Here is a 138,865-nt window from a genome sequence, read left to right as displayed (position 1 = left end):
AGAGTGGCCGGTGGTTTGAACTGCTGACTTTGTGGTGATCAGCTCAAAGCGTAGCCCACTATGCCACCAGGGCTCCTCTGGAGAGTCTGTCTCTCTCACTCACACATGCACACACGTACACCCTCAAACACACTCATGTGTTCTCACTCAAATGCCCACATGTATTTGCCCACATTCCACACATGCACACTCATAAGCACAGATAAAATCCCTCCATGTTTGCCCCTGCCCAGCTTGGTTCCACTAGGAGCCCCCTCCCATCCTCGGTTGGACTCAGGAGCTGTAGGCCACACAGGCCTCTCCTGAGCTCACAGCGCCTCTGGGCCGGGAGTCCTGCACAGGGCGGGGGTGGGAGTGGGGGGGATCAAGGATGGCGATCTTGCAGATTTCCCAGCATGCCCCGGTGCTCTGGGGTCTACAGGGCCTCGGCTCAGGCACAGCAGGGGACGTACCAGATGACTTAGCAGGTGGGCGCAGAGGGAGTGGCGTTCACTGATAAGACCTCCCTTGACTATCTGGGGGTGTGGTCTGGGGGGCACCCAGTGTTCCTGGGTGCCTCAGGGGCGGGAGACGTTCAGGCAGAGGGAATGGAGATGCCTGGAGCCTGGAGCAGCTGCCGGACAGATGGGGCACTGCAGGCCGGGCCCTTCTAGAACAGGGCTGGGGGTTGTTTTTGCTGCCCAGGGCCTTCTGGGTACTTATGACATCCTCTGTGGGCCATACTGGTCACACATTTCATTCACTCACCCCCAAGGTGATGGCTGGGACTGCGTGTTGGTGAGGCCTGCGATGTTAACGGCCACTGATGATCTCCCGGACTTATACGGCCCACGGGCCTGCCTGATGATGCTCCACATCTTGTTACACCTTCAGGTCACAGTTCTCTGCCTCAGTGGGTTTGTGTGTCTCGCCACCTGGCCCTGGGCTGAGGAAGACCTGCTTGTTCCACCTGTCCCCTCCTCGCACCCCAGAACACCATGACCAGCCTTGGGCCACTGGAATGGCGCCATCCCCACTGGCGTGAGGCATGCTCAGTGCAGAGGAAGTTGGGGGGACACTGGCTGAACCCCAGCCCCAGGATGCCCAGGGGAACTGGCTGGCCATGTGGGTGCCCTGCGACTGTCACCCCTGTCGGTTCTCACGCAGCCTTATCAGCTGCTCAGACTTGGCTTAGGAAGTGTCCCTGCCCTCCCACCTTCTTGACCTGCTGATAAAATCCAAGGTAGGACCTGTTTCCCAGCTGTGTGCATGGGGACCTGTGAAGGACTCCTTGCCCAGTCTCCACCCCACCCTCTGTGTGCCCTTTCACATGCCTATCACTGGGGGGCCCCCAGGCAGCCCCGTACTTTCCAACTTCTTGGGATGGGAGGCCAGCCAGAGGTCACTGTGTGCCTTTGTGCAGTGGGGACCGCCTGCCTGAAGGCTGGGTGCCAGCTGCTCACAGCTGCTGGGGATGGGATGCACAGAAACTTCTGGAAGTTACCCTGGGTGCCTTCACGGTGCAACAGAAGCTCCTGCTAGTCCCTAGGCTGCCCAGTCCCCTGAGCTGGGGGTGGAGGCACTGTGGGCTCCTTTCTCCATTACTTGCTGTCTGGAGGGGCCCGGGCCAGCGGGTTTGCATGGCCAGGGCTTCTGGGCTCGGAGCGCAAGTTGCCCGGGCTCCCTACAGTGTTCCCCCAGGCCACTGTGCCTGGCAGCCCGAGGCTGGGCGGCTATGCTGTGAGTTCACAGCGCTCTGTGGAGGTCTCTTTGACACTGCCCATCAGCCTAGGAGTGTTGGAACCCACACCCGTGGTCGGTGGTCGGGGCATCACAGAGGAGCTGGGCAGCTCCTGTTCCTTCTGTTCCAGCATCAATCACAGAAGTCCCACCCGGCTCCCAGGGCACCTGCAACCAGACGCCTGGTAGGGGAGTCATGGCTTCTGGGCATTTCTTCCTTGGTTCCGTTACGGCCCACTGTCCAAAACCAGAACAGACCTGAGTATGTAAAATGTGGGTGGACCAGCATGGGGAAAAGCACAGGTTGACACACTGCTAGAGAATTCATTCCCACCCACCCCCTGCTCAGAAAACAAGGCCAGCTTGTGCTGGATAACTCCCAAATCTCTTGGCCCGCAGAGTGGGAACTCCCGGTGGCCAGCTCAGAGATGGTGGCGGCAGCACTGCCGTGAGTATGCCTCTTTCCACAGCCCTGGCAGTGATCCCGTCTCCTGCAGCAGGCTCCCCTCTGTCTCCCATGCTAGGGCCCCACCCACCATTCTTCCTATTTCTGACATGCCACCATTTACACATTTCCCCCACCGTTTACACATTTCCCCCACCTGTTTTGATCTCACTGCCTTGACCATGCCCCAATTAGTCCAACTTGGTTCAAACTCTGGGAGAGAACGAGGCCCACTCCCACCCTGCTGTGAGTCAGGACCCTGGACTGTTGAGACCCCTTGGATGACTCAGGATTGACACAGGCTCTCTGGGTGAGTATCTGGGCACAAGCAGGCCTGCCTGGCCAGCAGGAGGCCTGATGGAGACCCCAGCCAGACTGGGTGAGGATTTTGCTCGGATTCAGAAATGAGTGAGGCTGCTTCCGAGACAGGCTCTTCCCAGACTCCCTCCAGAAGGTGCTGGGATACAGACTGGGCTGGGCCCAGTTAGCATACGGCTCAGCACCCCAGGTGCAGGGAGCTTCCTGGAGGATGATGCTCTGCTCCTGGACCACCCCCTCCCCAGGAGGCCCCTTCCAGAGTGGACTGAGCAGGATGCCCAGGAAACCGGAAGTTCTTCGCTGGGGGCTGAAAAGTTCTAGCACCGAGCTGTCTCCGGATAGGGGGTTCCTGGGGGAGGCAGTCAGTCGCAGATTCAAGTCTCTCCAACACTCCAGAGCCTCCGGGGTGCCTGCAGGGGTCCTGTGTGGGGTGCAGTGGGCTGAGATACAGGGTCAGGGCCCCTGGAGGCCTGTGGAGGACCGAGTGCTCCTGGTAGGAATGGCTCCCTGAGGTCCAGGGTGTCTCTGACTTGAGGGCTTCAGACTTGGTAACCTCAGTGCTGCGGTCCAAGTGGCAGGACAGGTATCACCCTGGTTGCACCAGGCCTGCCTGGTTGCACCAGGCCTGGCCAATCAGGGGCAGGAGGAGAACAGATGCTGGCCCCGGCCAAGCGACACTTTCTGGGAGAACACCCCCAGAGCCTTCCAGATGTACCTGCAGTAATTAGCTGGTCCAGAGGAGTCGAGAACCAGGGCGAAGCCTCCCACCTCCTGGCTCCCACGGTGGGATTTCTGGTCTTTTGTCGCAAGAAAAAGTGGCCCTAGGATGCCACGCATGTTGTCTGGCTGTGCTGGCTTCTCCCAGCACAGCACACCCAGCATCTGCTTCCTGCCCCCAGGCGAACCCTGGTCAGGCGAACCCTGGTCAGGCGAACCCTTGGGAGCAGGCAGACCAAGGCCCTCCCAGGCCTTCCTTCCAGGAACATGGGCTGCTCTGCCCAGGGCCACCACTGAGAAAAGCAGAGACTGTCCTGCCCCTGGGCTCCCCACAGATGGGGAGACCTGTCCCTACCCCTGTTGGGGCTGGAGGTGGGGGGTGAGGCTAAGCACCGGGCAGAGGTCTGAGCGGAAGGGTCTTAGGCTGAGATTATTCTGTTAGCTTTTGCAGATCACGTGGGAGCAGGTGAACCAAGGGCAGGTTGCTGGAAATGCTACATTGTTATCTGGGGACCCCCCTGCCATGCAGACTCGCCTTATGACAGACCATGGGACTTTCAGTCTTCATCTCTAGCCCCACCATTCATAGGCGTCGGTTCTTTTGGGTCTTCCTTAGTCAGTATCCGACTTTCACATGCATAGGAGGAGCTGGACAATACCATGGCTAGGGTCAGACTTTAGGGTACGAAACAAACAAAAAACTCAACTACCATCGAGAGACCCCAGATCACAAGTCTAATTTAAAGAGAACATTTATTAAGTCTTCAACAGAAAGGATTAGATAAATCACAGAGCCCACATGAGAGAGACCATTAGCAGGGGTGCAATGATGTCGGAGGGTCCGCAGAGAGTCGGGGACTTGAAAAGGTCATGGGAAGGCAGAGGAAACTGTCACAAGAGCATGATTGACAGTAGATCAATGTATCAGTTCAGGTAGGACATCAGAAGCAGGGACGGGATCAGGATTGTGACACGCACATTCTATTAGACACAAGAGCTTACATGATTGATTCAAAGACTCTTCGACTGAGGCAGGATGTGACTCATGGTCACATGACCTTAGCAACCCAGTGTCCATTAAAGGCACACCCAAGTCCAGTGCCCCAGGCCCTTGCCACTCCTCAGGATCTCACCCACTCTCTAATGCGCCCTGCCTGAGGGCAAAGCTATTCCTGCCGCAGCTTAATGGCCAGAGGTTGCTCAATGGAAGCGGAATTTAAGTGGAGGCTCATAGATGGATTTAGGGCTTCCCCTGTAAACCTGGGTGGCATTTGTGGTTGGCTGCGTGTTGGGCTGTTACACCACAAGATCAGCAGTTTGAAACCACAAGCGGCTCTGCTAGAGAAAGGTTAGGCTTTGAGTTAGCCTTGCCTTTTGATGAAGGTGGCTATGAAGGCAAAGGAGGCAGGCCCTGCCCCCTGCGCCCCCCACCCCCCCAAGGGCAGCCAAAGCAAAGTCTTTAGAAGCCAAGAAGGCCAGGCTGAAAGACATCCACAGCCACACAGAAAAGAAGATCTTCCTTCCGGAGGCCCAAGCCCTGAGGCTGTGAAGGCAGCCCAAATGCCCTGGGAAGCAATAAGTGGACCACTGGCCATCACCAAGTTCCCCTTGACCACGGAGTCCGCATGAAGATAGAAGAGAACCACACACCTGTGTTCATTGTGGATGTCAAGGCCAGCAACCACCAGCTCTGTGACACTGACCTAGCCGAGGTCAGTGCCCTGCTCAGGACAGAAGGCGAGAGGAAGGCATGTGTTCCACTGTGACTCTTGAGTCGTAGTCAGCAACATCGGAATCCTCTCAAGTGAGTCCAGCTGGCTAATGCTAAATGTAATGTTTTTAAATACGGAACACACACCATAAAGGGTTGCAGTCCGGGAACCCGCAGGGGCAGTTCTAGTCTGTCCTAGAGGCTGGCTGAGCGATGGCAGTAAGAGAGACCCTAGCCTGTTGCAACCGGAGTGTTCAGAAGTCGACGTTCTTAGACAAGGGCCTTTCTCTTTTTGGATGATTCTCTACCTACCAAGTCTGGTCCTTTCTCTAAGGGCTTCTCTAGCCTGATTACACGTCCAGAGTGCCTGCCATCTGTACTCCCAAGAAGCGATCTGGCTAAGCTCCTTCCAAGATGGATTTGGGAGGCCGTGGGATATGTACTTCCCTTCACCACCAACACAGTTCCAATGTGTCCATTCTTTTGTGGTCACCCTTTTGAGATTTCATCTGACTTGGACCAATAATAAATGCTTATGGAAGCAGCAGTCAGGAAATCAATTTGTGTTTTCCATTGGGCAAATTGACTGCAAAGAGGCCCCTTTAGGATCTTAAAAAGCAAAGATGCCCAGCTCAGGGAGGTGGCCAGTTACTAACATCTGTGCCGATTGAGGACAGTGCCCACTTCCAGCTCTAGGTCCAGGCCTGCACATGGGTGCACACACATCTATGTATACGTGTGTGTGGGGGGGTGCTCTTGTGCGTGTGAACATGGTTACACATGCATCTGTGCATGGGAACGCATCCATACACATTTACACGTGGGTGCATGTGGGCCTATGAACATGTGCATATGTGTATGTGTGTGTAGTAGAATTGGCTCTGCCTGTCACCTCCCTTCCTGGGAAAAAGGGTTCACAGGGTTCAGCTTGTTGTTGAGGTGCTATTTGGAGGCAGAGTGCTGTCATCAGCTTACCTGATGCACACAGCAGGGTCTGAGCACGCCTTTGTGTGTGTATATGTGTGTGCGTGTGTGCTATGGCAATGCACACAGCAAACCCTTCACCAATTCAGTGGTCTCCACAGGGGTGATTCAGTGACAGGAGCAAGGATCATGGATTGCAGCCCTCAGTATGGATTAAAATTTAATGTAAAGAAAACCAAAACCCTCATGTGTTAGTCCACGTGGACTAGAGAAACAAATCCATAGAAACTCATATGCATATAAGAGAGAGTTTTATAGAAAGGGTAATTATACATTAAGAAAACATCCCAACCCAGTCCAGTCCAAGCCCATAAGTCTGATCGTAGTCTGATACCAATCTATAAAGTCCTCTTCAGACTCACGAAACACATGCAGTGAAGCCAAATGCAGGACGATACAGGCCAGTGGGTAGAAAGTCTTTGGATCCAGTGGCGTTGTAAGCATCTCAGCACTGGCAGGGGTCTCCACATGGCTTCTCCAGTTCCCAGGGCATGGGGTCTATCAGTGTACTGCCATGTGTCTTGTCAGTAGAGCGTCTCCCATGAATCTTTTCGGTAGACTGTCTCCAAGGGAGTGAGCCGAGAGAGTCTGTCTCTTGCTCTCAAGGAGGAAACCCAGGAATTCTCAGAACTCTCAGGAGAAGGCCTTGCCCACATAGAGGCCTCATTGGTTAGATCTTGATTGATGGGCCAGACTCCACCCTTCACTTGTTCTCCTCTCAAATTGACGCCAGATTATGCAGCTACCACACCTCACGATATCATGGCGCCCTGGAGAAATGATGGAAACTGCCAAGGAGTTCATTTTGCTTGGATCCACAGTCAGTGCTCATGAGGTGGCAGTCAGGAGACCGCATGAGGCACTACGGGAGACACAGCTGCGGCATAAGACTTCTTTAAAGCGAGGGAGGGCAAGGATGTTCCTTTGAAGACTAAAGGGCGCCCGACCCAAGCCATCGCGTTTTCAGTCACTTCTGCATGTGATCGTTGGACGTTGGATAAGGAACACGCAAGAAGAATCGATGCGTTCGAATGACGCTGCTGGCAGAGAATAAGGAAAGTACCACGACTGCCACACGAACCAACGAATGGGTCTGGGAGGAAGTACAGCCAGCATGCTCCTTGGAGGCAAGGATGGCGAGGTTTTTGTCCCGCCCACTTCAGACATGTGGTCAGGAGGGAGCAGCCCTGGAGAAGGACCTCATGCTTGGTCGAGTGCAGGGGCAGCGATAAGGAGCGAGGCCCTCAAGGAGAAGGATGGGCACCGTGGCTGCAGCTGTGGGCTCAGAGAGAACACACTGTGAGGACAATGCAGGCTCAGGAACAGCCGGCTGGAGGGCACCCAGCAACAACTCAGTGATAGTCGGTCACATTTCTCATGTTGGGCCCCCGTTCTCGATCCTCTTTCAGATCGTCCCGCCACCATTAACCTCCTCAGTGCTCCCTGAGCAACCCCTGCCCCACCTCCCCTCATCCCTGGTAGCCACTGATAATCGTTGGTTGCTATAACGCACACACCTCACAGCCACCGAGTTCATCTTGACTCACGGAGACCCTTGAGGACAGTTGAACTTCCCTGTGGGTTTCTGAGATGGCAGCTCTATGGGATCAGAGAGCCTCATCCCACCTCCACCAGCCTCCAGAGAGCGGGTGGCTTCAAACTGCAGAAGCTGAGGTCAGCAGCCTAGCTCTGGTTGCTTCAGGGAAGTGAGGTCGCTTGGTTGTGCTTTGGAGAGGTCTGGTTTCCTCTCTTCTCTGTTCTGAATCAGGCAGCTGCTTCCTGGCGGGCAGGGGAGGCGGGCTGGAGAGGTGAAGGTTAGGAAAGAGGACCATGTGCTGACTATATGCACAGACGGGGCACCTGGGGGTGCAGCAGGGGAAGGGGGCTTGAGGAAGAGGGGCTTGTGATGGCTGTGAGGTCTGGGGGCACAGGCGTGTGTGTGTGTGTGTGTGTGTGTGTGTGTGTGAGTCTGGGTAGACTAGAGAAACGAATCCATGGGCACATATGTGTATAAGAAAGAGATTCATATACAAGAGAAACAACATCGAGAAAACATTCCAGATCAAGTCCATAAGTCCGATATTAGGCCATATTTCCGATACCAATCTATAAAGTCCTCTTCAGACTCACGAAACACATGCAATGACGCCGAATGTAGAAGATCACAGACCAGTGGGTAGAAAGTCTTTGGATCCAGTGTCATTGGAAACTTCTCAGTGCTGGCAGGGGTCTCTTTGTGGCTTCTCCGGCTTCAGAGGTCTGGATTCATCCATGTGGCTTGTCTTCTGCCATGTCTCCCAGGGAGTAGCAGAGAGAGAGAGGTGTCTTCCATCTCCTAGGAGAAGCACCAGATTTCCCAGAATTCTCAGGAGAAGGCCATGCCCACACAGAAGTCTCATTGGCTATCTCCAGATTGACAGCCTAGACTCCACCCAGACACTCTTAATCCTTAAATTGACACCAGATTAGGTGGCTGCCACAGTGTGTGTGGGGGCAGGGCAGAGAGACAGTGTGTGTGTGTGTGTGTGTGTGTGTGTGTGTGTGTGTGTTGGAGTGGGGGCAGGGCAGAGGGACAGGACTGGAATGTGGAGGTGAGAGGCGGCTGCTTCTCTAGTGATAGGCAGACACCCAGGACTGGGGCCAGGCAGGACAAGGCTGGGCCCCCAAGGAGTGGTGTCACTGTGGGTATGCCCGGCCTTCCTAGATGTCCGGCCGGCTGCCCACCTGCTCCCGGCCTCGGGGTGGACGTCATGGTGAGAAGCAAACAGAATGGTTGTTTGTTCCTTTTGCTCCTGTTTCAGCCCCTCGCATCAGCCCTGGTGTCGGGCCCTCTGGCCTGGGTGCTGACGTTTCCGTGCCGGGTGCCCTGGCCTCTGCTCTGCAGGTGCCCGCTCCACTCCTCGAGGCACCATCAGGCCCCCCTCCCTCCTGTTTGGGGCACAGCTTCGGGCTGGCTGGAGGAGGATGTGGGGCCAGAGCTGGGGTGTGGTGAGTGCAGGCTGTCTTGTCTGAGGGGGATCTTCAGGCAGAGGCAGCAGCTGAGGGGGGCAGCGATATGAGCAATCAAGGGTGAGGAGGGGGAGGAGAAAGAAGCACCCCAAAGGCTGTTTCTCTCGGGGGGGCCCAGGCTGCCCCAGCCCTGCACCTACACCTGAGGGTCCTGGGCTTGGATCTTGGCTGGGCCCGCTGGCAGGGGACCCCCGGTTCTCAGGGCAGATTGGGAGCCGAGGGAGGAAAGTTCCCTGGGCTCCCTGGGGCCTTGTGTCCAGCACGTGGTCTAACCTTTGGCTCCCCTGGGTGGGTGAGTGTGGGAGCCCCTCAAAGCTGGCTGTTGCCCTGCCCCCCTCACCTGACCCCTGTCTCTTCACAGCTGTCTGCAGCTCTGCCGTCTGCTTCAATGGTGGCCGCTGCCAGCCTGGCTCCACCCAGCCATGCCTCTGTCCCCAAGGCTTCCAGGGTCCCCGCTGTCAGTACGGTGAGTAGGGTGTTGTTGGGACACTTAGCTGGTCATGCGGATATGAACTCCAAGTTCTTGGCCATGGCAAGGCTGTGGGCACAGGGCCAGGGGAAGTAGAGGGGCTGGGGGACTCACGGGCCACTCTGGAGAGTCCTAGTCCTAGCAGGCTAGGCATCTGTGGCTCATCTTCCCCCATCCTCTGTGTGTGTGTGCCTGGATTCCACTGCTGTTGTCCTTTGAGCTGAATGTGGGCATCTCGGGGTCCTGCCTGTGGGCTTAGAGACAAGCTGCTCTGGGACAGGCTGCCAAGTGAGGGGTGGGCAGTTCTGCCCATGGATGAATGCAGGATGCAGGATGCTGTCACCCGCCCGCCCGCTCCCTTGGGCTCCTGCCGAGATTGATCTGAGTGTCAAGGGAGCGTTGGCGCCGGAACACAAGCGAGCCGGCCAGCCGCCAGCCGGGCGAAACGGGAGACTTGTAGCCGTTTCCGCTGCTTTGAAGTGGCTTCTGGGGGAGCGGTGGGGGGCTTCTTCCCAGGTGGACACCGCTGGCCGGAGGGGGACATATGTAGTCGCTTCCTGCCTGTCCAGCGGGTGGCCAGGAAGTCTGAGAGCCCGGGGGCGGTTTGCTCAGTTGGTCAGGAGACCTCCGCCCACTTGATGGTCAGAGATGGTTGAGCAGAGGGGCCTCGGGGGAGCCGGTGGCACTTTAGCTGCCCAGCAGGCTGGCGGGACTATGCCTATGCTGTCGGAGTGCCCGCTGGGCTGGTGCCATGGGCCTGGGTGGTGGGGAGGGAGGCTGCTCTGGTCATGCTGGGGGTGGCGGGGGTGGGGAGGGGAGAGGGGCTGTCCTGACCCGCAGGCTGCAGGCTGGGCTGGGTCTCCTTGTGGAGGTAGACCAGGACTGGCCATGGGGCGTCCCCAGGGGATGGGGGTGCTGTAAGGAGCCTGGTGGGATTTGGCCAGCTTGCCAGTCTTCCTGAGACAGTCCTGTGAGGTACAGGGGAACACATGGTGGCCGGTGGGGGGCTTCAACGACACAGACCCCTGCTGTGGTCCCTGCCCCTGGGGAGGCACTGGGTGGGCTTTCTGGAGTGGTGCCCCCCCCCAGGGTGTCAGTGTGGGCTATCTGGCCTCTTCCTCTAGCCCCCCCCCAACCCCCTGTTTTCTTCTCGCCTCCTGGCCTGAGGCTTTCTGAGGCCCACCCACCACCCTCTGTGCTGAGCAGATGCCCTCCCCTCCCCTCAGGAGACCCCGATACTTGGGGTCTAACAGGCACTCCATGTCCCTGGGGAGGGTTGTGTGCATGTGGGGGCCGGGAGATGGGGCAGGGGGTGCTCAGCATCCTGGAGGGCCTATCCCGCCCAGTGCTGGGGCCCAGAGGGATGTGTACTGAGTGGGTTTAGTGAGCCACCCACACTCCACTGCCCTCCCTGATCTTTGCTCCCTGGAGTCACCAGTGCCCTGCCTGGACTCCACCTCCCACTCTGCTGTCCCCTAAAGGCTCTGGGACTCCCAACACCCTTCTCTGCCAGCCCCAAGGTCAGAGGTCAGACCACATCATCCCAGGGCTCCTAGAGGCACTTGTGTGACCACACACCTTCTGGGTAGTGGGGGAGGGGAAGGGCACAAGCAGCCCCCACCCCTGACCTTTTTTATAGACTCTGACCGCCAAGTGGGTGGATTTCCTGGGAGAGCGCCTGTCTTCTTGGGACAGATGTGGCCTGTAGGAATGGGGGAGTCGTCAGCCCAGCCTCGGTGCACCCCCTCCCAGCTCTCTCCTGGAAGAGGGGCTATTCTGGGGCCTTCGATGCCCTATCTTGGTGTGACCGAGAAGGCCCGATCCCCCAGCTGTCCCGTGAGTTCCAGTCTCCACCTCTCACCTTCTGCCCCACCTCCAGGCCGGGCCTGGGCGTCACAGACCTGAGTCTGAACACAGTTGGGACGATTTAACCAACCCCCAATGATAATTGATTCCAGTTTTGCAAATAAAAGTCACATTTTTTTGGCTCCCCCAAATTCCTTCATTTGAAGGGGGCTGCTTGTTGATTTTGGAGAGCAGAACGGGAGGGGGAACCCCTTACCATATCCCTTCCAGTATCACCACTCAGACCCCAGTCTGCTGAGGCTCTGGGGGGCCCGCCTGAGCGCTCTCTGCAGAGGGGAGGTCCACTGAACACAAAGGGGCCTGTGTGGGGTGGGCAGGGAGGCAAAGGGCAGCGCTGGGGCACCGGCCTGCAGCAGAACCCCACCCAGCCCACCCCAGGCCACAGCTCTGCCTGAACGAACTTGGACACCCCCTGGGTGTGACCAAGATAACCCGATCCCCCTGCTGATCAGCGGGTAGAAAATGCCAGACTGTTGTGTGTAGAGCAGAGAAGCCGAGGGCCTCGGGATGGGTGGAGGTGGGGGGCTATTTCCCAACTTCTGTTTGGATAAGAGCAGTAGTGGCCCAGGGAGGTCAGAAGGGACAGTGCCTTTGTTCTCATGTTGGGGTGACCGCCCCCCAGAAACACCTCTGCGCCCAAGCCTGTAGAGGGCTTTGTTCTCACTCGGTTTCAGGGATGCCTGGTCTTTTGCTTGCTTCCCCCACTGGCCAGCACTGCCAGTGAGTGGAGGGGCTCTGGGAGGGCTGGAGAGCTGCCTGGCCGTCAGTTCCAGCAGACCGGCTGCAGTGTTGAGCATCGGGGCAGATCTGCCCTTTTCCTGCTGGTCGCTGCCGGGCGTGATGCGATGACCTTGTGCACAACACCTACTGATTCTGCACGTGGAGCTGGTTGCTCCAGCCCTTTCCTCGCCCACCGCGCTGCTCCAGACTGGAATGGAGGGCTTTCCCGGTCCTTCCACTGAGGGGTGATCCATCCCCAAGACCCAGATTTTCCATCTCCGTCAGCCAGCGTTTCAAGTCCTCTGACTTTGGGCACACGAGGCTGAGCCTTCTGCGTGTGGCGTTCATGTGGTTGCATTGGGGAGTCGAATCAATGACAACCACTATGATATCTCGATAATTTAGAAGAGTCTTTATTCGGCTATAACCGGACTGCTAAAATCTAAAAGCGATTCTTTGACTGCAGTCCCGTGTCCACATGTCAGTCCATCTTTAAGGCCCCAAAACTCATTTATCACCTATCTAGGGTTCAAGCAAGCATGAACAGAAAGCAAAATTAACAGATTAATTGTAACTTCAAGAAGAGTAAGCATGCATTACAAGGTACAGTCTTTATCATAAAAGAAATAATACCAAAGTTGATAACATCCATGTTACCATAACAAAATTATATTGTAGCATCCTAGTTATCACGGCAAGATTAACTACACCGTTCAGATGACAACATCCAAGGGAACATTATCGAATCAGAACAAATGATAGATTGAAGAATAATCTAAACTAATTGTAGTGTCCAGAACCTGGGAACATGGAAGTACATTCTAAAATTTATCACAAGCAGAGACTTTCCCATAAGGAGAGGGAGAACGGGCAGGTGAACGAGCAGTCAGCTTTCTGGGACGGGAGGGAGGGATGGGCAAGTTACTTAGCAGCTGACAAACATGGAGTTTCTTTTGCTCGGCTGCCTCAGTTGTTGGTGCCGGTCAGCCAGTTCTGACTCACGGGGGCCCTGTCCTGTGTCCTCCTCACAGTCGCTGTGACGCCTGAGCCCACGGTGACAGCCACGGGGGGCCCAGCAGCTTGAAACCACTGGCTGCTCAGCGGGACAGAGATGAGACTTTCTTTTCCTGTAGAGATTCACAGTTTCGAAAACCCATGGGGCAGCTCTGCCCTGCCCTACGGGGTCACCAGGAGCTGGAGTCGACTTGCTGGCACTGCGTTTTGAGATTGTTGATGGGCCTGCCTTTAATCTGGGTGCTCGGTTCTTCAAATAGTCCACATCCTGAGCCTTGGCTCGGCATGCCAATGAAATAAGTACGACGGGATGGCAGGATACGCCGTGACGCCTCTCTCCTGACGTTCAGTCGTGCAGCAGTCCCTGCACGCAGAGTCCACATGAGCACAGTGAGGTGTCCTGGAATTCCAATTCGTTCACAAAGTTGTGCCTCATTTGTAAGGATCCACGCCGTCGAGTACCTTTGTGCGGTCGATGAAACGCAGGCACACGCCTTTCTCGCTCTGCTTTCGGCCACCTCCTCGTGTGAAGGCGGCAGCTTCTTGCCCGCATCGGGCTGCAACTGGTTTAGAATGATCTTCAGCAAGCATGTGCTTGCATGTGATAGTAATGGTAGCTGGCCAGTGATGTCCGCATTCTACCAGGGCACCTTTCTTTGGATGGGCCAGCAGTATGGATCTCTCCCAGGCAGTTGGCCAGGTGGCTGTCTTCCCAAGGTCGTGGCTTAGATGAGGGAGTGCCTCCACGTTGCTTTGGATTATTGAAGTCTCTCATTGGATCCACTCCCTCTTCATATGACCCTGGGTGGTGTCGTTAACACACACCTCTGCCGTTTGAAAGGCTGGAGGTTGAAGTCAGCACCTTGGAAGAAAGGCCTGGTGATCGTCTTCTGCAGAATCCGCCATTGCAAACCTGGGGCCCGGTGCTGTTCTGACACAGGGTGGGCAGCTGTGAGCTGGAGTCTACTTGATGGCAACTGATTTGGTTTGGTTTTGGTATATATGTGTACATGTATGTGCGTGCGCATATATACATGCACATGTACACACATGCACAGACATGTACATGTATACATGCATATCACACCTGCACATGTATGTGTATGTATATGGGTGTGCCTGTGCATGCATATGTGTGTGCATGTAAGTGCATGCGCATGTGTGTGTGCGTATACATGGACATGCATATGTAGTTGTGTGTGCATTAATTGTATAAGATGATCATAAGCCGATTCGTGTGACTATCTCAGCCAACTTCTTGGGATAATGTCAGAGCTGGACCCGAGGCCTCTGGATCCGAGAAGCTTTGGCCAGGTGCCTCTGTGAGCCTCAATGTCCTTATTTGTGAAACAGGCAGGTTGCAAGGGTCTCAGGGGCAGCTCCCCACTGGAGTGTGAAGACTCTCAGCCCAGTCCCAGGACCCTGGGGGAGGTGGGGCAGATGTGGGGAACTGAGGGAGATCTGAGGGATTGTGGGTGGGTCAGGTGAACCTTCCAGGTGGGAGGAAGTCAGTAGTTGATGAAGGGGGGGGGGAGTCATTAGTTGGGACACAGGAGCTGGGCAGCGACTGGGGAAGACCCAGCTGGGTTCCTGAGGACATCAGCTCCCTCTTTGAGCTGGGACAGAGCCAGGAAGGCTGCTCAGGCTGACCCGTGGGTCCCTGAAACTGGCATGATTGCCCTCAGCTGAGCAGGAAGCAGGCTGGGGGTAGGGTGGAGCCTGTGGCTGTGCTGGGAAGCAGGCCTTCCTGGGGCCTGCGGGTCTGGCATCCACAGAGGGACCCGGGCGGGTCCTAACCCCCCGGCCCTGGCTCAGGGCATCTGTTTCTAAACTGGGATAATTGGTGGATGGAGAGAAGGCTGTGGCCAGCTGCCCTTCAATGCCACCCACTGTCCTGCATGTAGGAGCCTGACCTTTGAGCCCTGGCGGCCAGCCTGGGACCCAGTAGGCCTGGTGCTCTTGCTGGTGGTCTCATGCCAGGGAGTGGCTCCTTGGAAGGGCTGGGGGCTAGGGTACTGGCATGTCCCACAGGCCCGGTACACAGCTACACTGTGGCTTGGCGGATCATGGCCTGGCAGGCTGCTGCAGCTCTGATGGACTGGCAGGGGGCAGCTTTGGGCACCTCTGTGTTGCCACCTGCTGTGGGGACCCTTGCAGCCACAGACACCTAGGTGCCTGCCCTTGTGGGTGTGGCCTTGGGCTAACCTGCCCCGACCTGTCTCTGATCTCGATCCTGGCTGTGGTTCCTGGCTCCCCACACTGTTCCCAGCACTAGACTTTGGGCGTGGCCAAGGAGAAGGTTTCTGCCAACGTGGTCTGCCTAGGCTCTGCATGTCTGCCCAGCTCTCTGTTCTTTCTCTCCGGCTGCGGCAGGCAGCCTTGGACGTCTTTCTCTGGTTCTCAGGCCGTAGGATTGGTTGATCTCTGGGAGAGCTTTCTTCTTTTTTTTAACGTAGGAGTTCATCGCTACACGTGGCCCTCCGAGCACTGTTGGCACCGCGCCCTGTTCGGGTATTTGTTTTTGGGGCTTTATTTGTCTGGACGTCCAGTTGCTGTAGTGGCTACTCGCTGGACTTTGATTCGCAAGCACAGCCGTTTGAAACCACCAGCAGCTCCGCGGGAGAAAAACAGGGGCTTTGCACTCCTGTAGACAGCGACAGTCTCAGGAACCCGCAGGGGCAGTTCTACCCTGTCCTACAGGGTCCCCATGAGTCAGAATCGACTCGATGGCAGCTTTAACCTGGAGCTACGGAGGAAGGAGTAGACTCAGGAATGGCAAGGACATGGAATGTGTGGCTAATGGCTTCCGTGAACAGCTTTCCCAAGAGACCAGAAAAAGGGGGTGGTGCCCCGCTATCAATAAGGAACATTCCGACGAAAGGTTTTGTAAATGAACCATGATCAAAAGGGGGGGCATTGTAGAACAGAATTTCACATTTTCATGGACTCCAGATTTTCACGGAGGCAGGATGAAGCCCTGGCACATTTGCCCTGAGTTCATCTTTAAACCTTAAGCCAAAAATATCCGCTGAGGTCTTAAGATCAAACGATAGCAGAGCTTAAAGAGTAGCGAAGACCTTCCCTGAGCAGTGGGTTTGTTCCCGATGGGTCTCTGAGTCAGGCTGACAGCAGCTGCTGGATGGATTCTGTAGGAAACGCGGGGGCAGGGAGCGTATGTTCCTGGGGGAGGAACCACCGGCAGACGAGGCTGAGCTCGGTGGCAAACCCTGAATGGCCTCATTGATGGCAGTGGCCGTCCTATGCGGAGAAGTGGTTGTCTTGGTGTCTGCTGGGCACCCGAATAAAAGTGGTCCTGATGAATCGTGTGTGGTTTGTTTTTACATATTTGTGATCTTCCCCCAAACCCCCTCCCCAGTTTTCCTGTTTTAGTCCATTGTGGTTGGAGAAGTTATGTTGTAGGATTTGTTTTTAGTTTTTTTCTAAAAAAAAAGATAAGTGAGATGGGACTTCTATTTCTGATCATCAACTTGGTAGCCAACAGTTTTAACTACTAATCAGCGCCTCCCCCACTACCATAGTTTACCCTTCACCCGCTCCTTGACTTCTCCTCTTCCACTTGGGGACGTCCATCTTCCATCTTCCTGTTCTCCATGGGCAGCCCTGCTGGTGTTTGAAACACACAGCTCCCGGCCTCCTCACAACGGTGCGGCCGACTGGCAGTCGGGCCGTGGTCCATGGTTGCATAACTGCCCTTTTCTCCCCGTGGGCCCGTCGGTCTCTGTGTCACGTGTGTGTGCTGTTGTGGGCAGGTGCTGGAGAGTCACTTCTGACTCAGTGGCGTTGGGCACAGCAGAAGGCACGCTGCCTGGTGGGGCACCCTACTCCTCGCCGTGTGTCTACCCCCCTTGTTGCAGCCCCTGCATCACCCCATCTCCTTGAGTATCTGCCCTCCTCTTTTTCACTGACCCTGTGCTTAACCAACAGGAGCCCCAGTGGTGTAGGGCTGTGATCTGCCTGGTCGGCAGTTCGAAACCCCCAGCAGCTCTGCGGGAGAAAGACTGGGCTTTCTGCTCCCGTCAACAGTGACACAAGGGGCCGCTGTGAGTCAGCATCGCCTCGATGTCAGTGGGTTTGGTTGGTTCTACATTACCAACCTGAGTCTGAACATGGTACAGGGGAGGCCCACAGGGGTCAGGCCGTGTGTCAGCATGGCCACACATGAGCACCGGTATTTGGGTACCCGATGTGGCAGTCCGTGCTAGCTGTCAGCATCAGGGCCCTTAGCCTCTGGCTTTGGGTTGGGGTGGGTCTTCATCAGAAGCACCTGACACTAACCCCAGACCCAGAGCCGTCTCTGTGGCTCCCTTAGGGCTGCCTTCCAGTTCCCAGCTGCCTGGGAGCACTGCCCTGTTTCTGGGTGATCAGAAAGCCCAAATGACCCAGTAATCTGCATGGCCCACTTCTCCCCATGGGGCACTCCAGGTCTCCTCCCCTCTTGGTGCCGGAGAGGCTGTGTTGGAGGGGCTGAGTGTGGGGGAGCGCCGGGGATGCCCTCGCCAGCCTCCCTCTGGGTCTGCCTGGTGCCTGGCCCAGCAGGGAGGCAGGAAGGTGGGGCCAGGGAGCCCCTGCCAGGGTTCATGCCACAGGACCAGCGAGGGCCCTGGAGGTGGGGCAGGTACACAGCTGGGGAGGAGGCCCTTTGGCTGCCTTGACTGTCCTCTTCCGCACTCACATTTCACAGTGGGCGTGACTGGTACCTGCTCTGGGGAAGGGGCTCTGATTCCACCCTTTCTCCACGAGGGGGAGATGGTGCAGTGTGCACCTGGCTCCTTCCCCAGGACCTGCAGGCACTCTTTCCTCCGTCCCAGGCCGTTGTCCGAGTACAGCCGCATGAAGAACTCTGGATAAGCAGAAAGCCCAGGTGGCCAGCCAGCCATGACCCCTCTCCCTGTGCTGTTGCCCAGGCTGGCCCTGCCCGCTCTGTTCCTGGGCAGCCCCCACCTTCCCTGGTGGGTGGGCCATATCTCTAGCTGTTTCTCATCCCACGGCTTCAGCTATGCTGACACCTCCCTTGGGGAGATGAACGCCCTGCCGTTCCCTTGAGCATTGTGCAGCAGGCAGGGTGGCCTGTCCAGAGGGTGGGTCTCTTCCCTCTGGCCTCCCATGGGCTCCTCTGAGATGTTGGGCTGGCCGGGGGATACTCTGTGGGGCTCCTGCCGTCCGTTAGCCTCGCATGATCTGGGTCGGCCCAATGAATCACTTCATTACCAGGTTCACTGTCCCCCTACAAAGGCTCTCTGTCTGTGCTGGGGTGACTGGGTCATCCTGGCTGGCTCGTGCACAATGGGGCAGTGCGGGCTCTCACGGGGGTCGGCTCCAGACTCCTGGATGTGAGGGGCTGTCAGTGATGCCACTGTAACAGGAGAGGCAGCCCCCTGGACCTGGAGGGTGGTCTGCCAGTGAAGTGGCATCGTCAGAGCAGGAAGACTAAGAGGTGGGCTTCTGGGCACGAGGGGCATGGATAATGCTGAGACGTGGGGCATGCCCCCCTGCCCCAGGCTGCCTGACTGGGCACGGTGGTCAGGTGGGCATCTTTGGTCCCTGAGCTTAAGACGTGCATGGACCGCTGTCCTGGCATGGCTGTGTAGGCAGTGCCTTTGTCAACGAAGGCCTGGGCCTCCTTGCCTCCCGGGGACTGCCCAGGCCTGGAGGAAGGTGCCCAGATGCCATGCTCACATCAGCTAGCTGGCTGTTCCTCTCATCGCAGCTCCCGTCCTGGGGTTTTATCAGAGAGCTGCAGGTTCAGGTGAGGGAGTGGCCAAGCGGTGGTCAGCTACAACTCTGCTCAGAGGCTGAGGGCCTCCTGACCCTGCAGGATCCCCTTTTCCAAGAAGACTAGGAGGATTAGCAAGCTGCTTGCCCTCCTGGTCTCCGGGCCATAGAGGCCGCTCACCTTCCCCCTGTCCACCAGACCCCAGGTGCTGACCATCCGGAGCAGATGCAGTCGGGAGCAGGTTCCAAGAAATGTGCTGGCAGCCCCGAGTTAGGATTCCTGGGCCATGCACTGCCGCCCCGCCTTGCACGGAGATTCATCAGGCACTGACAGTGGTGGGCCAAGGAGCTGCAGGTGCCCGTCTCTGCCTAGCAGCTCGGCAGCTCAGGCATTCCTGTGCGGGGCGGGCAACACTACCCCAGAGCCCGGCAACTGATAGCTGGTGGGTGAAGATGCAGCCTCTTGCTGACAGCCTCGTAAACAGGTCTCCTGTCTGCGGATGGAAGGAGGGACAAGGCTCTCTGTCCAGTCAGCTTTGTGTGTCAACACCTGCTTTGCTGGGAGCCAGGCCCCATGAGTGCTCCCCACGCCATGGGGTGACGGTGAGGGGCTCACGCATGGTGCATCATGGGGTATCTTGGATGGGTTGACCCTGTCAGTTATAGAGCAGGACCCAGTGTAAGCACAGACCGGTGGACTTGGCCTGGACCCACCTTGGGACCCCAACTCAGGGCCGTGGGACCCTGGGCAGAGCCATCTGGACCATTGGACTTCACTGAGCACGTCTGAAGCCCCTGGCCCACTGGTCACTCTGTGCTGACAATGTGCTGGGACCTTCTTTGCAGATATGATCAAGGGAAGCTGAGGTCCTTAGGGTGAGCCCTCAATCCAGAGGCCAGCGGCTGTCCTTATAGGACATAGGTTCCCAGACTGACTTGGCCTATTACCCAGTGCCCCCATGACAAGGAAAGGCTTTGGTACTTGTGTTTGTTGTTGCTGGCGTTCTCGCATTGGTTCAGACGGATAGCAACCCTCATGCACCCGAACAAGACGCCACTTGGTTCTGCGCCATCCACAGCTCTTCCCACGCCTGAGCCCATTGTGGCAGCCGCCGTGTCCGTCCAGCTCCCTGAGGAGCGACTTCCTCTTTCTCCGCCCCTCTGCTGGACCAGGCATGATGCCCTTCTCCGGGGCTCGTCTCTCCTGGCAACATGTCCAAATGAGGTGAGTCGAAGTCCCTCCAAACTTGCTTCCAAAGGAGCATTCTGGCGGGCCTTCTTCCAAGAGACACTTACTTGTTCTTTTTGCAGCCTGTGGTTTGCTCAGTATTCTTCTCCAGCACCACCATTCAAATGCATGGATGCTTTTTCGGCTTTGCTCATTCGATGTCCCACTTTCGCGTGCATCCGAGGCTATGGAGAATACCATAGCTGGGGCCAGGCGCACCTTAGTCCTCAGCATCACGGCCTTGCTTGAGAGCTCTTGGCAGGAGATTGACCAAATGCAATGCATTGTTCGATCTCTTCACTGCTGCTTCCGTGGGCGTCGATTGTGGACCCAAGCTCGACGACATCCTCAGCCACTTCACTCTTTTCTCCTTTGACCATGAAGGGACCCATCAGGCCGCCTGTCAGGATTTCCATGCTCTCTACTTTGAGTTGTACACCCTCCTGAAGGCCCCAATCCTTGATCTTCACGAGCAAGGGCTTCAAGTCCTCCTCACTTTCAGCAAGCAAGGCTGTGTCGTCTGCATATCGCAGGTTGTTGATAAGCCTGCCTCCAGTCCCGATGTCACATTCTTCTTCAGAATCCAGCTGCCCTGCCTGTTTGCTCAGCATACAGGTTAACTAAGTATGACGAGAGGACACAACCCGGAGGAACACTTTTCTTGATTTCCAATCATGCAGCATTCCCTGGTTCTGTTCACACTACTGCCTCTTGACCCATAAAGGACAGTGTTCCTCATGGCCTCCATGAAGTGCTCTGGAATTCCTATTCTTAAGGTTACCCGAGTCTGCTATGATCCACCCTGTTCAATGCCTTGGCATAGTTAATAAAACACCAGCGAACAACTTCCTGGGATTCTCTGTTGTGAGCCAAGATCTATCTGTCACCAGCAATGGTATCCCTTGTTCCATGTCCGCTTCTGAATCCAGCCTGAACCTCTGGCAGCTCCCTCTCAATGCACTGTTGCAGCATGATCTACAGCAACATTTTACTTGCATCGATATGAGTGATATCAAAATGAGCATTCTGTTGGGTCACTTTTCTTTGGAATGGGTACAAATATAGATCTTTCCAGTCAGTTGGTGTATTAGGTTGGGTAGGCTAGAGAAGCAAATTCAGTGGCACTCATATATGCATAGGAGAGAGCTTTATATTAACATCCCAGCCCAGTCCAGATCAAGTGTATATGTACGATACTACTCCATAAGTCGGATACTAGTCCATAATCCCTCTTCAGTCAGGCCGCCACACGCAATGATGTCAACTGCAGGAAGAGCACAGGCCGGTGGGTGAACAGCCTTGTGGATCCAATGGTGGTGGCAGCATCACAGAGCTCTGGCAGGTCCCAGCATGGCTCTTCAACAGGAAGGTGAAGGCAGAGAAAGAGAGAGAGAGAGAGAGAGAGAGAGAGAGAAAGTTCCCTGATCCTCCTTAGGAGAAGGCCACACCCACCAGGAGGTAACATCGGGCTGTGACCCAATTGACAGGCTAGACTCCACCCCTCCACTTTTTTTAAATTAATAAATCTTTTTATTGGGGCTCATACAACTCTTATCACAATCCATACATACATCAATTGAGCAAAGCACCCTTATACATGCGTTACACTCGTCATTCTCAAAATTCACCTTCCACTTGGGTTCCTGGAATCAGCTGTTTCCCTTTTTTTCTCCTCCCCCTCCCTCCCCGCTCCCCCCTTCTCCCTGGTCCCTTAAAATTTTATAAATAATTATTATATCTTATCTTATACTGTCCGGCGTCTCCCCTCACTCACCCTCCCATTGCCCATCTCCCAGAGAGGAGGTCACACATCATAGATCTCCAAGTTGACACAAAAATTGTGTTACTACCACAGTTGGCCAAGTACTTGTCTTCCAAATTTCTTGGCATAGACGAGTGAGTCCTTCCAGTGCTTCATGAGCTTGTTGAAACATTTCAATTAATATTCTGTCAATTCCTGGAGCCTTGTTTTTGGCCAATGCTTTCAGTGCGGCGTGGGACTTCTTCCTTCAGCACCACTGGTTCTTGCTCATATGCTCCCTCTTGAAATAGTTGAGTGTCAGCTAGTTCTTTGTGACCCAGTGATTCTATCTTCTTTCCATCTTCTCTTGATGCTTCCTGCATCATTCCATATTTTGCCCATATATTCTTTGAATATTGTCCCCAGAGCTTTGAACTTCTTTCTTTCCGTTTAAGCTGTGCTGGGTGTGTTCTTCCCTTTTGGTTTTCTGACTCTAGGTCTTTGCACATTTCATTTTACACTTTGGCTCTGCCTTCTCTAGTCACCCCTTGGGATTTTCTATCAGCTTCTTGACTTCATCAGTTCTTCCATTTGCTTTAGCTACTCTGCAATTCAGAGCAAGTTTCAGAGGCTCTTCTTCTGTCTCTTCGATTGAGCTATAACCAGCTTTATCTGGAATTAGTCATCCATCAAGAGCGCATGTTAAAAGAGTAGGGGAGAATAAAGGAGCCCATCCAAAAAATCCCCTGGCAAGTGGGAGGCAGGGCACAGGACCCCACACCATGTGCGTCCCACCTCCATATTCTTGCTGTCAACGGCCCGTGGAGGCTGTGGAGCTGCGTGCAAGGCTCCTGCGATCAGCCTGCAGTGGTGCTCCGAAGGACCAGCCAGAGCGTCCCTGGGCAGCCGCTGGGCTGGGAGAGGCGTCAGCGCCCCCTGGTGGGCTCCGACGGCCAAAGCGGGCCAGGTGCTTGCTTGGGGTGTGATGCTGGCCCTTTGGCCTTGACATCCCAGACGCCTCCGCCGGCCAGGTCTCCCCACTCCAGTGATGTCCCTTCCCGGCCTGGGGGCTGGGCTCCCTTGAGTCCATGCAGGATATGGGACAAGAGTACCACAGCACCGCCACAGAGGGACCGACTCCAAACCAGAGACGCCCTGCAGGCCCAGAGCGGCCATGTGTGGGAAGGGCCTCTGGAGTGGTGCTTAGTGTATCTCTGGCTTTGGGGGCAGGGCAGAGGACGGGGCTGCCCCTGACAGAGTTGAGGCCTTGGGTCCTGGACTGAGCACTTCATGTCTGCCCCCCGTGGCTCCACTTCCTGAAACCCCAATAAGGACTGCCCACTGGGATCCCTCTCGGGAAGCTTCAGCCCCATCTCCCAACTTCAGACCCTCACTGACCTGCTGATCTGCACCCCCTTGGGGGGCCTCCTGGAAGCCCTGAGATCCCATTGGCTCTGGTGAGGCATAGCATCCTGCGCCTCTCCTCCAAGTTCTTCCATCTTCCAGGCTGGCCCTCCGGGGCCCACCAGTCATACCCAGTCCCTGCTGCGTCGACTCTGAGTCATGGAGACCCATGTGCTCAGCAGAACTGGGCTCCCATGGGGCTTTCTTTCCTTAAAATTGTGTATTACAACACAAACACACATGGAGCCCTGGTGGCGTAGAGGTTATTCATTGGGCTGCTACCTCTGGTGGGGTGTTACTCTCATCCGAGGAGCCCTGGTGGAGTAGTGGTTTACATGTTGTGCTGCTTACCACAAGGTCAGCAGTTCAAACTCCCCAGATGCTCCACAGGGGGAAGATGAGGCTTTCTGTCTCTGCACAGATGCACAGCCACAGAAATGCACAGGGGCAGTGCGACTCTGCCCTGCAGGGGGTCCGTGTGAGTCAGAATTACCTGGACAAGTGACTTCTTGACCAAACCACCCTGCTCTTTGCTGGGAAGCATTTCTTGTTGTGCTGGTAGAAGCCCCCGCAGCACTGTGGGCTCCAGGTGGAACCGTGCAGGAGATCCAGAGAGGCTGCCCACTGTCCTTATTTGCCGGCTTGTGTCAAACTAGCCGGGGGCCCCGCCATGGGACACATGGGAGCCTCATCACTGGGACCCAGGCATCCCTGGCACGGGCCCTCCCATGGTGGCCTCATTCCAGAAGAGGTCCCATCATGACATCATGGCTTCAGGACACAGAGGACTTGGGAGCCTGGAGCGGACCGTGGCTTAGGAGCCACATTGGCTTGTCGGTTGGGCCCTGGGCCTGCTCTTCCACCCGTTTCCAGCTGTTCTTCATTCACACCTTCTCTGTTTCCTGTCATGGAAGTGGGCCTTTCTCAGAGTTGCAGAGATGGGTGAGGTCTGTATCGTGGGCATGTTGGTCAGCAGGCCTCGGGCTGCCCCCGCCACATGGTTTGCAGGAGGTGGTTCTTCAGAAGTAGATTGCCAGACCTTTCTGCTGAAGCACCTTGAGGTGGACTTGAGCTGGCCACTTTCTGATGAGCAGCTGAACCCGTTTACTGGCTGCACCACTCAGGGATGGAGTCTCTCCTGTCAGGGCAGGGTCTTACCTGCCTGGCCCCTCTGCAGAGACAAGGCAGGACACAGCTAGGGCTTTATGCAGATGTGTAGCTTGCTGGCTCCCCTTGAGCACCAGGACCACCTCTGTGCTAGACCTGGGGGCATGGGGTCATGCTCCAGAGAAATAGAGGTCTAGGGGTGAGAAACCTTGGGAGGCGGTGCTGATGGGGTGTCCACATGCTGCTCCCAGGCCACGGTGGCAGAGGGCACGGTATCTTCTCCAGAGTCAGCTCTGGGTGACACTGGCAATCCAGAGTGGGTCAGCCTGTCCAAGCCTCTCTAGACAGAGCATTCTTGGTTGCAAGGGTTGCTGGTGTATTAGTCCAGGTGAACTAGTGAAACAAATCCAGGGAGACTCATGTGTGTCAGAGAGAACTTTATATGAAAGAGCAATTGTATATTAAGAAAACATCACAACCCAGCCCAGATCAAGTCCATAAGTCCGATATTAGCCCATATGTCTGGTACCATTCTATAAATTCCTCTTCAGACTCATACAACACATGCAATGATGCCGAATGCAGGAAGATAACAGACCAGTGGGTGGGAAGTCTTTTGGATCCAGTGGCGGTGGAAGCATCTCAGCGCTGGCGTGGGTCTCCATGTGGCTCCTCCAGTTCCAGGGCTCTGGCTGCCATAAGCGTAGCTCCATGTGGATTGTCAACAGGAATGTCTCGCAGGGAGTGGAGTCTGTCCCGCCTACATGGAGGAGAACAGGAGTTCCTAGAATCCTCAGGAGAGGGCCATGCCCACACAGAGGCCTCACTGGCTATGATGTGATTGGCAGGCTAGACTCCACCACTTTGCAAGTTGACAGATTATCTACAGACACACCTGGAAACCACAGGTGGGAAGGGCTTGGTTGGGTCTAGCCTCTCTTGGTTCTGGAAGGGATCACCTGAAGCTTGGGAAACCCTTAGCTAGCCTCTCTGAGCTGTCCTTTGGAAAGCAACATGCAAATGCAGCTTTTCTGAGCTTTCGGGGAGTGGCCGTGCCTGGGTCAGCTCACCCAGGGAGGAGCCCAGTGCCTCCTAGCTTCCTTTTGCTTTTCTTGTCTTATTGCTTTGTGAGGGATCCGGCATCACCTTCCTTTGTCTCCTGAGGATGGACTCAGTGCTTCTGGCTCCTGCCCAGCACCCCTACCTGCCTCTTCTCTTCCCCTGGCCTCATCTCCAAAGCCACTGGGCTGTTTGTAAGTTGGTGAGTGGACTGGCAGGTAGTGGGGTTTGCAGTGACACCCACACAAAGAAAGGCTTTGTGCACACGCCAGAGCGGCCAAGATGAGCCAACCCTGCTCCTTCGAGTTGATCCTTACTCCTGGTGACCCCACATATCAGAGTGGGATTGCTCCAGGGGGAACTCATGTAGCACACAGTGGGTCTGCTCTACGGGGAGTTCATATAGCACAGTGGGACTGCTCCACGAGGAGCTCATGTAGCACACAGCGGGACTGCTTCACGGGGAGCTCATGCAGCACACAGCGGGACTGCTCCACAGGGAGCTCATGTAGCACACAGTGGGACTGCTCCAGGGGGAGCTCATGTAGCACACAGTGGGACTGCTTCACGGGGAGCTCATGCAGCACACAGCGGGTCTGCTCCACAGGGAGCTCATGTAGCACACAGTGGGACTGCTTCACGGGGAGCTCATATAGCACAGAGTGGGACTGCTCCACAGGGGAGCTCATGTAGCACATGGTGGGACTGCTCCATGGGGAGCTCATGCAGCGCACAGCGGGACTGCTCCAGGGGGAGCTCATGCAGCGCACAGCGGGACTGCTCCATGAGGGTGTCTCAGTTTATGGAAGCCAATCGCCTCAGGTTAGTCAGAACTGGATACTCATTGTATTAACGTTGATACTGATTGTAACAACCCTACAGGACAGGGTCTACCTGCCCTGTGGATTTCCCACACTGTATGGGGATAGAAAGCCTAGTGTTGCTTCTGAGGAGCAGCTGATGATTTTGAACCGCTGATCTTGCCGTTAGCATCCCAATACGTAAGCATTATGCCACCAGGGCTCTGTTTAAACACAAACAACAAACAAAACCTGGAAAAACCACCAGTGGGATGAGATTTTTTTAAATGATGTTGATTAGGGGACGAGGATCTGGGGGTGCTGCATGAGTCTGCTACACCCTGTGGAAGCCACAACGCCCTTGCCCATCCAGACAGATCCCGACGGCTCCCACTCACTTCCGACAGCCTGGGTGGAGAAGGGACCGATGCAAGATGGAGAGAGGTTTCCAACATGCTGTGTTTTAAAGGAGGTCCCGGGGCGTGGATTGAACCCACGAGGTGTTGCTGTGGAAGAAAGACTTCCTACTCTGCCCCGCAGGGGGTCCCCATGAATCAGTCCACTCGACGGCAAATTTGTTTTCTTTTTTAATGCTTTGGAAGCAAATGAGAAACGACGTTGAAAGAAGCCGGCATACATTTAGGAGGGCACAAATTCTGAGTGGGAATTTATTGAGAGGATGCAGAGAGGGTTATGCCTGGGCTGCAAGGCAGGAAGAGAGCAGTTCCTAGAGCTGCCATCGGGAGGCGATGTTGGACCAGGGCAGCTTGGTTGCTGCCGCCCTGGGGTCGCCAAGGAAATGGTAATTGTATTTGAGAACACCTTCCTCAGATGAAGTCCATAAAACCATCGGAGCCGGAATCACCAGAGCCAATCAAACCAGGGCGGGGGAGAGGGTGGAGTCAGTTGCATTCCAAAAGTGGGTCTCTTCCCAGAACAATCTATGTGATTCCCTGAGTTTGCACCCTCGCCAATAGCCGGAGGGTTTGGGCTCCCGCATTCTCTAGTACAGCAGCGCCTGTCAGGACTGCGCCTGCGCCAGCAGCGGGTGTGGGGGAGGGGCTTGGGGGCGTGGCTGGTTACCGGGAACCTGCGAAGGAACAGCTTTAGCCAAGGCTGACCCTACCAGGAAGCCTTCCTTGATGCTCCCCTGTGCTCATGCCAGGAACGCCCACACCTCTGGGTTCACTTCTTGGTGTCCTCGCTCTGCCCATCCTGCCCTTCTCCGTGTCCCCGTCTGACTCCTGACCTGGGCTTGGGAATCCTACTGACCCAGGGCTTGTGCTCTGCCATGGGTGGGGGTGGTGCGGTGCGGAGTGGTGGATGGCACTTCATTGCTGGTGCCGAGCCTGGGTGGGCCGGCAGGGATGGCGTTTGCAGCGTGTCCACTGTCCCGGGGCAGGCAGGTCTTCAGAGGGGCTGGAGCGGATAACCACCCAGAAAGATGGGGCGTGCCTGCAGCCAGGCTTACTTAGACAGCCACTGCCCTCCCCATAGCCCTCTGCCCAGGACGACCCAGCTGGGCACAGGGTTCCACTGCTGGCCCTGGGGCAAGGGCAGGCAGCACCGGTGCAGCAGGGGAGGGCTCTTCTTTGAATAAGTGGGTCCACCCCTCCGCTGTTTTACTGGCTCTTGCTGTTGGGGGCCATTCTGACTTGGGGCGACCCTGTGGGCAACAGCCGAACCACTGCCCGGTCCCGCGTCAGCGTCACACTCATCCCTACGCTTGAGTCCATTGCTGCACACGCTGCGTCCACCCATCTCGTTGAGAGTCTTCCACTTTCCACTGCCCGTCTGCTTGAGCCATCACACACAATGTCCTTCCCCAGGGACTGGTCTCTCCTGACGACGTGATGCAGCCTCACCCTCCTCGCCTGAGGAGCACTCTGGCTTTAGTACTTCCAACACAGGTAGGATGCGCCCGCAACGCAGGGCGTGTGTCAGATTCCTCAGCAACAGCGCCCTCCAGAGGCGTGCTTCTCACACGGCAACTGCTTTCCCTTGCTGTCGCCTAGTGGCTTCAGACAGCGCCCAGATCTGGGGGTCTGAAGCCGGCCTGTGAGCGGGGGTCTGTGATCCGTTCTGGGGGTGCTCAAGGGGAATATAAGGAACCGTAGTGGCACAGGGGTTACAAGTTGGGCTGCTAACTGCAAGGTCGGCAGTTTGAAACCACCAGCCGGGAGAAAGAGCAGGCTTTCTGCTCAGAGTTACAATCTCCGAAACTCACAGGGCCACCCTGCCCAGTCCTGCAGGGTCGCCGCGCCAGCCTCGGCGTGCCGGGAGTGAGCAAGGGAGACGAGAGAGTGGGCTTCCAGAAGAAAGCACAAATGCGCATGGCAGGAAGTACAGCCAGACTGCTCCTTAAAAGCCAGGGCCAGAGATCACTGCTCCCGTATTTGGACAGGTCCCTGGGAAAGACAGGTCGCTACAAAAGGCCATCCCTCTTGGTTAAGTTGAGGGTCAGTAAGGAAACCCCTTGGGATGGACTGACACGGTGGCTGCAACAGGGGCCCTGGGTTAGCCCGGGGGTCCAGAGAAGCTAATCCAGTGATGCTCATCTATGTATAAGAAAGAACTTCAAACCAAGAACTATGTATATGTCATGAAGGCAGCCCAGCCCAGTCCGTCTCAACTCCATAAACTTGATGCTGGTCCAAGGCTCACAGGGAAGCAGGAGGATCACAGGCTGGTGGGTGCAGTGTCACACCCGTCCAAAGCCAGTGGAAATCCTGGCAGGGTGCTGGCAGCTCTCACATGGCGCCACCCCTCGAGGCAGGTAGAGTTCCACCAGGTTTCAAGGAGGCCGAGGGTCAGAGAGAGAGGCAGTTCCCAGAGTCCCTCCCACTCGTCCACAAGGCCACACCCCCAGGGAGGTGTCATCAAGCTACCACTTGATTGACAGATCTGACCCCACCCCTAGCCGGGAGTGTCTATTGTCAGTGGCCATGGAGTCTGCTCCAACCCCTAGGGACCTTGTGCACAACAGAAGGGAACGCCGCGAGGGCCTGTACCTCCTCACAACTGTCCCTGTGCCTGAGCCCATGGTGGCAGCCACAGTGTCAGTCCGTCTCCCCGAGGGTCTTCCTTTTCGCTGTCCCTCCGCTGTACTAAGCATGACGTCCTTCTCCAGACAACATGTCCAAAGTATGTAAATCACGTCTTGCCATCCTTGCCTTTAAAGAGCATTCTGGTCTTACTTCTGTTAGAGCGCTCTCGTAGGAGGAATATGCCTCGGTCCTTGACTTCACGGGAGAAAGAATTCACTCCGAAGCCTGGCTTGTGATCCAAGTGAATTTTATGAAAGATAGAAAAAGTTTCAGATTCAACACAGACACCGTCACCACGCACGCACGTGGAGTCCTGAGGCCCGAGGAGATCGCTGCACGGCCTCTGAGGAGAGCAGTTTGAGAAGCCGAAGGGCCGCAAGGCTCTGGATTCTGGCTTTTCAGGTCCTCCGCTGGGGGGTGTGGTCAACGATCTTGGTCGAATTGAATTCACCTGGCCCAGATGGGCCAATTCAGGGGTCACACCCACCTAGCTGTACCACGCTTTCCTGGCTGGAAGCTTGAACCTCCAAGCATGTGCAATGGACACCCCAGTCTCTGGCTAGCTACCTAACCCCTTAAACGTAGACTGGCTCCTTTTAGCATTCCAGGGCACCTTCCCTATTCTTTTCCAGCACCATAGTTCAAACGCATCCATTCTTCTTCAGTTCATCGGTGGACCACCAAGTAACATCAAGATAAACGGAGAAAAGGTTGAAGTTGTCAAGGGTGTTGTCTTGCGTGGGTCCACCATCCATGCTCATGGGAATGGTGGACAAAGAGATCGAAAGACGAATCCCATCAGCTAGATCTGCTGCACGACCTCTTTAAAGTGTTGAAGAGCTAGGCTGTTACAGCGAGGACCAAGGTGCGCCTGACCCTAGCCATGGCCATCTCCACTGCCTCATACGCGTGTGAAAGTTGGACATTAAATAAGGAAGACCGAAGAAGGAGTGTCCAGCTGGCCTAAGATCACCCAACAGCCACAGGGCCCAAGCACATCAGTGATGGTGAGGAGGGAGCCGGACCAGTGTTTCCTTCTGTTGTGCCTGCGATCAGAGCTGGCTCAGCAGCAGTAACAAGGACCACAAAGAAGGAGTCCATTTCCTCACCTTCTTCAGCGTCCAGAGGCTGCCTGCTCTCCTTGGCTCACGGCCTCCTCCTCCGGTCTTCCAAGCCAGCAGCACAGCATCCCTCTGACCTTGCTTCCATCACTGTCACCGGCACCATCACATCTCTCTCTCTGACTCCTCTCCTACCTTTCCTTGGTGATCCACCCAGGCTCACTCCCAGGGCCGGCTGATGGTGAGCGGCCCGGCTTCCTCCTGCAGCCTCCATCCCTGTCCGCCCTGCCACCAAACCACAGCCCCAGGTTCCTGGGATTAGCCTGGGGACATCTCTGGGAGGGCCTTAGTCTACCTAACACAGGAATGGAATATTGAAAGACTGAAAAATCGGGGGAAAGAGTCCTTGTAGTCCTGTCCTGCCCCAAGCTCATCCGGGTGAATGTCTTCGTTGCTGTGTGCATTGATATGGCCTGGGCAGCATCATGCGCACACCTGCTGCCATGCTGTGATTGCTCATGGGGCCTCTGACTGCCCACAGTGGCCCCCTCTGGACAACAGCCTACCTGGCTCCCTCCTAGACTCGGATCCTGGCTTTGTGGGCTTGTGAGGTTTCATACCTCCCAGTCTTCCTAGCTGTCACGTCCTGGAGACTGCAGGCGCAGGCTGTGCGTGGGCGTGCTTCCCCCAGTGGTCGGAGAGGGAAGCAGCTAGTCAGTGGACCTGGAGTCTGGTGGGGTCTGGAGGGGAGGAGCCATGCTCTACAGGGGTGGGAATTCAGTGACCTTTTGGAGTACTGGTGACCATGCTGAGCTTGGCCAGCTGAGGGTGATGTTTCCTGCTCCTGGGGGTCCTGACAGCAAATTCCAGAGGGTACCCTAGGTTACCCACAGGGCCCAGCCAGCCCCATTTCCACTCTGACAGCCTCTTGTTGGGATGAGGGCAGGGTGTGGCAGGGCTGGACCCATAGACCCCTGTCTGGCCACGTTGCTATACTCCAGGCATCCTTCAGAGGGTGCTGTGCTGGCTGCAGACACCCCTTTCCCCACCTCCACCCTCCAGCTGGGGCTGGGCTCCTTTCCGGGGCTGGCTGGCCCCTAGCAGTCCTGTGTGGAGGGTGGGCCAGAGTCAGAGTCATGGTCAGGAGTGGAGACTGTCTCCCCTGGCTGCTACGTCCCTCCCCCCCCACCCCCCACCCCTGGGCAGACCCCTCTTCAGGCAGTGTGGCAACAGCTTTTTGGAGGCGGTGCTGCCCCTGGGCTTGGGGTAATTTTCATGCTGATGGATGTCTGGCTGGGACAGGGGTGGGGCACTGTGCTTGGCTGCCAGCCCCGGCCCCTGCCTGCTGCCAGAGGCTCCTAGGGAACCACAGAACTCAGCCTGGGCCCTCGACCCCGGGAATGTGGTTGGGGAGCTTTGGGGACAAGCTGAGGCGGGTGCCGTCTGGCAACGCTGTGCAGGGGCCTTGAGCACGCAGGAGGGCAGCTCAGTGGCCAGAGGCCCCTTGGCAGCCAAGGAGGAGGACGGTGGGGTCTTGGCTCTGACTGGCACTCTGTGCCCTGGGACTGAGCTTCCCTGGCCATCATTTCTCACCTTGGTCTATCTTGGTGCCATCCTGTGGTTATTAACCATGAACACACCAGGGTATGATCTCTGCTTCAGCAGGTGACCTGCTGTTACCTGTCGCCTGCATTTCAGGGGCGAAGAAACACAGGCTTAGGGGTGGGCTTCTGCTGGCCCACCCATCCTGGGTCAGAGAGGCCCAAATAGCCAGGTGGAAGTGATGCCTGTGGCCATTTACCTTGAATCCATGCTCCTCGGCCTCAGAGCCCATGCCTGTGGGTCAGCCTTGAACTTGTCCCTGTGGCCTCAACCCCCAACCTATGCCCTGCCCCACAGCCTCGGAGCCCATGCACATGACCCTTGGCCCTGGGACCTGCACCTGTGGGCTATGTTCAGTTGGTGCGCCAAGTCTGGATGCTTTGTTTGTACCCCTGTTTCTTGGACTGGGCACTGTCCTCCCCTCGAAGCAGCCACAGGTGGGATGGAAGAGTCAAGGTCATAAGGAAGGTCTGGGTGCTTGTGACAGGGAAGGACACAGGGGGATACAGAGTGCTCCCAAGGGTGTGGGGACCCCTCTAAGGGGCTGGCAGTTCCCTGGGGTCAGGTCCCCCAAAAGCATCCTGAGCTGCGCAGAGGTTGTCAGTCCACAGCAACCCCATGGGGGAGCCCACCTAGCCTCTGATGGACCGTGCAGACCCACCTGGACTTGGGTGACCTGCTCCAACAGCTGGGGGTCCCTGCTCTCATGCTGCCCCCTGAGCAGGAGGGCAGCCGGGGGCATCAGGCTCCAAGAGGGCAGCTAAGCTCCTCACCCCCTATCAGTGCTTCCCTAGCCCACTTGGCCTTGGTCCTGGGATGAAGGTGACCCCCTGGAAGCTCAGAGGTCAAGATGTGGGGCTCAGAGAGCCTACGAGCCACATCCCCCATACCCCCTTCCCTAATCCCAGTGTCTGGTGAGGTGGAGTTAAGGACCTGGGTGCAGGTGGGCCAGGCCAGCACCCACGGTCAGAGAAGAGCTAAGAGGATGAAGTGGGAGTCTGAGAGCTGAGGCCGAGGTTGAAGGGATGGAGGTGATGCTGGAAGCCGGGAAAGGTGGTGTGTGTGTTTGTGTGTGTGTGTGTGTGTGTGTGTAATTCTTTCCCTGGCATCAACTTGTTGGGTGTATGGGGGGGCATGCACATGGTGCTGCTGGTACCTTGGCGAGGGCCCAGTGGCACAGCTTTAGGACCTCTACTCCCCAGAACTGCTTGAGAATGCATTTCTGCTGTGTCCAGCTACATGGCCTCTGATTTGTCATGGCAGCCTCAAGAGACAGGGTTGCCTCCCCCTGGGGCCTGTGGTGGCCTGCTCTTCTGGGCCAAAACTGAGGATTCTCAGCTCAGAGGCCTCAGCAGCTCCCTCAGGTCCCTGACCCCTGCCTTGCTGTCACTGGGCCCACCCCTTCTTCTTACCCTTCCCCACTGTCTGGCTCCAAACCCGGGCTTCCAATAGCTCTCCTTTGTTGTCATAGGGTCCCCGGCCCCAGCATGCAGTGGGGTGCAGGGGGAGATGGTTTCTTGCGGTGGGGCAGGGGGACACGTGCCAGCCCCACCCGCCCAGAGTGGGCGCTCCCACACCATGTGCCAAGCCTGCTCCTCTGCGGATGCTGATCAGACATGTTGGCCCCACTGCACAGCAAGCTCACGCAGGGAGCCCGACTGCCCCACCTCCCCCTGGGGAAGGAGCAGCCGAGCCCTGGAACATTCCAGGGGAGAGAGGTGGGCAGGTCCCTACTGCGTCCTGCTAGAGTGACAGCCCCCCAGGCATGCTGCCCCAGACACAACTCAGCCCCCTACTTCCCAGCCCAGGCCTGCTTCTTTTGGCTTCCACCCTGCTCAGCTGCTATCCGGGGAGCCCCAGCCTGTTGGGGTGACACATGGCTGCAGGAAGGGGTGACTCTTGGTCTCTGAGTCCTAGCTCTTTCTGGTTTCCACCCCTACAGCCCCAGTGAGGCCAGGTCCAAGTCACCCCCACCCCCACCCCTGGCCAGGGGTTTGGGACAGACTCCTCTGGAAGACCTTTCCCTCCTCCCCAACCCTTCTTCCCGACGGCACGACCGACTTCTTTTGGTACAATGGAGGTAAAACATTTTCTAGGTTTTCTTTCTTTTTTTCCTTCCAAATAGTTTTTTTAAAAATCATTTTATTGAGGACTCGTACAACTCTTATCACAATCCATCCATCCATCCATCCATCCATCCATCCATCCATCCATCCATCCATTGTGTCAAGCACTTTTGTACATTTGTTTCCCTCATCATTCTCAAAACACTTGCTTCTACTTGAGCCCTTGGTATCAGCTCCTCATTTTTCCCCTCCCTCCCTGCTCCCCGATGACCCCTTGATAATTTATAAATATTATTATTTTGTCATATCTTACACCATACGATGTCTCCCTTCACCCACTTCTCCGTTGTCTGTCCCCCAGGGGCAGGTTATATGTGGGTCCTTGTACTGTGTCCCCCTCTCCAACAGTTTTATTGGCACTTCATCCACGTACCTTACAATTCGATCATATCAAAAAGAGTTGCACCATTGCGACCACAATCAATTCTAGAACGTTTTCTTCTTCCTTGCACGCAGTGGTTACTCGTGTAGCTATTTTTTTTTTCGATTGTGGCCAAAATACACACAGTGAGACGTTCTCCAATTCAACGATATCTGCATGCATAAGTCAAGGCCCTTGATCGTGCTCTTTCAAGCTGTGAGACCCCCATCGATCTCCTTTCCCAAATGACTCCACCACCACTGACATAAAGTAGCATGTGGTGAGAGTCGTGTAACATACAACCAACCATATGAAACGGAACCATTCATCACACCATGTAACCGTCACTTAGTAACTAACTCCAAGACCTTAACATCACCTGAAAGGAAGCCTTGTACCTGCGAGGCCATTGCCCTCCAGTCCCCATTCTCTAGGCAACTACAAATCTACTCCCCGGCTCCCGCACACCTGCCGCTCTGGGCATTTCACAGCGTTGAATTCATACCATACGTGATGTGGTTCGTCCTTTGTGGTTGGCATGTTTCTCGGGGCAGAATATCTTGGAGGCTTACCCATATGGTCGCTCACCTTGGGGTCCCCTGACTCTTAGTGGCTGAGTCATATTCTGTGGTCTGTCTGGGCCACCTTCTATGTCTCCGTGTCTACTCGTGGGCACTTGAGTTGGCCCTGCTGTTGGCCGGGCTTCGCGTCTCTTAGGCAGATACCTAGGAGCTGGATTGCCGGGCCAGGTGCTGACTCTGCTCAACTTTTGGGGGGCAGGCGGGCCTTCCTGGTCACCTGGATTTCCAGCTCCAGCCTCTGCCTGGCCGGCTCCTACACTCACCTGAAGCTCTGAGGAGAGGAAGGGTCTAGGGGCTAGAAGCTGGCCAGAAAAGAGAAGGGGGGATCGCCTTTGTGAATGAGCATCTACGTGCCCCCTGACCTGGCTTGGGAGTCAGGGGCATCTCCACACTCCAGCCCTCCCCAGAACATGGGGGTATATCATTTCCCTGCTGCCTTTTCCTCGGGGACAAGGCCGTCTCCCCGAGTGGGTGCTGGGAGCCCCCAGGGATGCCGCCCTCTGCAAGCTGGGGGACAGTGCTCCTGGGCAAGTGTCCCAGAGACAGGGCTTTGGTGATCCAGCCTCAAGTGCTTCCCTTGCCCAAGAGCCTGCCTTCCCCTTCGGCTACCTGAGCCTGTTTTGAACCCCTTACCCTGTGTGTGTGGGGGGCGGGGCGGGCAGGTCTCCCTGCTATCTGCTGGAGGAGTAGAAGTTGGTGGGTCCCCAAGTTGTGGAGCTCTAAGAGGACCCCAGGCTCATGGAGACTCAGCCCCCCGGCCTGGGCTCCTGGGGTCAGCTGTGCACAAGGAAAATTCCAGTCCAGAAGCAGAAGGGCAGCCAGAGGTGGAATTCCAGCCCCATGGGAGGAGGGGGGCACAGGCTGGCTGGGTCAGCCTGGGGAGGTGTGGGGAGGGGGCAGGCACAGTTGAGGTTTGGCTGCAGGGAGTCCTTTACCCCCTGTCTGTGGCCATTGATGGATTAGTCTGGCGGCAGCCAATGGGGTGCCTGAGGCGCCAGCCCTGCACAAAGCCGTGGCCCAGAGCCCACTGGGCTGTTTCAACAGCTTCCCACTGAAACCCAGAGCCCTGCATGCCCCAGCCTGGGGATTGGGGTGAGGTTGGGAGAGGAAAGGCTTTTTGTTGGGGGGTGCAGGTGTCGGGGAAGCCCTCCACCCACTCCTGGATCGAGTACTTACTTTCTAGAGGGTACCAGAATGCATGGCTGCCCCTGGCTGCCCCTCCTTCTCACCTGGGAGATCTGTGTCAGGTTCTGTCTGGGACAGGTAGATGCACACCCAGGGGACTCCCACGAGGAAGCAGCTTCACCACCTGGCCCAGGCCCCAGGCCCTCCTCAGAGTCACATACATGCCCCACACTCCTGTGTGTGTGTGTGTGTGTGTGTGTGTCGGGGCAGGGGAGGATGCTGTGCTTGGGGGAGGTTATGTGGGAAACTTTGGGGGGTGCGCCGTGCAGGGACCATGCCAAAGACCTGCAGGCCCCAGGTCCCCATCACCCTGCGCATGGTTATGAGGATGGCCAAGGCGTGGCTGTACCCAGCCCCCAGCCCCTCTGAGGCTGAGCTAGGCGCTGGGCCCCCTGAGTGCACTTGCAGGGTACCTTGGGGTAAGCTGTGATACCCTGAACACCTGACTGCCCTACTGCCCATGCTGGCTTCTCTTGATACTCAGTCAGGCATCTGGGTGGTGGGCAAGGCCCTGAGTGAGACCTGAGACTTGGGAGGGGTGGACATCCCCCCACCCAAACTAGCAGGGGGGCCCTCACCCTGGAAGTCCCTGGGTCAGAGAACTCCTGGGTCCCAGGATTCCTGTCTGCGGGTGATGTCGTGTGTGTGTGTGTGTGTGTGTGTGTGTGTGTGTGTGTGTGTGTGACCACTCTGGGTCTCTGGGGGCAGGAAGGGGACCAAAGAGCCTGATACTGTCCCCTCCCCACAACCCCAAACCTGCAGTGTTCCTGGACGGGGCCAGGCCTGTAGGCTGAGAAAGAACAGGGAGGCGTGCCTTCAGCCCTCCTGCCCGGCTGTCCTGTTCCCAGACAACACCTTCCCTAGGGTTCTGGTGGGCTTCCTTGCCCTCTGCAGACCCCGGTGACTTCAGTCTTCGAGCCCACAGCCCACATGGGCTGTTCCTCCACAAAACGGACACACTCTCCACGCGTCAGTGGAGCCTCGAGGGTGTTCGGGACAGAGCGTCTCCTGGTGGGCACCCAGTCAGAGCGGGCCTGTCCTGCCTGGCTGACCAGGGGGCTGGAGGTCCAAATTCAGAGAGTTGGGGGCCGTGCTGCTCCCTTCCTCATTCCTCCAGCATCAGTCTGGAGGTCTCGGGCATCCCTTGGCTTGTGGCTGCAGCCTCACATGCCGTCTTCCATCTAGAACCATTATGCTACCAGGACTCCTAGTGACCTTCTGTAGCAGTGGTCCTCAACCTGTGGGTCGCGACCCCTTAGGGCTAGAGCAACCCTTTCACAGGGGTCGCCCAATTCCCAACGAAAATAATTTTGTGGTTGGGGGGGTCACCACTACATGAGGAACTGTGAAAGGGTCAAGGTCTGAGGAAGGTTGAGAAAAGGGTCAAGGTCTGAGGAAGGTTGAGAACCACTGCTCTAGGACACCCCTCGTACCTGCCCCAAGACCTCCCCACACCCTCATTTCAGACAGCGCATGCTCACAGCGAGAGGGGCCCGAACTTCAGCTCATCTTTTGGTGGGGGACTCAGCTCCACCCACAACACTCTTGTGGGCTGTCATCATCCGCACGGTTGGCTCACCTCCTCTTAAACACAGGCTGGGACATCTGCCTGGGGGCCCCAGCCCCCACCTTCCTCGCTCCTTGAGCCCAGAGTGCTGTGCTCCCCGGCTGGCTTTCTAGTGAGACGGTGGCCCTGTCACCGTGTCCACCTGCCACACTTGGGGGCATGGGCACTGTTCACCAGGCTGCGCAGCCGTCACCACTCTGCACTCCCTCGGGTCCTGCCCGCCTCCTCAGTGCACACTCACGCCTCCCCCGATCCCTTCTGAACACCCCCCCACACACACACACATAAACGCTGGTCTCTATGCATGTTCCGGTTCCAGCTATGTCTTGTAAATGAGATCAAATCAAGTATCCCACTCAGGGCTCCTGGGTGGTGCCCGCCGTTGCCAGTTCCCTCTGCTCCTACAGCTTGGCAGTTCCCATCCACACAGTGAGCAGCACCAAGGAAGTAAGGCCTGGTGATCCACGTTCCTAGAGGTCACAGCCACTGAGCACCCATGGAGCTCGGTGCTGCTCTGACATGCTGCGGTGGTGGCGGTGGCTCCAGGACGTGGGCCTGACATGGCGGTGACGAATTTGTTGATCAATTCATGTTCGTTCATGGCTTGTCCTGTGTTCAAGGTTCACCCACGCAGAACCTGAATTGGGGCCACGTTTCTCTCTGTGACGGGCGGACTCGGTGCATCCGTTCGTCTGTATGGGACACGGGGTGGTTTGCAGCTGTGGGCCTGTGGGATTCACACTGCCACGAGCCCTGTTACTTGCCGGGGCTCTTTGAAGGGTCTGGTCTACCTACTTCTACCCATCATCGGGGATGTTCTACTGGTGGGGCTTCCCTTCCCCTTCCCTGCACCCCTCCTCAAGGCCCAATCTGCCCCCTGCCCAGGGTGGTGACCCCCTGACATATGTACCCCCACACCCAGTCATGTGCACAGAAGGTGTTGGTTAGAGGGGCCCCTACCGACAGGATAGAGCCCTGGGTCAGACCCTTCTGCTCCGTTCTGGGCTGGCGCTGGCTGGGGAGGGGTGACCCGCCCCCCTGCTCTCCTGGAGCCCTTTGTGTGATGTCTAGTCAGTGTTCACTGTTTCCTGTGGCCCCAAGTGCCAGGTCTGGGCTGGACACAGGGACCCTGAGGCCAGGTGGGGCTGGTCTGCAGGCTGAGGGAGGTGGGCCAGTGCAGATCTCAGGGGTGAGGGAGACATGTCTTGCCTCTGTGTGTGTATGTGTTGTTGAAGGATGGGGTGCACAGACCGACTATGCCCGCTGCAGGGGATGCCATGGTGTCACTCCACAGGCAGCGGATACCAGAGGGCAGCAGGGTGCCTGTGGGCTGGGGACTGAGCTGAATTCAGTGGGCTCTGCATGGTGGGCAGTGACTGCCCCACTCTCCCTTGGGTCCCATGACCGTCCACCCTGAGTGTGGCCCTCCGTGTGTGGGCGGCATCAGGGGGGCGAGAAAGTGGGCCTTGTGTCCTGCCCTGCTTGCCTGTGATCTTGCCTCACTTCCTGCTGACCAGTCATGGCTACCCCAGGGTCAGGGCGGATGAGGAGCTTTCTTCTGAGCTCATTCACACGAGGCCCCTCTATCCTCCAATTGGCCCTCCGCCCTGGCTGCCTGGGAGAGCTGGGACATCCCGGGTCCTGACCCCACGGCTGGGCCGAGATGCGTCTCGCCCTGAGTAACTCTCTAGGAATTCCCAGAGAATTCCCGGCGTTAACCTCAGTGGGTCTGGGCTGGGGTTACATTCCAGCGGTCTTGAGGCGTCTGGCCTATCCCGTGGGACTCCCAGGCTCTGTCTTCCTCCAGGCCCCCCCCCCCCCTCACGAGGTGCAGAGTGAGAGGCTGGAGCTGGTCAGGGCGCTGTGGAGTGCTCAGGTCAGGGGGTACCATTAGGGGATCTCCAGGTACCGAGCTTTTGGTAGGCCTGACGGTCTTCAGTTTGGAACACGAGGGTCTCTGGTCTGTACCTGCCACCAGGTTCCAGTGAGAGGCTGGGGGGGTGGGCGGAGCCTCTGGTCCTGGATGTCCCCAGAGTTCCATCTGCAGCCCACAGGAGCCCTGCTGGGAGGCATGGTTTTGCATTGGGTTGCTAACACCAACGTCAGCGGTTCGAAACCACCAGTAGCTCTGTTTGGGGGAAAGACAGGGCTCTCTGCTTTTGTAGAGTGTCTTGGAAACCCACAGGGCCAGTTCTGCCCTGCCCTGCCGGGCCACTTTGCATTGGAATTCACTCGATGGCAGGGCGTGTTTTAATTAATCCACGGCAGTCCTGAGGCCAGCTAGAGCCCAGGCGGCAGGCTGGGAAGGGGGATGCTTGGCCCACCCAGTACAAAGCCATGGGGTGGGGGACCTTTGAGCATAGACTCAGAGATGATGACCACATGGGCAGAGAGCAGTAGAGCCTGGGGTCTGGGGTCTGGCACACAACCCCCCCTCCCTCAATGGAGTCTTTGGGCCAGCTTCTCTGGGCCCTCCCTCCTTTAGGCCCAGCCTTCAGGTCTCAGAGAATGCCTGGACACGCCCACACCCCAGACCCCTCTGGGAGACCTGTGTGACCTCTGCTGTGGGGTTGGAGCTCTTGGGTGGGGGCTGGGGGGTCCCGTCTCTGAACTTGTGACACTTGGCTTTCCCTGGGGACACGAAGCTGAGGCAGAGCACAGGACCCCCAATCGACCCCAGGGCTCGATCTGGGGAAGCCCCTATGATGGGGACAGCCTCAGGAAGACCACGTGTCCCCAGGACTACAGCAGGGATCATTTCACCAGGCGGGGCCCCACTTGGGGTCTGGGCTGTGGGATGGATGAGTCAGGGGGAGGCTTGGGGGGCTGCTGGGCAGAGGGGCTCTGTCCTCCTGGTGGGAGTCCCTTCTGGGCCGGTGCTCACTGCCCTCTTCCCTCGCAGATGTGGACGAGTGTGAGGTTGCCAATGGGGGCTGCCAGGGTCGCTGCTGCAACACAGTGGGGGGCTTCTACTGCCGGTGCCCCCCCGGTCACCAGCTGCAGGGGGACGGCAAGACCTGCCAAGGTAGGACCCACCCTGACCCTTGCTGCCCCTGTCCGCCTCTCTTCCAGCTACTCCCCTGGCCCAGGAGTGACGGGGGACTTGGGGACACTGGAAGAGAGCCAATTGCTCAGGGATCTGGCCACCTGACCTGTGGTCACCCTTCCCAGTCTGGATATGCCTGAGGAGGTGGGGCTACCTGGGCGTGGGCATTGAGCTGACCTGCCTGGGGCTTTGCATGGCGGAGGCTGGGCATGGTGGGCAGAGAGTGCCCCTGAGCTGGGTGAGCACAGGCCCCGAGGACCTGACCACGATGCTCTGAGGACCCAGCTCGGTCCTGTGCTGGAAGCCTTTGCCAACCCAGGCTTAGCCTCTGCTTAACTCCCAGTCCTTGGCCTGTCACCAGTAAACTCAAAACAAGCAAACGGAAAGGAAATTCCCCAGAGAAGGAGACAGAGCGGGTGAGGACTGAGCGGGAGCCTGGAGGAGAAGGCTCGGGGAGAGTGGGTGTGGGAACCCATCCCGATGGCAGACAAGCCAGATACCCCAGGCTCCCAGGACTTCCCCCTCAGCAGGCACCCGAGCCCAGCCAGCGTACTGCAGGAATGCGAGCGGCCAGCTGCTCGCCAGCTGCCGAAAGGGCCAGGCTTGCTGACCTGGGCCCGGCTGGGGCGTCTGCTGAGCCAGACAAGTTCCAGAAACTCGGGGTTTCTGGTTCCAGGTGTTCAAGTGGCCTGTGGGGGGCGTGGGCAGGACCCGGGGGGTCAGGGCCTACCCTGGCCTGGGGTCAGGATGTGTGTGGACTGAGAGCACCCACAGAGACCTCGCACCTCTCTCTTCCTGGTTTTGTGTTGGTTTCTCTTTCTGCAAAGGGCCCCCCGTCTGTCCCCACCCACAGGACCTGCTGAGTGCAGTGGGGCTGGATGAGGGAGGGGTAGGGGGAACCCTCTCCATGAGGCACACTGGGGTGAGGAGGAAGGGTCTTGTTCAGAGGGGTGGGGGGACGCACCAGTGCCCGCTCTCCTTTGAGGTGGCTCTGCTGTGCTCATGTCAAATCCACCGTGACACAGCCCGCCAGCAGCAGGCGCCTGGACATTTTAAAAAGGAAGGGGACTAGATGTCCTGGTGGCGCTGTGGGTCAGGTGCAGGGCTGCTAATCACACGGTCGGTGGTTCAAACCCACCAGCCACTCCCAGGGAGAACAACGAGGCTGCCCCGGTGGTGTTGTGGTTACTTATTAGGCTGTGATCCACATGGTCGGCAGTTCGAAATCACCAACAGCTCTCAGGAAGAAAGACTAGGCTTTCTACTCCGGTCAATAGTTGTAGTTTTGAAAACCCACCAGGGGTTGCTGCATTGACTCATGTCAATGAGAATGAGTCTGTTCCTATCAAGATTTCTAACTTTAGAAACCTAGAGCAGTGGTTCTCAACCTTCCTCATGCCATGACCCTTTCATGTTGTGATGACTCACTCCCCAATCATAACATTATTTTTTTTTGCTACGTCATCACTGGCATTTTGCTACTGTGACGAATCGGGCGACCCCTGTGAAAGGGTTGTTCGACCCCCCCAAGGGGTTGCGACCCACAGGTTGAGAACTGCTACTATGGAGGGTCACTAGGCGCCCTGGTGGCATAGTGGTTATTCGTTGGGCTGCTAACTGCAAAGTCAGCAGTTCGAAACCACTGGCTGCTCCTCGAGAGAAAGACAGCCTTCCTGGTCCTGTAAAGAGTTCCTACTCTGGGAAACCCATGAGGGCAGTTCTCCCCTGTCCTGTAGGGTCGCTGTGAGTTGGCATCAACTGGATGGCACTGAGTTTGCCTTGGGTTTTGGAGACGGGGTCACTATAAATCTGAATCAACTCCATGGCAGTGAGTATAGGAGCCCCCCAGGGAGGGAGGGGGAGTGGTGTCCAGGGGTGCCTCTCCCACAGGCAGAAGGGACTCTGGGCAGGTCTCAGGGAGTCTGTGTGCTGCTCAACTGTGGCTACCAGGGCCATCTCTTCAAGGAGGATGGGGCTGCTGGAGGATCAGCCCCCAGCCAGCCAGCCTCCGACCTCCCCTCCCGAATCCCCACCATCAGAGCTCTCGTGACCAGCCTCAGGGGCCTTACTCAGGGTAGAGGGTTCAGGAACGTGGACTAGACTCCAGCCTCATCTCTGGCATGGGCCTGATTTGACCTTCACATTGAGGGTTGGGACCCTGAGCCTCTCAGTCTGGTTTCATTGCAGCAGGGTCGGGGCTGGGAAGACACCCCACCCCAGCACACAGACAACGCCTCCCTGTGATGGAGAGGCAGTTGTGTCTGGTTGAAGCTCCTTCTCCCGCTCCCCTCGGTGGTCTTGTTGTCTTTGGTGTTCCCTTCAAAGTGGGGTGCCTGCTGGCATCAGGAAGGGGATGGGGACGTCTGGGACCTGTCGTGCTGAGCGGGCTGCCCACCGATTTTTGCCCATCGATTTTTGGGAGTAGATCGCCGGGTCTTTCCTCCGACTCCACCTCAGATCGGAAGCTCTGCGGACACTTGTTCAGCACCACAGCCACAGGCAAGTCTCCCTCGACTCACCTGGAGTGGTAGCTGCTCAGGTGTGGTGGTCCACAAAGGCACTCACCTGGGACGCAGGAATTCTGCCCAGAGGATCAAACTGAAACTCCTGCCTGCCAGTAGATGCTCTTTTGTGTCGGCCCCATGGGCGACTCAGCAGAACCCTGCTCCACGGGGTCCTTGTCCTTTGGCGGCTGTCTTTCTGGAAACAGTTTTCCAGACCTTTCTTCCTTCGCACTATTGGGTGGAACCATCCTGCTGGCCTTCAGGTTACCAGCCCTGGCAAACTGTGCCTGCCTCCCGCCCCTCCCACCACCCCTGGGCAACTCCACCCAGAAGATGTTGAGGTTGGTGTTTGCTTGGCTTGCTGTCAACTTTACGGATGGAGCCCTGGTGATGCAGAAGTTAAGCACTCAGCCCCTCACGGAAAGGCGAGTGGTTTGGACCTACCAACTGCTGGTCTGGAGAAACATAGGGCCATCTGATTTTGTACATACACTTGGGGGCAGTTCTACTCTGTCCCGAACTGTGAGGTACACAGGTGGCCTTCGGGCAGGAGTCAACCACGTGTTCACAATCAGAGCAAGGGCCTCTGACTTCAGAGGGTACCTCTGGCTGTTGTCATTGGCAGGGCTGGCTCGACAAGATGGCCTCCGGTGCTGGCATGCTCTGCCCCAGTGTGGCATGTTGGCATGGCTGGACCCAAGTCACCGCCCGGCTGGCTGAGGACGCTGCAGGGCCAGGAGCCAGCGGTGGTTCCCGCAACCCCATGCCTTGGACGTGGGGCAACCGGCCGGCCATGTGCTATCGGAGAGGATGGGGAATCAAGATGTTACCCAGAAGAAGGGCAGCCCTGCCTGGTCACACGCTGAGCAGTGTGAGCCGGCCTGACGGCGTGTGTCCGTGGGGTGAGCCAGGAGCCACTCGATGTGATGGATCGGGGCTGTAAACTTGAGCTAGCGTGGGGCCTGGCTGACTGCCCTGGCCCGCGGTGTGGGCGCAGCTCCAGACCGGCGTGTTTGCTATGTTCAGAGAGCCAGTCCTGGGGAGGAGCTGGGCGCTGGCTCTCAGGTGAGGGCCCAGGGCGCGACGCTTCAGGGCAAGCGGGCTTGTCTGTGGTTCCCACTGCAGAGGTGTTGGGACCCTCGGAACCCAGAGAACTGGGGACGCTGCTTGGACTGACTGACCTGCACTTGTCTCCCGGGGCGCGGTTGGAGGGAGGCTTGGTCAGGTTGTGGGCTGGGAAGCCCAGTGAGGCTGTGTAAGCCTTCTTGGGAAGACTTTGGGTGCCAGCAAGGACAGGTGTGAACCCCAAGCCAGACTCTTATTGTGTGGTCTTGGGTGAGCCATGGCCACTCTGAACCTCAGCTTCTTCATCTGTACAATGGGCCATTTCCAAATGAAGGGGACCTGCAGGGAAACGCTTGGATGCTCCAGGAGCCTGATGGCATTGAGGGCTAGGCATAGGGCTACAAACTGCAAGGTTGGCAGTTCAAACCCACCAGCTGCTCTGAGCAAGAAAGATGTCTGCTCCCTAAACGATTTATAGCCTCAGAAGTTTTTTACAGGGACACCGTGAGTCAGGTAGATTTGAAGGCAGTGGGTTGATTTTGGCTTTGAGACCCAGTTAGGAATACTGGGGATTCTCACTGTACCCAGCTCCAGGACCAGTTCCTGGGTGACCCTGGGATGGAGGTGGGGAGTTCCCCCCACCCAAGCTGCATGCCATTCAACCTCCCTGCCTTCTCTGGGGGGGGGGGGGGGAAACTAGCAACCTAATCCAAACCCTCATCTTCCGTACCAGACCTAAGCCTCAGGCCCTTTCCCCCCACGGCCCCTTCACGGGGAGCTCTGCCCTATAAACAGTTCCCATCTGTAAAATGGGTCTACTCATTCCATGGCACGAGCTCCATTAGCCGGAAGTCCCTCGTGGTGTTGTCCTGGAGCAGTGGGGGGAGGCTTTTTCTCTCCTGCTCTGAGCAGAGCTCCCTGTAGGCTGCTCACTTAGAAGGAACTGGGGCCTCTCCACGGGGACAGTGAGACCCAGGAGTCACTGACTTTTTTAGGGAACCTCCAACCCCCATCAGCCTCTGTGTCTTCCAGGAGAAAAGGGGGCAGGTTTGGAAAGGCAGCTACCAGAGCAAGGCAGCCGGGGCTCTCCTGAACAAGGCTTTCCCTGGGTGTGGCCCCTCTCCCCTCAGAACACCGGGGAGGCTCAGCATACTGACCCCCCAGCTCCTCTTTGGCTGTGGGCCTACAGGGAGAGTTAGCATCTCTGAGAAACCGTGGGCAGGCCTAGAGTTGTGACAGCCTTCCTGGCCCCTGGCCCCTGTGGGCCCAGACCCAAGGAGTCTGCAGCCCCTGCTGTGGAGTCAGTCAGGCTCTTTGGAAAGACAATGGGGCCCCCACCTATGACACCCTTTCTCCACTCCAGGGATCCTGGGTGACTTGCTCCCTGTAGCGCCCCCCCTCCCATCCTAACCCCCTCTTCCCGCCCCCCCTCCGCCCCAGCCATGTCCGCAGGCTCCAGACAAGCTCTGGCATAGCCTGTCCTCTCACCCCAGGGGCTCAACTGGAGCAGACTGGCTGTGTCCTCACTGCCCGCAGGGAGCATCAGGAATCTGAGAGGGAGCGCCATCTAGCCCGCTGGGGCTTAGATTAGGGAGCGTGGGGGGCGCACAGGCTGGGAGGGCTGTAGGCTGACCCCAGGCAGCTGCTGCCCTGTCCCTGCAGGCTGGGAGGGGGGCCGACAGGGACCCTGTTGGAGTGCTGGGTCAGGGGCACACAACACCAGCACCAAACAGGTCCTTCCCATGGAGCCTTCCCGGGGACGATGGCAGGTCCCCTCACTCCAAGACCAGAGCTCACCAGGCAGGCTCCCCAGAAGAGCTCCGGGGCTCTTGAGCTCCCCAGCAGGGCAGCAAGGAAGAGCTAGAAGAGGCGGGCCTAAAGGTTAGGGTGATGGAGAGCCACCCACTTTCCGCAGGTCAAGCTGCTGTTGTGTGGCTACGCCCAGTTTCCAGGGCAGCACGAGTGCCTGGGCACAAACCTGGGCATGGGCCTGCTGCGACCTTGAGAGGGTGCTGCTGTTTGCTGCCACTGACCCACAGTGACCTCATGTACTGCAGAAGGAAACTGGCCTCTCGCCCTCCCCAGGAGCGTCTGATCTTTGAACCTATTGGTGCAGCCACGGTGCCAATGCGTCTTATCGAGGGCCCTGATCTTTTTCGCTGCCCCTCTGCCTTACCGAGGGCCTGCTCTTTCCTGACAACGGGTCCAAAGTTGGAGACCAAGTCTGGCCATGCTGGCCTCTAAGGAGTGCTCTGGCCATACTTCTTCCAAGACAGATCTATTTGTTTGGCAGCCCAGGGCACATTCGAGGGTCAGTTGGTAATTCAGTGTCACCCCGCTTGGAGGTGGGGTTGTTGGCAAACCATCCCCATTCCCCACCCCCATGTCCCTACTCCCAGCAAGTGAACAGCCTAGGCCTGCCCCACCCCCATGCAGGACAGAACATCCTGGTCCTGCCCAAGGCCCCATTCCCCTGGCTGCCCCCCACATAGCTCTCCTGCGTTGGTTGGATGTGAAAACCCTCCTCTCCCTGCAAAGGTTAGTGACTCAGCTGCCTGTGCCCTGAGAACCTGGGACATTCACAGAGCTGTGCGGCCGTGCCACCTCCCCCGGCCGCTCAATGTCCCTTTCACCCCCATGCCGCACCCCTGCCCCCATTAGCAGCTTCTCCCCGGACCCCCACCTCCCTAACCCTGGCCGCTACCCACCTGCTTTCTGCCCCTCGACATGTGCCTGGTCTGGACGAAGCATGGGACGATGGGATCATGCCAGGCTGGCGCTTCCCCGTGCCGTCTGCCAGGCCCAGCCAGGTGCTGCGTGTACCAGGGTATCCTGCTTTCTGGCTGAGCTAGATTCCAAGAAGGAGCAGGTGCTGGTGGCACAGCAGTGAAGCGCTGGACTGCGGAGGAAAAGCTCCCTGGTTTGGACCTCCCTGCGGAGCGGGGTCGTCCACTGAAACCCAGCTCCCTGGGATGGAGCCAGCCTGAGTGAGGGATGTGGCAGTGCCTCTGGCAGGATGGACAGCCTTGGGAACCCGGTGGAGTCCTTCTCTGCCCTGGGGGGTTGCTGTGCCTTAGCCATTGGTTTGGGCTGGGTTGGGTTTTTAACTGTCCCCTTGTGTAGTGGTTCTGCGTTGGGCTACGATGCTCATGGATGGCAGTTCGAAACCACCCGCAGCTCCTCATAAGAAAAACTAGGCTTTCTACTCCTGTCAGCAGTGACAGTGTCCGAATCCCACAGGGCTCGCTACGAGTCAGCGGTGACTAGATGGCTGTGAATTGGTGTGTTGCTTTGGGTTCATGGCTATTCTTGGGGCTCTTCCTTCATCCTCCTCCTGGTGGGGGGCGGGCTTCTTCTCAATATGAGTCGTGCTATGTGCAAGAGATCTCTCTAGGAGCATGGCCTGCCCATCTTTACCTGCCTGTGGGCAGGGCAGCCAGGTGTCAGCAGAGCCCTTGCACCTCCTGGTGTTGCTGGCATCTGGCTCCCCTCAGTCTCTGCTGCCTGACCTCCAGAATCTGACCTCCCGACCAACTGACCTACGACCTTCTGGAACTCCCGGAGCTCTGGCACTGGGGCTCTCTGGCCAGCATTCCCTGAGCTACAGAATCTGGCCTTCCTGGCTGGCCAGTGCCCCCTGGCTGTCTCCTCTGGCCTGGATCTAGGAAGCCCAAGTGTGAAGCCCATTCCTCCCAGGCAGGGTGGCAGAATTTCCAGTGCTCCAGCTCTCATTTCCTCCCTCTCCCAGGCTCTGGCTCTGGCTCTGGCTCCAACTGCCTCAGGCTGCGCTTCCTGGCAGGTACAGTGGTGGAGCAGGCCAAGACAGGAATATAATCTCCATCAACCCCACAGTCAGAGCCTGCCTGGCGACAGCGGCTAGAGGCCTGCGGGGCCTGACCCCATATCTCTCCAGGAGACTGGAGGCTGGGCTGCCTACTGCCGGCTGGTGCTGAAGGACCTGGGGAGGGGCGGAGGGAAGGAGTTGGAGGCAGAGTGGTGAGGGTGTGAATCTGAGCTCCGATTGAGTGAAGAGGTGATTCAGGTGTGGTTTAACCTCCGGAGCCCACTGTCCACAGGTTCAGGATGCAGACCCACCCCGATCATGCTCAAGACCTGCCCTGTGGCCTCGGCCCGGCCCTTTGGCTCCTCGCCATGGCTCTGGACCCTGCTCAGCACTGGAAGCTGCCACCATGGAACCCAGAGGGGCCGCCTGGGGTGGGGGGCGGTGGGAGCTCAGGTGACCACGATTCCCTTGTTCTAGAATGGGGCCGGTGCCAGCTCTGCTTCTGCATAGTTAGGAGGGTGCAGTTCAGGGTAGCAGTGACCAGAGCTCCACAAAGCCATAGGCCACCCCTCTGCTGAGTGGCCTTGGACACTGGACTGGCCCCCTGTTCCTGTCCTAGAAATGGAGTCCCCCAGACCCTCTTGGTGGACAGGGGGAGATGTCAAGGCAGGTCCCTGACCAGGTGGGAGGGATGCCTCCTGCACTGGCCCATCCACCCATGAGCCTAGCTCCTTCCCTCTCATTTCCGCTTCCCTCGCCCTTCTGTCCCAGCCCCTAATCAGATTCTCGTGCTGCCTTGCTTCTCAGCTCTGGCATTTCCGAACCTCCTGTTTGGTGACCACAGCTGCACCATAGCCCTACTGCCCCAGGGCCACCTCTCCACCAGGGGCATCTGGAGGCACAAGGCAGGCCCAGGCCTCCACCCCTGCCTCCCCCTCCCCCCACCGACTCTACCTCCCCTTGGGGTCTGGCTGGGTGGCCAAGCTCCTGATCCTCGGGCCCTCAGCCAAACCCTCAGGCTGGTCCCTGAGCCCTCGGCCTGCAGGGAGGGGCGGAGGGGAGCCTCTGCCTCCACCCCCGCAACCCCCAGTAGAGACCCTTGAGGCCTTTGTCACCCGGAGCTGTGTTATCTCCAGTGGAGTTGTTGGGCGGGTGTGCACTCAGTATCAGTTGGCACCGGGAGTCCAGGGGGCTTGGAAGCGGCTTCTTTGACTGTGTGTGGACGGGCGCTGATCTACAAGCTGGGCTCTGTCCAGCTCTCCTGGTGGTAGGGCAGTGGGGTGGCAGCTGGTGGTGCAGGGAATGGGGAGGACAGCCTAGGGGTCTCAGGGGTTGCTGACCACAGCCCACTCGAGTGGATCCATACTGACGGTGCTCAGCTGAGTGTTACCCCTAAACCCCTATATCTTTTGGGGGGACTTGCTGGGTTTCAGGTAAGGAGAGGAGACAGCAAGAGTGGCAGATGGGGACCAGCGCCCAGGATGGGCTGCTGTAAGTGCCTGGCCCCCGGTCAGTGGAATGTCTGCTGCAGGCCTGGCTGGCCCCTGATGTTACATCCAGACTGGTATCTAGGCCTAAGATGTCCAGGCACACAGTGTCGGTACAAAACCCTTGGCCCAGCATTCATGCTTTCTGGGGTCCTCCTTTATCCTAACTTCCCTGTGCCAGCAGTGCCCCCATAGTATGTATGCTGCCCCCCCCCTAGGGTCTCCCTGATAAGCTTTTCTGTTCGTGTCTCTTGGAATGGGATGTCCTCTCCACCTATCCAAGAAAGCCAGCTCAGGCCCTCCTCCACCAGGAAGCCCTCCCAGATCATGCTAGCTTCCCATGGGTGCAGTGTGAGGCTCAGGGTCCCTGGGTGCCCATCTACAGACTCAGTTTCCCCAGCCAATCTCAGGGCTGTGCAGTAGTGGGCCAGGGTCATCACTTGAGGCCCCCTTGGGCCCTTGCATGGTGGCAGGGGAGAGAATGGGGTAACAGGACACCGAAGCCCTGTCACGCGCACATCCATGTGTGCATGTATCAGGATGCCCGGCACGCGCTGGCTGGCCTGGCCACTGCCTCTCCTGACAGACCATGGCCTGGGCTTCCCTCAGGCCGCATGCGGGGGCTGGCTGCTCCCAGGCTGTCTGGCCTGGGATGGGGCATGCAGAATGGAAAGCCGTTCTGTGTTGGGTCCTCCCAGGGGCCCCCAGTTTCCAAGAGGAGGGGGCGCCCTGTTTCCGCCTGGCCCAGCCAGGGACAGCTGCAGTCGGCATGGCAGCTGGGCTCATGGAAACAGCGGTGGTTTCAATTTCCCTTCCTTTGGCTTGGGCGAGGAGCAGAGACTGGCTAATGGATTTACCATGCGGCGGCCACGGGCAGGATTCCGGAAGGCCAGAGCCAGGCTCGGCGCGACTCCGAGGCTGGCGGCGGTCTCTGCTCTGGAAATAAATGCAGCCTCAGGGAGGGGGTGGAAGGAGCCTGATATCCCTGGGCAAGAGCCTTCAGATCCAGAGCTGACCAGCTGTGCCAGGCACCCCTTTCAGGTCAAGGGTTGGAAGCAGCCAGGCCAGGCCCTTTTCCCGCTGGTGCCCTTTGGAGGTGGGCATAGTTAGAGAGGGAAAGCTTTGGGGCTGTGAGGCCTTGAACCCCCAGACAAAACTCCACACTCATGGAGTCGATGCTGTCTCCGAGCGACCCTACAGGACAGGGTACAACTGCCACTGCCGGCGTCTGAGGCTGCCACTCTGTACGGAGTAGAAAGTCCCTGTCTTCTTCCCACAGAGCTGGCTGGTGGTTTAGAACTGTCGACCATGCAGTTGGCAGCCCAGTGCATAACCATTGTGCCACCAGGGCTCCGTAAAGGCACTTTGAAAAGCTACCTGAGAGAGCAGACTCCCTGTGGTGCCTTTCAGACTATCCTCCCCCTGCTACTGGGGGACCCAGGGGCCAGTCTGACCACTGCCTGGCCCAACCCCCCTGCCCCTGGCTGGTCTGGGGATAACACCCAAGCCCCTTTCTCTGGCCTCCCTGCCACTTACGCCAGATTCTGCCCCTGCCCCCTGGGCAGGTTGTCGGCCCTACGGTCTCACCCCTGCATGGGGATCCCCAGATGTGGACACGCTCCAGGAACACATTTCCCAAACAGCCCCCAAGCCGGGGGGGGGTCACCCATCTGCCCAGAGCCCTCAAGACCCTGGGGTTCCCTGCACGCCCTGGGAAGTAGCAGGGAGAATGGAGCTACCCCAATCCTAGCCCACCTTGAAGGGATGCCTGGATATCCTGCTTCAGAGGACACACATGTGTGCATATCCACATACACGTGTGTACATGTATGCCACGTATATATGTCCATATACATGGTGTGCATGTGTATGTGTATGTGTACTGTGCACATGGTATGTGCGTGTACTTACATGTCTGCATGCACGTGTTGTGTGCCCATTCCTCCCATGAGCTCAGCAGGGCGAGGACAGGCTGTGGTGGTGAAGCAGAGCTCCGTGTCAGCCCCTCCTCCCTGTCAGCCACTCACACTCATCTGTGCACCTGATGAGCAGGTGGCTTGCCAGTTCTCTGTTCCCAGCCCCCCCACAATGCTGTGCACGGAGGATGCACCCAGTCGCTATGGGTGGCCTACAGATGCAGCTCCACCCTGGTACCCCAAAAGCACAGCCCCCATCATAGTGGGGTGACTTCTGGAGGCCTCTTGGAGCTGTCTGTCTTCTCCCTCAGCCCTCCCACCACTTCGCCCATAGAGGTCTCATGTCTCCTCCCTGTTCTGTCCTCAGAATCCCTGGAGAAGTGGGGACCCACAGTGCCCCACTCCTTGCCAGTCAGGCAAAGCCAGGGTCCCCGTCTGGCAAGGCATCGGCACCCGTCCAGCCTGGAGTGGCGAGCTGGAGCCGCGCTGGCGGGTGTAGTGAGGGCGCCTTCTGCTGACACACAGACATTCCGCTGGGCAGCGGCACCCAGCCCGTTTCCACACCAGGAACGCATTTCCCAAACAGCTTCCAGACCTCACAGCCGCAGCCCTGGATGAGCTTGTCGGCGGCACTGAGGAGGGACTGTGGGGTGGCTGTGGCCTCCATCTGGGCCGCCGGTGGCCGGCTGCACTTGGTGGGCTGGTGCACGCCATGTCATGTGTTGGGCACCTGTGTGAATGGAGGCCATGGGGCCACACACCCGCAGCCCCTAGCCCGCAGCATGCCTGTGCCACAGGATCTGCCTGGTCCAGGCCAGGTCCCAGGTACCTGCAGACAGCCCTTAGCTGGGGGGCGCGGTGATGGTCATCCTTGCTGCATCTCCAACTCAGTGCCCTGCCCGAGTGGGCACCCATGTCATTTTCTAATGAGTAAAAGGAGGAATGAATGTGGGAGGGAGTCGCCTGGACAGAGTGAACCAACAACTGAATGAATGAATGCGTGAATGAATGAACAAGCGGATGAGAGAGTGAATGTCTAAATGAACCAGCAAGTAAGTGAACAAATGCATGAGTAAGTGAATGAGCCAATGGGTGCGTGAAGGAACCAATGGATGAGAGAGCTCTTTGCACTGATGAACCAGTGAGTCGGTGAATGAATGCACAAAGAATGAATGAGCGAGCGAGTGAATGAATGAGTGGCAGAATGTGTGAGGCTGGCTTGTCTAGCGAAACAAAGCCAGTGATACTCATCGATGTACAAGAAAGAGCTGTGGATCCAGAAGTCATCTCTTAAGAAGGTAGCCCAACCCAGCCCAGCCCAGCCCAGCCCAGTCCAGCCTTGTCTGACTGAAGCCCATGGGTTCAGTGCTACGGAGCCTCTTCAGGCTCATGTAGCTGCAGGTCGGTGAATGATGAAGCCACATGCAGGTCGGGCTGCGCAGGTGGGGCTGCCCCTGGAGGCAGGCACAGTCCCCCGCAAGCAGGATGGTGAAGGGGGAGAGAGAGAGGTCCTCTTATAAAAGGGCCACAGCTCCTAGGAGACAGTATCAGGCTGTCACCTGATTGACAGATGAGACTCCACCCCACACAAGCAGTGACATACAATCTCACTGCCACCCAGCGGGAGCATGAACCTATGGATGAGTGGTGAGTGAACGAGAGTGGAGGTGTGATGGAGAGAGGGGGTGGGAGTGTGTGTAGACTTGGGGTGCTCAGGCAGCTGATCTCAGACTCCACAAGCGGGGAGACTGGCCACCAGCAGCAGCCCTAGGCCAGTTCCTGTGGTGGGAGGTCAGAGAGGCCCCCTTCCACCAACCTTTTTACTGATACCAACGGCCCCCCTTGACATCTCTCCTGGGTTCAGTGATTCACTGCAGTGCCATGTAGAACTCACAGACCACACTCATGGTTATTAGGGGAGAAACAGGTTACAAATCGGGATCAGGAAACACTCAGGATACAGTGTTTCAGTCAAGACAATTTCTTGGCGGCTGTGCCCACAGACAGGGCTCTACTTGGCTGGCCCTCGGCTCTCTTGGACTGACCTGACCTCCGCCTTGCACAAGCGTTACAAAGCCCTTTAACCCATGGATAAGTAGAATGACAAAACTGGCCAGTGCTCTCATTGGAGTTCCATACACCTTTTTGCATAGCCTCATTCCTACAGGGATGCCACACACCTTATTTGCATTCTTAGCAAGCTGTCCAATCCCCTTGGCAGGCCACAGGCATGTCATTTGCATAGCCCCATTCAGTCATTAGATGAGAGTTACAGACTATGGCCAGAAGAGCCATGTTATGTAGTACACCGACCATTTTGACTGAGCAAGTGAACGAAGCAATGGGCGAGGAATCTTCTGAGAGTGGGCGAGCGAATGAATTTGTGGATGAGAAAGCGTGGAGAAGGGCAGGGGCAAGCACAGGCTGGGTGGGGATGTGCCACCCAGGTGGCCTGTACGCTGTCACTCAGGGATGAAGCCAAGTGTCAGACCATCAGTCAGGAGGCAGTCAGGGGTGATGAGGAAGCTGAGGCACAGGGAGGTTTGGTCACCCAGAAAATGTCAGAGGCAGGATATGAACCCAGAGCTCCCTGGACATGCTTATGTCTGGGATGGGATGGGGTGTCTCAGTGGCCAACAGAGGGTCCTCTGGAGGCCTGGCTCTGGCTTGGAGCAGCTGCAGTCTTGAGCTGAGAGGGGCAGCACCGGGCGGCTGCTGTGCAGGTGACAGCTTGTTGGTCTCCTCCCCTCTCCTGCTCAGGACCCTCTGGGGCCTTGAGACCTGGGGCAAGGGGTTGGAGGTGGAAATCGTGGCAGAAAGAGGTGACTGCAAGGGAACGGACCAGTTGGATCAGACGCAGTACTTCTTAGCAGCTCTCTATGTCCTGAGGGATCTGAGAACAGGCTCAGTGAATGCTCCGGAATCCAGTGTGCTCAGTACAGGGCTCAGGGCACTTCTGCCTAAGGCTCCCTTCTTGACAGATGAGGTTGTGGCGCATCTAGCAGGAGGGAGTTGGGTGAGGGGTTGCCTGCTGGGGAGGAGGAGGAGGGCAGGCCCAAAGCTTGGGCGGTGGAGGAAGAGCTGGCATGCTAGGCTCCTGGGTGGGACAGAAGGACTTGCAGGGGCCTGGAAGGCAGCTTGGGGGCTGGGGAGGGCGGTGTGAGCACACCAGAGACTCAGGCCAAGTTGGCAAGGTGGGCAGTGCCAGCACAGCCGCTGTTTGTTTCTGAGGAGGGGGACACCCTCCCTATCGGCCCAGCAGCTACAGCCCCAGCCATTGACCAAGCACTTCCCTAGCTTTTGAGGATTGCCAAGGCAGAAGCCAGGAGTTTCCTTTGCCTCAACTTGTTATCCTGAAGCGCGTTCCTGAAGGTCTGTGCTCTGGGGACTCAGCAGTTAGTGGCCAGTATGGTGGGGGGGGGGGGGGGAGCGTGACACACTGAGCCCTGCCTACTGCCCAGACGAGGAAACAGAGGCCCAGTGGGGTCCTGGCACGAGTTCATGGGGAGGGCTGCCGAGATCCCAGGACAGAATGGTGGCTCAGGCTGGACTGAGTGCAGCCCCAATCTGCACCCCAAGGTGGGGTGAGGGGTCAGCCTGGGAATGGGGCACCATAGTGGGTGCTGTGGGAACTGCTGGGTGAAGGCCCTACCATCCCCCATTTTGCAGCCACTTGGGTGTGCAGGGGTTCAGGATTGCCAGACGCTCCCCAGGGTGAGGCTGGAGGTGCATAAGCGTGCTGAGTGGAGGAGGGGAGCTTATTGAGAGGTCTCACCAAGAACAGTGCCCCCTGCACCACCACCTCTAGCTGGGTGGCCGGGTCCTGCACCACCGCCTGCTTGCCATGTCCCTGGTGGGGCTTCTGATGGCAGACAGAACCCTGCTGGGTGAACAACGCCTGGGCTGGGCTCCTCTCCCCATGGTCCTGCCGCTGTCCCTGGGTGAACCTTAGAGGTGAGCTGGGCAGGGCCCTGTGCAGTTGATCAGCAGTGGGTGGGGCTTCCTGAGGGCCAAGGTGGCTGGCTGGTGGCTTTGAGGTACTGATGGAGCGACCTGCCTCCAGGTGCCACCTAGGGGGGCTGAGGCTGAGGGGGGCATCCACCTGACAGGACTCTGACAAGGACCAGGTGTGATCCCATCTGCCCAGGCCTCAGCTTCCTCATCTCCAGAACAGGGACAGCCCTTGCCCTGTGGAGCACTGGTGAGGATGAGAGAGGGTCCCCTGTTGGGAAGAGTGCCTGACGCCTGTCACAGCAGCTGTGGTTTCCCGTGCCACCATCGTCTGGTGCCAGGCCAGGTGACTGGGCAGGTGCTAGGGGTGTCCCAGGTTTTGTGCCTCTTCGGTGGCTCCCGTCTGGTGTCCTTCAGAGGAACTTGGCTGGTGCTCCTGGACTGCCTTTGGGGGCATCCTGAAGAACTGTGGGAGACAAGATGTGGGTGGGACTCGAGCCTCCGTGGGACCTGGCCCCATCTCTGGGTTCTGAGGGCAGCAGGGCTTGGGGCAGACCCACAGCTGGGTCTGTGGAACTCTGCCCTGAGTGTGGCCTGACACCCAGAGATGCAGGTGGGCTTCGGAGCGCTCGAAGAGCGCTTTGGGGGTCTCAGATCCTGTGTGGATTCACTCAGCAATGTGACCCTGGTTTCTGCCCATCCTCCCCAACTTGTCTGGGCTCTGTCCCACCCCATCCGTGTGCTGGGCCCTCCAGGCAGCGAGAGGCTTCCTGCTCCACGTTTGCGCCGGGGAGCACATGTCTTTGTGCATGTGTGTGCTCATATGCCCTCGTTCGTGTGTTTGCATGTGTCCGTGCACGAGCGCCATGCGTGTGTCCGCCCGTTCGGTCCCGAGAGCGCGCGCGCTCAGGAATGTGTGGGGCAGGCGGGCGCGCGTTGGCCGGGCCCCACGCGGGACCCTAGGGGCGGCGGCGGGGGCGGGCCGGGGGCGGGGCGGCCCCCTCGGGCGGGCGAAGATTTGGCCTGTACCTGCGCGGGGCGTGGGGAAAGCTGAGAACATAAAGGCGGGGGCGGGCCGGCCGAGCGGCTCCCCAGGCGGCGCAGAGCCCCCCACCCCCACCCCGGTCTGGAGCCTAAGCGCAGGAGCCGGGAGCCCGAGTCACCACGCCGGCCCCGCTGCCCATCTTCCTAGCCGCTCAGCGCGTTGCTCGCGGGCGCCGGCTCGGCTCGCTCCGGCCAACCCGGCCATGGGGACGCTGCGGAGCGGGGGCGCGCTCGCCGCGCTCTGGTGCCTGGGGCTGCTGGGGGGCTTGGCGCGCGTCGCGGGCACGCACTACCGCTACCTCTGGAGGGGCTGCTACCCGTGCCAAGTGGGTCAGGCCGGCTACCCCGTGAGCGCTGGCGAGCCGAGGCCAGGTGGGCGCAGGGGACCGGCTCTGCAGGGCTAGTGGACCCGGGCAGTGGCGCGGGGTGGGGGAACTGGGCGGGCGGGGCCTTTGTCTGCTCTTTTCAAAGTTTGCTTCTGGGTGTCGGTGGGGGCAGGGGTAGGGAGCGAACAGTGGGAGAGAGCTGGAGACTTGGAAGGGGTTCAGACCCAGGGGTGCCATCGTCTAAGTTCCCCGTTGTCTCTCTGGGTGGCCCGGAGACTGAGAACATCAGGGTGATCATTTGGCCCGAGTGAAGGAGGAGGAGAGGAGGCATACCTGCAACCCAGGGGGTCCTGTGAGAAGTCTGGCCAGAAAGGAGGAGCCCTTCTTCAAGGCAGTGGGGTCTCCTCGCAGGGCTCCAGGGGCAGGAATCTTTGACTGGAGCATGGTGAAGGTGCTGAGAAGTCCAGCCCCGCAGGCTTCAAGGGCAGCTAAGAAGCCAGGAGTTGGGGTGCCTTGCAGCCTGAGGCAGGCAGGATGCGCTCTGGCCTCACGCTCCAGCTCCCCAGGCAGTTTGGATCTGGTACCAGCACCGGGCCAGCGCCTTCCGCAGGGCGCACAGAGCAGTGCAGAGGGAAGCTGTCAGGAAGCTGGGTGGGTGTGCAGTGTCCACTGAGCCATCCCTGGTATTACCAAGGGATTCAGCCAGTCTGCCCCTCCACCCCTGAGGGGGTCCAAGGGACCCCAAACTTCCTCCCCTCTGTCGGCAACGCTCCTGCCTCCCTGGCTTTGTCTCCCAAACCCAGCTTGGTTTAGGCGCCATCCCAGAGCCCTTACTTCATTGACATAGACACTGATTTGAGAACTGTGCTTTGGGAAGGACATGCTCCTGCACTGGGGACCTGGGAGCCCCTGCCCTGCCCTGAGACTGTTGTGGCTCCTGCGGACAGGGGAGGCCCTCAGATGCTGGTCAGATCTTTGGAGGGGCAGAGTCCAGAGGGGTGTGTGTGTGTTTGCGGTGTGCGCGTGTGAAGGATTCTAAACTCCGTACAGCACCTTCAGCAGATCTTTCCAAGCTGACCAAAGGCCCAGGCTCCCGGCCAAGTGATGAGAACTTGCTTCTAGAGCCCTGCCTGCTGGTCTCCGAGGTGTGTGTCCCAGGCCAGGAGTCAGCCCAGCTCCGGGCTTGGTAGATGCAGGGGGCCCTTGGCTGCATTACAGTAGTGTCGTGTGTGTATGCTCGTGCTGTGGGGGTAGGGGTGGGGAGCCAGCACAGTTCAGATGAGGATGGTGTCAGCTCAGGGATGTGCCACTGTGTGCCAGTGCCTGCCTGCAGACCCAGCCACGGGGCTGCCAACGTCCCCGGTCACACATTTCAGCTGAGGGGGTGAAGGGATGGCCAGGGGGACGTTTCTGGAAGCCCTGGCCTGACTGTCACTTCAAACAGCTGTCACGGGTTTTTTTAATCTCACATTCTGCTACAGTGGGCCCAATGCCTCGGTCACCTGAGCCCACAGGACTTTCAGAGGCTCTCTGCTCACTGGCTGGCTGTGCCCCTGGCCTCTCCTGGGTACCCTGGAGCCCAGCAGGCATTGGGCTCCTGGTACAGAGGTGGTTCCTCTCCATGTCAGGGAAGTAGGTGGTCTCTCTGTTGCTGTCTAGCCTTGAGGCCAGGAGGCAAGAGGGCTGATGTGGTGTTGGACTGTCTCAGTTTGGGGTGCCCCAGGGCCCCACTGCAGGCGCAGCCTGATCTCTCTGCAGCACTGCCTTTGAGAGGGGCCCCAGGAGCATCCAGCCCCTGAGGGGCCCAGGGGTATACACAGCTCAGGACCAGCTTAGTGGGATCAAAATGCCTGAGAGTCAGGAGGTGTTGGGCTGGGCAGGTACTGGCGACCTCTGGACTGGGGGATGCTTGAAGACCCTTCTGGCTTGGCCTCAGACAGTCACCCCTCTGAACTCGATGTGTGTGACTTTAGGCTGTCTGGAGAAGACTTCCAGGAGCCCTGGTAGCATAGTGGGATATGTGTTTGGCTGCTACCTGCAAGTCCAGCAGTTCGAAACCACCAGGCGCTTTGTGGGAGAGAGATGAGGCTTTCTACTCCTGTAAAGAGTGACAGTCTTGGAAACCCACAGGGGGCAGTTCTGCTCTGCCCTATAGGGATGCTGTGAGTCAGCATGGACTTGATGGCAGTGAGGTTGTTTTCCCTTTTGGAGAAGATCCGAAGACGGCAGGGTGGCCTCCGGGTCAGTGTCCCGTGGCCGACTTAGGGCTCAAACAACACAGATGTGCTATCGCACTACACTGGAGACCAGCAGTTCGAATGGGCTATGACCAACGTGTGGTCTTTGCAGGCTCTAGGGGAGAATGTTTCTTGGCCTTTCCCAGATTCTAGCGGCCGCCTGCTTTCCTTGGCTTGTAGCCTCCTCCTCCATCTTCAGAGCCAGCCTGGGAACAGCTCTCTCTCTCTCTCTCTCTCTCTCTCTCTCTGTCTCTGTCTCTCTGATCCTCTGTGCTCACATTGCCTGTATTTGGTGTTAGCCCTCCTGTCTTGCTCCTCAAAGAGCCCCTGTGATGCCACAGGTGATCCCTGGTCTTCCACGATCACCTCTCAGCCAGTATCCTTCATTTTGTTACACTGGCCAAGTCCCCTTTGCCTTGGAAGGCCGCATGTCCACAGCTTCACGGACATCTTTGAGGGGGCCCTTGTTCAGCTGACCACCTCTCCCTACAGGATGGGGCTCTGGCTGGGAGCCGGCGGACGGGGTCTGAGAGTTTCTGATGCCTTGCTTTCTGCAGTGGGAGCTTTTGCAATCAGGGACTGGTTTAAGGTACCACAGTACCTCAGAGTTGGAGGGCAATTCCCCCAGACCCAGCTCAACTCAGACCCCTGTGTCCAATGAGTCTAGGGACAGCATACTGTGGCTCTAGAGGACTGGGCTGGGCTCACAGGCCAACTCTGGTCCCTAGAGAGTGCTGCCCCAGCGGGGAGGGTGGGGCATCTGGGGGCCAACCCTTCTGTGGCGGAGGCTGGAGCTCTGAGTACTGTGGGGGAAGTGGCCTCAAGCTTCCTGGGCTGAGGTTGTCAGCCAGAACTGCAGTCTCTTGAAGGAGCCAGGGCGGAGAGTTTGGACCCGGTCCTGGATCGGGGATTGAATACATGCTCCCATCAGCATCATCAGCCACTGGAGAGAGATGGGAGATCTGGTGTGGATGCGCTGGCCAGGGTGTGTCTGGGGAGGCCCACCCTTCAGCGGTGGTCAGGGAGGACACTGCCCTGAGGTGTGGAGACCCCTCTGCCTGCTTCTGGTCTCCAGTGAGCCAGCCTCCTCAGCACGACGGAACTCACTGGGCCCCTCTTGCTGGGCGAGGCAGCCTCTCAGCGGGGTGGACCTCAGCTTCCCACCTGGCCTGTGTGTGGGGCATCAGAGCTGTGTGGTCACACTGTGTGGGCACTGAGACCCAAAGCCCTCCCGCTGCACAGGCTATCCTCCTCTTACTGAGCACTGACTGTGTGCCCCCCTTCATGGCCAGGCCGGTGCTGCGGGTGGTCAGTGTCCCTTCCTGGGCTATCGCCACCCATTTGGGGAGCCTGATAATAAAAAACTGGGTGTATGTGACCCGCCTGGCCCAGTGGGTGCTGGTCTCTTCCTGCATCCACTCCCCCTTGACTGGGTCTCCCTTGGGGGACCCTGGGTCCCCAGACTTCATGCCCTGAGCTGGCTCTGTATCCTTCCCCTCACTCCCCTGTGTCTCTGGAATCTCATTAACCCTTTCTTTCTCAGCTTCTTTACTCCTTCTGTTATCTTTCCGAGGTGCCTCACACGTGACCTCTTGGAGCAGGTAGAGGGCATCTGGTGGCCCCCCTTGTCTCCGCCCCGCAGATGTCCAGTGTGGGCTGGCAGAGCCCTTGGCCAGTGCTGTGTGCCTAGGAAGGGCCCTGTTTATCCATGGTTGCCTTGGCACCTTTGACATGCCCAGGTGGCTGGGCTTTTAGAAGGGGCTGGCATTTTCATGGGGGCAGCTGTGGGGACTGGGCAGTGGGGGAGGCCCTGGCGGTCACACGCATGGCAGGCTGGGCGAGGTCCAAGCTGGGCTGGAGGGGAGCCTGGACTCTGGGTAGCCCCAGTGGGTGTCACCAGGTGGATCCTCTGTCCTAGAAGCTAGGACTTCCCATTGCTCACAGATATCTCACCCATGACCAGCCCGGCTGAGTGTGTTGAACCAGAAGACCTTGAGGAGGCTTGTCTGCCAAAAGGGGCCTCTGCTTGCCTCGCAGCCACAGCGAGGATCACGTGTGTCCATGGCCCCCCTTAGTGGTGGTCCTCTCTCTTTCTGGCCCATGTGGCTGGTGCATGACAGGTGTCCCTGGCCTGGGGTGGCAGCTCAGGCCCCAGGCTGGCTCCTGCCTCCATCCTCTCAGGGTCCCAGCTTCTTCCCTGTCCTGGCTCTGGGGTCATGTGGGTTCTGGGCATGGCCACTTGTCCTTTGAGTTAGCCTGGCCCATCTGGGCAGTCATCCCGCCAACCCCCCAACTTCCCAGAGTGTTCCGGAATCCTCCTCTCTGGAGTCCCCAGGGGTTCTCTGGTGGTCATGCTGGCCATGATGCTGCCGCACGGGCAGGCAGGAGCCCCTCTGTCCCTGTCTCTCCCCACTGCAGGTGTCTTCTTGCTGAGCAGGGTGGGGAGTTCTCCAGGAGAGGCTCTGGCTACCTGCCCTGGCAGCCCCGGAGGCTTTGGAGCACACCTGTGGCTTCTGTCTCCTGTCAGCTCCGTTGCTTCTGCCTTGCCAATCCCTCCCTTCCTGGAAGGGTCTGGGGGTGGATGAGAGGCGGAGACCAACTGGCCTTCCACCACACTGCTGTCTCCCTCTGTGTCCAGCTTTGTGGCAGGTAGTGGCCCGTCCAGATTGAAGGACCTCCAGCCTGGGGTGGGGTCTTTCCTGCTCCCTCGAGGCCCATGGTCTAGGCTTCTCCTTGTCAGCCTTTTCTGTGGCTGGAGACCATCCTGGGAAGCGGGCAGGTGGGGACAGGTTAATTCCCCCTTGGGAGGGATGTGTCCTGTGTCCCCCTCACCCTCTGTGCCTCCCCCCAAGACGGGCTTCCTTTGCTCTGGATGTTTGGGGCCAGGAGTGGAGGGACGGGGCAGGACTCTACTGTGACATGAGGCTGGAGGAGCCAAAGCAACACTGATACCTTGGGGGCCCCATGGCCCCAACAAGGCTCCCTCCTCCCGCCTCAGCCCTCCCCCAGCTCCAATCCTTCCATCGCCCTTACCCCAGGGATGAAGTGGGGGCTCTGTGAGTCTGGGACCTGCATGTAGCTTTTTAAGTCTGAGCTGGCCTGGGTGCTGCCAGGTGCAGCAGGAGGGTTTAAGGTCTGGCTTGTTCCCAAGGGCCTCCGGCGGTGCCGGGTTGGACAACTGGCCGCCCGTGGAAAGGCTGAACTCACCAGCCTTGCTTCGGGAGTGGGCAGGCTTGGGAGTTCTGTGGGTTAGGGTGGACTCCGTGGCAGTGGGCTCATGAGTGGGCCTTGTGTCACCATGTGACCCTTTTCCAGGCAGGCTGGGGGCTGGCACAACTTGGGTGGTCCTCCTGGTCTGGGGGTGTCTGCACCAGGCACCTCCTGGGACTCTGTGGGGGGAACCCCAACACCTGAGCCTGTATTCGATCCCTCAGGCTGCGTGATGCATCGGCACCTGCTGGCTGGAAGCAGGCGCTGTGTGTTCACACACGGAGGCCACAGGTGGGGCTCAAGGTGCTGCAAGGCCAGCTCTCTGTGAAGGGTCCGGGGGCCATTCAGCTCCCTGTCTCATTCAGCTGCTGGCAGCCCTTGGCTTGTGGCTGCATCTCTCCAATCTCTGCCCCCAGCCTCCCTTCTCCTTGCCCCCTCTTCTTCTTGTGAGGACCCGAGGGCTTGAATTTGGGGTCTTCATCTTTCGTCTTAGGGGTGGTGTCAGTGTCTGCCTAGTTGGCCGTGATGCCAGGGCAGCGATAAAACAGGCACGGCTGGCTTGATCCCGCCCCTGCGTGCTTCACGGCGCACGGACTGCTGCTTGTGTGCTTGTCCGTCTGTTTGGTCTCTGGCCTCACTTTTCACACGTTGTCTTCCCGCTCTCCCTGCTCGCTCAGCAGACTGCAGGCGCGCGTCAATGTGACTAAACTCTATTCAGCGTCCAAGAAGTAAAAGGTGTTATGGTGGGTGGGCGATGGTTTACAGAGCACCACGCCTTACAAGCCTCGCACCCATCTTGCTCTCAGCTCCTTCGCCACGGTGCCCTGAACTTGTTTCTCCCCCCACCCCATCCCTGCGTCCTCCCCGGGCCTCCTGTTTCCTTCTCCGTCTGTCTTGACCCCCCGAGCTTTGTCCTCGGGAAAAGGCTGCCCTTGGATCTTCAATGGGTGATGGTCTGACTTGAAGGGGATTCAGTTCTACACCCGAAGGGTGATGAAGGGCCCCATTCTTGGGGTCAACTCGGTCTCCTTGGCGGTTTTGAGTTCTGGTCTCCGTTTTCTCCCTCTCTGTCCAGGAGTGTCTAGCGTGGTGATCCCAGGCTGGGCGGTGTGCTGGTGGTAGGTGAGCACCATCTGGTTCTTCTGGTCTCGGGGCTGTGGAGACTGATGTCTGCGTGGCCATCAGTGTGTCAGACTCACGGACTCCACGTGTCCCTCGGTCTCACCAGTCTTTGTTCCCCCACCCAGGGAGAGACCAAGAAGTAGTCGCACTGGAGATGGCTGCTAAGATCGCACGAGCTGCTAAGATCTCAGTTGGTACTCCCCCCCAATAGGATATAGAGCACTCTCTTTGGTACTCCCCACCTCCCCCCAGGAGGATGCAGAACACCCGGCTGTGCCAGTTGACCTTGATGTCCCCCAAGACAATGGTCCTGAGCCCTGAAGCCCCCGGACTCCCTCCCTCAGCTTTTGGATGTGCCTGAGAAACTTTCAAAGAAAATTTGTAAGTTTGCTCCTGTGAAGATTGACAGCCTCTGAGCCCCACGGGCCAGCTCTACTCTGCTCCTTAGGGTCACCGTGAGTTGGCAGTGACTCGATGGCAGCGAGTTTGGTGCTTTTGGCTTTTCGTCACGTTGCCCTCTGTGTGCTCCACCCGTCGTGAATGTTGTCTTGCGGCAGAGGTAAACACACATGCGCTCTTATCCTCTGTCAAAGTTGCATGTATTCCTGGGTGGACCCCCACACCTGCCTACCACCCTGTCCACCCTGTGTGTCTATTCAAACATCTGTTTGTAGGCCACCACTGTCACAGCATTGTTGCGCATCCCTTCCATGCACTGGGTAGCTGTGGCGGTTTAGTGGATTATGGGCTGGGCTGCTAACCCCAAGGTCAGTAGTTCAAAACTGCCAGCTGCTGCTCAGGAGAATGCTGAGTTCCAGCCTCAGAAACCCACAGGGGCGGTTCCTCCCTGCCCTAGAGGGTCTCTGAGTCGGCATTGACTTGACGGCAGTGAGTGATTCACATGCGTGGGAAATCAGAGCATGTGTGTGACCCGTTCTATTGTGATACTGGCGTTGGTACAGTGGCTGGGGGTGGCCGGCCTGTCCTGCTCCATCTTCATGAGCCTTAGTGAGTTCATTGTGATGGGCCATGCATCACTCTGTCCCAGCCAGGGCCACCCTCGTCTTTACCAGTCCTCTCCTTTCCCAGCTGTGCCGGCCCTGCCCTGTGTCCCGCAGGGTGGATCCAAGAACGGAATAGCTGAGCTGTCAGCCATCTCCCCATCTGTGGCCGCACCATGTCTGAGCCCGTCAGCCGTCTATCTCTCTGTTGACTGCCATGTTGTGTCTCGGTCCAGCCGGGAAGATTAGTTGCCTGCTTTAGTATCTGTGCTGGGGCGAAGCAGGGGACTCCTTGCTGTGAGCTTGGTGGTTCAACCCCCCCCCCCCCCCTAGCTGTCCCACTGCAGAAAGCCGAGCGAGGCTGCCTGCCTCTTGGCAAGGTTCAGTGTGGAAATCCTGTGCTAAACACACGCTCTTGGCTCGTTACTCAAAGGCACACATTTCACTGAACTCTCCTTACAAGATTGAGTGGCTCTAGCTCTGAGACTCATTGTCTGTGAGAAAGAAAAAAAAGAAGTTCCTCCCCCACCCTTACACTCAAAACCTAGTAAGATTTAGTTTCTAAGAGGAAAAAAAATTGCTTTTAGTGCCCCAGGAACTCCAAGAAGCAGCTCCCGTCAGTCCTAAAGGACCACTGCTTGTTTGTTTGTTTTGAGGGAGGTTTGTTTTGAGGGTGGTGGCCATGGGATATTTTACTGGTCAGTTTAGTCAGGAACATCTAGTTTGACCTCCTCTTCATCCATCACTGATTTCCTCTACTAAGACCCTATTTTGAAGTAAGACCACATTCTGAGTTTCTTAGGTGGTCTCTGAGCTTTGGGGCGTCACTCCCTCACCTGCCACCTGTACCCCTTTCCTCTCTAAGGCTTCCCTGGACTGAGATTGGCCATCTTGGAGGTTGTAGGCTGTCCCTTGGCGCTGGTAGACCCCAGAGGAGTGGCTTTTGCTGGCCAGGGAACACTTTCTAGATGTGGATGGAGGAAACCAATGCGCACCCCAAATGCAGTCTTCAAAGGCGCCGTGAATAGGGCTTTCGCAGCTGGGTCAGCCCCAGCCTGCTGCTCCCACCTCTGGTCCCCAGGCCCGGGGCTGAGCCTGTCCGAGCAGGTCCGGCCAGGGTGAGAGGATGGGGCAGCTCAGGGCCGGGCCGCCGGCCTGCTTCCTCTCCTGAGCTGGATCCAGTGGGTCTGGGTGAGATTCCCAGGAAGGAGGCCTGGGCCTGGGGACACTGGGGCCGCAGCGGTGGTCTCAGCAAGGTGACGGGGCCGGGGGCTCGGAAAACAGCCCCTGCTTGGTGGGCTTGGCCACCCTGGGCTTCTGCAGGGCGGATGGGTCTTGACAGTAACCCTCTGCTGTGTCCCCACCCAGATGTGGACGAGTGCCAGGTGCACAATGGTGGCTGCCAGCACAGGTGTGTGAATACCCCAGGCTCCTACCTCTGTGAGTGCAGGCCCGGCTTCCGGCTCCACACAGACGGCAGGACCTGCCTGGGTAAGTATGCCTCCCACATGCCCTTGGCCGCGGGCTGCCCAGCTCCCGGAGACCTGCCTGGGCCCCCATGGGGGTGTTTGGCTCCAAGTCACTGTAGTAGCTCCTCTGCTGCAAGAGCTCCTTTGGCCGGGCTCCTGGTCCCCCAGGGCTTTAAGGCGCGGTGCCAGAGTGCCAGTGTTAGCCCACAGACAGGTGGGAAAGCATCCCACAGGGTGGGGCCTTCAGCCCAGGTTGATGCCATGCAGGGCTACCCACCCTCCAACGATGCCAGCTCCCAGGGCTAAGCTGCCATCGACTCTGTCCCCATGGGCCTCTGGCTTGGGGAGGAGCCTGGACCAGCTGACCCTCCAGCCCCAGGACTTGAAGACTTGAAAGAAGTGGACGTGCCAGGTGGTGGTGAGGTTGGGAGGGGGTGAGGCTGTTGAGGAGGCCTGCAGAGATGGACTCCAAGCCAACTATCACACACCGTGGCCTTGAGGAGTCTTGGCGGGGGGTGGGGGTGGGGGGAATACAGTAGTTGGTAAAGAAAAAAAAACAACGAAATAAAACAAACCTTTCCTTTAGCTTTTGAGTTGATTCCAGCTCACAGAGAGCCTGTCGACACTAAAGGAATGTCCCAGAGGCCTCCCAAGGCTGCACCGGGCAGTGCTGGGTTCTGTCCTGTGTGGGTCACTGGATTGGAACCAACTCAATGGCACCTTACAACAGCCTTTACAGAAACAGACTGCCACATCTTCTACCTGGGAGGAGCTGGTGGTGTGGGCCTCCTTGGACTGCTAGCCATAAGGTCAGCAGTTCGAAACCACCTTCTGCACCTTGGGAGAAAGACAGGACTTTCTACACCCATAGACAGGTGAAGAGTTGGCATCGACTCAAAGGCCGTCTGTTTCAAAGAAACCCTGGTGGTGTAGTGGGCTACCCACAAGGTCAGCAGTTCGAACCCACCAGCTGCTGTGCTGGAGAAAGACGAGGCTGTCTATTCCCATAAAGACTTAAACTCACAGGGGCAGTTCTACTTTGTCTTGCAGGGTCTCTCTGAGTTGGAATCGACTGTGGCAGTGAATTTGAGCTTGTCCTTTGATTATCAGCCAAGAGTTTTAACCATGGCACCCCCGGGGATCCTGGGCAGGGGGTTGTCTGTGCTGCAGGGAATGCTGGAGTCATCTGGGTCTCATGGGGCATGAGAGGGTTAAAGAGAGAGAGAGGGTAAAAGAGGGAGGGGCTCCCTGAGCACTGTAGGGAGAGCAGCCAGTCTGCCTGGAGGGACTAGCGACAATTCCTCCCCTCCCACCCCACCCCCTTGGACAGGGGTCGGCCCTCCTGGCTGGATCTGAACACAGGTTCTGGGCATGGGGTGACCCCCTGAACACTTCTGTCTGGGGACCCCTTGGAGTCATTCTCTGGGGGCCCAGATGGTCTGAGCAAGGGCCTGAGCTCTCACCTCCCCCCTGCCTGGGGGACACCCCACTTTCCATCCCAGATCCAGAGCACAGAATGGCCTTGATTGTGCACCCTCATGTGCCTTGCTGCCATATGGCAGGGCTGCTGGCCAGTCCCAGGGGGCCTCCCCCCACGCACATGTCCCTTCAGTGTGGAGAGCAGGCGGCTGCCCGTTCCTGCCCTGTGAGGCTGCTCTGGTGGAAAGTAGAAACAGATGCAGGAATGCCGCTGATGCCCTGGAACAGGGGGGAGCCCTCCCACCCCGGGAGTCCTTGCCTCTTACCTCCAGACCTGGGGGAGGAGCTGGGTGGGGGGTGCTCCTTAAGGGAAGGTGGCCTACCTGACCTCAGCTGTGAGGCCACTGGACCTGGCTGGTGCCAGCTGTGGAGCTGTGGCTGCCAGGAGGAGCCCTGAACTGCAGGCTTTGGATGCCCAGAATGAGTGTCTTCTCAGCCCCGTGCTGTTGGGCTGCTGACCACCAGGTCTGTAGTTCAAACCTATCAGCTATTCCTCAAGAGTAAGAAGAGGCTGTCTGCTCCTATAAAGAGTTACAGTCTCGGAAACCCACAGGGGCAGTTCTGCTCTGTCCTATTGGGTGGCTAGGAGCTAGAGGAGGCTCGATGGGCGTGGGTTAGTCTGTCTTAGTCTGGAAGCTCGGCCCCAGCCTGTCCAGCATGAGTCACCCTGCTGGTATGTCACAGGCCGTTAGCTTTAAACAAGGGGAGCAGTCTCACAGTCTGGGGTGTAGATGGCGCTAGTTCAGGGTGTCTGCGGGGCCATGCTTTCTCTGAAGGCTCTGAGTTCTAGAGTGGAGTGAGAAGTTTGTCCTGGTCTTCCAGCTGCTGGTGGTCTCATGCCTTGTTCTTGGCTTGCATCTGTGACAGTTCCCGCCCTCTGCTGTCACCACAACTGTCTTCTCTCCTGTCTCCTCCACCTCTGAATGGCACCAATCCTCAAGAGACTAAGGCCTGCCCTCATGACCTTAGCTGATGGTTTAGGGCTTAAGCCCTGGTGGTCTAGTGTTTAGGCATTGGGCTGCCCACCACAAGGTCAGCAGTTCAAAACCACATGGTGCTCTTCGGGAGAAAGAGGAAGCTTTCTACTCCCGTAAAGAATGATAGTCTCGGAAACTCACAGCAGCAGTTCTACAGGGTCAGTTCTGAGCTCGAGGTTTAATTGATCTAAATTTAGCCTATAATTTAATGGATGACACCTTTGAAGGGCTTGTTCACAGGTCCTGGGGTTTAGGACGTGGGCATATAGTTTCAGGGACCCACTTCACCAGTAATAGGTGAGAGGGGCGGGATACTGACACAACTCAGGTTCAACTTACGACTGTAACTCCTAGTGAGGGCCATACGTACCAACCAGAAGGTTGGTGGATCAGAGCCACCTCACGCCTCTGTTTGAGAAAGACCAGGCCGTCTGTGGTCCTCAAGATGACCACTGATGAGGGTTCTAATGAAATCAAACAGAATCCACTGCCATAGAGTCATTGCCGGCTCACAGCGACCCTCTAGGACAGGGTAGGATGGCCCCTGTGAGTTTCCAAGGCTGTCACTCTTTATGAGAGTAGAACACCTCATCTTTCACCCAATGAGTGGCTGGTGGCTTCGAACTGCTGGCCTTTCAGATCACAGCCCAGTGCGGAACCACTACACCACCAGGGCTCCTTGGAAAACCCTCTAAGGGAGGTTCTGTTCTGCCACAGGACATAGCGACTCCCTACAGTGACGCCAGTCGTGTTGAGATAAAAGTCATATTACAAGCCAACAATGTGAGTTGGTAGACATTTACCTAGTAGGTGTTAGGTACCGGCTAGGGAGTTCTGGCTTGGTTATTTAATATAGGTTCATTACGTCAGACTGCAAACCAGGGTCACGTTTTGACTTGCTCTCATCACGTACTCCAATCGACCCTACGTCCAATAGAACAAAACAGTGCCTGGTCCCCCACCATCCACACTATTGTTGCTAGGCTTGAGCCTGTCACTGCGGCCACAGTGTCCGCCCGTCTCTTTTTTTTTGCTGACCCTTTTTACCAAGCAAGACGTCCTTGTCCTGGAACTGGCCCGTGTCGAGAGCATGTTCAAAGTATGTGAGACTACGTCTCGCCATCCTTGCTCCTAAGGCGCAATCTGGCTGGACTTCTTCCAGGACGATTGGTTCATTCTTCTGGCAGTCTGTGGTATACTCTGCATCCTTCACCAACACCATCATTCAAAGGCACTGGTTTGACATCTCAACGAGGGAGTCAGAAAGATTCCAAAGATGAGAAGACCTCCCAAGACTCTTCTACCCCACCCCAACAGCACTGCCATGGTAACAGAGCCAGAGCATGCTTTCATCCCAACGACTCACCCCACAGACGGCGCTTCCGCTCAGACCCTGGCGTCCTCTTTCTGGACGCTTGCTCTTGCTGCGTGCTGCCCAGGAGCCCTGGTGGTGTAGTGGTTACTCGATTGGCCGCTAACCCCAAGGCCGGCATTTCAAAACCGCCAGCTGTTCTGCGGGAGAAAGACGAGGCTTAAAGAGTTACAGTCTCGGAACCCACGGGGGCAGTTCCACCCTGTCCTGTAGGGGCCGCTGTGAGTCGGGGTGGACTGGATAGTGGGGAGCTTGGTTGGTTTTAGAGGCGCTACACGGTCGGTTCTGATGCACAACGGCATCACAGGTGACAGGGTGACCCGCTGCCTCTCCAGCGCCATTCCTGGCATGGGTTAAGTTGATGGTTGAGCCTGTGGGTGCAGCCTCTGTGCCCGTCCAGCCCACGGAAGGGCTTCCTCTCTTTCTGCCCGATGCCCCTTTCCGGGGACCAGCCTCTCTAAAGTACGTGAGCCCAAGTCTCACCGCCCTTGCTTCGGAGGAGCATTCTGGCTGGACTTCTTCCGAGACAGAATTGCTTCCTCTGGGAACCCTGGCCGCCTGTGGCTCATGCTCCTGGAGAGCCGAGGCCGCGGGGCAAAATGGATGCCACCAGGCAGCGTGCTAGGCTCTTGTTTTTGAGTGGCTGGTGACTTTAGGAAACTAGCTTCTTTCAGGCTCCAGGCTCCAAAGGACCCCGACGGACATGTGGGGTGAGTCACCCTCACTCCGACGGACATGTGGGGTGAGTCACCCTCACTCCGTGACCCCGGAAGGGGATGGCTCGTCAGGAGTGGTTCGCTCACCTGCTTGCTCACTCAGTCATGTTCTCCGTGACCCAGAGGGTGTGCCCCGTGACAGCTCCTTTGTGAGCGCCTGTGTCCCGCCGGGGTTGGCCGAGGGTGACAAATCATGCCGCAGTGACCCAGGACTGCCACGAGAAAAGGTGCTCTGCAGGGGTGGCTTCACAGGACAAGAATTTCTTCCCGTGTCTCAGTGTTGGAGGCTCGGCGCTTGAATTCTGAGTGTCAGTGGGACCTGCTCTCTGTCTCCTTCTGTGGGCTCCTGGGGAGGGTCCTCATCTGTCTCAGCTCGTCACCTGGTGCCTCTCTTGGCCCCTCAGTCACATAGAGTGGCGTCCTTCACCTGGCCATGGTCTTCTCCTGTGCGTGTCCGACCCCACACTGACCCATCAGAGGCCCTGCACTGTGCCGCAGGCAGGCCACAGTGTAGGAGTCTTGGGGGTGTAGTGGTCATGTGTTGGACTGCTAATCACAAGGCCAGCAGTTTCAAACTGCCAGGTACTCTTGGGGAGAAAGAGGAGACTTTCTACCCCTGTAAAGGGTTATAGTCTTGGACCGCCACCGGGGCAGTTCTACCCTGTCCTATAGGGTTGCTGAGCGTCAGAATGGACTCCTGAGCAGTGAAGGTTTGTTGTAATCATGTGACCTCATTAGCATAACAAAATAAAATCCAAGCAGAGGTACATTCCCAAGTAGAGAATCCATGTCTTTTGTCATGGGACACAATTCGATTTTTAATAGTCCACCCCAGCCCCTGAAACTGCCCTCCCCATCTACAAATTATGTTCACCCCATCCCAGCATCTTCAAAATGCATAACCCTTCCTAGTTTCCACTCTAAGCCCCAGACCTATTAGGTTTGGGTGAGACCCTGAGCGTACCCCTATCTGGGCTCCTTTTCTGGAGTGAGTCAGGAGGCTTCATGGCGTCGTGGTAATGAGTGGGACTGCGATCCGCAAGATCAGCAGTTCGAAACCACCAACAGATCCTCCGAGAACGACAGCTTTCTACCCACATAAAGAGTTACAGGCTAGGAAACTCACAGGGGCAGGTCTGTCCTGTCCTGTATTGTCGCTGTGGGTTGGCACAGACTCGATGGCAGTGAGTTGGAGTTCTTTGGTTTTCTGGACCAAGGGCCTCTCTTTGCCCATAAGGAAAGCCCCCCCCCCCACCCCCCACTACATCCCGACACAAGGGGGGTCCTCACATGCTGTGGCCTCATGGTGGCTGGTGGAGGTTCCCCTGGGAGTGGCGGTCTGTGTTAGGTCCCCACCAGAAAGAGGTGCGCTGAGCTGTCACCTCTGCGCCCGTGGCTGTGGTCTGTTCTTTCATGGTAGTGAGAGGCAGTATTGGGGAGGGTGGTCTGGAATCCATGTCCCGTGAGGTGTGAAAGAGACTGAGCAACAATTGGAAAAGCCAGGGAGCGATGGGTGGGGCCTGTGGGAGCCTTCCCAGGGTCTGGGGCCTGGATCACAGGGGTCCATCCTCGGCAGGCAGCCTCCTCCCCCTACCCCAGGCCCCCTGGGGAGCTGATGCACAGCTGGTCGGGGCCCTTTCCTGGGGCTTGCTGGGACCTTCTGAGCAGGGAGGTGGGGTGGTGAGTATTGCTATAATCCCTTCTGTGACATTGCAGTGATAAGAAGGAGTTGGGGGGCAGGGACGGGTCTGGAGTCTCCTTCCCCCTATCATCCTTCAGTGAGAATCCTAGAGGAGCTTGGGGTGCAGAGATAGATGGCCCCCGCCCCGTGTCATGCCCTTCCCTCACATGGGCCATCGAATGCATGGATCCGGGGGGCTAACGATCAGGATCACGTCCAGGGTCCATGGGGACAACTCTGGGAGCTGTAGGAGCAGGCAGCACTGAGGGGCCTTGAACGACCCTTAGAGATGCGCCCAGGGGCGGTGGAGGCTGGGGGACGACCCCCTTCTACCTCAGTCTTCCAAATGAAAACAGAGACGCGTTTGCTTTTAGAAAGCAGGATTGTGATGGGTTATCCCCGTTAGAAGTGACCCTGGCGGCTGCCAGCCTGGCCCAGAGAATTTGAGCTAAGAGGGCAGTTCTGCCCTGAGGAGGCTCCATGTCCAGGGCCCTCCTGGGGCATCGCTGGAGGCTCAGCTCCCAGTCCTGCTCCTGATATTGACCTCTGGTGGGGTGAACCTGGCCCCCATTTTGCTCCCTTGTGCCTGTGACATGGGGGTTGTCCCTGTATGCAGACACTGGGGGGGCGGGGCTAACAGCCCCTGGGACCTGAGCTCTTCTGCCCTGGGGGCTGCTCCTGGGGGGTGGGGTCCTTTGAGTCAGTCTGATGCCGCTGTGGACTCTGTCGCTGGCCCCTCTGACCTGGAGGCTGACCTGCTTCGTGTCTGTGTGGGGCTGGGCGGACAGGCCTCAGATGCTGTCAGCCCAGCCACAGAGGGATGGTTCAGGCATTGAGTCCTGGACTGGCCACTGGGTCACCTTAGCATTCTGTCCTTCCCCTGTATAGCCTCTCCTCTCAGCCCTTTAATAAGACAGACACCCCTGGGGTGGGGGGACCCTGCTGTCAACATAGCTCCTTGTGCTGGCCTGGTACCCCTGCCCAGTCCAGCCTCCCTGGCACAGCCTGCCAGCATCAGGGTCTGCCTCTAACCCTGTTTCCCTGAGGGGTTGGATGGGGCGGGGGGGGGGGGGAGCTCCCGCCTGCACTGGTGCCATCCCCAGCTCCTGTGGATGGAGGGGAGACTCCAGGGGAGACCACTGCTGGAGTTCTGGGGTTGGGGTGGGGAGTGGGGGAAGGGGAAGGCAGGAGCAGAGCCTTAGCCGCAGCAGGAGTTGTGCGCAGGCTGGCTGCAGAGCCTGTCTGAAATGCTGCCAGCCCGAAGGCAGTGGCCTCCTGGCCTGGAGGGGACTGTGGGGGCAGCCTGAGCCCAGCAGGCAGGACAGCGCCAGTGGGGAGAGCGGCCACTGTATCAGTTGCCACCCTGCCAGGCTCCTCTGGGTTGCCTGGGAGGGACCCAGACCAGGCTTCTGGAGGTGTGGCTGACAGGGCAGGAGAGCAGGTGACCCACGCAGCTTGTACAGCTGAGATGAACTAGCCGGCATGGCCGGGTCTGATGTGGGGGCTCTGAGCAGTGCCTCTCTGGGTTGGGCCTGGAAGCCACTCTGGGAAGGGATGGGGCAGGGACAGGGGGGTGTTGGCTAGCACAGACCAGAACGGGGGTCCAGCAGAGGGGATGGTGATATTCGGGGCGGGGGTGGTGGTGACGCCAGGACCAGTGGGGCTGAGCAGGAGGCAGGGTGTGGGTGGAGGGGGCCTCTTGGTGGTGCCAGTGGGCTCAGTACCCGATCGCGCTTCAGACCTGCGTGGTGAGAGAAGCTGAGCCAGACTGCCCCATAGGATTTTCCAGATGGCCAATCTTCACAGGAGCAACTGGCCTCTTCTTTCTCCCAGGAGCGGCTGCTGGCTTCAAACCGCTAACCTTATGGTAGTAGCCCAACACCTCACAAACCAGGACTCCAGAAAGCCCAAACTCAAACAGAACCAGACCTTCCTAGGCATCAATTCTGACTCCTAATGACCGCATGGGACAGAGTGGAACTGCTCCCTGGGGTTTCTGGGGCTTTACATCTTTAAGGGAGCTGACAGCCTCATCTCTTAACCCCAAGCAGCTGGTGAGTTTGAACTGCTGACCTTGTGGTTAGCAGCCCAGCGGGTAACCCACTCCATGGAATACAAAAGAACTGCCCTTCCAGAACGTCCTTTCTGCCGGGGTCTGAGGACAACGACTATCCTAGATTCCTAATCCAGCCATGGCTACCCTAAGTCAGCAGACGCTCATTTATTTCCTCAGTTTCTCTCTCGCTGCCATCCAGTTGGTGCTGACTCAGAGCGACCCTATAGGATAGAGTAGGATCCTGTGGGTTCCCGATACTCTAACTCTTCATAGGAATAGAAAGCCTCATCTTTCTTCCTCAGAGCAGCTGGTGGGTTTGAACTGCTCACCTGGTGATTTGTAGCCCAATAATCCACTATGTAGCCAGGACTCCTTACAGTTCAGGAGGCTGGTGTCCAGAGGCAGCTCTCTGCGGGCTCTGGGGGAAGGTCCTTGTGTCTGAGCAGCCCCTGTTCCTCAGCCCCTCTCATCACGTGCCCCGGCCCCCCACCCCTCTGCATTTGTGCTCAGAAGGGATTCTGAGGCTTGGGTGAAGATTTGGCTGAAGACACGCCCTCTTCTGTGGTGGCCTCATTAACATAACAAAGAAAACCCTGGCCCTCAAGGGCTCACTGCCCATAGAACTGCCCCTGCAGGTTTCAGAGACTACAACTTGTTAGGTTCGCAGCCCAAAGTGTAAGCACCATGTCACCAGGGCTCACTTCTTATGTTTACACTGTTTTGCTTCTTCCAGAACTGAGAGAGGGAGGGAGGGAGGGGGAGAGAAAGACTAGTCTTTTGGGGAGCACATCACCAAGGGTTAGAAGTTACAGCACATAGTTTTTGGGTCACAGTTCAGTCCATAGCAACCGTCTGAACTACCAACATGATCTCTGTGGGCGGGAAGCCAGCTGGGGATGGGGCCTTTGAGAAGGGCTGGCGGAGCCCAGGCTGTAGTGAGGAGCTGAGCATGGGGTGGGGGATGGGGGACTGAGGTTGGCTTTCTGCCTCCCTGCCCCAAAGCACTGCCCTCTGGTTGCTACCCCAGCTCTGTGGCTGCCCACTCCTCTCTAGAAGTACCTGGTGTCCCCTGAGGGCACTGGGTCCCCCAGGGAAAGGTCTCATCTCATATAGCCCGTCACTGGTTAAAAGGCCCTGTGCCTGCTCGGAAGGCAGGTCTGCCCTGCTGCTTACTGCAAGGCAGCCCAGGTGTGCTGCGGTGAGGTGGGAGCTGTTTGGGGGGTGGGGCGGGGCATAGAGTGACGTGGAGGGGAGGCATTGCCAGCCAAATTGGGGGTGGACGGAGGTGGGGAGGGGGCCACCGACTTGGACCTGGGTGCTTAGGGCGGCCAGCCGGGTTGTGTGGTAGTCTGGACTCCTGCTGCCTGGCAGCATCTTCTGCTGGGTGGGATTGAGAGGGCCTGAGGGCAGGGGTGCAGGCTGGTGTAGTGCCTGGCGGTATCCTAAGCCTAAGCCCCATGACATGTGGGTGGGGCTGCCCTTTGCACAGCTCTAGGGACCACCCTTTGTCTTGTACTGCACCACGGGCCATGTCTGTGTGCAGCACCAAGGTCCCATGCAGAGGGTCGGAGCAGCTCCAAGGAGCAGGGGCCCCTGTGGACGGCCTGGCAGGGTGAGGCATGGGGGGATGCTAGTGTAGAGGAAAGGGGTAGGGCTCAGGTCCCCATATCCTGTCCCACCGTTCTGGCCTTGCCCCCAAACCAGGACTTCCGAAAAGGAAGATCTTTGGTGGCCTCTGATCATGCCTGGTGTGAGGCTTGGACCTAACAGCCAAGCCAGCCTCAGGGTAGTGATTACAAAACCTCATTCAGCTGTGGAACCAGCTCCACCCACGGCCAACCCCAAACCACCGGCTGGGCTCTGAGGTTTGACAGAGTTGCTGGTGGGCTTGGCACAATGCAGTACACTTGTCCTCCTCTGGTCAGCCTCTCTGTCACAGTGCAGCCCTGGGTTTACAGACCGGCCACAGTGGATTAGAAGCTAAGGCCTCACCAGTTAAACTGTCCTGAGTACCCAGTGCACCGTGCCCACCTACTGCCTCCTCCCCAGAATGTAGCTGGGCCTGTTGCTTGGCACTGTGGCACACCAAGGTATCTGATTCTGCCACTTGATTCCTGAAATAGTAATGTTGCCCCGGGAGAGGTCCCTGGCCCTCCGGGAAATGAGGCGTGTAGAATTTCCAGTTTTCTGTTCAAGTCTAGTCTCCACTACCTTTAAAGAGCTTGCTGATTCTGGTTCATAGATTAAAAAAAAAAAAAAAATCTGTTTAGCAGTGACTCCTGCTGACAGACAGTGGAATTGCACCCCAACTCTATGAGAACCTGCACATAGCCTGGCTGAGGTGGCATACTCCACAGTTTGCTGAGAGGGGCATTAGGGAGAAGTAGAATGCTTGTGGCCTGGATGTGAGCAGGCACCTAGGTCAGGTCCTGCTAGAGAAAAGGACTCCATGTTCAGAAGGGATTGAAATGTTGGACTGTCTCGCTTTAAGATGAGAAAACATCGCATCATTAGTACGGTTGAGGTAAACGAGAAAATGGGGTAGAGCCCATTTTGTGGAATCATTACTGTCCACAGGTGAGGGGGTGTTTGTAAGAATGGGGAAGGGCTGTTTCCTGTATTTGGATGCAAACTCCCGAGCCCAGCCTTCAGATGGGGGCCCTCATCTGTGCCCCAGGGCTGGTCCTGATGTGAGGGTGATGCCCATCCCTCTGGCACAGCCAAATGCACCAGGCATGCCTCGGTCAGGTTGTACAGTGACGAAAGTGGCCTGGAGATGTCACCCTGGCTCCTGGGGCCCTGCCCTTGTACCACGCGGTCTGTCCCTGAGCCACTCAGTCCAGCATGGGGTGGGGGTGGGGGGAATCTGCCTTGCTCAGCTTTCTGGGAATCCACATCACAGAATGTGTGTGATGACACTCCACTTGGCTCCCCACTGAGCACAGCTTGGAAGCATCTGGAATGTTATGAGATTGGGGAGCAGAGCAGAGAGAGGCCAGGGACAGGAGAGCTCGAGGCTGCCTGGACTCCATCCGGCCTCCCCTGTCGAGGCCCCACCTCCTCACTGGTGGGCTCACCCCAGACCAGCCTCAGGGGCCTGTCTGGCAAGGTTGAGCTGAAGGCCCCAGTTCTGAGCAGTCCTGCCACCAGCTTCCCATCCCCTCCTTGCTGCCTGCACAGTCTGACTCCCCTGAGCCGGCTCCGCACCCCGTGTGTGCCTGCAGGCCCTGCCAGGAGGCCTCTGGTTCCTATTACATGTCCTGAGCGGGAATGCAGTGGTGTTGTTAACACAAATAAACAGAGCCCCCAAGAATGTGGCGGCTTGGCCAGAGGGGTGGAAGCCACTGGATGAGGGCAGCCTAGCGGGCAGCTGATGGACAGGGCAGAGAGCCTGCTCAGGTGAGGCAGGTCGGCCTCGGGACCGAGACCAGGGCAGTGTGGGAGGGCCGAGTGCTGGGTGAGGGGCCTAAGAAGACAGGGCGGAACTGCTGCCTTTGCCTGGCATTCAGGCACTTCCTGGGCATGGGAGTCGTCTTACAGGTGGGCGACCCTGTCACCCTTGGGGGTCCTCCATCCTTGGGGCTGGTGGTGACCCAGGAGGGGATCCTCTCCGTGGGCTCCTCATCTGGCATCCCTAAGGGGGCAACTGAGGCCAGGATTATAAGTCTTGTGTATTTCTAAGTAAGGCCAGTGCTTGCAGGGGAGGCACTGCTGTCTACCTTGTGGCTGGGCCTGGGTCAGAGGCTCTGGGGCCACTCCTGGGTCTATTCCCAGAAAAGAAACACCCCACCCTGGTCAGACCAGCTGGGCCTGTAATGAGAATGAAAGTGGGATTTCAGGTGCTCAGCCCCCCAGCAATGTTCAGTGAATGGCTTCAGGCTTGCCCGGTGGTGGTGGTAGGGTGCGGGGTGGGGTGGGGTGGGGGTGCCAGCGCATTCTTGTGGCTTCCCTCCCGGCTCCGGCTGGATCCCTAGCTCACCACAGGGGCAGCTGCCAGAAGCTTGATTGCAACCAACCCCCTCCAAGGAGCTGGCTGCTGCCACTGCCTGGGGGGGGGCGGTACATGCACCCAGACAGCACCCTTATGCTCAGCTGAAGCTCATGACCTAGGAGACAAGGGCCCACCCCAGGTTTCTTGGCCACACCAAGTGCCACCTGCCGCTGGGAGGGGTGGGCCCTGGGTGCAGTCAGTGGGAAGTGTGGCCAGCCTGGGACTGCCCAAGGGGTACTGCCTACAGCCTCCGGCCCCTACGCTGGCACCTGCCCTGCTAAGTGGTGCTGTCTCCGGGCAGTGTGAGCTCAGCCTACTGCCCCTACCCCAGGCATCGGTGGGCCTCTGAGCGTGACAGCAGCCTGCATGGCCGGCTTCGGGACGGGGCCAGAGTGGCTGTCCGCCAGCAAGCACAGGGCTGGGATTGGGAGCCGGCAGTCATGGTCTATCGGCCACCAGTTTCTTTCCCGGCCCTGGGTCACCTTGGCAGTGGGGTCACTGTCCCCTCCACCGCGCAGGGCAGGAGACTGAGGTGTAAAGAGGCCAACCAGCTCTCGGGGGTGGCTGGGCAGGAGCAGTACCAAGGCAGGGCTGTCCTCTAGCTCTGAGCACTGGGCCCCCTGTCCATCACACACACACCCCCACCCCATCCAGGGGCCCACATTTGGGAATGGGGTGCTGGGCCTTCATCCACCCCCATGGGCTGGCTGGGGCTGCCAGGCCTTGTACACCTTGTCTTGGATCTCTGGGTGGTCTGGGCTCCGTAGGGTTTGGGGCGGAAGTGGCTGGCAACACAGCATCCCTGCAGGCGGGTGGGAGCTGCAGTAACAGAGAGGAAGAAGATGTTGGCTTACTCAAAGCCCAGCTTCCAGGATGGGGGTTGCCGGGCTAGGAGGCCCAGGAGGCTCCTCTGTCCTCCCTGGCTGACGTGAGCCCCTCCCCTGTCCTCAGCCATCAACTCCTGTGCCCTGGGCAATGGCGGCTGCCAGCACGACTGTGTCCAGCTCACTGCCTCGCAGCACCGCTGCCAGTGTCGGCCCGAGTTCCAGCTCCAGGAGGATGGCAGGCGCTGTGTCCGTAAGTCCATCCGCTGCCCACTGAGGACTCACCAGGGACAGACAGGCAGGGGCGTGCCCCTGCAGTGGGCAGCTGGGGATGGAGCTGTCCCGGAAGGCACCCTGCTAGGGTTTTTGAAGGCATGAGGCCCTGGAAGGGGCTTCCCACATTCTGCCAGTCCAGGGACTCCTGGAAGGGCCCCACCCTGCCCCCTCAGGGTCTGGCTGTGGGTACAGGGGACCTGGAACCCCGCCTTGGGTGAGAGGCTGCTAGGTCCCTCTGACCTTGGTCCAAGGGTCTCCAGGCTGCTCATTTCAGAAGCAAGGGGCAGACACAGAGGATCCTGAGGGTGAAAATGAGGCTGGGGTGGTCATGTGATGACAGTATGCTCCTCCTTCCCTTCCCCCATGGCCTGCTTGGCCCTCCCCAGCAGGACAGGTGAGAAGGGACCAAGTGGGTGTGGAAGGGACTGAGACCAGCATTGGGGCCTAGTGCTGCTGGGTCCCTGGTCCAGAGGAGGGTGCTCCCGCCAAATGGTAGATCCTGGACAGGGCAGGGTCTTTTCAGGGATAGCCACTGGCCAGCAGGGGGTTGGAGCATGCCTCACCTGAGGCAGGAACACCCTTCCTTAACCGCTCCCCTCCCATCTGCCCTCTGCTTGCAGGGAGAAGCCCGTGTGCCAACCGAAATGGTGGCTGCATGCACACATGCCAGGCTCGCCGAGGCCTCGCCCACTGCCAGTGCCACGCTGGCTACCGGCTGGCTGAGGACCGAAAGTCCTGTGAAGGTGGGCCTGCCAAGCCCCGTCCTGCACCCACCCCCACCCCTGCTAGTGGTACCCCTGCCTCCTTTCTCTGTGCCACCCACCTCTCCATCCCTCTGCCCTGTGCTCGGCCCCCGCCCAGACTCAACTAGCATATTCCTGGCACCAAGGAGAGGCCAGCATCTGATTCTGGGCTGATCCAGCTGTGTCCTGCTGCACGGGGCTTTTTGGGAGCTGGGCTGGCCTGTCTAGTCACCGTTGGGTGACCCTGGATGACGCATGGGCTGCCTGCCCCAGTTCATCTGTGGGGGGGGAGGCACAGGCTGGGGCAAGAACATGCTTAAGGCAGCTGCTTCGAAGGGGAGTCTCCTGTCAGCATGGGGAAGCAGAAGATCCCAGGGTATTTACGGCCGTTTTTAAAAACCCATTCCGTACAGGCAGACATGTGAGGGCTGGCGCTCGCCAGGGCGACTTTGTTTTTCGGGGTCTCGCAGGGCGTTGACAGGCTGCTGTTAGCTCTGCCCTGTGCTCTGCTTGGTGCCTCGGGTGAGAGAGACTTAGGCTAGACCAAGGACCACATCAGTGCAGAAACCTTTGACTCAGCAGTACTGAGCGTGGCCGTCTGTCTACATGGACGCTCACTGGATGGAACACACCGAAATCAAACCAACTCCTTCCGTGGACGGAGATGAGGGAGGAGCTCAGTATCACCAGTCAGAATAAGGACCGGGCGTGGCTTCAGAGCAGACCACCAGCTGCTGAGATGCAAGTTCAAGTTGAAGCTGAAGGAAAGGAGAGCGGGTGCAGGAGCACCACAGTATGACCTCTGGTCTGTCCTGCCTGACGTCTGTCCTGCCTGACCACCGCAAGGAGGCGTTCGACCCGACGGCTTGCAAGAGGCGTCAAAGGTACAAGGGGGCCTTAAAAAGACAGGACCAAAAGAAACGACTGAAACGGCTGTCCAAAGAGACCCGGGACCTCGTTCTCAAATGTAGCGTCGCTGGAGCAACTGGAGAGATGATGATGCGAACGAGCCGAAGAGAAAGTTCCAAACCGGGCCCAAGAAGATAAGCACTCGTGGAGTCCCGGAGGAAGATGTGGGGTGAGCCAAGAGGGAAGTAAACGCGCCCAGCAAGTCTCAAGCAGAAGGAACTGTAGAGAAGAGAATCCAGGCCTCACGTGGCAACATAGAAGGCGTCAATGGGCTACACACTGAATGGTGCTGGGAGCAGCCGAAGAAGATGAACGCTAGACAGTCACTGGACCAAAAAGAAGCAGGTGACGTTCAGCCGATTCGGGAGGTCGTCTATGACTCAGAGTCCTTGGTCGTAGAGGAAGCAGGCCAAGGCGTGCTGAAAACATTGGCAAAATCCAAGCTTTTAGAAATTGAGATGTTTCCACAAACAGATGCAATGCTGCGTGTGCTTGGCTCTCTAAGCCCAGGCATTTGGAAGTCGGTCACCTGGCCAACTGACTAGACGAGCCCTGTCTTTGCTCCCCGTCCGAAGAGAGGTGGCCTGCGCAATGTGGAAAGGACCACGCAGTGCCATTACTAAAACATACACAGTTGTGTCCACGGTCATTTTTAGTAGGTGGTGGCCGCAGTACACTGACAGGGAGCTGCCAGAAATTCAAGCCAGAGTCAGAAGGAGATGCAGGTGCCGGATGGAAAGCAGAGGGTGCCAGGGAGCTGTGGACCTGTAGTTTAGTGACTACACGAAGATGCGTGTCCGTGACCAACCACGGGGAGCGCTGAGAAGAAAGGCGATTCTTGAACACTTACTTGCGTTCTTATGGAACCTGTTCCTAGACCGAGAGGCGGTTGTTGGGACAGAGCGGGGCCCACCGTGTGGCTTAAAGTCAGGGATAGTGCTCGGCAAGGTTCTGTCCTCTCGCCATACTTGTTCGGCATGTATGTGGAGCAGATGCCCCAGCAGCTGGACTGCGTGACAGAGGACGTGGCCTCAAGCTCGGAGGCAGCTTCCTGGATAAGCTGAGATATGCAGATGGCGCAGTATTGCTTGCCCAGAGAGAAGCCGACTTGAAGCGCTGGGCGATGATAACCAGACGTCAGCATGGATCGCACCTCAACATCGAGAATACAATCTCTCCAGCAGCCTCGGTCAGCGGCGGTGGCAAGATCCGTGGGCCCTTGAGCCAGGACCAGGCTCTGGCTTCCCTCAGCCTCCCGGCAACATGGACATCGCAGCCGAGGGCCATGAGGTTGCTGGGGACACTGGTTTAGATGGGGCTAGAAAGGTGTTGGTCGCCATGCACCCGGTGCCCCTCCTGGCCCCCTGGGCAACAGGCAGAGCCAAAGAGGCCTGCTCATAGAGGCTAAGACCACTCAGCCATCAACAGCCTGGAGGCCCCAGCAGCAGATCCACAGTGGACACTGTCATCCCCTTGGGGAGAATGTTCACTAGAAGACATGAGCACAGGGGCCAAGTCCAGAGGAGCGGGTGTAGCTGTGGCATGGGGTCTTGGACAGAGTGTAGCCGTGGCAGGACATGCAGGGGTAGTGGATGTAACCGCAGACTCGGGAGCGTGGGGCATGCACCCATGGAGTGGGGTACAGACGGGACAGTCCTGGAATAAGGATACAGAGGGGGTACAGTTATAGAGTGGGGGTACAGAGGAGTACAGCATTGGAATGGGGTGCTGCCTGGGACAAGGGTACAGAGGAGTATGGTCATGCAGTAGGGGTGCAGCCATGTGGAGGCACTGCCTCATATGCTGACAGAGGGGCACAGTCATGGAATGGGAGATCAGAGGGCACATTATGTCATAGTTGGACCCTGAGGCCTGAGCACTGGCTGTGGTCCTCCTGACCTCTGTGTGCTGGGCCCTCTCCCTTGTCTCTCCTCTCTAGACCTGGATGAGTGTGCTACTGGGCAAGCCCAGTGTGCCCACGGCTGCCTCAACACTCGTGGCTCCTTCAAGTGTGTGTGCCATGCAGGCTACGAGTTGGGGGCCGATGGCCGGCAGTGCTACCGTGAGTGGGCAGTGGGGGTGGGAGTGGGGGCACCTGTAGGCCTGGACGCCCGGGGTAGCAGTGTGGGTCCTTAGCCCCCCACTGGAGCAGGGCTGCTGACGGGGCTGTGGGGTTGCTGGGCGGACCTTTTCTCAGGCCCAGAGCTCCCTGGTTCCTGTTTCCAGCAGGGGCCCGGGGGATGGCTGCTAGGTGGGCCAGCAGACACTGTCCCCTGACCCCTGGCCTCTCGCAGGCATCGAGATGGAAATTGTCAACAGCTGTGAGGCCAACAACGGTGGCTGCTCCCACGGCTGCAGCCACAGCAGCGGGGGCCCCGTGTGCACCTGCCCCCGTGGGTACAAGCTGGACGCAGACCAGAGGACCTGCGTCGGTACGTCCTGCAGCTGGCAGGGCTGGGGAGCTTGGGGCAGGGCCCTTTCTTTCAAACTGTCCTGCTCTGCCCCAAGGTCAGTTCTGCTGCCGCCCAAGTCTTTGGGTGGCAGGTGCCTCCATGCGGGTGCTCCCTAGGGCTGCCACACTCTCCAGCCTGGGCAGTCTTGGTGAGTGGTGGCACCAAGGGACCTGGGAAGAACACTGGGTGCTGGCATCGGCCAACTACGTCTTTGCTACCTTGGGGTCCATGGGGCACCCAGCGCGTCTCTGAGCATTGCCCCATCATCGGGAAGTGCTCAGGGGCCTGGGAAGGCCCAACATGCAGGGTGCGGAGGGCCTGTAGAGCTCTACTGTGTACCCCCTCCAGGGCTAGGCTGGCCTGACCTGGCTGGCACCTCCTCCAAGCGTCCTGGAACCTGAGTCTGTGTGGCGACATACGCAGACCAGGACCACATGAGGGGTGTGTGTGTGTGTGTGTGTGTGTGTGTGGTGTGCATGGGACTGTTGAGGAGGGAGCATTCATGGCATTTGTGGGGGTGTGAGGTGAGTGTGGATGTACACAGGATTTTGCCTGTGACTGGGTGTGTGCGTGCTCACAATTGTGTACAGGTCTTTGCACTGTTGTCTTTAGGTGTACAGGTGCATGGGTGTGTAGATGGATAGGTGTATAGGCATATAGGTGTGCAGGTATATATGTGTACAGGTGTATATGTGTGCAGGTGTATGGGTGTGCAAGTGTATAGGTGTGCAGGCGCATAAGTGTGCAGGTGCATAGGTGTGCAGGTACATAGGTGTGAAGGTGTATAGGTGTACAGTCACATAGGTGTGCAGGTGCATAGGTGTGCAGGTGCATAGGTGTACAGGTGTGTATGTGTGCAGGTGCATAGGTGTACAGGTGTGTATGTGTGCAGGTACACAGGTGTACAGGTGTGTATGTGTGCAGGTGTATAGGTGTGCAGGCACATAGGTGTGCAGGTGCATATGTGTGCAGGTGCATAGGTGAGCAGGTGTGTATGTGTACAGGTGTATAGGTATGCATATACCTGGGATTGTACATACTTGTGTGATTATGTGTGTGAGAGAGATCAGGTGCAGGGGTGATTGAGTGAGTGGGACCAGGTGAGAATGTGTATAGGATCCAGTGTGGGTGTGCTTGTGCAGGAGTGTGCATGAAATTTCGTGCGGGGAGTGATTGTGTGTGGCTGTGACAGGGGATGGGGTGGTATGATTGTGTGTGTGCGTACTTGTGATCAGCTTTGGGAGTGATTGTGTGTGGATGTGGTGTGGTCAGGTACAGGCGTGATTGAGTGTGTGTGTGTGTGTGTGTGTGTGTGTGCACACTTGTGATCAGCTTCGAGGGTGAGTGTGTGGTGGTGTCGGAGTGGGTGATTGTGTGCAGAGGTGCTCTGGTGTGACCATGTGGGAGTAAGCACATGATCGGCCATGGCACGACCTGGTGAACGTACATGTGATTGGGTGGGCATGGATGGCGGCGCCCGTGCCAGCGGCTCCCTGTGTGCCCTTAGACGTGGACGACTGTGCGGACGCGCCCTGCTGTCAGCAGGCTTGCACCAACACCCCCGGTGGCTACGAGTGCGGCTGCTATGCTGGCTACCGGCTGAGCGCTGACGGCTGCGGCTGCGAGGGTGAGCGCCGTGGGTGGGCTCCCGGGGCTCCGTCTCTGGGCATCAGCCGAGCGCCTCTGTTTGCAGGCTGTGCCCCCTGCCCGCTCTCCTAGGGGCTGGGCCTGCACCCTGGCTGCTCCCAGCCTGGACCAGAGGGGCCACTGTCACAGACCCTGGGGCAGGAGGAAGGTTGAGTGCGATGAGCTACCTGCCCCTGGCATGACCGCCCGGCCTCAGTGTAGCAGTGGAGTAGGTGGGCAGGGCTAGCCCGTGTGCCCGGGCCCCTGGGTGTCCGCCGCAGTCCTTTGCTCTCCCGCAGACGTGGACGAGTGTGCCACAAGCCATGGCGGGTGTGAGCAGCATTGTACCAACCTGGCGGGCTCCTTCCAGTGTTCCTGCTCCGTGGGCTTCCGGCTGCTGGAGGACCGCAGGGGCTGTGTCTGTGAGCCCCCCCCCCCCACCCCTGCCCCCAGACTCCTCGGGTCTGCCCAAGTCCCTGGGCTCTGCCTGCCCTTCCTGCTGAGCCCCCTGCCTTCCTTCCCCAGAGCATTGGGTTGGGGAGCTTTGTCACATCCCTCCCACTGGGTCTGGCTGTGGGTACCGATGGCCAGGTTGGGGAGGGGATGCTCAGACAGCATGCCCTGAGCCAGGCTCAGGGGTCCCAGTGGTCCCAGAGGCCATAGAGCTCAGTGGGATCCAGAGTTCTACCCACCCTTCCCCCTGTCCCTCCCTTGCCGTGCCTCAGAGCAGGTCAGGGGCCTCTACTGCAGGCTGAGCTGGGGTAGGTTGCTGCTAAGAACAGCACAGGTCAAGTCTGCAGGGCCCGAGCCTCTCTGTCCTGGGTGCAGCGTCTTTGGGCCAGGGGGGCGGTGGCTGTGGTAAGAGGGCACAGGAGGTGGCTTTGGGGGTGGGGACTGGCTTGCTCCCTGGTGGGAGCTCCACGAGGGGCCTGGTTGGGTGTGGGGAGCAGGGCTCAGCGGCCTGTGTCCACAGTGCTGGAGGGGTCCGAGGTGGACCTGGATGGCCAGCTGCCCTTTGTGCGCCCTCTGCCCCACATCGCTGTGCTGCGGGACGAGCTGACACAGCTCTTTGAGGACGAGGAGGACGGGCTGGCGGACGAGGAGGAGGCAGAGGCGCGTGGCGAGCACACACTAGCCGAGAAGTTCGGTGAGGCTCTCATGGAGGCCAGACCCGGGCTCCTCTGGGCCAGGCAACTGCTCCCACAGTGTCCCATTGATTCAGGCCTAGAGGGGCTGAGAATTTGGCTGGCTTGCACAGCATGCGCTGGGCCAGAGTAGCCCTGGGCTCCAGTGCGGGGAGGCACTTCTGAGGTCTGGGGACCTGAACCTGGCTGGGCCCCCTTGTCTTGGAGGCTGGGGCATGCCCTGAGGCCCCGTGTCCGCCCGCCCGCCCACAGTCTGCCTGGATGACTCCTTTGGCCACGACTGTAGCCTGACTTGTGAGGACTGCAGCAATGGGGGGACCTGCCTGCCCGGCCTGGATGGCTGTGACTGCCCCGAGGGCTGGACCGGACTTATCTGCAACCAGAGTGAGGCTGGGCAGTGGGGGGCAGGGGGCATGGCGTACAGGGAGCCCAACCCCACTCACACTCCCTCACTCCTCACCCGCCCTGGGCAGGCTCCACGTCCTGTGCCCCCACATGCGTGCACCCATTCAGTCACACATTCCTTCCTGCGCTCCCTCGTGACTGAGCATTCACATGAGCTCACGCACTCACTCCTGCCGTCTGGTCCCTCTCACTCATTCATGCACTCTCTTGTCCTCCTGCATTCATTCACGTATTCCAAATTGTCACCTTTGACAGGCTGGGGAGTTAGTCCCTCTGCTCTGTGCGAGTTCAGCTTTAAGCCAGCAGCTAAGGCCAGGCACAGGGTGGGGTAGAAGGGGAGTTAGGAGCACAGGGTGATCAGGACACCGGGGTGTCTGAGGGGTGTCCCTGGCAGAATCTTCTCTGGCTCAGGCCATTGCACCCACATCCTGGTGGCTCATAGCTCCCCTGAAACCTGCTCTCCCCCACCCCAATCCAGAGGCTTTTCCACCCTCTGCCCCACCTGCCCAGACCATGCATGGGGTTTGGTGTGAAGGGCAGTCATTTTTTGTAAGCCTCTTCCTGTTTGAGCACGCTGACCATACAGGACCTGTGCAGAGTTGAGCTCTCAGGAAGATGACGCAGTGATTGATTAGCGATGTCTGCCCAGGGCAAGGGCCGGGACGACAGGACACCAGGGCCTCCATCTGTTGCTCTGGGCAGCAGCTTCTGGATGAGGTTTAAGTCTCTCTGCTGCCGGTGACCCTGGTTTTTCATGTCCTCTGTAGCATGTCCTCCAAACACCTTTGGGAAGAACTGCAGCTCCTCCTGCAGCTGTCAGAATGGCGGGACCTGTGACCCCATGACAGGGGCCTGCCGCTGTCCCCCAGGTGTCAGTGGAGTCCACTGTGAGGATGGTGCGTGAGACCCTGGAGCTGGGGTGGCATGGGGAGGGGCCCATTTGCTTGCTGGTTTTCCCGCTCTCTCCCAAGTCTCCTTCCTTCCACACAGAGGGCAAGGCCAGAGGGCTCCTGGGTTTCAGGACAGGAAGGACCCGGGAGATGGAGGGCCCATGATGAAAAGGCGGGACTCTCCCTCCCCTCCTACCCATCACCCACCATCTCTGTGGCTTGGACAGGGGGCCAAGTGGGGTCCCCGTGCCATCTTCCCCCTTGTCTGCCCACCCCCAGGCTGCCCCAAGGGCTTCTATGGTAAGCAGTGTCGAAAGAAGTGCCATTGTGCCAACCGAGGCCGGTGCCACCGTGTCTATGGGGCCTGCCTCTGCGACCCAGGGCTCTACGGCCGCCTGTGCCACCTGGGTGAGTCCCCAGCTTGGAGGGGAGCCCAGGCAGGGGCAGAGGGGGTGGGGTTGGACTGTTGACCACGTTGTGGAGGAGTTTATTCGGCACTCAGAGAGTTGGCCCTGCTAGGATGGGGGAGGGAGAGTGGGGTCCACTCAGACTGCCCTCTTGACCAAGCTGGCCTCCAGGGCATTGTGCTGGGATGCAGCGTGGTCGTAGGGCCGGGGTGAACCCCCAGGCTTGGGCTTGAGGGTCAGGGGTGCTGAGGAGTGAGCAGGGCTGAGTGTGACAAAGCCACTGTGGGAGGTGGAGGGGTGGCAGGTCAGAGAGCCTCAGGGTAGTATCGCTGTGTGTGTTACACGGGGCTCTTGGGGGGATGTGAGATGCACAGGGAGGTGGTGGGACCTGGGGCAGGTCCCTGGACTTCCTGGGGCCTTGTTTGTGTCTAAAGTGAGGACAATCCGCACAGGCCCCCGGGTCCCAGAGAGCACCTGGTAATACATGCACACAGGCTATGTGGACTGGCCAGCTGGTGCTGGGCTTTGGAGATGGACGCATGGGGCCGGGGGCGCTGTGGACGCAGCTGGGAGCTTTCTTTTTCCCTGTGGTGTCTGGCTGCAGCCTGTCCCCCGTGGGCCTTTGGACCGGGCTGCTCTGAGGAGTGCCGCTGTGAGCAGCGGAACACGCAGGCGTGCGACCGCAGGGACGGCAGCTGTGTGTGCAAGCCCGGCTTCCAGGGGGAACGCTGCCAGCACGGTGAGTGGGCGCAGGTGGAGAGGAGGAGGCATCTCAGGGCCACTGACCCCTCCTTTCTGTATCCCGGGGCCCGCTGACCCTCCCTCCACCACTGTATCCCAGAATGCCAGCCTGGGTTCTTTGGCCTGGGGTGCCGGCAGGAATGCACCTGCCCACCAGGTGTGCCCTGTGACCCTGCGAGCGGCGAGTGCCAGAAACAGTGTCCTGCCGGCTATCGGGGCAAGGACTGCGATCAAGGTGAGTGGCTACCTCAGGGGCCCCAGTGATCTGGGGTGGCCAGGGTGCAGGTGGCTGCAGACGTGCTGCAGGGCCAGTCGAGGGGTGGGGGTGGGCAGCACCCTTACCTGCCTGACTCACTGTGCCAGCTAACTAACTGGTCTCTCTGTCCATCTGCACTGAAAGGGACCTCCAGAACAATCACTCACTTATTCACTCCCTCCTACCCTCATTCATTTACTTATTCATGCACTCAGTCATTTATTCCTTCCTCCATTCATACCTTCAGTCACTCATTTACTCACTCATTCACTCCATTCATTCATACTTTCACTTACATTCACTCCCTCCTTCCCTCATTTATTCATTCATACCTTCAGTCACTCATTCACTCCCTCCTTCCCTCATGCATTCATTCATATCTTCGGTCACTCACTCACTCCCTCATTTACTTATTCATTCATTAGTATTTTCATTCATTTACTCATTTGCCTACTTGTTCATTCACTGGCTCCGCTTCCCCCTGTTCCCCTCTTCCCCAGTGAATCCTCACCCCCCAGCACCCTTTGTGTTCCATGTAGGCCTGCAGGAGCTCCACTTGGGCAGTGAGAGCAGGCTGGTGAACGGCTTCCGGGGGTGGCCTGGGTGTGTGGGGGAGGCAGCTGCTCCTGGAGGGGAGTCTGGTGTGGGTGCAAGGCCCTCTCACATGGCTGCCACAGCCTGGGGGTGAGTGATGGGCACAGAGTGATGGGCACAGTTGAGGTTGAGGCCTGGGTCTCCATGCCTCTATGGTGGGAGAGGACCGTGGAGTTCAGCAGCACACAGCCCCAGGGACCCCCAGGGGGACACACCCTCCACTCAACAGCACCCCAAGCCCAGGAGCTGCTCAGCCAGCATGAAGAGGGCCATGGGAGGGAGGGAACCTGGGCTGCCCAAGTCTGACGGGGGGCGAGGGGTGCTGGATGAGTAGGAGGGACAGAGAGGTATCCCAGCTGCAGCTGGACCTCGCCTGTCCCTGTGCCTCTGACGGGTGTGCAAGACCTACGTGTAGTCCGGGGGGGGAGGGGCGGGGAAGGGAGAGGAGTAAGCAAGGCCACGCTGTCAGTGCTGACAGGTACTGGGAAGGCCAGGCCATCTCTGGTTCTGGCTCAGGAACACATACCAAAGTGGATGGGCAGCTGGGGCCTGCAGGGGCAGCCTGGACAGGGGGCTGGTCTCAGCATACCTCCTCCAATGTGGCCAAGCCATGGCACAGGGACACTCCAACTGGCCATCTAGGCTACCCATGCCCATGGGCTGTTGAACCCAGCCACGCACCCACCTACTCCATCTCTGGAGCCCCGCTGGGAGAGCCGATCCCACCTTCTGCTGGCCCAGGTACTGATAACTGAGTGAGCAGAGGCCCAGGATGAGCTACAGGGAGAGGCTCCCACACCGGGTGCCGTGGAACCGGGAGCTCCTCATAACTGCATGAGCAGTCAGGAAACCATCACAGGCTGAACACTGGGCTCCCCAGCGAGTGGGAGTCTCCAGGAGGCCTGGTGACTGTACTTGCCTGGCCCTGGTCTGCACTATGCATACGGTTTAGGTGTGCCCTGTGCCCCTGGGGGGTGGGCTGAGGGCACCTGGACAGGGTATATTTGAAAGGTCAAGCCCCCTATTCCCATCCTTGGACTCTGCCCTGTCATCCTCCTCTTGGGGTGTGGAGCCTGGGGCCCTGCAGCCCCCACTCCATAGGCTGTCATGATGATTTCCTAGACTCAGGGGGCGCTGTTCTGTAGAAGAAGCAGAAGGTGGGAGCAGCTTGGGAACTGGGGCCAGGAGGGAGCCCTCTCCTCCCTGCCCTGGTCTGGGCCTTGAGGGGCAAGGCAGGCATGGGAACCCTTCAGTCTGGACTCCTTACCTCCACAGCATGGGGAGCAGTGTGGGCGGGGCCCTGTGACACATCTCCATCCTGAGATCTTAGCATGGGTCACCCTCCTTGCCCACCCAGCTCACTGCGCTGCCATGGATGGAAGAATGGGGGCCTCCCGGAGAACCTTCCTTTCCTTAGTCTGGAGTGGGCATCGGCCTGTGCCTTTCTTTACCCACCACTCCTCCCTCCCCCCAGGAGAGGGCTGCAGCTCTGAGGACAGGTGGACAGCTCTCTGGGGGTCCTTGTGGGGTGTACGCATATCTCAGGTCTTCCAGCAGGGCAAGAGCTGGGAGGGAGGGGTTTGTGGGGGAGGTGCTTTCCCTAGGTGGGAGGGGAGGCAGACCAGGCCTGTCCTCAGTGCCCCTGCAATCTCTCCAGGGACCTGATGGTCATCCCCAGTAGGGGCAGGATCCCCCTCTGGCTGCTTGTCCTCATTCGTGACCCCACCCCGTCCTGCCTTTCTGTGCCACTGAGATCCAGAAGGAGCCTGCTCTGTGATGATCCTCCTACCTCACTTGGGACCTGCCCTGGACCCTCAGGGGCCTGGTGTGGCGTGTGGGATCTGGGGCCCATGGCAGGGGCACTGAGGCCTGTTCCACATCCACTTGCAGAGTGCCCGGGGGGGACGTTCGGTGAGAACTGCTCCAACCAGTGCTCTTGCGGGGGAGCGCCCTGCGACCAGGTCACGGGGCAGTGCCTGTGCCCACCAGGCAGGAATGGGGACGACTGTGGGGCAGGTGAGTGACAGATGGGCTCCCCGAGTCTTCCTCTCTCTCCCACATGGTGTTAGGGAACCCAACCCCAGTTCCACCCATGTCTGGGGAGCCCCCCCGCCCCTGCCAGCTCTAACACTGAACTGTGCTTAAATTCCACTCAACACCGGCACGGAGTGTGTCCCAGGCTAAGCTTGGGGACCTCTGATCCCAGCCCCAACATTGTTCAAAGAGCCCTTGACCTCGGTCCCAGCAGTGTTTGGGAACCTCTGATTCCAGACCCAGCGTGGGGACCCCTGGTGATGTTGGGTTGCCAACCGCCGGGCAGCAGTCAGAGCCCACCAGAAGAGTGAGGTGCCCCTTCCCTTGAAGAGCGAGTCTCGGAAACCCACAGGGGCAGCTCTGCTCAGTCCTGCAGGGTCGCTGTGGCCGTGGTGAGGTTTGGGTTTGGCTCAGCCCGGAGCCTGCAGACCCGGCCTCCCCCAGCTGCTGTGAGCCCTGCTGAGCCTGTCAGGCTGGGCCTGGTATAGGTCTGCTGGTGTCTGGAGTGGGGAAGTACTGGAGACCTGTTGGCCCTTGGAGGGCAGGCCTGAGTTGGCCAGCAGAGTCTGACCTGTTGGGCACTTGAGCCCCTAGCACACTCTCTGGGGAGGCCCTGGCCCCTGCAGCCTCACCTGGGCCCATTGCTAGTGGTGCTGAGATGCCCGAGTCCCGGTGAGAGCCATGGGCACTGACTGGGTGTGGGGGGTTAGAGTGTCCCGAGGGCCGTTGGGGACTTGGCTGCCAGCAGATCTGCCCCACGTGTGACCACGGTGCCAGATGCGACCCAGAGACAGGAAGCTGCCTGTGCCCACCCGGCTACGTGGGCAGCCGCTGCCAGGATGGTGAGTAGGGCCCTAGGTGTTCCTTGGGCAGGGGCTGGACCAAGGCACTCAGCCCCTCTTCCCTGCAGTATGTCCGGCAGGCTGGTTCGGCCTCAGCTGCCAGGTCAGGTGCTCCTGTGCCAATTCGGGCCACTGCCACCCTGTGACCGGGCAGTGCAGCTGCGCCCCGGGGTGGACGGGCCTTGACTGTCGTAGAGGTATGTGGGACATGGGGTGGGGGTGGGGGGTCCTCCACCTGCAACACATAGGGCCCTCTAGGGTGGGGGTTGCTGGGTCTCTCGGTCCCGCAGACCCTAGTGGGGACTGAGCCTCCACCTGTGACCACCTCCCAGCCGCACTGGCTGTTGGGGCTCCCTCCTAACATGCCCCTCCACTTACTGGGTGCCAAAGGCCCTGCCGGGCCTGCACCAAGTGACTGACTCTATTGCAGCCTGCGACGGGGGGCACTGGGGGCCCGACTGCATGCACCCCTGTAACTGCAGCGCGGGGCAAGGGAGCTGCGAAGCGGCCAGCGGGCACTGCCTGTGTGAGGCCGGCTACACGGGCCCACGCTGCGAACACTGTGAGTTGGGCAAGACCTCAGGCCCCGGCCCCAGGGCCCCGATGTGGGGGCCCTAAGTTTCAGGAGCTCAGGAGAGCCCCACTCTGCCTTCCTAGCCCAGAGAAGAAGCGGGTGGCCTACCATCCCCTGGCCGGGCCCTCAGGTCCCCGCCTCAGGAAAGGACCAACCCACCAACCTGTGTCTGATGTTACCCACGGAAGGGGGGTGGGGTGTTTGTCACAACTATCCCACTGGAGGAGGGACAGAGGGTCTGGCTTACACACTGCGGGCCAGTGGAGGTCAATGGTGGGCATAGCGCTGTCCTCAACTGAGGTCCCTCACCCACAAGGCTGATACCTGGGCTTTAGAGGAGACTAGAGGTTTGACCCTTTCGGAGGGGGTGGGGAGGCGCTCCCATGGGGGAAGGAGGGCTTGGTGGGCCCCAGAGTGGTCCTGGGTGGGGTCTCTTAGAAGCAGTCCTAGACAAGGTTTCTCAACACCAAAAGCATTTATTTGAAACTTGCCTAAACCTACCTTCACACACACACACACACACACACACACACACACACACACACACACACACACGCAGAAGCCCCTTGGGAGCTGGCCCTGCCCCCTGTCCAGGCCCCCTCTGATGGTGGGCTGGCACTGGTACCCAGGGTGTTCCCAGGGCCACTTTGGGCCGGGCTGTGGACAGCAGTGCCAGTGTGAGCATGGCGCAGCCTGCGATCACGTCAGCGGGGCCTGTACCTGCACGGCTGGCTGGAGGGGGGCCTTCTGCGAGCGAGGTGAGTGGGGGCAGTGGGGGCACGCTGGGCCAGCGGGGGGCACCTCGGGCATGCAGCCCCATCATTGCCCTTGCTCCTCCTACAGCCTGCCCGGCTGGCTTCTATGGTGTGGACTGCCTGGGGGCCTGCGACTGTGCCCACGGAGCCCCCTGTGACGCTGTGAGCGGGGTCTGTGTCTGCCCAGCTGGCTGGCATGGCCCCCGCTGTGACCAGGGTGAGTGTGGCCACAAGGTCCAGGCACTACTGGGATGTTGCTCGGGGCAGGGACGGGGTGGGGTGGGGTGGGTGGGGATTGGAAGGTAGGAGGCACCAGGTAGGTGCACCTGCTGGTAACCCCAGCACGGAGCTTCCCCATAGGGGCTGCATTTCAGTGTATCTAGTGTGGGGGCTCCCGGGCCCAGGCGGGAGGTGGCTACAGAGAGGAGCACAGGATTCAGAGACCCAGGTGGCTCTGACCATGCTCCCACCCCTCTCCCCAGCCTGCCCCGCCCACACCTACGGGCTCAACTGCAGCCAGGGCTGTGCCTGCGCCAACGGGGCATCCTGTGACCCGGTGCTCGGGGGATGTCGCTGCACTCCAGGCTGGACGGGGCCCACCTGCCTGCAGGGTGAGCCCGCCCTGGGAGCCCCTAAGACAGCGGTTCTCAACCTCTGGGTCGAGACCCCTGTGGGGATCGCCCGATTCATAACAGTAGCAAAATGACAATGATGAAATAGCAAATGAAAGTAATTTTATGGTTGGCGGGGGGTCACCACAACATGAGGAACTGTATTAAAGGGAAAGTTGGGAGCCACTGCTCTAGGATGTGGAGGATCCCGCCCAGTCCCTCCCTGGACCATGAGGGGTCCCCTGGGTGTAGAGGGCCTGGCTTCCAGCCTGGAATAGCAGGCAGAGTGGGGGTGTGCCTGGCCCCGGGAGGAGGTGAGGGAGTGTCATGGCTGGAGGCCCCTCTTTCAGCACTGTGTCCCTGGGGTTGGGCATTCCCTCGGGGGTGGCCAGCGCCAGAGCTTTGGGCACCGGTGGGCTGATGCTGTGGGGTCCCTCCGCCGCCAGCCTGCCCGTCAGGCCTTTATGGCCAGGACTGCCAGTATCCCTGCATCTGTCGGAACGGAGGCACCTGTGACCCTGTCTCTGGCCACTGCTCCTGCCCCAAGGGCTGGGCCGGCTCGGCCTGTGAGCGGGGTGAGTACTCTGGGCACAGAGGGGTCCCCTGAGGGTCTGTGGGAGCCAAGTCTGTACCCCAATCTGCCCTGGTCTAGGATGCTCCCTGGCCTGGACAGTGTCCCGGGTGGGGCCGGGACCTGTGGGATGACCAGCCCTGTAACCTGTCCCTTTGGATATAGGAGCCCCGGGGGCACTCACCTGCTTCCTTCACCCCTCAGAGTGTCGCCCTGGGCACACGGAGGACGGCTGCATGCAACCCTGTGACTGTCTCCATGGGGGGCTCTGTGACCCTCACACGGGCGCCTGCCGCTGCCCGGCCGGCTGGGCCGGGGACAAGTGCCAAAGCCGTGAGTGGGGGCGAGGCCAGTGACCTGATGGGGGTGGGGTGCACGTCTGCAGGCCAGCCCTTCCTTCAGGGGAGGGTTGAGGAATCCCGGGGTGCCAGCAGAGCAGTTCCCATTTCAGCTCCGTCCCATGTCCTGCAGCCTGTGCCCAGGGTACCTTCGGACCCAGCTGTCAGGAGCGATGTGTCTGCCGGCGAGGCGCCTCCTGTCACCATGTCACTGGCACCTGCCTCTGCCCCCCAGGATGGAGGGGTGGGAGGTGTGAGAGCGGTGAGCACTGGGCTGCCTGATCACCAGCACCCAGGGTTGTGTGGTCCTCCAAGCAGGGCTGGTTCCAGGCATGCTCCGACGTCAGGACGGAGGGGTGAGGTCCCCGCACTGAGGGCCAGCTCCTGGGGTGGTCCCCGGGCCCCCCAACCCTGTCTCCTGGAAGCCCCCCATCCCTGCTTTCCCTGCAGCCTGCCCACCTGGCTGGTTTGGAGAGGCCTGTGGCCAGCGCTGCCACTGCCCGCAGGGCACCTCCTGCCACCACGTCACCGGGAAGTGTGGCTGTCCCCCTGGCTTCATGGGGCCTGGCTGTGAGCAGGGTAGGTGAGCCTGGTGGGCAGGGCCATGAGAGCCTCTGAGCTGCACCCCGGAGAGGATGTGAGACTGGGCTGTGGCCAGAACCGATGCCCCTTCCACCTGCCCCCAGACTGCCCACCTGGAACTTTTGGAAAGGACTGTGCCCAGGGATGCCAATGTCCCAGCGAGAACCAGTCCTGTCTCCCTGCCACGGGGGCCTGTGTGTGTGCTGCGGGGTACCATGGCAGTGGCTGCCAGCAGCGTGAGTGCCTGTCATGCCCCCCACACCCGTGGGGCCCTCTTGAGGGCGCGTTTCCCTGTGGGGGGCGGTGTCTTGCTGAGCTGCTTTGCCGCTAGGCTGCCTCGTGGGGTGGGGGGCAGGCTGTTGTTGGAGGAGTTGGGGCTGGTGTCACCTCCCCGGCCACTGGGGGCAGTGCCCACTCTGGCCCTGGCACAGCTGGCTCTCTCCGCAGGCTGCCCCCCCAGGCGGTTTGGGCCAGGCTGTGAGCAGCAGTGTGTGTGCCACAACGGGGGTTCCTGTGACCCGGCCACGGGGGCCTGCCGCTGCCCCCCTGGCTTCCTGGGGGCCGACTGCAGCCTCAGTGAGTGGCTGAGATTAGGTTGGGGACTGGCGGTGGTGGGGGTGGGGGCAGAGGGTAGGGGTCATGGGATGGGGGCGGGCAGGTAGGAGTGGGTACACTCCATGTACCTCTGCTAGTCTGGGAGCACATGACCCAAGGTGGACCACCCCTTGACTGTGCCCCTCTGGCTGAGGCCCGGCCAGCTCTGCCCTTGCATTGGCCACCGGCAACATGCTGGGAAAGGGCCCTATCCCGAGTTTCGGGGGGGGTGTCCTTGGAGCACGCAGCAGGACAGGACAGGGTAGTTCCGTGGAGCTGTGGGGGGAGGGGAGGGAGGGAGTGTGGTGGCTGGCAGCGTCTGTCTGGGGTGGTTGTCCCCACCTCCTCCCACCCACTCAGGGGAGGGCAGGAGACAGCTGTGCATGGTGTCCTCACCTGTCACCCTCGACAGCCTGCCCACAGGGCCACTGGGGCCCCAGCTGTGTCCACGCGTGTGAGTGTGGAGAGGGCACGGCCTGTGACCCCATGACTGGTGCCTGCACCTGCCCCCCAGGGAGAACTGGCACCCACTGTGAGCACAGTAAGTTCCTGAGATGGTTGAGGGCAGGGGGCCCTATTCTGCTCAAGGTCAACCCAGCCCATCCCTCTGTCCCCCAGGTGGCCCTGGGTGGACGCGTGGCTGAGGGCAGGCTGCTGCTCTCTCTGAGGACTCAGCCCAGCTCCTGGCTGAGGTCTCGCTGGAGCAGCTCTGCTGGGTCTGCATGTGGGGGCCAGGCCTGGGGGCTTGCTGAGAGAGGCCCAGGGCTCAGGCTGCAGTGGAGGAAGGGGGCCTGGCCACTGTCCTCACAGCCATGCCCATAGGTCTGTACCCTCACCCTATCAGACCTGGGTGCACTGCCACCCTCTAATGGTACCCCACGCCTTAGCCCTCGGGAGCCTGTCCACTGCCTCCTCCAGCACTGGCTCCAGCCATCTCAGGGTCTGGCCCTCCTCACCCCCAGGAAAGGACCCACCTCTTCCAACTTCCCCATCTACTGATGGCACGCTGGTCTTCCCTTGTGTCCCTGGGCCGGGATGCACACATGCCAGGCTTCAGGGAGCCCGTGCATGGCATGTTGAAACCTCTTCCAGAAAGCCTTCCCTGATGGCCAGCCAGCCAGGCCAGGCGCTCACACCCCCTAGGGTCAGAGCCTCTGCAGGAGTGAGGACCTGTCTACTTTGCCCTGGTCTGCAGCGGGATGGGGGTCTCCCCATAGCACATGTGTCGGGCATGTGGATGGGGGGCACAGGGAACCCTTGAGTGATTTTGGGGATTATGGGTGTGTTTTGGTCCCAACCGAACTCCAAGAACGCCTCCTTCATCCACAGGCTGCCCTCATGGCCAGTTTGGCTCAGGCTGTGAGGGCGTGTGCGCCTGCAGAAATGGGGGGCAGTGCCACGCCATCAATGGCAGCTGCACCTGCGGCCTGGGCTGGACAGGCCTGCACTGTGAACAGGGTGAGTGGCCGGCTGAGGGGCCGGGTCTGCGTCCAGGCTAGGAGAAGCCTCCGTTCCAGGGGGTGACCCTGGACTCCCACAGTGTGGGCTGAGATCCAGGGTCACTTGAACTGACCGCAGTGTGGAGGGACCGGACCTCGAACCCTTTTCTTCACCCGCCCGCCCTCTCCCCAGCCTGCCCACCTGGGCGTTACGGGGCCGCCTGCCACCTGGAGTGTACCTGTCGCAATGACGCGGCCTGCGAGCCTGCCACGGGAACCTGCCACTGCCGCCCCGGCTTCTACGGCCCGGCCTGTGAGCACCGTGAGTACGGGCCAGGAGCCCCTCCCTGTGGGGGGTCCTGCATCTACCTCAGCCATGACAATGACAGGTCGCTGAGTCGGTCCTCTTGGGACTTCATGAGAGCAGGCCCAAGGCTGAGCGAGGGCCCCTGGCCTGGGGCCTGGGTCTGCTGGGTCCACTCTCCTCCACCCCTCCTACCCAGAGCCTCCTGGGTAAAGGTGGGGCAGCTGGGGTGGGGTAGGGGTGGGGCTGCTTCTCATGGGTGGCTTTACTCCCTGTGGGTAAACTGAGGCTGGAGCAAGGCTGAGGAGGTGCTCCCCTCATCGCGTTCTGACCCGGGTCTCCCCTCAGCCTGTCCTCCTGGCTTCTACGGGGCTGGCTGCCGGGGGACCTGCCAATGTCAGCATGGAGCCCCCTGCCACCCCACTACTGGGCTGTGCCTCTGCCCTGCTGGCTTCCAGGGCCAGTCCTGTCAGCTAGGTGAGCTCAGTGCCCTGCCCCGAACATGCCCTCTCTCACCTCTCCTCCCCTACCCCAGGCACCCCCTTTCTCCCCACCTTCCCCACCTTGCCCAATCCAGCCAGGAAGGGAGTGGTGGAACCAGCCCGCTGTCTCTCACAGGGTGCAAGCCTGGCTTCTTTGGACATGGCTGCCGGCAGAAGTGCGCCTGTGAGGGAGGGGCGCCCTGTGACCTGGCCACTGGCCTCTGCCTTTGCCCCCCGGGGCGCACGGGAGCCACATGTGACCTTGGTGAGTCTGGGGTCCATGTAGGGAAGGCCCTGCGGTGGCTCCATCAGGGTGAGAGTCTATAGTGCTGGATGAGCTACCTACCCGGGCTCTCTGCAGCCCCCACCCAGCCCAGTGGGTTGTGGGGCAGCACTCAGGTTGTCAGGGTCAGTCATAGATTGTTGCCAGGTGTTGGCCAAAGTCAGACCTGACCACCCAGAGATGGCCTGGCCTAGGGGGCCTCTCCCAGCATGGGGACCTCAGTCGGTCTGTCATTGGAAGAAGGCTCCTGGTCAGCCCACCCATGTAGGTTGACCCCAAGGGTAGAACTGACCCTGGCTCCTGGGGTCCTGCACAGGAGTTGCTGGGCTGGTAGCTGTGGATACAGCGAGCTGGGGGCTGGGCTGGAGTGGGGGGGAGGGGCTGTACTGCTCAGGGTCCTGGGAAGTACAAGCCCCACACAAACCTGGACCTCAGAGCCGCCTTCCCCCTCCCACAGCTTGCAGACCGGGGCGCTTTGGGCCTGGCTGTGCCCTGCACTGTGATTGTGGGGGCGGGGCCGACTGTGACCCCATCAGCGGGCAGTGCCACTGTGTGGATGGCTACATGGGGCCCAGGTGCCAGGACGGTGAGTGGGGTTGTGGTGGGAGGGAGGAAGGGAAGCGCTTTACCCTAGCTCAGCTCTGACCCTCCTCCACCCCCAGACCCATAGCCATCCCTGCTGGTATGCCCTGCGGGAAGGGCTTCTGCGGGCAAGACTGCGCCTGGCAGGACAGACATGCGCAATAGTGCGTGTGAGCCTGCGCCGTGTGTGCACTCCAGGCAACTGTGTGCGAGCGTGCATGTGTGAGCCAGTGTCGTGTGCACTAGCGCACGGGTGCAAATGCACCTGTGTATATGTCCCACCCATTGCTGCCAGCCCATCCGACTCATGCCGATCCTGTCGGACAGTAAAACTGCCCTTTGGGGCTGCCCAGCCGTGGCTCTCTCCTGCGGAGGGGTTGGTGGGTTCAAACTGCTGACCTTTCAGTTAGCAGCCCCAGGTGTAATCCAGGGTGTCACCAGGTCGTGTGTGTGTGTGTGTGTGTGTACACGTACGTGTACGCACTCACGTGCCCGCAGTGTACCCGGGTCCTTCGGAAAAGCCTTGAACATTGAAGGCAAGAGAATGGAAGTGTCCGGGAGCCTCCCAAGCCCGTTTGTACGCTAGCGGCAATGGCAACCCCCTCGCCTCGTGGGGAACCACCCGAAGCCCGAGTTCCCCGCTCCATCAGGCTAGCGCCACCCGGGCCCCTCTGGTGCCCAGCACTGTGTGCATCTTTCCGAGCCTCTCCAAGGCAGGGCAGCCATGTCCCTGCTGCTAAGAGTTGTGGAAGTGGATCAGAAGGACCCTCACGATCAATCCTCTGCTTGACGCTGCTGGCTGCTTAGGGACTTAATGCTGACCATGGTGTCACCTAGTGGCCAAGTCTGGTACTGCAGCGATGCCACCCAGGGGATCTCCAGAGATTGGAGCGGGAGGCCTTGGGCTAGGTGGCCCCTTGAGTCCAGTGCCCTCCTCTCCCTGTGAGGCTGAAGAGCCTGGCAGGGGCTGCCTCAGCGCTGGGTGGGTCCAGGTTCCTCCCTTCTCCCCACAGCTGCCTACTGCTTTCCCAGCCTGTCCCCAAACCCAGCCTCCCAACGGTCTCTGGCTGCCCTGGCAAGTCAGGGAGGGTCCCCACTGGGTGGGGTTAGGTCTTGTTGGCCCTTATGCTAGTCGCCCAAGGGTGGGGCTTCCTGCCATCTGCCATCTGTCTCCCTGCAGGTGGGCCGTCCCAGCCCCTGGAGAACCTGTCTCCAGTCTTGAGCCCAGGTACGGGGGGCAGGGGGGGGGAAGGGGGAGGAGAGAATGCCTGCATGGATGGGTGAGGCTGGTAGGAGCAAGGCCCAAGGGGATGTTTAACCATCATCTGGGCCCTGCCACTGGGCTGCTGACCCGTTAACGCCTGCAGATTGAACCCACCAGCTGCCCAAAGGGTCCGCCCTAGCCTGTCCTGTGGGTCTCCATGAGCCAGTGCGGACTCGAAGGCACTGAGTTTGGTTGGGGGCCCCATGCACCAGTGGTGGGCACACATTGCCCCCAGACCTCAGTGGTGAGGGCGGGGCCAACCAGCGCTGGGAAGGAGGGGAGGTCAGTACCTCCCTCCCCCCCAACGGCTGACACAGCCTCTCCCTTGGACCCAGCAGCAGCCACACGCCTGGCCGTCCATAGCCCAGGATCCAGGCACAGCGATCGAGTAGTTCCAAGCAGCACTGGCCGAGGCCCCGCCCCTCCACATCTGACCAAGGGGCTCAGGGGCTCTGGTGAAAGCTGAGGGGCTCCAGGGACCCTGGACTCTGGCCCCACCCTTGGGGGCACGTGAACCTTCTCTCCGGAGGACTGTCGACAGATGCAGTGCCTGCTCCGAGGAGAGGAGGAAGGCCTGCATGGCCCGGCCTGGGTCCGGCAAGTGGATTGGCCCAGGTGCCCAGCACGTGGGAGCTGAGGAAGCCTGGCTCCGTCCCTGCCTGCCTGGCCCCAGCTGGGCCAGGATTGAGGGCAGCTAAGGGAGCAGGTGCGGCCCTGCCTTCAGAGCAGGAGCAGCTGGTGCTAGGCTCGAGACTGCCACAGCTCAGCCCACCCTGTATTTATGTCAAGGTATTTATGGGCAGTGTTACCTGCCCTCCACGCTCCCTGCAAGGCTACCCAGCCCCTGGCCCAGGACTTGGGACTGCAGGGCCCGGGGGTCTCCAGGTGACAGGCGTGGCCGTAATGTGAGACCCACCATGCGAGAAGGGCAACAGCATCCTTCGGGCCTGTGTCTTTGCTGATGACAGGGCCAAGTCAGAGTTCAGGCCCTGCCCCTCCAGGGTGTGGGGTACACAGTAAAGCTGAAACTATGGCCAGTTTCTGGTCCTGTGTAGGAAACCATGTGTGTGTGTGGGGGGGGTGTTCCTGGGGAGGTGGGTGGAGTGAAACTCACAGTGAGCCGTCCCAAGACACCCTGTGTAAGTCCCCAGGCCAAAGGGGTGGGCCAGGCTGAGGGCTGGGCTGGTGGGAGCGCAGCCTGGGCGGGAGATGGTTTCTGCTGAGCAGGCCTACCCACCTGGACCCCATCAGAGTGGGGAGCCATGGAGAGGGGAGGACAGGCCACTTCTGGAAACATGGTGCTCCTGGCCTGAGGCACGTGTCGCCTGGGCAGAGGGTGCTTGGTGTCCAGAGCAGGGGCTGGAGAGACTGTCCAGGGGGTGGCTCTCTGGTGGTTACCCTGGGGGCTCTGCCCTGAGCCTCCCCCACTGCTCACCTCAGGGTGTCACCTTATGGTCTGGGCTGTGGCCTGCTCTCCTGCTCCCATAGCTCCTATGTAGGTAGCGAATACTCATCACATCTCAGGGGAAACCAGGAGGGCACTGCCAGACTCAGGAGCCCTGGTGCCCCCATTAAAGTGCCCAGCTGATTACCTACCACAAGGTCACTGGTTCTAGCAAGCTGTTTTTACCTGCACATGAGGCGGGAAAAGACCATGGCTTGGGGGCAGGTGCACCTTAGTTATAAAAGTGACAACTTGGACACAAGAATAATGGAGGCCTTTGAATCTTGGTGTTGGTGAAGAATAATGAGGGGACCGTAGACTGCCAGAAGAATTTCCATATTCTTTGCCAACACTGAGATACAAACGCCTCGATTCTTCTTCGTCTGGGGATAAAGATGTCACCTTGGTGACCGAGGTGCGTCAGACCCAAGCCATTCTGGAAAGTTGGCAAAGAATATTGAAATGACCAGGGACTTTCAGGAGAACCTGGAGCCCTTGTGGTGCAGTGGTTATGCACTGGATTGCTAACCCCAAGATGAGCGGTTGAAACCATCAGCCACTGTGCAGGAGACAGACAGGGCTTTCTACTCCTGTAAAGAGCTAAGTCTCGGTTACCCACAGTGGTGGTTCTACCCTGTCCTATTGGGTTGCTATGAGTCAGCATCGAATTGGTGGCAGTGAGCATGAATGAATGCCCAACGTATGGACATATGTTTCCAGCAGGATGCCCCTTAGAAGCAAGGATGGCCAGACTTTGTCTTGCTTACTTTGGACATGCTGTCCAGAGGCGACTGGCAAAGGGCACCGTGTTTGAGTAAGCAGAAGAAGAAGAGGAGGCAGCCCCTCAGCGAGATGGACTGACACAGTGGCTGCAACAGTGTTCTCAGAGAGACCTCCTCCTGTGAGGATGGCGCCCTGGGACGCAGGATCCGTACGCTTGAGGGCCAAGGTGACGGCGCCTGAGGATGAGGAACATGCTTTATCACTGAACGCATAACACCGGAGCCCTCCCTAAGGAAACCGACGGAAGGACCCAGCACAGTCAGACCTGAAAACAAGCATGACCCAAAGCTCCTCCTTCAGTCCCTGGAGAGGTGCATCATCCTTGGGACAGTGGAGGGCCAGTGCAGGAGAGGACAGCCCTCCGGGAGATGGACGGACACCATGCTGCAAGCACGGGCTCAGGCACAGAAACCAATGTGAGGGTGGCACTAGACTGGCAGTGTTCCTTCTGTAGTTCTCTTCGGGTCACAGCCTATCTGCCTCTGATGTAGGGTGTTGGCATGGTAATATGGAGCTAGACAAGCAGCCAGCCCAAGAACCAGCTGTGAAGACCGAATGTGGAAAAGACCCAGATTGAAGGAAGGCCATGATGAGTGGGTTGAATGGATTTTTTTCCAGCTCAGGACACCCTTACGTAGCAGCCGGAAGGCAAAGAGATGAGAAAATACAGGAAGAGCTAATAGACCATGGATGACACGGGCCAATGCCCATCTATGCTGGTGCTGTTAGCAGCTGCCTGCCGAGCCAGTCCCCAGCTGAAGGCAGCCCCGTGCGCCACATCCACGGGGTTTTCATGGGCTGAGTTTGGGAAGTAGATCACCAGGACTTTCTTTGTGTTCCATCTTAGGCTGGTCGCTTTGCCGAAACGCGTGTTGCTTTTAGGTGCCATCGCGTCCCAACTCACAGCGACCCTGTGTACAAAACACTGCCTGGCCACGTGCCATCCTTGCAAATGTGTCGAGTCCATTGATGCACCCGCAGTGTCCATCTCCTGGAGGATCTTCCCCCTTTGCCTGGACCTTCGACTTCACCAAGCATGTGTGTGCTTGCCCAGGGACTGGTTCCTGCTGGTAACACGTCCCAAGTACCTAAGGTGAAGTCTTACCCTCCTCACTCTGAGGAGTACTCTGGCATACCTCTTCCAAGAGAGATGAGCTTGTTCTCCCAGCCATCCACGGCATTTTCAATATTCTTAGTCAGCAGTACAATCCAAATGCATCTATTCTTCTGCAGTCTTCTTTACTTGTTGTCCAACTTTTGCAATCACACGAGGCAACTGAAGATGCCCTGGCTTGGGGCAGGTGTGTGTTTGTCCTTAGAGTGACGTCTTTGCTTTTTAGCACACGGGAGAAGTCTCGTGCAGCTGGTTTACCGAAATGCAACCCACCATTGTATTCCTTGGCATCATAGCAATGGGCAAGCCTCTGCTGGCAGACGGATGTGTGGGGACTGTGCACGACATGCATTGGCTGGGACTCCTGATGGTAGTCTCCTGCAAGAACTCTGCCACTGAGCTGCTGCTGCCTCCTTATCTTCTAAGGCAGAAACCAAACGAGCCAATTCCAACTCATAGGGCTGATTAGAAGCGCCTCATCGGACTTTCCAGAGCAGACTGCCACATCTTTCTGCTGCCACAAAGCAGGTAGGTTCAAACATTTTGGGTGAGTAGCCAAATGTTTAACTTCTGTGTCATCAGAGCTGGTAGGAGCCCAGGACAAATAGAAAGAAAAACAAACAGACATGGAGTAATAATGGCCAAGGAGCTATCAGAGTGTAAGTGGGTGTTTGCAGGAAGAGTTCCAAGAAATAGCCACAGTCTAAAGAGACATTTAAAGTCACCACGTCCCAGAGCACAAGAGAAACGGGAGTTACAGCGGAAGCACCAAAAGCAAGAGAAGAGCTGTGTTCTATTTGCAACGGGCAGACGGAAGAGAAGGCGAGCCTTGGATTTTATACCGAGCTGAACGATCTCGGAAGGACTAAGTCAGATAAAGGTGAAGGGGCCCTGGTAGCGTAGTGGCCATGTGCTGGGCTGCGGTCTGCATGGTCGGTGGTTCGAAACCACCAGCAGCTCTGTGGGAGAAAGACTGGACTTTCTACTCCCACCAACCGTGACAGTGTTGGAAACCCACAGGAGTCCACATTGACTCCATGGCAGTGAGTTTTTGAGTTTTGGGGCCCACTATACAAAAATGACCTCTGGGATCATCTTAGAGGGGGTTCTTCAGCAAGAAGGGTGGAACTCCAGCAGGGGCGATGGGGTGCTCGGTGGCCACATCACTCGCATCCCACAGCGAGTTTGAAATATGACTGTTGATCTGCCACTGAAACTCAAGATAAGTTTACCAGGGAGGACTGTGCCAAGCAGAGGATGTGCTGAGTCACTTTGCCTGTTGGGCGAGAAAGACGGAGGCCTTGATAAGTCACAGAAAGTGGTCAGGAAAATCAACGTAAGTGCAGCTCTCCATGGAATAGCCGTATCCATCACAAAGCAAGTGATTTGTGAATGCGCTAGCCTAGAGGCCTATAAGGCCAGCCCACCCGGTGTGCTGCTGAATAAAGGCCTGGCAATTGGCTTCTCTGAAGACGACCGCTTCCTCTGTCATGCATGGGGCCAGAATCACGAGTCAGGGTCACAGATTTGATTTTCTTTTAACAACTGCAAGAATACGGAGAGGAGATTTAACTTTTAAGCCATCTTGAGAAAATTTGCTCGATACAGTGAAATGTAGAAAGAAGGAGAAATACGGCGTAATAAAAACTGGGTCAGCAGGTACTAATGTCATAGTAATTAAATGTGTATGCAAAAGGCTTGACTCAAAGGGCCTTAGCCCCCGTGGCCAGGAGGAAGACGGAGCTGTGTACTCCCACTAAAGAGTTACAGTCTCAGAAACCCACAGGGGCAGTTCCACCCTGTCCTACAGGGCTGTTAGCAATGTGTTGATGCCAGTAAGTTTCCTAGTGGGTTTTTGTTGTTGTATTTGTGATATAATGGTTACACATTGTGCTGCTAACTGCAAGATCAGCAGTTTGAAACTACCAGCCGCTCCTCAGGGGAAAGACGAGGCTTCCTACTCCTGTAGAGTAACAGCCTTGGGAACTCTCAGGGGCCGCTCTATCCTGCCTTATAGGGTCACTGTGAGTCAGAATCAACTCTATGGCAGTGAGCTTGGTTCTTGGAGACTGCGTTGCAAATAATTCATCAGCATGTTGGCTATAAGAGACACTTGAATGGGTAGAAATATAAATAAATCCAAAGAAAGACATGGTAGGAGACTGTACATCACTAGGTCGAAACCATGATACGTTGCTGTACATAAATATGTCTGCACCCAACAACAGCCTCACAAATGCATGAAGCAATGCAGCACATAACAGAAATAACTGAGGACCACTGGGAATTTCAACATGCCTTTTACATAAATGAATGTTACTCAGGCATGTGACCATGATTGAATAAGCTTTAACAGAGACACTGTATCTCTATATAAACTGCATACTCAGCAAATGGAGAAGAGACACTTGTTAGCATCTTGGAGCAATGGACGAAATCCTAATTTGCTTCTTGAAAGACTAGCAAGAGAGACAACACATTATTAGCAAGACTGATGGGAAAGGTGGAAGACAAAACCCCCCACAAATAGAGGTGACAGTATAAATAAAGAGTATAATGAACAACTGTATGCAGCTGAATTACGGCTTGTCCAGCTCCGGGGCCCTCGGGATACATTTGGAAACCTAGGAACATGGACGAATGCATGGAAAATTAGGAAATGCTGAGATGGGAGTCCTGGTGGCGTAATGGTTACACATTGGGCTGCGAACCTCAAGGTCAGCAGTTCAAAACCAAGACTTTCTACTCCCCTAAAGAGCGAGTCTTGGAAGCCCACAGGGCAGTGCTTCCCTGTCCCACCATGTCGCTCCGAGCCAGCGCTGACTTTGTGGCTGTGAGTTAAAAAGACTGAGATGGATAAGTTTTTAAAACTCCAAGCTACCGAAGCGCGCCCCGTGGTCCCGTGGATCTGTGTCTTGCTTCAACAGTGTTTGAACGGAACAGACCCAGGGACTCCCTGCCTCCAACCTTCCGCCACGCTTGTTTCCTTTCCGGAAGTAACTTGGGGACCATCTTCTCGGCCAGCCACTCCTCTGGGGACCAGCGAACACTTTTATTTGGTGTGTGGTGGCCTCCCAACCGACGCATCCTGAGCTCTCAGATCCGTCAGAATTATTCCGCCGATGCAGAGGCCAGTGTCTGCCGTCGGGTCAATCTGCATCCATGGGCTTCTTACACTTTGCTCTCTCTGGGCTGCTTTTTCAACTGTGACGATGTGGCCTTGGAAGGCGGGGGGCACTTCTTCCTCGAGCTGGTGGAGAAGCGCGAGGGGGCCTGAACGTCTCTGGAAGCTGCAAAACCAGCGCAGCGGCCGCACCCTCTTCCAGGATGTGCAGAAGCCATCTCAAGATGAGTGGGGTCGAACCTGAATTCCATGGAAGCTGCACTGGCCCTGGAGAAGACCCTCAACCAGGCCCTTCTGGACCTGCATGCGTGGGGTCTACTCACACTGACCCCCATCTCTGTGACTTCCTGGAGAACCACTTCCTGGATGAGGAGGTGAAACTCCTCAAGAAGATGGGCGACCCCCTGGCCCACCTCCGCAGGCTGGCCAACCCCCAGGCCGGGCAGGGCGAGGATCTCTTCCAGAGGCTCACCCTCAAACCTGACCAGGAACCTGCAGCACCGAGCCACCTGTGAGGGACCCTCTGCCTGAAACTGCCCCCACTCCCTCCCTCGCCAGCCACAGTGCCACCGCCCTGGAGCCCATCCCCCAAGCCAGGGACCAAATGAAAACAATAAAGCTTCCTTTTGCAGCAAAAACCTGTCAATACAACTAGTGATCAAAGACCTCTTCTACTCACCCCCCCCCACCTCCCGGGGTCGTGGGTGTGCCCATAGGTGGTTTTACCTGATTCCCAGCCAGCCCTTCTCCTGTCTACTCGGAGCCGGGTCACTCGCTTTACGACCATGGAGTTCATTCTGACCCAGACCCGACAGGACAGGGTGGCAGAACTGCCCCCGTGGGTCTGAGACTGTCACTCTTGACCATGAGTATAAAGTCTCATTTTCTCCCCATGGAGCGGATGGTGGTTTTGAACTGCAGACTTTGCAGTTAGCAGCCCTCTTGTCACCACTACCCCACCAGGGCTCCCCTGAGCTGCGCTAGAAACTACCTAGAGGGATGGCAGGGCAACTCACTGAGGCCACTGCGGTCTGGGTTCTGACCCTGGGGCAGGACAGTACCAGAATGCGCACAACCATGCTCTAGAAGATGAGCTGTTTAAACACACATAGGAAGCAGTAGTTGGTCAAATGCGGATGACCGAAATACCAGGACCGTTTGTACATCCGAAAACACGTCAGCACCTTCAGAGGAGGAGAGAAATCTGAGGTCTTGCTACAGGTGGGGAAGGTGTTCATTAGAACTCAATGCCTGCTGGACAACTGGGGGCTGAAAGGATATCTGGACAGTGGTGAGAGGCTAGGCATCTACTACAAACATCCCGTTGAAGGAGAAACTAATGACCCAGGTCCCTGTTTAAATGATACCATCTCAGCCATGCTGTCCCTGCCCACTCATTAAGTATCATGCTGTGGTGCTTTGCCCTACCCTGTGTTATTTTTTCTGCTTGGCCCTAGAATTAGCTCCTCCATCTCTTGGCTGGATTGGCCTTCCCCATGAGGGCACCAAGTCCGGACAGCGGGGCCTTCTCTCATTTCACTCTGGGACCTGGGCTCTTAGGAAGAGACTGGTTCCAGCAGTGAGTGGATTCCCCTTCAAGACCCGGAGTGGAGGCCATGGGAGCTCCCTGGTAGAAACCTCGTCTTCCATGCAGTGAACCTGGGTCCGATTCCCAGTCAGTGCTCGGACATAGCCACCACCCACCCACTCACCCGTCAGTGGAGACTTCAGTGTTGGTATGACACCAGCCAGGTTCCAGTGCAACTCTAGACAGGGAGAGAACAGGAAGAAAGTCCTGGAGATCTGTTTTGGAAAAATTAACCTGAAGGACCACAGTTGTCCAATCCATGAGCAGCCACGGGGGTGACGTGTCACTGGCTAGTGTTTAGTTGTGCCTGGGGTTGCCATCGGCGACTAAATGACAGCGGACATTAAGACTCAGAAGACGTCTTTTCATAACCCCTGTGCAGTAGAGTTCCAATGGCCCTGCCCATCCTGTAGTAAGCAAATGATTGATCAGAGGTCACAATAATTGGCGTGTGACCTCCCTCCCGGGGGGATGGACAGCAGAAAAGTGGGTGAAGGAGACAGTGGTCGGTTTAAGACATGACAAAATAAAGACTGAATGATCAAGGGGACATGGGAGAGGGAGGGAAAAAATGAACTGATATCAACGACTCAAGTAGAAAGAATGTTTTGAAAAAGATGACAACATATGAACAGATGTATTTGACACAATGGATATATATATATGGATTGTGATAAGAGTTGTAAGAGCCCCCAATAAAATTAAAAAAAAAAAAGAGGCACAGATCTTCTAGGGCAAAGAGGCAAATGTATGCTAGTTGGCAAGAGGGATGATCTGTTCTCTCCAGAAAACCCCAGAGGGCTACAGCTGGCTACAACGTAGACGAATTCAGCAAGGTTCATAGAGGCTAACCTGCTTGAGTCAATAGCTGCTCCGCACCAGAAGTCACCAGCCAGACGGCAGAGCACGTCCGATACGGCAAGCAGACCTGCAGAGTATCTTGGGAGTCTACCTGGCAGAAAAAGGCAGGAGGCCTTTCACGGAGCTGAAAAAGGCCCGGACCAGTGGGACCAGACGAGCGTTCAACCAGAACACCCAGCCACTGCCGGCCCCCCGGCCACCATCCAGATCCGAGTCGAACTGCTTTATGGAAGCCAACTGCCACCTCTTCCCCCTGCGGAGCGTCTGGTGTGTCCCCAGGGCTCCATTGAGCAGTGCGTGTGAGGCCATTTCACATAGTGCAGCTGTCCTCTGCCACTCACTGCTGAGCCAGTGACTCCAGGCCCCTGTGGGGTTCCGAGACTGTTGATTCTTTACGGGAGGAGAAAGCCTTGTCTTTCTCCCTCGGAGCAGCTCATGGTCGTGAACTTGTGTTTAGCAGCCAAGTGTGTAAGCACTACGCCACCAGGGCGCCTCCAGGCGGGCGATGTGGGGACAGGCCTGTCTGCAGGATGCAGAAGCTCGCTAGGACCAGGGATAGGCGGTTCAGATGATGGAATGTGGCCTTGTTCCTGGGAGGAGATGGAGCCCTTGGGCCCCTCTGGGAAGCAGTGGTCAGTCTTTGAGCTTCAGAACCTCTGCCCCGAGGGCCTGCCAACAATGCCACTCCCAGACACCAGGGGGCATTGCTGGATGCACACCCCCACCTAGAGGAAGGAATCTGGGGACAAGCCAGCTGAATGGACAAGTGCGGTGACCGCACATGACAGCGGCATGTCCTGGCGTGATCAGACAGTGAGCTGGGTGTGCACAGAGAGGTCCTAAAATCCACGTGGAGCGAGAATTCCGCAAGAGGTCTACAGCCATCCCCAGGGCACAGGGTGTCCTGCTGCACCTCAAGCCCCGGGAGGCGGCTGTGGAGGGGTGGGCGCAGAGCAGTGCTGGCTGAGGCCCCACTGGCTATGGGCCCCGATGGTGGTGAGGCCTGTCTGCCCAGTCCCCTGCCAGGCTTTCCCTGGAACACATGGTCGTGGCCCCTGCCTCCCTCTGATTCACCGAGCAAATTCAGGCGTGAAGGAAATACTTTAATGTCTTTGGAAACCGCAGTTAACCATTTCCATGCTGGGGTGACGTTTGTGTGTGTGTGTGTGTGTGTGTGTGTGTACGTGCTTCTTGTCTGGGCTGGGGGAGTGAGGGCCCCACATTGCCCTCTCTGATCATCCTCATGTCACTGCCACCCTCTGAGGTGGGTGTGATTGAGTGAAGGGCCAGCCCTGTGAGCTGGCTAGTGATGGGGCCTGGCTGAGTTCTCCCAGCAGGACTCAGGGTTCAGGTCTGCCCCACCCCAGAAGTGTTGGACTGAGCAGGGTCTGGGGGACATGCTGACTACACGTCTGTCTCCAGGCGTAGCCGCTCCAGCCTGCGCACGTTGTCCTCCAGGGCCAGGCGGCTGGTGATGGAGTGCGCGAAGTCCTCGGGGAACCAGCCCGTCTCCCCGTCTCGCAGCCGCTCCCCGAACAGCCAGCCTGCGGGTGCATTCGGAGGGATGAAGGGCCTGCCCTGGATGTTGGCACCCCAGAAGCCCCCAGACTGGCTGCTCCAGATGTTTCCAGCGGGGGATCACGGGGAAGAATGTTGAGGCCTGGGTCTCACACCCAGCTCCTCCCAGGGCCCCCGGCTGAGGGCCATCCCCTGATCGCTGGCTCTGAGACAAAATGTAGCCAGCTTGTGCCTGCTTATGGGGACAGGAGAGCCCCGGGGGAGGCTGCCACCAGCCCTCTTTGAGACATGGAGTACATGCCATGCTGCTGCCCATCCCCCGCAGGGCCCTTGCCCAGAGGCTCACCGTCCACCTGCTGCAGGACCAGGACCACGTCCGCCTGCTGCAGTGACATCTCATCCGCCTGCTTGGCGAAGTAAGCCTTGGTGATTTCCACCTGCAGCAGGTCTGGGGGGACGGGGAGGAGCTATCAGCGCCAGGACCCCCAGGGGAGGGGCCCCAGAGCTCTGCAGGGGCCAGTCCTCACGGCACAGAAATGGAGCTGCCAGGTCCAGGGTCTGGGGGGTCTGAGAGTCCCACACATCCAGAGGCAGCTGACTTTGGGCTAAGGGACCCGTGCAGGCGACAGGCAACTGCTGCCTTGGGGAGACCAAACCTCTAAGGTGACAGAAGCTGGAGCAGGAGCCTGTTTCTGCAGACGTGGAGGTTTGAGGAGGGCTGATGATAAAGGCAGGGGTAGGATAGGGCCCAGGTCCCCAGGGCAGGCTGTCTTGAGCTTGCTCAGGCTGGGGCAGGACAAAAGGCTGGCCTCTGGCCCTCTTCAGCAGCCCCCACCCCAAGACAGAGGCCACATGCATGACCCCAGCTCACCCCCTTTGTCACCATGGCCCTGCCACTGTCGTTCCTTGTGCTCCAGCGCTGTGATCCACCGGGCCCGCTCACTCCTGGGGCCAGAGAGAGAGAGAGAGAGAGAGAGAGAGAGAGAGAGAGAGAGAGAGAGAGAGAGAGGAGAGAGAGTGTGTGTGTGTGTGCGCACGCGCATGAAGCCAGGTCCCTCCACCCTGCCACATTCCCAGCCAGGGAACTTCCAGTGAGGCAGAGTGGACAAATAGCCGGCAGTCCCCAGGCTTCCCACTGGGAGTCCCTGCTGCTGCAGGCTCAGCCACAGAACCTGAGGGTCCCCCTCCCCTACTCTGGGAGGGGCTGGGGTGCCTGAGCATGCCACTCAATGCTTGGGGAGCTCAAAGGGCCACCCAGTGACAGGGTGGGCTCCTCCTCAGGCAGGCAGCCAGTCCCATCACACCTGCCCAGACCCAGGGCCCATCCTGCTGCCCCACAGCCCATGCCCTCCTGCCTGGCTCTGTCCCTGCAGGAAGGCTTAAAGAATTGGGCACTGGCCCGGAGCCCCACTGGGTGCCAGTGCCTGGTCTACCCTGTCTTTGCTGCTCCTGCTGCCCAGCCTCAACCTTTCAGGACACCCTGCTTGCCCCCATTCATGTCCGTCCATGGGCTTGTGACCCTGACCTCACCTTGCCCATGAGGCCCCCTCCCCAGCTTACACCCCCTTCTAGTCCTTGCCGTCTTCACCCATAGAACTTTCCAGACACTCATCCTGGAGGGCCGTCACACCCACCCAGCTGCCTCCTGTACACTCCCTGTAGCTCGAGCTGCCCCGTACATGGCTGTTGGATTCCCGGGGGCAGGCCTTACGCAGAGTCGGTGGCCAGCAGCAGCTGCTCCTGACGGCCCTCGCTGTTGCGCAGCATGGTGACCAGGAAGGGGTGCGGCACGGAGGAGGCTCGGTGGCCACCGGGCAGCGGGAGCTCAGCTGGCTCCACCTTCTGGACCTGGATGTGCTCCACCTGGGCGTAGTCCTGGACCACATAGCTGTCCTCACTGCTGAGGACAGGACGGCGGTTAGCGGCGGCAACCATGGGCCAGGGCCCATTCCAGGGGTGCTGCCCACCCGGAGGCCGTCAGGTTACCCAGGGCCTACAGACTAGAGTCAGAGCCCAGCAGAGTGTCCCTGGCCAGATAGAGCTCCCACCCGCTGGGTCCCATGTCCCCCTCCGCAGTGGGTGGCAGTAGGCCCACCTCTTCTTCTTGGTGACCACCAGGACGTCATTGAAGAGGAAGAGGTAGGAGGCTGGCCGGCCGGCAATCTTGCGGAGGAGGCCACCATCTTCCACCAGCGCCAGCTCGCCACGCTTCAGCAGCCAGCGGGAGGAGGAGGTGATGGGGAGGGACTGTGGGCAGGCCGAGGGAAGCAAGGTCCTTAGGGCTGGGGTCAGCGTGTACAGCCCAGCAGCACTGTCTGGGGGCTGCAGCCGGGGCTCTAATTCCACCTGAGTAAGTGACTCAGATGGCCAGTCTGGCAGGGGTTCACTGTGCGCAGGCCTCCAGGAAGGGGCCATCTGGGTGGCTAGCCTGCAGAGGGACTCAGCCCGCTGAGTACCTGCTTTGCCTGGACTGAGCTTGAAGCCGGCTCAGAGTTCAGGAAGGTGAGCTCCCTGAATATCCCTGGGCGCAGTGGCCACTATGGGGATGAGGCAGTTGGGCAGAGGTGTGGGGAAGGCTGGGTGCTGGTGGAGGTGCAGGATGTGGGCAGCCTGATGGAGTGTAGGGGGCTCCTTGCAGGGCACAGGACACACCAGGCCTGGCGTGCGGCCCTCGAGAGCTGGGCCTGGATGCCCAGGTCCCAGAGCCTGCAGACACAGGGTGAGGGAAACCTTGGAGGGGGTAGGAGGGATGAAATGGGAGGGTCAACTGATTCTCTGGGCCAGCTCCTTGGCCTATCTCTGACCTCAAAGTGGCTCCCACTCTCCACTGAGCTTCCAGCCCCCTCATTGAGGTTTCAGGTCCCTGGCTGATGCACAAGCTGGCAGGCAGGACAGGGGGGCAGAGGTCTGAGGGGCCTGGGGCCCACCACAGGTTACTGTCTGGGGTAGCTTTCTCTGGACCACACAGGCATGGGGCCAACCCAGGAGATTCTGAGAGGAAGAGGGATCTGGTGCCCTTGTTACTCCCAACCCTGTACCAAAGGAGAAGTCTGCCCATTTGGGAATGTGGACCCCAAGCTAGGAGTGAGGCTGCCCTCTCCCCACTAGTCCTGGGACCGTTGGGGCCTGTCCCCCCACCATCCCCCTTTGCCTGGGCAACCCAGGGGTTGGGAGCCATAGGTCAGAAAGGAAGGGTGCTGAGCCTGTGTGGCAAGGGAGGCAGAGACCACGCCCATTCCCCCACCCCCACCCCATGTGGAGCCAGAGGCAGGCCATTCTTGGCTGTCCACAGCCTGCGCAGCCCTGATGCTGGGTTATGCCCCTAATCTCTAGGTTCAGCTTGCAGGAGGCATGCCTGGGGGAGCTGGGGGGAGGGCAGGGGAGGGTGGGGGGAGCTCACCTTGACCTTGCTGAAGACCAGCTGCTGTTGCAGCACGAACAGCTGCTCTGTGCGCTCCATCTGGTGAGCCCCCTCGTTGCACTGCTTCACCAGCTGCAAGGGGGGTGGGGTGGGAGGGTGGGTGGGGTGGGGGCTGGGCGCCACCCCCTCCACTCCCCCGCCTGCCCCAGAGGGTGCTGGGTACAATCTTAGACCAGCAGCAATGGGCTGGGGTCACCCAATTCTCCCGGCGATGGAAAGCTCAGGGGTCAATAATCTGCCCACCCCCTCCCGTGAGGGAGGTAGAGCTCAGCCTGGCCCCTGCCCGGGCCCTGCCTCACCTTGCTGATGGCCTTCAGGGCGTGGCTGGCGGCCTTATACCTCTCGGGGTGGCCCTGGGTCTTCAGGCAGAGTGTCTGCAGAGAAGGCACTGAGGTGAGAGCCAAAGGCCTGCCCGGGGAAGGGCCCCCTAACACCAGAGCCCGAAGGGTGTAGGAGGCTCAGGGTCAGCCCCAGGGGTCTCCTTCTGGACTCCTGCTGTGCCCAGCTCCAAATGGCCACTGTAACACCCAAGGCTACATGCAGGCCAGACCATGTTGAGTAGAGTCCTTGGAGTCAGGACATCCCTCTGGGACCCTGGTCCCATACTTGGCCCTTCTCATGAGCCTCAGGCAGCTGGCTTCTGCAATCCCATCTCTGCCTGGGGGCTGCCTGTGGCCCGAATGCCCTGAGCCTCTGTGTTCATCCTCAACATGCGACGAGCCTCCGTGTCCTGCTGGCCCCTACGTGTCAGTATAGAGTGGGCAGGAGGTGGCACCGGCTCAGGCCCTCCTCTGTCGGGGGCCCAGATCCCTGCTGTGGGGAGTATGTGCAGCACAGGGTCCTGAGGGCTGGGCCAACCACTGGTCATGACTATCATTCTCGCCATGCTGATGTCATGAGTGCGATGACGCCACCAGCACGACAGTGACATCATCGACGTACCATCACTAGCAGGATGGTGATGTCCTGGATGTGACATCCCTAGCTGGACAGTGACATCACTGATGTGATGTCACTAGTAGGGCGGTGACAATGACAGCAACAACAGAGAGGTCCATAGAGAACAGGCAGCCCAGAGAGAGCAGGGATGGCACTGAGGGGGTGGGGGGCAGGGGGTCTCAGTTCAGGCTGACTCACGTCTGTCAGGAGGGGCAGCCGGGTCACTCTCTGCATGGGGAGGATAAGGAAGGAGATCATGGGCAGGCCCCCGCACGCAGGCTGCCGCTCGATCTGCCGGAGGGCCTCTCGGAAGCCGGGGTTGCTGCTTCTGCAACAGATGGAGCCAGGTGGAGCTGGGGGACGGGGCACGGGGGAGCAGGTGGTGGGGGCACACAGGGCGCCGACACTCACGTCAGCCTCTGCAGCGTGCGCTGCTGGTAGACCTCGTTGGTGCAGTAGGCCACGTAGGGTTGGAAGTGCAGCTCGGCGTGTTCCGCCAGGATGTCACTGATGTCATCGACGCACACCTGTTCTTTGTGCCGCCGCTCCAGGGCATTGAAGAACCTGCAGGGGCAGCTGCAGTCTTGGCAGTCCCGGCCACGCGTGCACACTCAAATGCACATGCCGCCCTGAACACTCAGTGCACCCACAAACCCACGTGTGTGCCACAAACAGTATACACAACATGCATGCCCACAAACATCAGAAAACTCAAACTCGCCGTCTCCAATAGTCCCGACTCACGGAGACCCCCACGGGACAGAAGAAAACTGCCCTGAAAGATTCTGAGAGGAACTTGGTAGGAGTAGAAAGCCTCATCTTTCTCCTATGGAGAGGCTGGTGGTTTCGAACTGCTAACGTTGCTGTTACCGCCTAATGTGTAATTCACTGTGTGTATACAAAAAGCACACATGTAAGCCTGTGTATGTGTACCCATGCACACGGCATGCCTGGAGGAGGACCTGGTGGTCGGTGGGTCGCTGTCCAGCTGATAGTACTAAGCTAGACCCAGGCCAGCACCTGGAGCTGTGAGTGCTGACCATCCAGGTCAGACCCTGGAAAGATGAGCCCCTTAAACCCCAGATCACAGGGCGGGTAGCTGCAGGCCAAAGCTGCCGTGTGGGCAGGGACAGTGAGGGCACCTGGTCAGGGGCCTTGTGGGATACTCCAGTAGAGCCCCATCAGCCATGGTTCCCTGAGCTGTGGGTCAGAAGCACCATGCTGTCCCGGGGGGCCTGTTCACCTCCGTGTGTGGAGACTGGGCACCAGGGACAAGCCCTGCCTTGTGTCTTATGGGAAGGGAAACTGAGGCCCACACACGCTCCTGCCCTCTGTAGGGCAAGCACACACAGCTGCAGATCTGTGCTGTCTGCCCACAGAGGTGTGCACCCACCGCACACACTCCTGCGTGTACGCCGGCTCTCCTCCCAGCCTCCCATTCCGGGAACCAGAGCCGACAGCCAGCTCCAGGCCACCAGACACCAGCAGGCAGAACACACCCCGTGGCTGCAACCTGAGGCCCCAGCCTGGCTCTGGCCAGCACTGTGGGCACTGTGGTCTCGGGAGGGGGGCTGGGGCGGCTCACCCCTGGCTGGCGCCCTGCACGTCCCGGATGTTAGAGAAGAGGTGGTGGTGGTCCGTAGGGGTCATGGTGTTGCGCAGCTCGCTGGACTGCAGGAACTCGGCCACCAGGATACCCAGGCTGTGCAGGTAGGAGAACTCCGAGGTGAGGATCTCAAAGATGGCCTGCGAGACAGATGGGGACGCTGGCCCGGTGCCCACCACGCACCAGCCCCCAGACAGGGCAACACACAGGTCTGTGGGCAGCAGAGCTGACAACAGGGCAAGCTGGGGTATGGGGTAGGCAGTCCGTCCGGACAGAGCTGGGAAGGGCTGGTAGGACTGCCTGGGTTGGCTGTGAGCCTCTGGGCTCAGTCACCCATGAGCCCTGTGCCACTGGGAAGACGTCCCCCGGCCCCAGTAGGAAGCAGGGGACAGTACTGCCATGTGCGTGCTCTGATAGGGTCAAGGACAAAGGGGAAAGGCCCAGGCCAGGCCTGGCCTGAGAGACACCCACAAAGGTCACCACGCACGAGTGCCAGCCCTGAAGCATCAAGTGGACAGTGCCACTGCAGCTCGGGTCCCCCTCCTGGGGCTGGCTGAGGCCCACCAGCCCCCTGGGCAGCCCACTCCCTCACCTCCTGCCGTTTGCGCTCCTCAGCAGACAGCGTGTCCAAGATGCCTGATTCCACCACCTGGGAGGGGCCAGTTGGTACAGGGACGTAAGCTCCTGGTCATGTCCCTCCCCATCCCACCCTCCACTGGACCAGAGCCCACCAGGAGGACAGGGAGGCCCTGGGCAGGCAGGACCCAGGCTGGCCCGCGTAGGGCCACCCACAGAATGGCTGCAGGTAGGCATGCAGGAAGACAGGCCGGCAGGCATGGCCCCGCTTCCCGGTGGGACTCTGAGGAGCCCGGGGCAGTCCAGGGAAGCGTGGTGTCCCTGAGGGCGTGGCTGGCAGGGCCCTGACCTCATCTGCGAGGCTGCCCCAGGGATGGGGAGACAGGAGCCCACCCAGGTGGTAGCAGGGCCGGTGCCAGGGACAGGCTGAGAAGGTTGAGCACAGGTGGAGCCCTGACGGGCCAGGTGAAGTCAGTGGCCTGCAGTGGGGTCCTGGCCACTGCCTGCCCCAGGCCTCTGTCTAGCTGGAGTGTGGTTCAGGTTGTCCACGGGGTTGTGTCCCCACTCTGACTGCCCTCTGCAGGACCACCAGGAGGCCCAGTCCCCCTGCCTTCCTCCACTGCCCAGTGTCTCCTCAAGTTATGCCAGAATCCCACTTGACCCCACTTCTAGACTCCAGAGGTGACAGACCTCCCCCCTCCACACACCCTGCACTTGGCAGGTGGGAAAAACAATGACTTTTCATATATGTCTATTAGCTAAGGGGCAGGGGACCCATCTGCTGGGCCAGAGGTCGCACTGCAGGGACAAAGAGCCTAGGGGTGGGCACAGCCCTCTGATGGGGGACGGCCAACCAGGAGTCCCTTAGGCTGCAGACAAGGTGGCTGAGTGCCCTCCCCTGCAGAGTCAAGCACCACCCACACATTCCCCAGGCCTCTCTTCTTTCCCAGCCCTGCTCACTCCTGGCTGCAGCCTTGTCCTGGGTATTGCCTGCCTGCCACCTCCCGTCCTGCACTGTCCAGAGCACCAGGGTCCTGCCCCCAGTGCCCACCAAGCCCTCACAGCCAGGAAGGGTGGGGCAGCACCGCACCTGGAATGTAGAAAAGGAGAAGGGAGGGACGGTAGCTTGGTCACAGCCCCAGCTCAGCCCCAGGCCAGGGCTCGCTGCCCCCATGGCCACCAGCCTTGCTGACCCTCCCAACCTTGGGCAGAAGGGGCTCTTTTGCCCCAGTTCCAGCAAGTCTGAGTAGTGGGAGAGTAGATTGGGTGACACACCCACGTGCATGCCACACACACACACCACACTATACACACCACACTCACACATATTCATAAACACTACACACCACAAACACCACATTTAACACCCCCCCCTCAACCCACACACGGGTTGGAAGACAAACACCCCTCGCTCACTACTCCCTCCCCATTCTAGCTCAGGGAGGCAGCAGGGATTGCCCACCAGGCACTGAAGGCACTTTGGAGGCTGGCAGGGAGGAGTGGACCGCCAGGTTCAGAATCCCCCACCAGGCCCAGCACCAGCCTACCTCAGGGAGCTGGCTCCAGGTGACCTGTGCGGGCCGGTAGCTCTTGACCACAATGGTGTCCACTTTCTGGGGGCTCTCGGGGCTGGCATGGTCCTCCAGCAAGTCATCATCAGATTCGTGGCTGGTGTTCAGGCCCCGCTCCCGGATCTCCTGATAGAGGCAGGGGTCTGTGGGGAGGGGTTGAGTCACCTGCAGGCTGGGGGGCCCTGAGGCCTGTCCCCTTGGGAGTCCAGGGGTCAAGTCCTCTGGAGGGGTCCCCCAAATCCCCTCAAGCAACAGGTGGCGTAAAGCCCCCTGCAGTAGGCTGCTCTTGGGCCAGCTGGTTCCCATGGCTGGTGGGCAGTGAGGTAGCAGCCCCATGCAGAATGTGGCACCTCTGATGGGCTGAGCTGACTAAGAAGGCTCTGGGCAGGGCTGGCCCCGAGATCATGTAGTGAGCTCCGACACAGGAGGCTCTGGGCAGGGCTGGCCCCTGGCCCCCAGACCATGCAGTGAGTGCTCAGGACCCAGGAGGCTCTGGGCAGGGCTAGCTCCTGACCCCCAGACCTTGCAGTGAGCACCGACCTAGGAGGCTCTGGGCAGGGCTAGATCCTGATCCCGAGACCTTTCAGTGAGTTGAGCTCCGACCCAGAAGGCTCTGGGCAGGGCTGTCCCCTGACCCCGAGACCTTGCAGTGAACCTGTGTGTTCTGTTTCTCACACCAAGATTCCACCTCCACGTCCTCATGAAGAGCCCTGAGACTAGTGCGCCCCTCTTTACCCCCACCTCCCCACCCCCAGTGACGCTGTCCACCAAGACTCGGGGGCAGGCAGAGCCTCCTGACAAAGGCAGACTCTAGCCCAGCCCTCTGCCCACCTTTTCCCATCCTGGCTTAAGGAGTGTCTGCACCTGGGACTTCCATCCCACCCTCAGCAGGCTAGCATATTCTTTGGGCTCTGAGCCCTCTGCGCCCATCTCCCCTGGCCTGGGCTCCTAGCACGACCTCACACAGATGCCTGATACTGTCACCTGGGACCTCCATCTTTCCCCCCAGGAACTCCCGGTTTGGTGTCTAGTCCATCAGCCGGGGCTGCCAGTCCCCGAAGCACAAGGGTACTGAGAGCACATCCAAACCCTGTGCCCCAGGATGCCCCCCCACGGTGAGGGAGCCCGGCTGAGCCCCCCCGCCCCCCCCGGGGCTAAGCACTCACCATCCTTGAAGGAGCCCTTGTGCACGCGCTTCCGTCCCAGGGTTCTCTGCGGCAAAGGAGAGGGCGGTCATTGGGGTAGGGGCAGGGGCGGGCCCATGGCAGTCCCTCTTCTCCGAGCCCAGAGACCACCAGGCCCAACATGCTCAAGATGCAGAAGGTGCCCAGCCCTCGGTGCCAGGGAGACCTAGTGGCATGGTAGTTCCCAGCTGGGCTGCGACCTGAGAGGTCCCAGGATGGGGACCGCCAGCCGCTCCTTGGAAGCAAGATGGGCCTTCCACTCTCGTTAACAAGTACAGTCTCGGAAACTCACAGGGGCCGGACCACCCCGACGTGTTGCGTCCCTGAGTTGCATTGGGTAGTTTGAGCTTGTCACTTAGGGGGAAGGGAGTGACTGGGTGTTGCTATGTGGGGCCTCGGAGGATGGGCCAAGGTGCACTGTGGGACTGTGGGTTTGGTGTTGGTGGGGCCCAGAGTCTGAGGCCTGCCTGGAGGAGGCGGCAGGGCTGATCTGGCAGAGAGGATGCTGGGTGTGTGGGAGAGGGCGGTGGGGCTTTGGGGGTCTGCATGGGTTGGAGGGGATCCCAGGGCAGAGCAGTGGTGGCTGGGAGAGCGCAGAGAAGGAAACCCCAGGTTGCAGATGGGGGCGTGGGGTCAGGTTTCTGGGATGGCAGTGAGAACCGACCAGGTGCTGGGTAGCTGCTGAGAAGGGAGTGAGGGGAGGGGGCGGGGGGAGGACGGGGAGAAGGGCTTTCAGAGGGCCCAGCTTCCAAGTTAGGTGCCCGGCTGAGGCACACCTCCCAGGTGTGCTGGTTCCAGGAAAGCCAGGTTTCTCAGACGAGTTGGGGCCTGAAGCTCCCCAGGCAGGTGTTCGATGTATGCTCCCAATAGAACCGGCCCCGCACCCTGGGTCCTGCACACCAACACCCCCTCCACCTCTACCTCCAGGTCTCCACACGGGCTGCTGGTGCTGCCTCAATCTTCCCCTTCTCAGGATAGGCCTCAGATGCCCTGCTGGCATGCCCTCCATTCACCCTCCCCCCAGCTGTCCTGGAGCTGAGAAGCCCGATGGAGAAAGTAATGGGTGCTTTGGAAGCAGAGGCATGGGGTACGAGAGAAGGAGCCTGCAAGCCTGGCCTGGGCAGTGCAGGGGGCACCAGGCAAATCCCAGACAGGCACTGGACCCAGACCCTTTAGGGAGGACTAGAGCGGAGGTCAGCCCTGCCACCAGAGGACAGAGCTGGCAGCCAGGCCCCTGCCCATGGGCAGAGGTCACCACTCTGCACGCTGGCTGCCCAACCCTTTGTGTGACCCTTGGCCCCCATGGTCCCTGTCTGCTCTAGAGACACCCCCCCCATAGGACCCCCGTGAGTGCACTCGCTGAGGGTCACGCTGGCGCACAGAGGTGCAGGGCTTCTTACCCAGCTCACCCAGCCAGGCTCCGCCCCAGGCCTTCAGGGGCAGCAGATGCCTGGGGCAGATTCCAGGATGGGTCCTGGCAAGTGGCTGCACAGAAAGCCAGGGGCAAGGCCTGCTCCTGAGAACCTTCTGGGCATGCCCAGGCTGCTCAGTCCTCCTGGTCTGGTCAATGTCCAGAGCTGTCCTCTCCCCCGCCCCCCCCCCCCCCAACACACACACACATACACATCCCAGATTCACCAGGGCGGGAGACCCAGCAGGGGTGGGCAGGGCCACTTCATACAAAGGTCTCTCAGCTAGTGGCTGTTGGCAAAGGGTCCAGTGACCGGGGGACATCTCCCCGCTGGTCTGCCGTGTGCGATCCTGCAGGGACATGCAGGCGTGAGCTGGTGGCCCAGCCTCTCCTGACCCCACAGGCAGGCTGACCAGGGAAGGTACGCTACAGATTCCTCATCAGCACCCACCGCTCAGCTGGCCGCCTCAGAGGGCCCAGCCTCCACCGGGCTCGGGTCCCGGAGCTCAGGCCGGGTGAGCACCTCAATTGTCAGCTGCCGCATCGGTGGCAGGAGAACAGCTGCCCGTGGCAGTCCCTCTGCTCCGAGCCCTGAAACCCTGTGCCCAACATGCTTAAATGCAGAAGGTGCCCAGCCTGGTGCCTGGGGAGCCCTGGCCCGCACACAGGCACCCAGCAGCCAGTCCTGGGAAGAGTCGTCACAGTGGAGATGGTGGGGATGGGCAGCCCTCTCCCTGCCTACAAGCTCCAGAGCCCCCTAGATGCACCGCCAGGCAAGGGTCCTTACCTTGTGCTTGGCTGGCCGAGTGGATGGCTGGCTGGGCTCCTCAGCCAGTGCCTGGAGCCGGGGGCTGAGCTGGGTGGGGGCCGCCTCGCTGCCTGGTGACCCAGGGCCCTTCATGGCTGCCCGGTAGGACTGGTTCCGTAGATTCCGCCTCAGGGCACCCCCCCAGCCTGTGTCGACGTCCATGTCATCCAGAGAGAAGCTGGTGCCCGGGTAGAGCTTGGGCTCCCGCCGGGCGGCCTCCTTGCTGAGCATGGCCGCCCCAAAGCTTTGGTGGCGGGCGGGCGGCTTTGCCTTGCTGCATGTGGCCAGGGTCCGGGGGATCAGCTGCTGCGTGCCCATCTTGAGGGCTGCGGGGCTCTGTGTACTCAGGATGATGGGGGGCTGCGGGGTCCTGTCTTCCAGGGGTGTTTGGGTCTGTGGCTGGGAAGTGGCCCCATCCCGGACTTGCAGGGAGCCCCGGACCATGGGGAGCCCCGAAACGGGGCTGCCATTGGCATCGAGTTGAAGCTCAGCGTGGAAGCGGTATTCCAGAAGTTTCTCATCCAAGGAGCTGTCTGAGTATCTCTGGGACATGCTGGGCAGCCTCGGGGGCCTGGAAAGGGGGAGGAGACAGAGATGAGAACATCACTCCTTCCTGCCACGTCTCCAATGACCACCTGCCGCACTGCTGCCCACCTGGTCCCTGCTGACCTGCTGCTCCTCACATCCACCCTGGTCACACCCCAGGCAGCTCTGGGCCAACTCTGTATGTCAGAGGCATCACCAGGTGCCCACCAGGGGCTGGGGAGGGGGGGGGCGCGTGGTTACACTACATCCATCACCACAGGGTGTGGGGCAGAGACCAGGAAGAGTGCATACAGATGAACACTATCCTCATATATTCAGACACCTGACAGGCTGGGTTGCTGGGGTGGAGGGAGGCCTTCCCTCTTGTGAGTTGGAGGTGAGTCCCAATCACATTCTCATAATTAATATTGTTCCTCACTATACGCTCCCACAATAGCGCTGCCTTGAGATTGCCTCTCACAGCACGCGGCTGATTGCTCTCTAGGCGGCAGCTTTAACTACAGGCGCAGACACGTGCTCTGAAGACGGGCACGCCCCCTGACCTGCCCCGGCACCGGTGACTCCTCCTCTGTACTCAGGAACTTAGGGTGAGGGTACATCCCACTTTGCTATGCACATGGTTACCTGTAATTAGGGGGCTTGCATGCCCCCCACCCAAGTTGGAACTATATTCTCTCTCTCTCTGCATGAAATTGACTCCTGAAGTCATGGTGGTCCTGGGGGGTTAGCGCTTGCATGCCTTATCTTGTCTAACGTCTCTTCAATTTACCCCTATCACACAACTGCCCCTTGGACCCATTTGATCATCGTGAGAACTGGTCCCTCACAACAGGGCACAGACACAGCAGTTGAGGGGCATTTGCAGAATTCAGGCTCTCCCCCACACCCAGGGAACCCTGCCTGGCATGTACTACCGGTCCTCCCTCCATCCATCCCTGGTCCTCTCTGGTCCATCCCTCATCCGCCCCACCTCCAGCCCCTCTTGCTAATTCCAGCATAATGGGCAGCCTGGTCTCCAACATTGTCCTTTGTGTCCATGGTCCCTGCTTGTCCTTCTAGGTACAAGTGGCTGCCCTCCCACCCCTCTGGGCAGGGTATAGCTTGTGACAGGTCACATGAACAGAGGGATGCATGTCTCTCTCAGGCAGGGTCTCAGTATGTGACCTGCCATCTTCCCCTTCCTCTGCTGCTTTGGCCACAGATGCAGTGTAGGGATGGGGCTGCGCTAGCCGGGGGTGGGGGGGAGGGGAGGCGGTTCAGGGATTGGGAGGTGCTGAGCTTCCAGTTACCTAGGGTGCAGCTTTGCTGGCAAGCACCCACAGGGTAGCCAGGGCCACTGTAAGCCTCTGATCATTAGCTTGGCCACTCTATTCTGAGGGTCCCCTTGTTCCTGTGGACTTGGGAGCAAATGCCCACTTTTAGTATTTCCCTGCAGGGCCCTGGCTGTGAGATTTGGGATGGACCCCTCCTGCTCCCCAAGGGACGCACTGCTGGGAAGACCAGGGCTATGGACCGCCCCCCCCCCCCGCCAGATCCCCCTCACACTGCTGCTGCCACTGGGCCTGGACCTCCCGGAGATTCCAAGCTGCAGCCTGGGGACGCCTCCACCATCACACAGTGACGGTAATCAGTACAGCTGGAAAGTTGGGGCACCTCAGAGCGCACAGGAAGCCAGGCTCAGTGCCCCTAAGCATTGCTCCCAAGCGCCCCCCCCAAACTCAGCTCTCAGCTAAACCACCCCAGAAAAGTGTGTAGGCTTATCTGTTCCTCGGCCCAAACCTGGCTCCCCCACACGGGGAGGGCAGCCTGCACATTCCATAGGACATTCCAGGCCTGAGGACAGCGGTGGCCACAGCACCTCCTTCCACCGCCCGCCTCACCCCCCGCCCCGCCCTAAAACAAGGCTGTGACCCGTGGCCCGATGCCCCAGTGCCTGGCTGGGTGGGAGGCTGCGTGGCCAGGGCTTACCCACCGGTTGCTGTGCCTACATTTCCCCAGCTGAGAGGGGGCACAGGTTTCTGCTAGGTTCATGTTGGTAGGCACTGCAAGCAAAACCCACCCCAGTGGGGAGCCAAAAGGCTTCATGAGGCCCTTTTTTCCGGGCCCCACTTCCCTTGTAAGAGGGTGCAAGGCTTACAAGGCTTGGGCTGCTCCCGGGGTGGGGGTGGGGGTGAGGGTGGGGATGAGGGTGGGGGGAGAATGCCCTGCCATAAGTCTGTGGAACCCTAGGGGGCAGTTCTGGCCCAGTGGATCATTCGGAGCCAGAAGCCATTTGAGGGCAGCTACCACAAGAACCACCAAGTGACTGAAGCTGGGCGGGCCCTGCCTTTCTACAAAGTATAAGCAGCACCAGAGGCAGGCAGCGTGCAGGAGGCCCCCTCCCTCCCCCAGACATACTCTTCTGTGTGTCTACAAGCGCCCTCCTGCCCATGCTCTGCCTCCCCACCCTGGCTTGGGACCCCAGGCCAGCTTTCTGCCCCAGCCTGGCTCTCCCCAGGTTCAGGCCCGGGCGGGCACACAGCCTGCTGGCTGCTCGGCCTCTCCCCGGGCGAGGGCAAAGTCTGTTCCTGGGGCGGAAGGCGCCAAATCGGGGGACCTGTCGAACCAGCCATTGCTGGGTGTGACCTCTATTCCTAGCCAGGTGGCCACACCCAAAGCCCTGAAACCACTGCCCTGGGTACATTCTGCCTGGCACGGTCGGGGACAGAATAGAGTGGGTGGCACGGAGTAGCGTGAGCAGTGGCCCTCCTAGCCCGCACCTGTTCCAGAACCTGGAGCCCCTCAGGGCATGGCCCTCGGGACTGAAGGTCAAGGACAGCCAGCAGCCCAGGAGTTGACCCTGCTTCCCAGTGCGCCATGTGTGCTCTGTAAAACGGCTCCGCAGGTGTCGCTGGTAAAAAGGTTGCCAGCGCTCCCTCCGGAAGCACTTCTGGGTGGGCTCGAACCCCCTGCGCACTGACCGTTTAGACCACCAGGGCGTCCACAGTCACAGTGTGCTCCCTGCCGCCCTTCTGCTCTGCTCGCTCGCTGGATCAAAGGGATGCACAGCCAGTTTCTAAAGTTAACGAAATACCATGGGCTGGTCCTGAAGGGGGACTTCCCCTCCCAGTGGCCCCACCCACCAGGGGCTCCCTGCCCGCCTCTAGACACTTTCCAGCGGGCTCTTCTGCCACCGACTAACTCAGGGTGTCCCCGCCCACCCTCCACCTGAACATCAGGCAGCACCGTGGGGTCAGTCTGAGCAAGCCATCGAGACCGAGGGGCGCGTCTTCTGTTAATCATTTCCTCCCCGGTCACCCGCCAGTCCTCTTGGTTAATGTTTCCCCAACGCACCACATCTCTGCCGCTGGCCACTCCCTCCCACAGGTCCGCTCAGCCGTCGCCTCTTCCCCAGAGCGCCTCTGCCATCTCGCCTGGACTGGGAACCTGGCTCCCCCTCCCCTGGTCTCCAGGGCTCCCTGCTCTGCCTCCCATGGGTCCCTGTCGCTTTTGGGCTTCCCTCCACATAGGGCTCCTTTCTAAGGATCTGCCTGGGGGAGCCCTGGTGGCAGAGCGTTTTGGGGGCTGCTAACCACAAGGTCAGCAGTTCGAAACCACCACGTGGGAGCAAAAACGAGGATGTCTGCTCCCATAAAGATGTCCAGTCTCAGAATTCCAGAGGGGAAGTTATAGGGTCACCGTGTGTCAGAAGTGACCCAATGGTGGTAAGTTTGAATTTTTGGTTGGCATTTTTTATATCCAACCCCTGCCCCCCTCCCTGCCGCCCTGCACACCCCCTTCAGCGTCTCAATGGAAGTGGTTGTCATCCAGAAAAGCTTGCTTCCTCTCTCAGCCAACTCCAGGTGACAGATGCCACTCCACAGGCTCCCCCCCTGTGACTGGTCTCCCCACACCGAGCCCTGCTGGAGGTTTGGGGCTCAGCCCAGGAGTACCTGCCACTTCCGTGCCAGGCTTCTGGGTGGCTTCCCGTTCACCGTTGACGGAGCCTCCCTTCTAGTTCCACATGTCTTTTAGATCCCCATGTTGGTTTGGGCTTTTAAAAATAATGGTTTCACCCCCATTTTCTCTGCCTTCCCTCTCTGGAATCCCTCGGCACAAGTTCTGCCACCTCAGGAGTGCTCCCATTCCTTGTTAGCTGTCCCACCCTGTGCTTGCTTCATGGATGCTACATATTGGTTATCTGTTTTTAGAAATGCGTTTCTCCAGCGGCCGCTCGTCCACCTCCCACTGACCTGCGGCTCACCTTCTAGCCCAACAGTACGGGTCTATATGGTGAAGAGTAACACAGGGAGGGACACCCTCCTTCCAGTGGTCCACCAGAGCGAGATCCAAAGGGCAGCATGAGCCCAGAGGTGAAACCGAGAAGGCAGGAAAGGGCAGGAGAGAAGGGACGAGAAACGGGCGTCCCAGGTGGAGGTGAGAGGAGGACTGTGGTATTGGGCGGATGCCCTGAGGCACAAAGTATACTGTTGGGTAGAAAACGGATTTGGGTTGCAAACTCACCCAAAACACAATAAAAAGTTTGGAAGATCAAAACGAGTTTCTGTTTGCTGGCCTGGCTCCAATCCCTCCCTCCACTCTACCCATTCTTCATCTCTGCCTCAGGGGCCTGTCCCTCCACTGGTCCTCAATGTCTGCTGGTCCCAGCGGTCTCTGCTGCTGTGGACAGTCTGCTAGGTGAGGTCCGGGTATCCTGGTGCACACATGAACCCACGCTTCTTCCATGGCATCTACAGTGTCCATGTCTAGTGACCTGTGTCCTAGGGCAGGTGGTTTCTGTGGAGTGGCATCTTTCAGTCTCCTCAGGGGGCTACCTGCATAAACCTGGTGGCCCATGTTCTATAGAGCCAGCGTAGGGGTACGATCGACAGCACAGACTCCCCTGATGCCCGGAGGGCAAATGCCAGTCCCTCGGTCCCCTGCAGAACCCTCTGCCTGCCCCCCTGGGCCTGTGGCTTTTGATCACAGGTGCTCCACAGTCACTAAGACACACATGGCCCCTGGGTTAGCTGTCACCTGAGCACCCTTTCCCTGGGCCTCTGGGTCTGGCTGAGCCACCCCGCTTCTCTGGCGGTTCTCGGGATCCAGCCTCTGCTAACGCAAACTTGCTGCACAATGACAGCCTTGTCCCAGGGTAATCCTAGCTAGCCACACATACAGAGCTTGGGTCTGGCAGTGGAGAGCACACCACATTCAGGCTCACCACTGAGGGGATCCGGACCCCAGGGACGCCAGGAAGGACCTGGCGACATCTGTGGCAGTCACAGCTGCAGGGGAGAGGCTCCTTCCTAACAGCATCAAATAGGTGGACGCCAGAGAAGCTGCTGACCACCCCAGAATGCAGAGCAGAGAAAGACTGGGCAACAGTGGTCAGAGGGAGGAACCCTGACTAGCCACCTAGAGGCTCAGCTTCACCAGTAAGGGATAGAGCCCCCCAGGGGCTGCCTGCCTCCGCCCATGCCTTCCTCGAAGACCAAAAAAAATCCCAATTCACTGCCATCGAGTAGATTCTGATTCATAGCGACCCCAAAAGACAGGTTAAAAGTGTCCCTGTGGGTTCCTGAGACTGTAAATCTTCACAGGAGTAGAAAGCCTCATTTTTCTCTCCAGGAGCAGCTGGTGGTTTCAAACTGCTAACCTTGTGGTTAGCAGCCCAACATGAAATCACTATGCCACTAGCCCCCCTCCTCAGCAGAAACACCCCCACACCTCCCTTCGATGACACACTGTCCCCAGCAGCTATCAGACACAAAGCAGCTCTCTGAGGTCAGCCCTGCAGGGCCCACCCATGGCTCCCTGGCCACCCTACCATCCCTGGCGGGGCTCCAGATGCTTGTACGCACAGTGTGGCCCTCCCAAAGCCCCGCTTGGAAATCAGAACCTTGACTCCACAGGTTCCCCCCCCCAGGTGATGCCCCTCCCTTTGCCCCCACCCCCTATCACCAGCACTGAAACCCACACACAGGTGCTCTCCCCCCAAAGCTTGCTCACTTCCTATGTCTGGTTCCTCACTGAACTTCCGGCAGGTGAGTCACTGTCCTTCCCAACAGGTGAGAATGCCAGGTGCCTAGGAGATGCAGCCTCCACTGTGCCACCAGTGTGGAGGCAGGTGAGGGCCCAGGTGAACCAACCCCAAACCAGAGGCTGCCCACAAACAAGTAGAGGGAGTGGGGGTTCCACACTGGTTCACGGGGTCATGACAGGTAAAGATATTTTGACACACAACTTCCGTCCGACATCCAGCCAAGGAGACAAAGCCCAAGATCCCCTGGAAATGGAAGGAGACCCTGGGAGCTGGCGGGCTGGGGACAGGCTCTTGTGCCATTGGATCTAGACACAAACACGTGCTCTCAGGAGCAGCAAGCCAGGGCCCCTGGCACGCCATGTTTCCCTTGGTGCCTCAGTGTCCCCACCTGCAGAGGAAGAGCTTCTCCCATGTAGGGAGGCTGCAGAGGGTCTGAGACCACCAGAGTCCTCAGGGGAGCCTCATCTGACAGGTGTGCAGGTAGGAGGAACCCCTGCTAGGCTCACTCCATCTCACTCTCAGGGACCTCAGCTTAGGGCAAGGCCCTTCCAAGACCCCCAAGCTCACTCCTGGACTATGGGGATGCTGCCCCTGTTGGCCTGGACCTGGGTTGGTGGGACCCTCTGAACCCCAGATTCTGACTTCTCTCTTACTTCAGCATCTAGTGGGGGCAGGGGCACAGGCTTATCTTGGACCAGCTCAGTAGCCGCATCCATGACTGACGGCCACCTCTCCTGGGCCTGCTGCTGCTCCCATTTTACTGGTGAGCAAAGTGAGCCCCAGGGTGATTCAGGCTCTTGCCTTAAGCCATAGGCAGCAGGAATGTGAGCCCTGTTGGCCTGAATTGCTGGCTGGGGGTGGGGTGGCGTCACTGTAGCTGTGCTCTGACTGGGACCCTCCTGCTGGCCCCAGCCAGACATCCCCACCAGGACTCCCTGTGTCTCAGACTAGGTGGTGCACAAGAGATTGGCTTCAGGGACACAGGGGCGGGCCCTGCCCAGGCCTGACAAGGAGATCATCATCCATTTCTCTTTGCTGCCCCTCATCTGGGTCTCCTTGGGCTAAGGTCCTAGCAGTCACTTGCCCTTGAAGAGACCTGCTGCTGTGTACAGACACAGAAACTGAGGCTGGGGCTGCTAAGATGATTGCCTGGGGGTCCGCAGAAACATGCTGTGTCTCATTAGTGGAAGATGCAGCCCCCTCCCTGCTAACCTTGCCTCTTAGCTGGACTCACAGAGGGACACTCCTCCTCCCCAGGCCTGGGGGTTGGGGGTGGGAGCGGATGCTGGAAGCCGCTACTCCGAAGTCTAGAAGGAGCTGGCTCCAGCGGAAACGCTCTCTCTACTTGGGCAAGGACACGTCCCCTGGAGGCTCAAGGGAAGTTGGGGGCTGGTTAAGGGGTAAACCAGAGAAAGGAGTTGGGAAGAGGTCGCCAAATTGATGGGGTCACAGTCGGGGCTTGAGGACAAAGTCTAGGGAAGGCACCGACCCCAGGCTTACCTGCGCCCCGCCCCTCAAGCTTACTTGCGCCCCCCAAGCTTACCTGCGCTCCCCACGTCCCCCAGGCTTACCTGCGCTGCAGGCGCGCGGGCGGTCCAGTCTCCAGGCCCGGCGCCCTCCCGGGAGGCGTCAGTCCCGGCTAGGCGCTCGGTCGGCCACTCTGGGTCCCTTCTTGTCCCCGCCCTCCGCACTTCCTGTACTGCTGGCCCGGCGGAGGGGACGCGCTCCAGCCCCTCGGCCAGGTGGGCTCCCCGGCAGGCGGCGGGGCTCGGCCCGGCGGCGGCGTGTCTGGGGTCCGGGGGCGCGGCGGGCGTGCGGGAGGGCGGGGAAGAGCGCGCGAAGGCACCTGCCGCCGCCGCCGCCGCCGCCGCCTCACCTGGCCGGTCGCCTGCGTCACCGTCCGCACCTGAGCCGGCCCGCGCTCACGTGACGTGTGGCCCGGCCCTCCCGAACCGCCGGGACACTGGCCGCCGCCGCGTAGCCCCGGGGTTAGGGCTCCGGGAGGATCCAGGGCGGGGCTGCGCGCTCCGCCCACCCCTACCCCGCTCGGGGCTGCGCACGGGCAGGGGGGCGGGGGCGGGGCGTCAGGATTCCAGCGCCGGCAGATCCCCGCTGCCCTGTGACCCCGTCCTGATAGTAGGACGGCTGTGCGTTTGGAGGGCTGGGTCAGCTTCTTCTGGCCCAGCTCCAATCGCCCATCTCCCAGAAGCCCTCCGGGAGGACCCCCGAAGCAGCGACAAGCTCCCCAGCGAGCGGCGACTCCTGGGAGACTGACATTTGCACGTCCTGGCGGGCGGCCGCGGAGCAAACACATGTTGCTAGTGTACTAATCTAAACGGGGCAGCCACCCAGCAGAGCTAGGGTGCTTCCATAAAGATTGTGTGGGCCCGTACTGAGTGACAGCTCGAAGTGACCATGTGGCCGCGTGGAATGACCCTTCACCCTTTCTTGATGTGCCCAGGACCCCTGTGGCGACCATTCTGCTCTCCCTTAGGTTGGCAGTGGGATTGGTCTTGTGGAGAGCTCCCCTCCAGGGTTGCTCCTGCTTGGGAAAGCCCTAGGCTCAGGAACACACGGGGCACCTCCCTCTCCTTCCCACCGGGGCAGGACCATGGCCCATTTTACTCACGAGAAGACTGAGGCTGGAGGGTAGAGCTTGCCCAGCCTGCACTGGCAGAGCCTGGACTCAGCCTGCCTTCCCTGGCAGGCGTTGCCTGCCCCAGGGCCCAGGAAAGTGTATGGGTGGTGGTGTGTTTGGGCCCCCCTGGGTGTGGGGAACAGGTGTAGAACCCCTGCAGAGATGCGGGCCCCCGACCAACCTTCCATTCTTCTCATCCCTGGAATGGTATGGGGAGGTGGTGACATAGCTGGAGATCTCCCATATTCACGGCTTTCCTAGTTGCAGGAGCATGCACCCCCCCCCCACCCCCAGTGACCTGCATGTCCCCCCAATAGGGAGAGCCTCCTCTCTGCCTATGGAGTCAGCTGGGGGAGGAGCTGCCCATGGAACTCAGAGCAGAAGCTGGCTGCCGGTTCTCTCAAGCCATTGGGCCCTCAGGGAAGCCACGCAGCCACGCCCACCATTCCTCCAGCACAGTTCCAGAATGAGAGGCGTGGGGGGGGTGGGGGGCACTCCACAACTGTAAGCTTCGAGATCCTCTTGCTGTGCGCCAGCATCTGCAGACTCTGGCTGCTGCCTCCTCTCTCCCGGCTCTTCACGGAGGCTGGTCAAAGCGTCATCTCCAGCAAACAGCCCTCCATCCTGCTCTCCTCCCTCCCTTTCCTCCTTGCTGTCTGCCCAGGAATGAGCGAGACCCAAGAAGAGTCGGAGTGTTCGAATCACGGTGCTGGAGAAGAGCACTGAAAGTACCATCGACTGCCAAAAGGAGAAACAAGTCTGTCTTGGAAGAAAGGGTGGCCGGAGTGCCCCTTCCCGGCAAGATTGGCGAGATGTCGTCTTACAGACATATTGCCAGGAGAGACAGTCCCTGGAGAAGGACGTCGTGCTGGTAAAGTGGAGGGGCAGTGACAAAGAGGAAGGCCCTGGGCAAGCTGGCTGGTTCCTTGCTCAGGCACAGGAACCATTGTGAGGCTGGCGCAGGACCAGGTGGTGGCTCGTTCTGTTGTGCAGAGGGTGGCAGCTGATGCAATGGTACCCGACAGCAGCAGCAGCTCAAAACTGACTGTGCTGGCTGTTGTACAGATGTGGCCTTGGGCTCTGTCCACTGGAGCGCAGTGTGTGTGTGTGTGTGTGTGTGTGTGTGTGTGTGTGTGTGTTGGGGGCAGACCTCAGTCCAATTATGGCTGAAGGGGCTAGTGCTGCAGGGGCTTAACCAGGAGGTGAGTGGGGGCCCTGGTCTGGGAGGAGGTCTGCTGGGAGAGGGGAGCAGAAGACAGTTCTAGGCAGGGCTGCAGCACAGGCAAAAGCCCTGAAGTAAGAAGCAGGCTGTGGGATTGGGTGCAGAGAGCCCCTGGGTGCAGGATAGGGTGGGAGTGGAGAAGTACTGGGCAGGGACCTGTGGGTTGGGATGGGGCGTGGGGGCAGGGAGTCAGAGTCTATTTCAGTCCCTCAAGGGTTACGGCAGGGGGTGGGCACTAAATCATATGTGATGGAAAGACCCCTCTGGCTGTCAGAGAGTATGTGAGTCTCGAGAAATAAATTCATTGACACTCATAGGTGTATAAGAGAGAGTTTTATATCAAGGGTAATGTACATTAAGAACGCGTCCCAAACCAGTCCAATCCAAGCCCATAAGTCTGAGATTAGCCCACATGTCTGATACCAACCTATAAAGTCCTCTTCAGACTCACGAAATACATTCAATGATGCTGAATGCAGGATGATCACAGGCCAGTGGGTAGAAAGTCTTTGGGTCCAGTGGCATTGTAAGCATCTCTGTGCTGGCAGGGGTCTCCACGTGGCTTCTCCGGCTTCCGAGGTCTGGTTGCAGCAGGGCTGTACCATGAGGCTTCTCCAGCTCCCAGGGTGAAGTTTCATGTGTCTTGTCAGTAGAGCATCATCTCAGGGAGTGAGCAGAGAGAAGTGTCCTCTGCCTCCAAGGAGGAACAAATACAGGGGTTCCCAGAATTCTCAGGAGAAGGCCATGCCCACACAGAAGCCTCATTGGCTATGTTCTGATTGACAGACTAGACTCCACCCCTTCACTCTCAATCCTCTCAAGTCCCAAATTAACTACCACAGGGAGAGAGTGGGATGGAGGGAGCTGAGTCAGAAGCTAATGTAACCCAGAGCAAGCCCGAGTGTGCTGGAGCAGATGCCAGTCTGCCTTTGCTATGCTTCCAGGAGAGGAGCTCACCATCTCCCAATACAGCCTTTCATCGTCTCCTGCTACCATCTTTCTGGGAGAAAGACGGGGTGTTCTGCTCCTGGAAAGAGTTCCAGCCTTGGAAACCCACAGGGGCAGCTCTACCCTGTCCTAGAGGGTCACAGAGTGGGCTTCGACTCGATGGCAGTGAGTTGATCTTCCTGTCAGCTTTCATGTGACACACCAAGACATTGCAGTGTGGCCCAGTCCCCTTCAAAATGTGGCCACCAGGCGGGAGGGAGGCCCAGCGCAGGCAGGAAGAGGAGGGCCAGCGCTCTGGGTTCCATCCTTCAGCAAAGGCAGCCTCTTCTTTCTGAGACTGGGGGGCCAGGGGACCCAGGTGCTCAGCACGTGTCTGGTGCCTTACGGATGTGGCTGATGTCCCAGGACTCAGCTCCACTTCTGACCCCCTTTCCAGGAAAGGCTGCTCCTGAAGTCTCCACTCAGACACCGCACTAGGCTTTGCATCTTGGTAACCTTGGTAATGGCCAGAGTGTACCTTACAGGCAAGATTGACAGGACTTGGTCTTACCTACTCTGGACATATTGTCAGGAGAGACCATTCCCGGGAGAAGGACATTGTTTGGTGGCGAAAAAGAGGAAGGCCCTCAGCGAGATGGATGGACACAGTGGCAGCACCATCAGCTCAGGCACAGGAGCCACCGGCTGTTGTACAGATGTGGGCAGGGTGAGGGAAGTCCAAGAACGCAGACCCTTCCTCACCCCAGCCCTGCCTCCCCAGGTCCCAGCCGCCGTGTGAGCTTGCTGCCCTCTGCTGGGTGAAGGCAGCACCGCAGGCTTGGCTTTTTTCTTGGGACTGGCCCTGCGGGGCACACCTGTGGCTTGGCCTGCCCAGTCTCCGGCCTGCATCTCCCTTCCTCTTGGTCCCCAGTGTGTAGAGAGACTACTCGAGCAGGGATGCGGGCTGCGCTGTAGAGGGTGGGCCTAAGGGCTGGTCCTGGGCCCTTAGCCACCTGGTGTCCGGGCTGGTTCCCGGACAGCTCCTGGGAAAGGTGTGCAGGTTCTGCCCTCGAGCGGCCATCAAAGGCACTGCACCCCAAGGTCCTGCCTATGGGAGGGATAGAAGCAGCCTTGGCCTACAAAGTGGGGCCGGGATAGGTCTCCACTAAGACCCAGCTTGCCTCGACCTTTCTGGATCCCCACCAGCCCGGCGAGGATGTCAGCGCTGAGGATGAAAATCGAGGCTCGCAGGAGTGGCTGCCATGTGGCCTGCAGCTTCAAATGTCTGGGCCTGCTGGGATTGTCCCTTTCCCCTCCTCCCCAGCCTTGGTCATGACCCAAATGTTAGGGCAATGGACCCCGACCTCCAGCCTCAGGGCCCTAGGGACAGAGCCAGCCCCGACACGTGTTGTGAGAGCTAAGAGATGGCTCCTGACAATGTACTCACTAAGTAAGGGGGTGATCCTGGGGTCTCCCTGATCCAGGAAGGGTGTGGACACCCAAGCCTGATGGCTAGGAGAGAGAGAGAGAGAGAGAGAGAGAGAGAGAGAGAGAGACTTTAAGAAGCAGAGCCTTTAGACAGCCACCTCCCAGGAGGCTGATGCTGTGGGCCAGGGCTGGTGTCAATGCCTGTCTGTCCCTCCTTCCCTCCCTGGGGCACAGCACTTGCCCCCAGAATGTGTGGGCGAGAGAAAGGACTGACCAGCCAGACCTTTCTTCTCAGGCTCTCTGAGTTGGACTGCCCCTGGCGGGTCTGTGGAGGCTGGGAAGAGCCCTCCCCCCGACCCCACCCCCGGGACCTTTAGTGCTCCAGTGCTGGGAGGGGCCTGTGGACAGAGATGCTTCTGTTTGAACTGCCAAATGGGAGGCGGGGCTGGGCAGGGGCACGAAGGTGGCCCAGCCATCTCCCTGACCCACCACAGAGGCCTTGCTTAGTCAGACAGACCCGCATTGTGAGTCTGCCATCTCTGTCTCTAGCTGGCTGACAACGGACACGGCTCTCAGGGACACAGGAAAAGGGTAGGGACATCACGGGCACTTCCTGTAAGCACTGAATAAGATGGAGCGTGGAAGGACCCTCATACCCGGCCTGGCACACACAGCAGGGGCTTAATGGAAGCTGGCGCTGTCTTGTCAGGGCCTGTTGGCTGCCTTGGGTCTCCCACTTGACCACCCCCCCCATGGGGGTCACCCAAGTCCTGTGCTATGCACATGTGGAGCTAGAGCCCATGAAACTTGGCAAAGACCAGGAGCTCAGGGAGTTGAACCTCTGGTAGGGTCCAACCCGGGCCAGAGCACACATGAATCCCAACCGCCCAAGACAAAGCGAAGCGATTGAGCCCCGTGAACAAAAGGCTTCTTAAATGCCCTTTCTGCTAATTCTGCCACTAGTAAAACTATGCCTTGTCAGATGGGATACATAGGAATCTAATCAACCCCCTCTGTGGGAACAGACGATGAAGGAATTCAATGTCAATGGGTGTAACCGACCCTATTGCTCATGTACAAGTTCAAGTTCAAGTCGAAGAAAATGAAAACAAGTGCACACTAAGCCAACATGCGACCTTGCGTGTGTTACTGTTGTCAGGTGCTGTCGGGTTGGTTCCGACCCATAGCAGCCCCTATGTAGAACAGAGTGGAGCACGGCCCGGTCCTGCGCCAGCCTCACCATGGTTCCTGTGCCTGAGTGTATCATGGCAGCCCCTGTGTCCATCCATGGCCTTGAGGGCTTCCCTCTTTTAACTGCCCTTCTGCCAAGCAGGCTGTCCCTCTCCCGGCACGGGTCTCTTCTGACAGCTTGCCCAAAGTACGTCAGGTGAAGTCACGATTTCCTGGCCTCGAAGGAGCACGCTGGCTGTACTTCTTCCAACAGAGATTTGTTTGTCCTGTTGGAAGGCCATAGAACTTCCAATATTCTCCACCAGCACCACGGTCCAAACAACACACCGGTTCTTCTCTGATCCTCCTTTTCAGCGGCCAACTTTCACATGCATAAGAGGGATCAGAAATACCACGTGAGTCAGGTTCGCCTTAGTCCTCAAAATCATCTCCCTGCTTTTCAAACCCATAAAGAGGGTTTCTGCAGCAGATCTGCCCAAGGCAAAACATCGTTCAACCTCTTGACTGCTGCTTCCCGTGGGCCTGATTGTGGAACCAGGTAAGGTGTCATCCTTGACAACTGACATCTTTTCTCAGTGTATCATGGTGTTACCTCCTGGCCCGGCTCTGAGGGCCTTGGCTCTCTTTACACTGAATTGTGATCCATACAGAAGATGGTAGTCTTCGATCTGCATCAGCAAGCGCCTCAAGTCCTCTTCGCTTACCGCAAGCAAGGCTGTGTCATCTGCACATCGTACGTTGTTAATAATAAAACCTTCCTCCAATCCTATTGCCACATTCTTCTTCATCCAGTCTAGCTCCTCCGCTGAAGTACTCCGCACCCAGGTGGGATAAGCACGGTGCAATGACACACCCTGCGCACACCTTTCCCGAGATGCAACCATGTCACAGTCCCTTGTTGTGTCCTCCTCAAAGCCCCTTGATCCCTGTATGAGTTCCACAGGACCCCAAGGAAGTGTTTGGAATCCCTGTTCTTCTAAAGGGTATCCATGGTTTGTCATGATCCACACGGTCGAATACCTTTGCATAGGCAAAGAAACACAAGTACACATCTTTCTGGGATTCTCTGCTTTGAGCCAAGATCCATCTGCCCTCAGCTGAATCTGGCCTGACCATCTGGCAGCTCCCTGCCAATGGACTGCTACAGCCATTGTTGAATGATCTTCAGCAAAATTTTACTTGTGTGCCAGATCAATGATATCGTTCTGTAGTTTGGGCATTCTGCTGGCTCACCACTCTTTGGAGTGGCCACGCACATGGATCTTTTCTAGTTAGTCAGTCACGTAGCATCTTCTACAGTTCCTGGCATAGGGGGGTGACAAGTTCACGTGGGTATATCCCGCCTTAATTGATGCTAGTCCATCTCAAGAATAGAGTTGACATATTGGACACTAACGACCGAGGACCAGACGAGTAGTGAGAGGCAACAGATCATTCAAAAAAATAAATAAAAGACCAAAACGAATGTTCGAAGACATTCTGAAACTTGCTCTGGCTTAGAGAGAGTCAAAGCAAAAGGCAGCAACGGTGCTGTTCAGGAGCCGAACAGAACATTTCATAGGAAAGCTTACAAAGACAAAGCAAAGTATTTTAATGAAACACGAAAAACCCGGAGTTAGAAAACCCAAAGGGAGAAAGCATGAAGCTGAAAGAACTGAAGCAGAAATTCAAGACACAAGTTGAAATATTGAAGGATTCAATGGGCAAAAATGGAAATGATTGAGAAAGCTTCAAAAGAAGATGAACGGAATGCACAGAGTCACTGGACCAGACAGAATTGGTCGATGTCCCATCCCTTCAGAAGTCACGGAGGAAGAATTCCAAGGTACACCGAGAGCACAGTAAAAAAGACCCCAGGAATGGATGGAATGCCACTGGAAACGGCCCAATAAAATGGATACAGCGTTGGAGATGTTCTTTCATCAATGCCAAGAAATTTGGAAGATTGCTATTCGGCCAGTTGATTGGAAGAGATCCATATTTGTGCCCATTCCGTAGAAAAAATTATTACATAATATCACATGCAAGTACATTTTGTTGCTAGTTTTAAAATGTTTGCTGCAGTGTGTTGACAGGGAACTACCAGAAATCCAAGCTGGATTCCAGAAGACGATGAGGAATAAGGGAGGTCGTTGTTCATGTCAGCTGGATCTTGACGGAGAGGAGACAATACCAGACAGATGTTTCTCTGTGTTTTATTGACTGCCGTGGCATTGGCTCCACCTCCTTGCAACCCCGTGTGCAAGTGAACCAAACACCGCCTGGCCCTGCACCAACCTTACAAGTGCCCTCCTTGAGCCCATTGTTGCAGCCACTGTGTCCATCCGTCCTATTGAGGGCCTTCCTCTCTTTCACTGGCCCTCGTTTTTCAAAGCATAATGGCCTTCTCCAGGGCCTGATCTCTTCTG

The 138,865-nt window shown here is 58.7% G+C and overlaps 2 protein-coding genes across 4 annotated transcripts; one reads left to right on the top strand and one right to left on the bottom strand.

Moving 5' to 3' along the window:
• Positions 1 to 56,410: 56,410 nt before the first annotated feature.
• MEGF6 (multiple EGF like domains 6) lies at positions 56,411 to 101,591 on the top strand. Of its 3 annotated transcripts, none has more exons than XM_075550319.1 (35): positions 56,411 to 56,743; positions 65,636 to 65,758; positions 78,960 to 79,085; positions 79,729 to 79,851; positions 82,700 to 82,822; positions 83,055 to 83,192; positions 84,721 to 84,840; positions 85,139 to 85,261; positions 85,813 to 85,986; positions 86,237 to 86,368; positions 87,157 to 87,285; positions 87,559 to 87,687; positions 88,291 to 88,425; positions 88,528 to 88,662; positions 91,168 to 91,293; positions 92,022 to 92,153; positions 92,222 to 92,350; positions 92,584 to 92,715; positions 93,357 to 93,485; positions 93,571 to 93,699; positions 93,965 to 94,093; positions 94,540 to 94,668; positions 94,869 to 94,997; positions 95,136 to 95,264; positions 95,453 to 95,581; positions 95,689 to 95,820; positions 96,032 to 96,160; positions 96,591 to 96,719; positions 97,508 to 97,636; positions 97,811 to 97,939; positions 98,270 to 98,398; positions 98,540 to 98,668; positions 99,144 to 99,272; positions 100,449 to 100,496; positions 100,871 to 101,591. In XM_075550319.1, exons 1-35 carry the CDS (start codon positions 56,575 to 56,577, stop codon positions 100,996 to 100,998), a joined length of 4,512 nt encoding a protein of 1,503 aa, XP_075406434.1. In that variant the 5' UTR covers positions 56,411 to 56,574; the 3' UTR covers positions 100,999 to 101,591. The 3 variants fall into 3 exon arrangements, with proteins under 3 accessions (XP_075406434.1, XP_075406429.1, XP_075406438.1); XM_075550314.1 differs by having other exon boundaries at positions 100,868 to 101,591; XM_075550323.1 differs by lacking the exon at positions 98,270 to 98,398 and having other exon boundaries at positions 100,868 to 101,591.
• A 9,259-nt stretch (positions 101,592 to 110,850) lies between these two features.
• ARHGEF16 (Rho guanine nucleotide exchange factor 16) lies at positions 110,851 to 123,032 on the bottom strand. The gene is made up of 14 exons (XM_075538097.1): positions 122,460 to 123,032; positions 120,244 to 120,289; positions 119,054 to 119,220; positions 117,523 to 117,579; positions 116,910 to 117,070; positions 115,736 to 115,888; positions 115,523 to 115,652; positions 114,685 to 114,759; positions 114,365 to 114,457; positions 113,060 to 113,211; positions 112,676 to 112,861; positions 111,836 to 111,909; positions 111,311 to 111,412; positions 110,851 to 110,990 (listed from the first exon to the last, which is right to left on the bottom strand). The coding sequence occupies exons 1-14, from the start codon at positions 123,030 to 123,032 to the stop codon at positions 110,851 to 110,853; spliced, it is 2,109 nt and encodes a 702-aa protein (XP_075394212.1).
• Positions 123,033 to 138,865: the final 15,833 nt, after the last annotated feature.

This window comes from Tenrec ecaudatus, chromosome 1 (assembly GCF_050624435.1).
Source record: "Tenrec ecaudatus isolate mTenEca1 chromosome 1, mTenEca1.hap1, whole genome shotgun sequence".
In the NCBI taxonomy this organism is placed as follows: domain Eukaryota; kingdom Metazoa; phylum Chordata; class Mammalia; order Afrosoricida; family Tenrecidae; genus Tenrec; species Tenrec ecaudatus.
This window is presented reverse-complemented; position numbering and strand designations above follow the sequence as displayed.

Coding starts and splice junctions, on each gene's coding strand:
- MEGF6 (XM_075550314.1), top strand. CDS start 56,575: ATGGGGACGCTGCGGAGCGGGGGCGCGCTCGCCGCGCTCTGGTGCCTG. Junction 83,193..84,720: donor AGACCAGAGGACCTGCGTCG/GTACGTCCTGCA, acceptor GTGTGCCCTTAG/ACGTGGACGACTGTGCGGAC. Junction 84,841..85,138: donor TGACGGCTGCGGCTGCGAGG/GTGAGCGCCGTG, acceptor GCTCTCCCGCAG/ACGTGGACGAGTGTGCCACA.
- ARHGEF16 (XM_075538097.1), bottom strand. CDS start 123,032: ATGTCCCAGAGATACTCAGACAGCTCCTTGGATGAGAAACTTCTGGAA. Junction 120,290..122,459: donor CTCGGCCAGCCAAGCACAAG/GTAAGGACCCTT, acceptor CCTTTGCCGCAG/AGAACCCTGGGACGGAAGCG. Junction 114,760..115,522: donor GGCTGCCCCTCCTGACAGAC/GTGAGTCAGCCT, acceptor CCTTCTCTGCAG/ACACTCTGCCTGAAGACCCA.